This window comes from Sorghum bicolor, chromosome 9, assembly GCF_000003195.3.
Source record: "Sorghum bicolor cultivar BTx623 chromosome 9, Sorghum_bicolor_NCBIv3, whole genome shotgun sequence".
Classification (NCBI taxonomy): domain Eukaryota; kingdom Viridiplantae; phylum Streptophyta; class Magnoliopsida; order Poales; family Poaceae; genus Sorghum; species Sorghum bicolor.
The window spans coordinates 50,407,271-50,550,775 of record NC_012878.2 but is presented as its reverse complement, the minus strand read 5'-3'; the positions used below and the strand labels follow the sequence as shown (position 1 = coordinate 50,550,775).

At 43.4% G+C, this 143,505-nt stretch overlaps 10 protein-coding genes, 2 long non-coding RNA genes and 1 pseudogene across 13 annotated transcripts; 8 read left to right on the top strand and 5 right to left on the bottom strand.

The window, feature by feature from the left end:
• LOC8058502 lies at window positions 8,727–14,140 on the bottom strand (annotated as a pseudogene).
• LOC8058501 (myb-related protein 308) lies at window positions 24,283–25,562 on the top strand. The gene is made up of 2 exons (XM_002441105.2): window positions 24,283–24,676; window positions 24,832–25,562. Exons 1-2 carry the CDS (start codon window positions 24,414–24,416, stop codon window positions 25,355–25,357), a joined length of 789 nt encoding a protein of 262 aa, XP_002441150.2. The 5' UTR covers window positions 24,283–24,413; the 3' UTR covers window positions 25,358–25,562.
• On the top strand, window positions 36,435–39,417 carry LOC8058500 (FT-interacting protein 1). Its single transcript, XM_002441104.2, has one exon. It carries the CDS (start codon window positions 36,617–36,619, stop codon window positions 39,041–39,043), a length of 2,427 nt encoding a protein of 808 aa, XP_002441149.1. The 5' UTR covers window positions 36,435–36,616; the 3' UTR covers window positions 39,044–39,417.
• Window positions 41,940–43,537, top strand: LOC8058499 (carboxymethylenebutenolidase homolog). Its single transcript, XM_002441103.2, has 3 exons — window positions 41,940–42,150; window positions 42,393–42,694; window positions 42,792–43,537. Exons 1-3 carry the CDS (start codon window positions 42,013–42,015, stop codon window positions 43,318–43,320), a joined length of 969 nt encoding a protein of 322 aa, XP_002441148.1. The 5' UTR covers window positions 41,940–42,012; the 3' UTR covers window positions 43,321–43,537.
• On the bottom strand, window positions 50,729–51,235 carry LOC110430080. Its single transcript, XR_002447283.1, has 3 exons — window positions 51,148–51,235; window positions 50,924–51,053; window positions 50,729–50,825 (listed from the first exon to the last, which is right to left on the bottom strand). It is a non-coding gene; the product is annotated as an uncharacterized LOC110430080 (long non-coding RNA).
• LOC8058498 (patellin-3) lies at window positions 63,988–67,076 on the top strand. 2 transcript variants are annotated; one of them, XM_021447951.1, is made up of 4 exons: window positions 63,988–65,589; window positions 66,021–66,163; window positions 66,270–66,411; window positions 66,510–67,076. In XM_021447951.1, exons 1-4 carry the CDS (start codon window positions 64,198–64,200, stop codon window positions 66,774–66,776), a joined length of 1,944 nt encoding a protein of 647 aa, XP_021303626.1. In that variant the 5' UTR covers window positions 63,988–64,197; the 3' UTR covers window positions 66,777–67,076. The 2 variants fall into 2 exon arrangements, with proteins under 2 accessions (XP_021303626.1, XP_021303627.1); XM_021447952.1 differs by having other exon boundaries at window positions 63,990–65,589; window positions 66,039–66,163.
• LOC8077149 lies at window positions 85,578–89,780 on the top strand. The gene is made up of 6 exons (XM_002441101.2): window positions 85,578–85,999; window positions 88,171–88,297; window positions 88,763–88,905; window positions 89,092–89,154; window positions 89,257–89,322; window positions 89,433–89,780. The coding sequence occupies exons 1-6, from the start codon at window positions 85,829–85,831 to the stop codon at window positions 89,508–89,510; spliced, it is 648 nt and encodes a 215-aa protein (XP_002441146.1). The 5' UTR covers window positions 85,578–85,828; the 3' UTR covers window positions 89,511–89,780.
• On the bottom strand, window positions 89,026–95,602 carry LOC8058497 (pentatricopeptide repeat-containing protein At2g01390). Its single transcript, XM_002439803.2, has 5 exons — window positions 94,730–95,602; window positions 93,114–94,174; window positions 91,144–91,224; window positions 89,870–90,080; window positions 89,026–89,483 (listed from the first exon to the last, which is right to left on the bottom strand). Exons 1-2 carry the CDS (start codon window positions 95,385–95,387, stop codon window positions 93,192–93,194), a joined length of 1,641 nt encoding a protein of 546 aa, XP_002439848.2. The 5' UTR covers window positions 95,388–95,602; the 3' UTR covers window positions 89,026–89,483; window positions 89,870–90,080; window positions 91,144–91,224; window positions 93,114–93,191.
• On the top strand, window positions 99,172–108,768 carry LOC8058496 (potassium channel AKT2). The gene is made up of 8 exons (XM_002441100.2): window positions 99,172–99,377; window positions 101,096–101,314; window positions 106,118–106,334; window positions 106,421–106,738; window positions 106,845–107,402; window positions 107,525–107,704; window positions 107,806–108,451; window positions 108,547–108,768. The coding sequence occupies exons 1-8, from the start codon at window positions 99,172–99,174 to the stop codon at window positions 108,714–108,716; spliced, it is 2,514 nt and encodes an 837-aa protein (XP_002441145.1). The 3' UTR covers window positions 108,717–108,768.
• On the top strand, window positions 111,040–112,123 carry LOC110430471 (protein FAR1-RELATED SEQUENCE 5-like). The gene is made up of 2 exons (XM_021448171.1): window positions 111,040–112,018; window positions 112,089–112,123. The coding sequence occupies exons 1-2, from the start codon at window positions 111,040–111,042 to the stop codon at window positions 112,121–112,123; spliced, it is 1,014 nt and encodes a 337-aa protein (XP_021303846.1).
• LOC8058495 lies at window positions 113,729–115,361 on the bottom strand. Its single transcript, XM_021448170.1, has 7 exons — window positions 115,045–115,361; window positions 114,749–114,926; window positions 114,571–114,669; window positions 114,348–114,479; window positions 114,152–114,258; window positions 113,897–114,077; window positions 113,729–113,809 (listed from the first exon to the last, which is right to left on the bottom strand). The coding sequence occupies exons 1-7, from the start codon at window positions 115,359–115,361 to the stop codon at window positions 113,792–113,794; spliced, it is 1,032 nt and encodes a 343-aa protein (XP_021303845.1). The 3' UTR covers window positions 113,729–113,791.
• Window positions 118,272–118,792, bottom strand: LOC110430038. The gene is made up of 3 exons (XR_002447232.1): window positions 118,776–118,792; window positions 118,475–118,572; window positions 118,272–118,385 (listed from the first exon to the last, which is right to left on the bottom strand). It is a non-coding gene; the product is annotated as an uncharacterized LOC110430038 (long non-coding RNA).
• LOC8077147 (potassium channel AKT2) lies at window positions 126,194–134,398 on the top strand. The gene is made up of 8 exons (XM_021447292.1): window positions 126,194–126,415; window positions 126,518–126,736; window positions 131,574–131,790; window positions 131,884–132,201; window positions 132,279–132,836; window positions 132,925–133,104; window positions 133,207–133,882; window positions 133,981–134,398. The coding sequence occupies exons 1-8, from the start codon at window positions 126,213–126,215 to the stop codon at window positions 134,136–134,138; spliced, it is 2,529 nt and encodes an 842-aa protein (XP_021302967.1). The 5' UTR covers window positions 126,194–126,212; the 3' UTR covers window positions 134,139–134,398.

The following is a 143,505-nucleotide window of genomic DNA, read 5'->3' as shown; positions in this document are numbered from 1 at the left end:
CCATTTTTAAGGAAGAGTACATGAATTAGGTGATTTACTATGACACTATCTAATACATAGAAATCTTGAAGGCATTGTATCTTATGCAAGAGGATAGCAACGAGGCTACATAGTTATTGCTATGTCATTATTAGCGAAGTTGTCGTTACTGCTTTTCTTTGAATGGATAGTGACCATGTTTCCATACACAAGTAAACATTTCTAAATACATTGGCATTGTATAAGGTGGTCACAATTCTTAATGCATTACGAACTTCAAATTTGCTTGTCCAAATTTGGTATTGTTAGGGAGTTACATATACAAGGATGATACATTGATGTTATCTTTTAATTTGCTTTTATTAATACAATGAAGAAGGCAAATTAAAAAATATATAGATAATACACTAGAGGCATCTACGCAACAAGTAAAGTTTAAAAGCAGTATAAGAAATAAAACTCATATACAAATAAGAGATCTCATACTTGATAGGATCAATCAATGGCTAGAGGGGCAAGTAGCCTAATTAAAAATGCAAACAAGAACACCCCTAACAAAACTAAACTTGTTAGATAACAGTGAGACCCTAATAAACATGACTCAAGCTAGTTTAACAAGAATGCCCCTACATAGCTCTAGTAGTAACAAGAAAACTAGGCTACTCACATAAGCTACAAGAACCAGTCAGCTACTCTAGCAAGAACAACTACATAGGCACAAAAATAACAAAGGTAAAGGCAAAATGTAGAAGGTGCAAGCCATAATGGCAAAATACAAGATTTTTCTCTCGAGGTTCAATAGATTGTTGGCCATCTACTACTCGTTGAGGCGTGTCCAAGGATTTTTCGCTCCTCTACTAGCTCATTAAGCATTGTAGCTTGGCTCCAATGCGAGCGCTAGTATGTAAATTGACCAATCATGCTTTACACCAACAACAAACTCGATTCCACTAAAGTTGCTCTTTGCCTTCGCTAATAGGATTGAGCACAAGAGCCCATACAGATCACCTGTGAGACACCTCACAATCTCTAATTAAGTGCTCCTTGAAGTCCCACTACCTCCAAGGCATTTAGGTGGTAGCCACCACCAAGTGCAACAAGAATCACGTAGCCAAGACAATCACTAGTGCCACTAGATGCTAACTCTCAAAGCAAATGCACTAGATCAACTTCAGTCTCAACCAAATTCTATCTCAACTAAGCAAATGTGAGTGGAGAGTTTTCTTGAGCTCCAATGAATGTGCAAGTCAGTGGAAATCACCAAGAGAGCTTACTTGCCCAAGCACACCCTCTATTTATAAGACAACTCAAGAAAGTAGTCCTTGCCCACTTATTGGGCACCCTACGTGACCAGTAGAACCCTCTAAGTGGCTATATAGTGACTAGTTGAAACTAGTGAAAAAAGTTACATGACCCTTCATCTGTTTCTCAACTCTTCGGTAGCATGGAGTATTTCATTGAGCTTAAATGCCATGCAAAACACTATTTTTATGTTGCATAGAGTCATTTGTCCGGTGAACTCTCTTATGTCCATCACCGGAGTTTTCTAGTGCCAAATAAATCCCATGGAGAAGGTTTTTAGAGGCACCGAGACCCCCTAGTACCACAATGATGCTTCAAGTGCTCCTCTTTGAAAACTCTTGCCCATGCCTTCACGCCAGTCATTGCCACATGTCTAGGGTTTATTATCCTATGCCACTATTTTAGGGGACACTAGTAGTATTTCTTATACACAAGTGGTTAATTTTGTAAGCACACAGAATACCATTGTAGTACTACACCCACGAGTAATCTAATGTATCATATTTGTTTTATCCATAGGGAAATCAGTGGCTAAGAGTATTAATAAACATTTGATTTGACTATATTATTACACAAAAATCAAACCTTAACACTGATGCAGCAAACGAATCCACAGATCAAGCAACAGTTGTGTATTGAGCCTAACCTTAACAAGGCAGAGGTAGAGGTGAAATGATCCAAACCACAGTCAATACACATAGGTAGAGGTGGAATGATCCTAACCTTGACAAGGCAAAGGCCGAGGACCACTGAAACTGGTTTGATGACGATAGGGGAGTGGAGGTTGGCGGTATTGAGGATGACACCATTGCCTCATCTAGGTCTAGTATGAAGTTGGCGATAGAGGCAACACACTACTAGACCCTAGTCGCCATGGTAGAGACAACCACAAAGTGAGACAAGAGGGAGAGCTCGAGTATGGGCCTAGGAAAATGTTTCTAATTCAACTTGTTTCCAACAATCCAAATAGGGTCTAAGAGGGATGAGAAGACCCATTGGCTGAGAGGTCAAGCTGAGGTCAAGGATCCATGGGAGGTAGGAGTCCACCCGCCATTGAAGTGCTTGTGCATGGAAGTACTGAGCGTGTTCAAACTATTGTACCTTATTTATTTCAGAATTTTTTCCTATGTAACATGGGGTTGTAGTGTTCCAAGTTCTAATATAATTCTCCCATCCCTTTGCCAAAAATATTAGTATTCCCTTTGTTCCAAAAAGATGCAATTCTAGAATAGTGTTAAGTGAAACTATTTGAAGTCTAACTAAATTTATATAAAAATATTATGATCTTTATCCTACTAAATTAGTATTATTAAGATTCATGATCTTTATCCTACTAAATTAGTATTTCAAGATTAATCGTGAAGCATATTTTCATTTCATAGTGTATATATTTAGAGTCACATGTGTTGATAATACTTTCTATAATAGTGGCCTTACAAAGTGATGCATCATCCACCGTGGCATCCATGAGCTGATTCAACTAGTGGAGGACACCGCACCTTCAAAGGGAGAGAGAAGAGAGAAAAAACGATGTAAGGATATGCATCTGTCCATAGAAAATAAAAAATGGATCATGCAGTTCTACGCGTGTAGGAGGAGGTGGCGGCAACAAGAATGGTAACATAGAGGTCCAACCCCTGCATGATGACGTCATGAAGCTCCTTGAGGAATGATGAGGAGAAGGTAGCGGCACAAAGCCTCTGCACGATGGCAATAGTAGTGGTGTGAGCCCCTGCTACCGACACGACATGAAGCTCCTTGAGGAGCGAGAGGGGTGGAGAAACAAGAGGCTACAACAGTGATGGTCGCGGTCAGCCCTATGGCACAATAATGATGTCGTGGAGCCTCTGTGTCAGTGTAGTCAACCCTATATTATGATGGCAATATCATGGAGCCGATGCAACGGTAGATGAGAGGAATGGTAAGAGGATGGGTTGACTATGGGTCCTACACCAAATGAGAATGATGAATTTATTTCTTTCTGGTGTAGTTATTGCATAAAAAATATAATTCTAAGTTTGGGACATGTCAAAAAAATTTTAAGTTTTACTACATTTTATAGAAAATAATAATATTATTTATATAACATATATTGTAAAAAATTATGTTATATTTAGTCTAATAATACTTATTTCATTTCATAAATGTTAATATTGTTTATACATATAATCAAATGTTACATTATTTGAATCCTATGAAAATGAGAATTGCATGGCACGTTGCTACCTCCCATGTCAATGAATCAGTGCACCGCTACGGGTGCCTAAAAGGACACGAGTAATACATTGTCCATTACTATATTCTTTTGGGTTTACAGCTCCTTTTCTCCCGTGATCACCACGTGACTGTTTGAATGTGTCAGTCATCAGCACGCGCATAGCATTAGGACTACATAAAAGGAGTGCATGCACATCGCTGATGCAGATAGGGCAGACCAACAAGCACTTTGCTGCCTTGGATCTCAGACGCAGACCCCGGCCAATCCGAGCTTTACTTTTTATGTCGGTACAAAGCAGCAGCGTCGTCGAAAGAATATTCACCTTTCGAGATGAAAAAGGGGGAAGAAACAAGCCACACTGACCTTTTTGCGACGACAAGGTCGCTGGTCATCATCAGTGATTTTACGGCCGTCTTTCACCAGTTTTTTTTCCTTTCACTTCTTGGCTTAGGCCTTGTTTAGTTCACTCTGAAAACCAAAAAATTTTCAAGATTTCTCGTCACATCGAATCTTATGGCACATGCATGAAACATTAAATATAGACGAAAACAAAAACTAATTACACAGTTTAGCTGTAAATCACGAGACGAATCTTTTGATCCTAGTTAATCTATGATTAGATAATATTTATCACAAACAAACGAAAATGCTACGGTACCGACAACTTTTCACTTTTCGAAACTAAATAAGGACTTTTTCACCAGTCTTTAATTAATTATAATTAATTGTCAACGACCCTGCAACCGCTAGACAGACAAGAGGGAAATGATAAGCTCCTGACGTTGGGTTTTCTCGTGCGTTTAGCGTCCGAAAAGAAACACAGCCAGGGAACGATGGCCTTGTTTAGTTCACCCCAAAAAGCAAAAAGTTTTCAAGATTCTCCGTCACATCGAATCTTGCGTCACATGCATGAAGTATTAAATATAGACGAAAATAAAAACTAATTACACAGTTTAGCTGGAAATCGCGAGACGAATCTTTTGATTCTACTTAGTTCATAATTAGATAATATTTGTCACAAACAAACAAAAGTGCTACAGTATCGAAATCCGAAATCTTTTCGGAACTAAACAAGGCCGATGTGAAAAGACGGCACGTTTCACGGGACGATCACTCGCCATCGACGTCGAGGAAGAGCGCGGCGAAGCGACACCGAGAGCGACGGCACGGACGAGAAGACGTGAGGCCACCGCGGCCCGCGCTGAGGCAGCGAGACGCGGAGACGGGGACCCGGGCCGGCGGCGGCGCGATGTCCGTACGGAGACCAGGTCGGGGCGCAGGCAGTTTGCTTGCTACTTTGCTGCGGCTGCTCTCCGATTTGACGCCGAGAAGGCAACGTGATAGAGGGGCGTTACCAGGAACTGATGTGAATGTTAAGATTGCTCAATCCACAAAAGAATACAGTTTTTCTTTCTCTTTCAAAAGAATACAATTTCAAAGTATCTTAAGTTTAACTGACTATATAAATAAAAAATATCAATATTTATAATAGCAAATAAGTATCATTACATTTGTTATGAGATATATTTTCATCCGATATTTATTTAGAGTCATAAATCTTAATATTTTATCTATATATTTAGTTAAACTTTAGACACATATACAAGAACACACCTAAAATTGTATTCTTTTAATTTGTGAACAGATGTAATATTAAAGTAAAAATTAAAGTATGTAATCACCTTTAGGCCTTGTTTAGTTCGCAAAAATTTTCAAGATTTTCCGTCACATCGAATCTTTGGTCGCATGCATGGAGCATTAAATATAGACGAAAATAAAAACTAACTGCATAGTTTACCTGTAATTTGTGAGATGAATCTTTTGAGCCTAGTTACTCCGTGATTGGACAATGTTTGTCAAATAAAAACGAAATGCTACAGTAGCCAAAAATAAAAAAAATTGCGAACTAAACAAGGCCTCAATCTAACATCATATGTTTCGTGGTATCCTATATCTTCGCCCTCTCCTTCAAATTTGGGATGATATGTTATTCACCCTATGTATTATTTAACATAGAAGAACCGTTGGAGAAGACAAATATTTGGGAAGATTTTTTGTTAGGATGCACCCATATGAGATATAGGGGATTAAGTTTATGACACTAGGAGTTGCTTTTAGACCATCCTCAGTGGGGGTTTCATGATTTAGTTTCCAATGCATCCATATTTTGGAAACACCATGAAACTTTCTCTACTCCCATAAAACTCTTATCACCTCTCTCATCATTAATACAATGTTATATTAGCATATTTAATGTTCATGAAACTCTGATAAAATACCATTGAGAGTGGCATTAGAGTTTAAAAATAGCTCTATTGTATCTAAATACGATGAGTAAGCCTTTAATGCATGCTTGGATTGGCTAAACTAACTATTAACTAGTGCATGTTTGGATTCCTAGCTAAAAGGTATTTTCATCGTAGCAAAGAACTATTGTCCCATTGTTAGCTAGTTGTGTCTTGTTATTGTGCTTATAATTAACCAATGGTTTGGCTAAAAAATAGTCCACCCGTTAGTCATCTTTGTTTAGATGAACAAAAAGTAATTTTTAGCTACTAGTTATGGCCCATGGGATCCAAACATGCCCTTAGTTAGTTACATTTAGCTAATAAGCCAACTAGTCAAGGCTTGGCTAAAACATAGACTATTGATAATTAGTTATCCTGATTAGATGGACTAAAGCTAATTTTTAATTGCTACTCTCTCCATCCCAAATTATAAGTCATTTATACTTTATTAGAGAGTTAAAGCATCTCAAGTTAATGAGCATATTTGCATCTACCAAAGCAAAATATAGGTGTGGTGGAGGTGGATGTGCTCAATAGGCACAAGGTGGTGGCATAGGCATATTGCGTCCTTTGTGCCCCTCCCCTCCTTCACAGGGTAGGGACAGGGGCGCCGGCGAGGTACAATAGGCTTGATCTTGTGGGTCAATGATCGAGTGACAGCAGCTGAGGTGCCTTCGGGAGCCACATCGGCTCTTCAACGAGCATGTGCGAGGTGCAAGAGGCCCGATCCAATGAGACGATGACCGGGTGGCAGCTATGGAGGCACCATTCGCGAGGCATATAGGCTCTTCGAGGGGCACGTGCGAGGAGGTGCTATGACCGTGTGTTGGCTCGGTTGGTGTAGAGATACGGTAGTGCTAGAGCCATGTGTGTGGAGGAGCCACAACACATTGACCACACAAGTAGTGATCACAAGGTGTGGGGTTCACCAGCGGTGAGTAAAGATTGTGAAGAGACCCATGCAAGAAGTCGTGGAGGCTGCAGTGCTAAGGCTAATGAAGTGGCAGTGGCGAAGGAGTCAAAAGGAGTATCATGTTGAGGACTTGAGGAGCAGGTATCATTGGTGATGGAAGGCGGCCAGAAAGCTGTTAGCACAACGATTTGAGAGCATGGCTTCTATCTAACAGTTAAGGGCAACAATTTGGTGGGAGCATGCGCCATTGGTGACCATGAAGTTGGAAAGAGGCGGGCACATAAAGAGGTGGCCAACAAAGGTGCATTGCTGATATGACCTATGTGGAGTGGTGGTGAGGGTAGTTGCTAAGAGCTATTGAATCTCGGTGAACAATGTTGACACGATGTTGTCTAGAGGCAAATCAAGTATTGGATTGGTGGCTTGCAATGGACTATGGCGTCAAGCCCTGCATGGGAGGATATAGTCTGGTGTGTGACAACATCATGAGGCAGTGCTATGAGCATGATGATTACATGGCTTGCGACAACTATCCTTTTTTGGCAGAGGCTACCTCGGTGTGGGACAACATTGGGAACAATGGCGCAAGTGGTGACTTTGGTATTTCATCTTGATGACTACGTCGTTTGGATGATGTGTGGCAATCGACCGGCTATATGAGGGATTTTTTGAAGGGTTAGGTCGTTAGTGTACATTAATGGTGGGTGCGAGTTGATTTGTCTTCGGCACGTGTTGTTGTTGCTACACCCTTAGGGCATGTTCAACCCACATTGCTTGTTTTATTTGGTGTAATACTACCTAGTCTAGGCTTCTTCTTTTTAGTAGACTCGACTGCTCTTTTATCAAGTTCGTTTAAAAAAGATAATCCTCACTCTCTTGCCGTTGCTCGCCGCATTCCCCCGCCTGTCGAGCAGTTGTTTTAGTTTGTATTACTCCCTTCATCCTAAATTATAAAGACGTTTGATTTTTTTTACCACAAGTTTGACCACTCTTCTTATTCAAAAAATTTGTGCAAATATAGTCAAATTTAAGTAATTCTTGAAGAATTTTTATTAATAAACTAAGCTACAATAAAAGAAGTGATATTTTACATAAAATTTTGAATAAGACAAATGGTCAAACTTCTTGTTAAAATTTTTTTGAATAGGACAAATGGTCAAACTTTTGAAATGGAACGTGTGACTAGTTGGGCCGGCGGTCCACAGCACAGCAGATGTTCGGTTGCCTGCCGTGGTTAACAGGTGTTCTTTCTGTTTTGTGAATCCGTAAGCACGAGAGGACAGTGTTCGTTGCCTACCCTGGTTAACATGTGTTCTTTCACTCCACTTGTTTGCAGTTGTCACGCCACATTTGGCAGGCGGCTTGGCGCAATGGATGAATCCCAAACTAATTTTGGAGGAAATGGCGGTGTAAAGGTTGCCAAGAAGAACGAAGTCATTTTCCACTGAGACAAACAAGTCATTCACTGTATGTGAATCGTCCGTAGAATCGGCGTGTAGTTCCCTAGGCCTTGTTTAGTTCCGAAAAGCGAAAATTTTTCGCTGCTGTAGCAATTTCGTTTGTTTGTGGCAAATATTATCCAATTATGGACTAACTAGGATCAAAAGATTCATCTCGTGATTTACAGCTAAACTGTGTAATTAGTTTTTGTTTTCGTCTATATTTAAGGTTTTATGCATGTGCTACAAGATTTAATGTGATGGAGAATCTTGAAAACTTTTTAGTTTTCAGAGTAAACTAAACAAGGCCTAGCAATCGCCAATCTGATTCGCCTGTTTGCGTTGGTGGAGGACAAGGCTTCCCTGCCCAATACGTTGTGCGGCCTATGCCCCATGCCCGGACTCTTGAGAGTCGAGATTTGACCGACCGTATACTGACGCGTTCACCAGGGCACCAGTTCTGACGGCCTCATGCCACAGGGCATCAGATCAGAGCATGAGCATCAGACGCCACGGACGACAAATTTGAAAGCTGAATGTCAGTTTGCCAAACACAAGCATTTCACATTGACCAGCACAAGCATTTCAGCGGCTCCCCGGTCAATCCTCGAGGCGGCCCAAAGCAGCTTTTCCACCAGGTGAACAAACGCACAACATAACATCATCAGGAATCTTCCACACATAGTACAAGTCGAAGCAGCACACGCCCTCCACAAAATCTGTTCAACAGAATGATTCAAGCAAAGAAGCTACGGTACAGATTACACCTGTCATCCGATCAGATCTGATAAACGCTGATACTAGTGCTGCAAAACGTGGAAAATGCTGCAAAACGTGGAACTAGCGCTAAGATCATAATTTACACAAGGGGGAAGCAACCTATTTTACATCAGTGGCTAGCATCGGGCGACCTAAGGTTGAACTTGATGCATAGACTCTTTGCAAGGTCAGTGAGCGAGGGGCTAATTTCTTTTAGCAGCTGGGAGTCCTAAGTTGAGAGGTATGAAGACATGGCTCTTCTGAAATCCAGATTCATTGGATAGCCTGCAAAAGGCTTGCCTTTAGGGACCCCCACAAGCGGCTGCTGTTAGGAAGCAATACCTGTGGGTTCATGCGGTCCTTGTCATTGCTTGTTTGCTCCGATGGAGCTTGCTCCTGCTTTTTCTTCACAAATTCAAAGAACTCTGCAACTTGCCTAGCATATCTACACAGAAGAAAGACAAGTGTTAAATGAGAACACGTGATTTTGTGGGTAGATCAAAGTCTTCATTAGCAAACAAGTAGGAGTATGTTGGAATTCAATTCAGTAAACAGTGACTGGAATATCACTACAGAAGCAACAAACTCACTGCCTTCCATGGACAAAACTTGAGGCAAGAAATAACACAGTTTGTATAAGGAACTTGTGCAAACTTACTGTCGTTTAGCTTCTATGTCTCTGCTGAAATCAATGTCAGGTTCACAATCCAAGATGAGAGCAGGAACCTACATAGAAAAAGACATTATTTTAACTGAGGTGCTTAAAGCAGTGATGCTAATTTCAGTGGTAATAACCTGGATAGTGGATACCTCCAGGAACTGATCTACCATTCCTAGCAAACCATTCAATTTAAATTTGAATCGAAGTTTTTTTCCTTTGCAATTGCATTTAGATTCTGAGATTGGGCAGGGTGTGTGCTAGAATAAAACTGCAATAATAGGAATATAGTTTGTGATAATGATGGTGTTAGCACAAGTAGCATTAGGAAAATGACAATATTTCTAGTGAATTGACATATTAACTGTTACAATGTTTACTATGCATGCTCCCTATAAAGTTGAAACAGCATCATCAACATTTAAATGAAATTGAACTTTATAACAAGCCAATAACCACTGAAGTCATAAAAAATCAAGTGGGTAATGTTTGTTAACCAATCCAAAACTTTGGAAAGCCCTGACAGATCAGGAAATACCCCAATGTGTTTCCTGAATCCATTGAAACAATGGGAGCAAGTACCTTCTGGATGCTAGAGTGCATGTGATTTCCTTCCAAGTAAAATACACGATCCCGTATTTCCGGAGGCAAGGAGCCCTCCATATGCATGGGCAGTTGACTGACCGATAATACACCAGGACCCGATCCTTTCGAAGGAAGCAACCAGCTCTCATGCTTCTCATGCAAACCTTGCAAGTAATCAAGTGTAACACCACCTTCCTCTGATCTTCTCCTATGCATCATTCTTTTGTGGCAAGTATCTGGGCTAGCTCTTAAATAGATAAATCCATCTGGGATGAGACCTGGGAGTGATGACACAACTGGATCAAACCAAGAATCATAGATGCTGATCTCCATCTCATTCATCCAATTAGCTTCGTGAACAGCACGGACGAATACCTGGTACACAATAACAGAACAATCAGTTGGATGATGATACTTGATAATCATATCAGAAGGCAACTGAAATGCATGTTCAGTTCCTGAAATAGCATTTGTAAGAATGATTGACCTACCATCCTATCACTGAATACACTTCTTTCCATCAGTCTGAGAGGTTTAATTCCAGCTTGAGATTCCCTTTCTTGCATGACCCTTGTCACAAACACATAGTTTTGGAAAGTGTATGCATACCTATGTGGCTCAGCATAGAAGGCATCCAATATATTGAAGTGATCAGGGCCAACATCTTGCCACTTATCAATAGGCTCAGGAACTATCTCTACAAGATCACGCAGTTCAATTGTCTCATTAGCTATCCTTTGGAGGAAAGTGGTTTTCCCAACGCTGATATTCCCTTCCACACAAAAGGTCAGCCTCTTCTTCTGAGTGGGTTTAGATGAATCTGTATCTTTCAGCTCCTCATCAACACTCTCTTTAATGAACGAGGTTATACTCTCAGCATGATTCTTATGTACAATGCCAACAGAACACTGTAAGAATTCAACCATCTGCCCACTAGACTTGCCAAAGAACTGCACATGCATGCAAGATATCAGTAAAGCATATAGTGGTTCTAAATCGAGAGAAACTTGTTTCAAATGGAGAAAACTGTAAAACCTACACAGTAACATCAACAACAATAAAAACAAAAGATATATGCAAGAGTATCACAGGAAAAAATGCAGGATTCAAGAAAAAAAATCCCATGCTCCAAACAGGGCCTAAGCAGAAAGCTGAAAGTGTTCTCGTATCATTTGTAAATCTACGACACCACGTAAGCACTTTAAGATCTATGCAAGAATTGCAACCTTAGGCCCTGTTTAGTTTCCCACCCAAAAATTTTTCATCCATCCCATCGAATCTTTAGACACATGCATGAAACATTAAACATATATAAAAAAATAAACTAATTACACAGTTTGGTTGAAAATCGTGAGACGAATCTTTTAAGCCTAGTTACTCCATGATTAGCCTTAAGTGCTACAGTAACTCACATGTGCTAATGATAGATTAATTATGCTTAATAGATTTGTCTTGCAGTTTCCTGACGAGCTATGTAATTTGTTTTTTTATTAGTTTCTAAAAACCTCTCCCGACATCCTTCCGACACATTTGATGTGACCCAGAAAATTTTTATAAGCCATCTAAACAGGGCCTTAATAGCATGAGTTTGTTTACTTCCACCCACAATAGACATGGATCCTTTACAATTTTGACTGTTTGAAATGGACCTGGTTTTCTTTAAGAGCCTGTTTGGATCCCATGAATTGAAACCAATATCTAGAAAGTGCTTCTGATTTTATAGGGGATTGGCGATATTATTGTCTCGCATAAAGTTCTGAAAAGTCTCATCGAATAAATCCAAAACTGTAAATCAGAACATTTTTTTATTAGCATGCCATGTTCCTTTCATTTTGATTTCAAATTACACATATGCTTGGTTAATTAAAAATAAACTAAAGGCCCTCTATAATGATAAACATTTGCTACTTAACTATTTACAATGTTCATGTCTAGCAGAAAGGATACCTTTCAGCATACAGTGTGAGATTCAATATTTTGGCTTGTACAACAAAGCAAGGATATAATGTATGGTGAAGCAACAAAAACTATTATTATTAGAGAAATTTTACAGCGCTTGGAATTAATGAGAGCCCTTCGTTTGGTTAGATCGAATGGCTAAAAATTAGGAGGAACCAATTGAGAGGAACTTAAGATGTGGACCGGAACTAAATTTTAGTGGGCCAGGAACTAGCTCTTAATTAATTTTGAAGGGTAGAATAATACTTTCACATGTGAGTTTTCTTCCTGCTCGTCCCGATCCATTCAATCCCACAACCACAAATGCATACACCGACATTTCAGAATCAACGCCTTCCATTAGGCAGCAACGGCGGTGGCCGAGACGATTAGACGCCCGCGACGATGATCTATCGCTGCCTTTGCTCATGTTCAGCTGGTGCGCCCCACGCGGCAGAGGAGCTTGGCTGCTGACATGCACAACCATTCAGAGATGGTGGGTGCGTTCCTGCGTGGTCCTTGTCTCTCATCACTCTTTCTGTGGTTGGCCTGTTTGGTATTGATAAGAACGTATGATTCTGACATCGATGAGACTGCAGACTTCCACGCCCAAATAGAGCACGGTCAGCTACAGGGACTCTCCATTTGTGTCATCTAGCTTGGTTCCAAGGTTTAGTTCTGCGTTCTATTGGAATTTGGAAGCTAATTTTAATGTTGTGCTGCTTGTGGCGAATGGTTTCGCATGTGCAGACGGACAAGGCCTCCACGTGCTTGGTGATACCATTGACTACCTAAATCAAAGCAACTTTAGCTCCAGGTGCAGGTGACCAAATGAAACCGCATTGCTCCTCACGGTGGCACCGATCGAGACCATGCTGCCGAGCATGGGGAAGACAAGACCTCGTAGCCAGGCAACAGAGACCTGGGCACATGTCCGGCAGCAGGCTCCGGGCAGGCAGACAACAGCGACCTTGGCCAGGTGGGCAACGGCAACTCAGGGCAGGCGGGCGGCGGCCACATGAGCGGCACGCTTTCAGCAGCGAGCTCCGGAATGGCAATTGACAACGTGTTTGGCCAGGTGGGAGACGGTGACTCTAGGCGGGCAGGGACAGGCTATGTGCAGGTAGTCAAGCAGCGGTGATCGGAGCAAAAGCACGAAGCGCAGATCGCTTGTTTGATGAGACAAAAACAACTGTTTCATTAGAGTTAATGACAGAAATCAAAATACTAAAATACCCTTAGTATCCTGCAGGGAGGAACTGTTAGTTTTTCTCAAGCACGGTAACAAACCTCTTATTGTTAACGAAAACGAAGCACAACGGTAGGCACATGTACCAAGGATTTCTTTAAGGCATAATATAACCAATCTAACAGTGGCGTAGTATAATACCCACGCCCTGAAGCAAGCGAAATCCTACTTGTAACACACAAATCAGCAAATGGTGAAACACAAGCTAAGTGCACCTTGTCCCTGTAGAGCTGCTTGAGCTGCGCGACGCCCTCGAAGCCATTGTCCACGAGCTTCCTAAGGTTGCGCGGCCCCACACCGGGAATCGCCAGCAGCTCGATGCTCGTCCCCACCGCGGCGGCGGCCGCGTTCCCCCCGCCCCTCATCCTCCTCTCCGACGGCACGCGGCTCCCGCCTCCCCTCCGACCCTCCGCCTCCGCCTCCGCATCCTCGCCACCGCCACCCCGCCTGGCGGCCTCGGCGGAGCAGAGCCTCCGCGCCCCGGCCCCGCTGCCGAAGCGCAGCCACGCCAGGGGCCGCGGGCCCGCGCGGCGCGCGGCGGCGAGGCGGACCGCTGGGGAACCGCCGAGCCGGAGCGCAAAGGGCATGGCGGCGGTGGCGTCAATGACGGTGAGGGAGAGCCTGTGCATCTACGTCGTCGTCCGCGGCGGCGGCGGAGGAGGAGGGCCGGAGGTCATCAATGTGGCTGGTCGCTAGGGTTTTGGTTGGGTTTGGCGTTATCCCTCCCTTGTGAGCTGTGGGCTGTCGGGCTGTGTCGTCGGGAAGCGGGAGGGGGAACAGCCGAGCCGAGGAGGCGAGGAGACTGGTGGCTGTGGCTGGCGAGTGGGGCCTCAGGACATGGGCAACCGAATTATTTGCACGGGAACGGTGGGGCTTGTCGCCGTTTTGCCCCCCTGGTGGTTTCGAGGACGCCACTGGGATCGGCGTACGGGCCTGCTACTCATGGGCCTCCAGATCCCGATGGGCTCCTTTTGCATGGGCTGGCTGCGGCAGATGCTGGTTCTGGGCTTCTGGCGTGGGAAAATCTGTAGAGAAGTACTCCAGATTCCTGTGGGAACTGACTGGTTGTTCTACTCCACCAAATACCCAACAACTTGGTAAAATTCACTTGTCAAATCTTGAGTTATAGCAAGTTGCTAATTTGTTTAGCAAAAGAAAAAAGGATGTGTCTCCAATAAGTTGCTATTCTCACTTGGTAAAAATAGAGGATGACAGATGTGACCCGCTCACTTGGTAAAAGAATATGTGTCTCCAACAAGTTGCGCTCGGGATAGCAACTTGGGATAGCAACTTGACAAATCTCGGCAGTAGAAACCTCTGGATAGCAACTTGGGAAATTTAGCAAGTTGAGATAAGGAGTTGTTGGAGGAGGATTTTTATGCTTTTAGCAAATTTGGTAGGGTAGCATGTTGAAATACCAAGTTGTTGGAGATGCTCTAAGCGCAGCTCACTTGTGTATGGAAAATATAACAAAAAAACTCATGTCGTTTTCGCCAAGTACTTGTTACAGTTCAGAGGTTAACTTGGAAGGCTTAAAGTCTTAAACTAACAAACTATCTACTTTTCAATTCAACAAGGTAAGCCACCGTCTGAATGAAGAGGGGGAGGATCTGAGTGACGGTGACATACTGACATCAGCAGCAAGAAGTTTTGCATCCACGGAGACGGAGTAGCAATAGAAACCGACTACTCTTTCTATAATTCCTTGCCTTTGAATGAAATAGATAGAGAAACAGCAACATGTGTACGAGTAGGACTCGATCCTTTGGAAAAATCAAATGTGCAAGACCTGCTCTTGCGTGGCTTTGTTTGCGTTGCCCAATGCAATGATTGAGGACATATATATTGCCCAAATGAACAATATAGATTGAGAGGGCCAAACAAGATCAACGGATGGTCAAGGCTCTGCAGGATAGTAAACAGGAAGCCTCTGAGGAACATCACTCCGTGTCCAAACATCATTCCAAGAGAAGACTATAAAAGATGCTCCAAGGAATCAAATAATTTGGTAGCACTAGCAAATTGTCAAGGGTCAGGAATTCTCTGATTAACCGATGAAACCCATCATTCATTCTGTGGCGCCAATACATTACATTATCCTTGCCATGAGACGACGGTTACAGAGAGCAAAAAGTATATCAATCCAACCGAGCTTACAACTCACCGCAGATCGTACCAGTGCTACCAACCGAGCCTTGCCAGTTGCCACCTCACAGTCAGTGCTACCAACCGAGCTTCCTCCTGATTCTGCAAAGACACATCACGCGAGCTTCAAGTCGTCCTTCAGGAGTCAGGACTTGCTGACAAGCAAGGCGGTCGAGCAGATCATTTACCCTCCCGGTAGCAGTAACACAGAGCAGAACAGATCATTTACCCACAACTGTACATATCATTTACCCACAACTGTTCCCTGGTAAACAAGCATCAATGTGTATATACGTCAGCTATATTTTTTCTGTCAGCAGTATTTTTCTTACATAATAAATTAGCAAACAACGAACAGGCGCAGGTATGTGGATAACGTGTACGTAGCTGTTGCGCGCTACGTACGTACGTACGCATACCGGGACGCCTGAGCATCACACAATTCTCACAATTCCACATGCAAATGCAACGTCAATCACAATTCACAAACAGCTTCCTGCAGGTACTGTCAGTTGTCAATTGACATTTGCTATACCTGGAGTTCCTCTGTGCAGCTCTCAGCCGACCCTCGCTAGCTTTAGGGCCTGTTTAGATTGGGAACTAAAATTTTTTGCGTGTCACATCGGATATGTCGGAAGGATGTCGGGTGGGGTTTTTAGAAACTAATAAAAAAACAAATTACATAGCTCGTCGGGAAACTGCAAGACAAATTTATTAAGCATAATTAATCTGTCATTAGCATATGTGGGTTACTGTAGCACTTAAGGCTAATCATGGAGTAACTAGGCTTAAAAGATTCGTCTCGCGATTCTCAACTAAACTGTGTAATTAGTTTATTTTTTTATCTACATTTAATGTTCCATGCATGTGTCCAAAGATTCGATGGGATGGATGAAAAATTTTTGGACTAGGAACTAAACAGGGCCTTAGTCATATACCTGAGTACCTGCTAGGCACCAACTGCATTCTAGTAATGATCGCAAACAACCCGTGCCTACCTACCTTACCTGTAGGATATTTTGCGCGTCGGTACTGTGTGTGAGTGAGGCCTCGTTTAGTTCGTGAAAAAAATTTGGGTTTCACTATTATAACACTTTTGTTTGTTTGATAACTATTGTCTAATTATAGACTAACTACGCTTAAAAAAATCGTCTCGTAAATTACAGACAAACTATACACAATTAGTTTTTGTTTCGTCTATATTTAATGTTCTATATATGCGTCAAAGATTCGATGAAACGAGAAATCTTGATATTTTTTTTTAAACTAAACCAGCAATGAGCAGTGCAGTTGCCTCCGCTGCACTTGCAACGGCTTTGTTTTGGACGCACTTTCGACTGCCAAGCGCCAACCAATCAACTGGCACTACATTATTGTCTACCTGGCTACTAGCTATAGTAGCTTCTACCAACCCTAGCCAGTAGTATGATACTCGGCATTGTTAATAAGGTCTTGTTTAGTTCTATCTAAAAACTAAAAAAATTTCAAGATTCTTCGTTACATCGAATTTTGTGGTATATGTATGAAGCATTAAATATAAATAAAAATAATAATTAATTGTACAGTTTGTATGTAATTTACGAGACGAATCTTTTAAACCTAGTTAGTTCATAATTGGACAATAATTCTTAAATACAAACAAAAGTGCTACAGTACCCAAAAAATTCACCCCACCAACTAAACAAAGGCCTAAGTGGTCGAGCGCGCTGCCACACAGAGTGGTCTTCGCCGGCTCCGCTCACGCGAGGAACCGAGCCATGGAGCCCTGCGTAAAGTTGTCGCTCCACGGTGCTCCATCTAGAAATTGCTCGCTTCACAGTGCTCCATTCAAAAATGGCTCGCTTCGGAACTTTTGTACCGTAGATGAAGGTCGGCTCAGTTTGGAAACAACCTTCTCCAGGGGGAAACTCGTCTTTTCCCTGGGCTAGTACCCCACTGTGATTTATGACCCTGGGCAAATTGTCGAGCGGTTTCGAGTGCACGAGGGCAGACGCACCCCACCCTCATGTTTTCCTAGGGGCGATGCCTCCCTGCCTCGACGGTCTTGGCATTGCTGGCCCTCGCGTGCAAGTACTAGGCGCCAGAGTGCAACGGGAAACGGAGTGGCTCCACAGTCCATTGCGAGGAAACCAAAAAGGAGAGGGGAAGCGGGGAAGAAGTAGTAGGCGATTCGTTGGTCCAATAAAATCCACAACGGGGTATACTGCCCTGGGACAAGTCTTTCGTTTCTCTTAAACGAAGCCTTATCAATTTTCTCCGCACCCCGCTCTTATTTGGCTCGGCCAAGCCACCTCTCTTCTTCGTCCGTGTCTTGCCGCCTGTCTTCGTCCCTCCGCATGTGCTATCTTGCCCTTCTCTCCGCCCGAGGGTGCCAAATTTGCCCCTCCTAACCACCCGTGTGACCGCCCATTCATGTTTCCTCTCCTCATCGGCACCGCCTCTCTTCTGCGTAGAGCTAGAACTAGAGATGATGATGAAGCCATATCAAATAGTGTTTTTTTAAAGTCAAGGGGGGAGAGAATCCCCACCTGAATATGCAAAATGGTGTTTTTTTTTCTGGCGAGAGTGAGAAGAGCTAAAACTAAAGAGGGAAGCGGGAGGTGAGTGACTAGAGAATGCTGATAGATTGGTCTTTAAATTTCACACAGTTGACGGATCACAATGACGCCAAGGCTTGTTTCGTTCGGGCATGTTGAATACTATGTTTTGACCATACATCCCGTGGACTTAGTTATACTGTGTACTGTAATTCTCAACAAAAAAAAAATATAGAGACAAAAACAACTCATCGTTGGTGCTTTACTGAGACTAAGGCAGCTGCTGACTCTTATCGATCCATCCGTCTCGTGAATCTCAACGCGTTGTATTCGGCACGCGCCGCTAGCACTACTACTACTTGCCAATTGCCATGCAAGTTGAGTACTCCTCCAAAAGGTGCAAGGCTCCCTCCATCCATGTCACAATAAAACACCCAAAAATCTATCTCCAGTACGCCCTTGTTTACTTCCACCCAAAAATCTAAAATTTTTCAAAATTTCTCGTCACATCGAATCTTTAGACGTATGCATGAACTATTAAATATAGATAAAAATAAAAACTAATTGTACAGTTTAGTCGAAATTGACGAGACAAATCTTTTGAGCCTAGTCAGTTTATAATTGGATAATAATTACCACAAACAAACTTAATTACTACAGTGTCGTGAAATTTTTTTTAAAAAAAAATTAAACAAGGCTTAGCTGGTAAAAAAGAACGAAAAGATCTCCGATCCCCTAGTAACTCGCGAAGAAGTGACCGCTCGCCGTGGCCCGTGGCGTCCGGCCCGGGTGAGGTTGATTGGAGACGGTTAGCTAATTGGCAGCAGGCGTGCATGGCTGAACTTTCTCCGTGCTGCCCCGTGCGCGTGCGGCCGTGCCGTGCCACACACGAGAGCTGAAACTGAAGCTGAGGTCGCCCCCACGCCACGCGTGGACTCTCGCGCGGGTCAGTTTTCCCACGCTTGATTACGATGCTAAACGAAACGTGGTACAGTGTAGTAGTACTAGTAGTAGCAGCAGCAGCCAGCCGTAGCTTCTTTCGCAGAAGTTGTTAAGGGTCAAGCAGGGCACGCCGGCGTCGTTTCGTGGCGTGCGTGAGTCGGCAACAACCTATACACCATGCGAGGCCGAGGCTGACTATATATATGATGATGTAGTAATACCATATCATCACGAGGAGTATCAGATCAAATCAGATCAGATCAGATGGAATCGAATCGCGCGTCTCTGTTTTCGTTACGCTGCCTAGAGAGCCGGTCAACCAAAACGTGTTTGACCTGCGTCACTGCGTGGCGTGGCAAATTTACAGTCAACCGAGGGCGACGTGCGCAGCCATGAGGGCTGGTCGATCGGAGTTGACGCAGGATAAAGCTGTGCCGCGTGGCGTCACTACTGGCATGTCGCTATACTACGCTCGCCACACTAGGGTCTTGTTTAGTTCACACATAAATCTAAAAACTTTTCAAGATTTACTGTCATATCAAATCTTGCGGCACATGCATGAAACATTAAATATAGACAAAAATAAAAACTAATTACACAGTTTGACTGTAAATTGCGAGACGAATCTTTTGGCCCTAGTTAGTCTATGACTGGACAATATTTACCACAAACAAACGAAAGTGCTACAGTAGTGAAATCCAAAAATTTTTCATATCTAAACAAGGCCTAGGTAGATTGGTTCCTCCCACAAAAGCTTACATCCTGTCCTATCAAATGTTTGGGCACATACATAAAGTATTAAATTAAATATATATAGATTAAAAAATAACTAATTGTACAAATTGCGACTACTTTACGAGATGAATCTTTTAAGCCTAATTAGTCTATGATTTGATAACAAAGAGCTACAGCAACACATATATAGATGACGGATTAATTAGGTTTATTAAATTCATCATGTAATCTGTTTTATTATTATTATCCGAATATCTCATGCAACACCCATATGTGACTCAATGTGACATCCCAAAACTTTACACCCTGAAACTATACAAGAAAAGTTTATCCATATTTTCATTTTTCAATATTAAAATAGTTTAAACTTTCACTATATTTATATAAAAAAGAATATGGCACAAAATAAATATCATTATATTATTTATGGAGTATATTTTCATAATAAGTTTGTTTGGAGACATAAATTGTTAATAATATTCACTCTAAACTTGATCATGCTTAAGCTAGTTTAACCGGCACGAATATCATAGTTGTATTTTATGCCATAATTGTATTTTGTGGATGGAGGGAGTACTATTAAAAGGCAAAATATAGCCCTGTCCTTCTATGGCTACACGGATCGCTCATGGATTTGAACTTCATTTCCATTTGCGCCAAAGAACTAGACCAGAACAGATACATTTGTGTCCCTTTAGTTGTCTTGTTTAGGTTGTTTTTTTTTTCGGGAGCATTGTTTAGGTTGTTTTAAAAGATAATCATAGTGCTGAGCTGCAACAAATGATAAGGGGAGGGACCAGGTGGGGTTGGACGTTAGGTACGAGCAGCTAGGGCAGCGGGCCACATGGTTGAAGTAGAAGGGGTCCGAAAGGACCATACATACCAGTACTGACTGACCTAGCTAACTGATTGTCTTCCTCTCTCACAAGGTGAAATAAGTTATCATGTTCTTATCCTGGTTAGTCAAGATCCTGTGAGGCATCAAATTCCATTGCTCAGCTCGTTACCCTTAACTAAGCCAAGCAGCTTGGTGAAGGTTCCTGCATATATGATGGCTTGTGTTCTATTCTATAGTTCATTCCTATTTCCACTCATGTACTTATATTTATCTTGCCTAGTTTATCCTTTCAAACATAGACGACAAAGGGTACTCTTTATTAGTTGATTTGTTGCGCGCACTTCGACTCCCATGCATGCTATTTTCATGTTCATGGTCTTTTGGATTCCTTTGTTGGTAGTACCCACTAGCATATGTGTGTTTCTATGGCATAAATAGTTCTAGACTTCCCTTTTGTTTGCACATACTTCGACTTCAATCTGTCCCTGGGTCTCACCACTTTCTTCCTCGAGACGTATCAATAGTAGACCTAGCTCATAGTCACTTGTATGCCTTTTACTTCTCTTCTCTGTGTGATATACGTGACTTCCATCGTCTAGCTTTGATTGTATCTACATATGTATTCGATGATTCTTTAATATTGTAATTAGTTTAATGTCATTTTACCAGAGCTAATGCTTTCCCCTGCCGCTTGAGCTTAGCAACCAAGTTCCGGGAACATAGGGTACGTGGTACGACATTCTCATAAACTATGGAACGTAGGGGGTATATAGCTTCGTCTCGTTCCTTTAAGTTGCGGAACGCGTTCCACTTTCTAAAGGAACGTGTTTGGGACGTAGTGGTTGGCTCAGGTAGTTTTACGTGTTGTTTTGAACCAAATGAGTTCGATTCCTAGCGTGATATAGTTTACTATTGTATTTTTGTTTCATTTAGGGTTGTCCAACTCCAACCTTAAGGCTCATTGCAGGTCTAGGCCAATGTGTCAATCACCATGTAGATTTTTCGTCGGCCGCTCACGGACGGGCACGGCGCAGTATGCACACACATCACGAAGTTCTATAGTCGCTTGGGACTAACGTTCCTATGATTGCTCCTATATATGATTCGTGTTCCACCTCATTTGGGAACGATGTTCCATGATGTTCCCGTTTCACGTTTCGGGAGGAGGTTCCCGGAACGGAGAATGTGCCCATATTCCCGTACCCCGGCTGCTAAGCGCTTGAGCATATGATTCGCCTTTATTATTTCGGCTTTGGCTGCCTTCATTCCCCTTTATTATTGGTGCTATTGCTACTTGCCTAAGGAGCTATAAGAACTAGAATTGTGGTCTTTCGTATTTGATTGTGTGTTGCTTGTTTTCATATCATGTTTTTTTCTTTTCATCTCGTAACATGTGGAGGGGCTGGTAGGAGCCATGCCCCCCTAACAAGTAACAACATAACTCGTTATGTACTCAATATTTATATTAAAGAATATATATATAATAGAAATCATTATCATATATATATATATATATATATATATATATATATATATTGGCTATTTGATACTTTAATTAAGTAGTTAATGATGTTATTTGTGCTTTGATTTCTTGTCCTCTTACGTATTAATCTTTTATAGCATATATTATATAATTAGGAAATAGTCTTCCTATTATTATTTTCTCCATCTATTTTGTTCCAACAGTAACCCTCCAATTAGCTAGTTAAATATAATTAGTGCCTTTTTATGTACCCTCCTTCTGAATTCATATCCAATTACACTTGTATAAAATGCTGCTTCGCAAAAGACTTCTTCTACGTCAGCAAATATTATATATGATAGTGTATCAGAGCATCTCTAGGAGACTTCCAATATCTTTTCTAAATTTTAAGAATAGAGATTTTAGGCCTTGTTTAGTTCACCGCGAAATCCAAAAAGTTTTCAAGATTTCCTGTCACATCGAATCTTGCGGCACATGCATGAAGCATTAAATATATACGAAAACAAAAACTAATTACACAGTTTGTCTGTAAATCGTGAGACAAATATTTTGATCCTACTTAGTTCATGATTGGATAATAATTGTCAAATAAAAACGAAAGTGCTACAGTAGCGAAATCCGAAATTTTTTCGGAACTAAACAAGGCCTAGTAAAAAGCTACCCTCCAACCGCTCCTCTGAATGGGTATCCAAATATAGTAATCTTGTATTATAGATTTTTCGCTAGCCAAAAATAGAAGACAAGGATGACTTTATAGAGTGTGTATGAGATATAATAGAACTGGAGAATGAAAAGATATGGGAAATAAATTTTATGTAAATAACCCTTTAAATAATAACTTAGAAGTAAGATTTAGAAAGACTCTTGAAAATAAGACGGCATATATTCATAGGAACGATTGGTCGATTGCAGTCGCCTGGTGACGACGGGCCTTGTTGCATCCGACCGGATCCAACGGGCGCTGCCCTAATTAACCCAACACCAACAGAACAAAGAGTACTTTGTGTAGTTTAAGTTCCCAACGGAAAGGGAACGCCTGACATATTGGCATGTGTTACGGTAGCTTTGACCTTGGGCATTATTTTTTTTCCGAGCCCACCTGTGGCTGTGGAACCATACCAAACCTGACCTAATGAACTCTCAACCGAACCGGACGCATGTCACCTAATCAGTCCCTAAACTATCGCTCCCCTCCCCAGCTCCCCTACCTTCCAGAGCGCGCGCACACACACACGTACATCATGCACCCGCCGCCAACCACACTACTTTGATGAAACAAGCAAACAGCTGCTGCCTGCTGCTACCTAATCTCATAATCTGCTCTCGGTTGTTCTCCCAACCTCATTAATAAAGTCTTGTTTAGTTTCTAAAAAATTTCGATATTTTCTATCATATCGAATATTCAAACTAATGCATAAAACATTAAATATAAATAAAAATAATTAATTATATAGTTTATCTGTAATTTACGAAACGAATCTTTGAGCCTAGTTAGACTATATTTAAATAATAATTACCAAATATAAACGAAAGTGCTACGGTAGCGAATAATAAAAATTACAAACTAAACAAGGCCTACACATCTCACCCGCATTGCGAACCACCACCCGACCGAGCTGCTGAGTACTACAGTAGTAACGATCGGAGTTGTAGGTACGTACGTAGTACTAGTTGGAACTGGAAGTTAACTGACGGGACCTTTCGCAATGACGCCGTGTCGACTGCACGGGCCGCCTGGCGCGAGTCACCCCACCCCACCCCACGGCCTTTGCCTCACTGAACGTGGGTAGGAGCACTGTGTTCATCGGAGGGTCCGCCGGCCGGTCCCGTTCGCTCATCGGCTCATGCCGGTCTGCGTGTGACGCCGGCCGCCGGGGACCGGAGACGACACGACGCGCGCCGTAACCACCTACTAGCTACCAAAAACCGCCGATGGAGCGGCAGTAGCAGTACATGTACAACTACAAGCAGCAAGTGGGAGTGGGAGTGGGAGCAGGGCGGCGCAAGTGCACGACACCAGGGCTCCACCGCCGCAACCGCAACGGCAACCGCAACCACCACCCAAGACCCAACCCAACTCGCACCCGCGCCCGTCAAACTCACCCGGAAACACCGTTCCGGTCAACAAAAAAGCGAGTACAGGCAGCCACAAACACTGGAACGTGAAACACCACCCGATCGAGCTACAGCGAGCACGGCCTCGCCGCCCGCCCAGCGCTTCAGCGATCAGCACTCAGCAGCAACCAACCACGCGACATATATATTATATATATAGGAGGACCCCCGCGGACGCGCTGCGCCTCGGCGGCAGCAGCAGGGGAGAGCTCCTGAGCCGGGCCAGGTGCTCGCGGTCGATCGGCGCCACGAGTGGTGGTCTGGTTTCTTTCAGCTCGGGAGAGGTAGCCATGGGGAGGTCGCCGTGCTGCGAGAAGGCGCACACGAACAAGGGCGCGTGGACCAAGGAGGAGGACGAGCGGCTGGTGGCGTACATCCGGGCGCACGGGGAAGGGTGCTGGCGCTCGCTGCCCAAGGCGGCGGGCCTGCCGCGCTGCGGCAAGAGCTGCAGGCTGCGGTGGATGAACTACCTCCGCCCGGACCTCAAGCGCGGCAACTTCACCGACGACGAGGACGAGCTCATCATCCGCCTGCACAGCCTCCTCGGCAACAAGTGAGTTGTAAGCCTGCGGCTGCGGCGCCGTGTGTCGTCCCTTCCCTTCTGTCTACCTACCTACCGTCGTCGACTAGCTCGTCGTCTCGTCTGGAATTGAGTGATGTTGTCTGACAATAACATGCCGTTCTTCTCCTATCCTACCCGCACCGCAGGTGGTCTCTGATCGCCGGGCAGCTGCCGGGCCGGACGGACAACGAGATCAAGAACTACTGGAACACGCACATCAAGCGCAAGCTCCTGGCCCGCGGCATCGACCCGCAGACGCACCGCGCGCTCGGAGTCAGAGCCGACGCCGCCACGGCTCCCGGCGCCGTCGCGGCGCACCACCGGGCGGCGGCGCTGCTGCACCACCACGCGGGCGCCGTCGTCGTCCCGGTGGCCCCGGTCAAGCTCCTCGCCGTGAAGCCGGCGCCCGCGGAGTCGTCATCCGACGACGGCGGCAGCAGCAGCACCGGCAGCAGCGGCGGAGGCAGCGCCGGGGAGCCACGGTGCCCCGACCTCAACCTCAACCTCGACCTGTCCGTGGGCTCGCCGCCGCCGGCGGCGGCTGCCGACACGCCCACCTCGCTGTGCCTGTGCTACCGCCTCGGCCTCCGCGCCGGGGAGGCGTGCGGCTGCGAGGCTGACATCACGGGGCAACAGGGGTTTAGATTTTTCAGGCCGTTGGAACAAGGCTAGTAGTGCCGTAAACTACGAGCTTCTGCTATCAGACTTGAGAATGAGAACCCGAGAGGAGAGTCGTTAAAATAGCGGGCTTGATTCACTGCAATTTGCAGGAAGGACAGGCAGTTTTTTCTCCTAATGGACAGCACTGTTTGAGGAAAAGAGGAAAACGGATTGAAAGAAATGTGATCGTTCGTCTCGGTGCTTTTTTGGTTCCAAATTCACAGTTTCTCCCCTCTCCTCCTTAGCAATTTTTACCGGTACGTTGTTCACAAGTTCACTCCTCTTGTGCGAGCAAATACAAGAGAGGAGCAGGAACTCCCTTGATTTGGCGGCAGAATTCTTGAGGCACATTTATAAATGCGCACAGGTAGTAGTACAATACAACGAAAGGCTAACCAGATTGGCAGCAAGCAATGCAGAGCAGGAAGAGGACGCGAGCGGTTGTTTTCAAAGCGCGGCGACCGGACCGGGAGCCGGAACCTCGGAAGGAACCGCGTGCGGCGACGACGCCCAGCAGCCCGGCCCGGCGCTGCGTTTCGGTTTTGGTAGGTAGCCGAATCTTTCTAGTACTGCAGTAGTAACGATGAGGAGGAGCAGCTGACAACCCGAAAGCGGCGAAAACAGGGCGGGCGTCATGTGACTGCCATGCACAACACAAGAAGAATAGTAGTTGGTGCAGATTGCCTGCAGATCGCCCGCCCTTCCGCCGCTGGCGTTGGGACTAGTATTCCTCTGCTCCCTTGCATTCGCGTCTTCAAGGTCTTGTTCGCCTCCATCGTCACCGTCAAACGCCCGGAATTCGGAGCTAACGTTCCGTTCCTTTCGTCGCGTGCCAAGGACGGGAGTATGCAGCTGTGGCTATCAGGGCCGCGCGCTTTTTTTCTGCCCAAGTAGTACTTCGACATCATCGCTGAACAGCACACAGTGAATCAGCACCCGATCGTATCTCAGTGATCAAATCGAACACAATTTCTCCTCACACTATTTTCCTTCGAGTCACAGGACTTGTTTACTTCCCCAAGTATTTTGCAAAATGTTTTAGTTTTTCTGTCACATCAAATCTTATGACATATGCATGAAGTATTAAATATAAGTAAAATAGGTGACTAATTATATAGTTTGCATGTAATTTGCGAAACAATTTTTTTGAGCCTAGTTAGTCTATAATAGATAATATTTGTCAAATAGAAACGAAAGTGTTACCGTTCACATTTTGCCACAGCGGAAATCGAAATTCGTTTTCTTAGAGATGATTACCACAAGCTGAAGTGGCGATAAAGAAGGAATCAGATCATCTCAGTGGCTTGTCAGGAATCAATCAACCGTTGCTGTCTACTACTATAGACGCTTGCTGCTGCGTCTCTTTTTGACCTACAAAAGGTACAGGTACCCAAGTGAAGCTTCTGTGGGATCCTTTTCAGCGCACGGTTTTTCTCGCAGTGTGCCGCGGCCCGCGGGGCTGTGTCCCTTTCGCTTCTCTGCGTTTTTCCTCCCTCTTTTGCAAATTGGTGACGGGTGTTTATTTCAACCCGGGACGGGACGGATCCTATCTTGGCCAACAGAGACTACTGCAGCCAGCCCTAGTGCTAGTGTTCAGTGTCCACAATTCCCTTTCGACCAGCCACTTGACACTCCATCTCATCTCCGATCCCATCGCATCCAGCCGGGATAGCAGCACCAGCAAGCAGCCTAGTACTTCAGCATGCGCGAATTGCAGATCGAACGCATCTTCGGATGTCGGAGCGTGGACTTTCAGAACGAGAACTGGGATACACGAACCTGGATAGTGCATCTTTTTTTTTCCAATCACGAACCCGTTTCCAATGATTGAGCGTTACCGCGCGTTGGAAGTTCGTCTACAGTATAAAGGCGATGCTGGAAGATCAATTGGGCGCTGTGTGCAGACAATGCGATGCACGGTCAAAGATCGAGTTCGTTTGAGCTTATTCTACTAATTTTGTTAGTTATTTTGTAGTATTTTTTTCTCACAATAAATTAAAGAAAGCGAAAAAAAGTACGCCACCTCACCCTGATATTCTTCCCACTATAACGGTACCATTTGTCCCTTCTCAGTTCATCGTCGCCTATGACGAAACGAGGGCTTCTGCAGGTCTCGTAGGAAAGTCACATGGCGTCGAGCGGAGGAGACGGGGGTTGCAACGTTAAGGAACCCAGCACCTGCAGGATATACAGGCTCGTTCGCACACGGACACAACTGGTGTTGGGCGTGCTCAAATTTGCTTCCTGCGCGGGGCGTTCCCCTAGAGAACGGGCACATGAATCTCATTAATCACCTGGAACGAGAATTGTTGATGTCGACTCACAACCCTGCCCTACCTGCAAGAAAAGACCACTCGGCTACTGCTCCTTCCATTTTAAAACGAATGTATATATCGCATTGAGAGGAATCAATCAACCACAAATTTTAACTAAACGCTTGTTGCATCATGCATGGGATAATGGGAAACACAAAGTTTAACTAACTACGTGCAAAAAATATTAATATTTACGTACTCCGTCTATCTTAAATTATAAATTATTTTAACTTTTTTTAGTCAAAACATCCCAAATTTAACTAAATTTATATATAATAAAATAATAACATTTACGATATATACCAACTAAGTTTCATTGGATTTTTAATTATATTTTTATAATATAACTATTTAATGTCATAAATTTTTGTAAATTTTTAATAATTTTAGTAAAACTTGAAGATGCTTTGACTTTATAAGAAAGTTAAAATGATTTTTTATTTTTCAAATAAAACAAGAAAACAACCGAATATTCGACAGCTATAACGTAAGCTCTTACATGATGGCTGGAAAAGTAAAATTGGTGGAGTTCTCCTAGTGTTTTAATTAGTAGTAAAATACTACAAGTAGTTCTAGCACTAGAGAAATCTTACTAGGTGACATTTACTAGGGAAAGTTTATACTAAAATTTGAATGCTAAAACACTGGAAGAAGCCCACATCACTAGAAGAAGTTGAAAATTTTAGTTGTGAAGGGCTTATAAATTTGAATGGATGAAGTAATACTCCTTCTGTCCCTAAAAGCTTTAATTACTCGAATCCGATTAGTGAAACTTTTTTAAATTTAATCAACTTTATAGAAAAGAACATCAATATATATGATATAAAGTAATTATCTTATAGAAATATATTATGTAATAAATTCAATGGTACCAAAGCCTTGTTTAGTTTACCCAAAAACAAAAAACTTTTTAAGATTCCCCATTATATCGAATCTTGCGGCACATGTATGGAGCATTAAATATAGATAAAAACAAAAACTAATTACACAGTTTACCTGTAAAATCGTGAGACGAATCTTTTAAGCTTAGTTACTCTATGATTGGACAATATTTGTTAAATAAAAACGAAAGTGCAATAATGTCAGAATCAGAAAAAAAAAATAGATTTAAACAAGGCCAAATTTGATAGTGTAAATCTTATGATTTTCACGATTCAACTGAACTGACCATGCAGGCAAGCAAAGTGTGCCTTTGATTTCTACTACGCCACTAGTTAGATTCAGATGAGCGTTCAGCTCACACCTGTTGCGACTACTGCCATCTGGTACATGCATTCTAGCTAGCTTCCCAACCGATCGATTAATGTAGGACTTGTTTAATTCCAAAAAAATTTACAAAATAGGAACTGTGGCACATTCAATTTTGACAAATAATGTCCGATCATAGACTAAATAGGGTCTTGTTTAGTTCCTAAAATATTTTGCAAAATTTCTCAGATTTGTCTCGTAAAAGATTCATCTGACAAATTACATGTAACGGTGTAATTAATTATCTGTTTTATCTATAGAATATTTAGTGCTCTATGTATTTGCCGTAAAATTCGATATGACGAGAAATCTGAGAAATTTTATAAAATGTTTTGGAAATTAAACAAGGCCGTAGCTCATCTAAGCTGTAGCTAGGTTAGAATGGGAGCTCGGGGTGGCGGAAGGAATCTGGACTGGACGGGCCGGACGGCATGGAAGGAATTGGGAGGTTGGTAGCTGGAGGTTGGTGGACAGACGGCATCACCTGGTTCATCACCACCTCACCTAATCAGCTAATTCAGTTGGCTGACGCCGCTGGTTTTTTTTTGCTTCAAAAACGTGATAGCCGTGCAGTGTTAGCGGCCGTTGGGCGAATGATGATTCCTCCGCCCGTCAACTGCGAAAAGCGATATTTTTGTGATTTCAGAAAGTTTGGTTTTATGTTCTAATCCTGCTACATTATTATTTCGAGATTCTTTGCCACAATAGAGCTACTTAGTTTGCTTTCTGAGGTGGCGCCACAACGGCAGAGCCGCAGCCGAAATGCTCCTCTTGAAAAGAAAAAAAAAAGGCAGGCAGGCAGGTAGGTAGGTACATCATGGTGAGTTGATGACTGACGACGGATCGAGCTCGTGTCGTTGTCTCAACTCTCAAAATTGCTCACTAAAGTGATTAGCTAAACTTTTTATTTGTGCTCCTCCTCGGCGTCTTGTTTGTACTATAGCACGAAACATGAAAAGGCATCTAGAAGGATTCCAGCCAGGGCGCGACAGTGAGTGCGCTGCGCTACCTTCTTTTGCCGAGCTCCTCCAAGTGCAGACAGACGGCATCGGGGGAAAGGTGGTTGCTGTTGCCGATAAACACGCATGATATCACGCTGTTTGGCTGGCCTGGAATGGACAGCCTCTCCTACCTACCTGCTGCCTGCCTACCTAATGTTTTGTCCAGCTCTGTGGCCTCCAGCAGCGCGCGTACTACGGCGGTGTGTGTGTAGAAGCGGTTTCAGCATGTTTGAGGGCATGTGCCTATGCGATCCGATCCTTGGCGACGGCCTGCGAGAAGGAAGCTGCGTGCGACATTATTATTTATGGCCAGCCGGATCGGTGATGCCGAGCAGCGATAGGATGCTGCTGCACTGGCTGGATGTAGCAAGCAGAGTTAGGTGCGACCAGATTTCTGGTGGGAATGTCCTTTGCAAGCACAAGCCTGGACCGGACCGCTGGAGCCACTTGGGCCTTGTTTAGTTGCCAAAAAATTTCATTTCGGATTTCGCTACTGTATCACTTTCGTTTTTATTTGACAAATATTATTTAATCATGAACTAACTAGGATCAAAATATTCGTCTCACGATTTACAGATAAACTGTGTAATTAGTTTTTGTTTTCGTCTATATTTAATGCTTCATTCATGTGCCGCAAGATTCGATGTGACGGAGAATCTTGAAAACTTTTTGGATTTCGGGATGAACTAAACAAGGCCTTGATGAATGGCCAATCTGCACATATCTGTATGCCTGATTCTTCCCTTATCCAGTCGCTGCCCTGAAGCGGTTTGCCAGAGCGACGGTATAGATGACAAGTACAGGTGCTGCTCGTTCAGGAGTCAGACATTTTATGGTCAAGAGCAACGAGTATTCTAGATTGAATCTGTGATCGTTAAATCACACACACTACGGCTGGTAACTGTAATTTGGGACTCTGCTCTATTGCGCATGCTTTAGGAGCAAGTTTGTCTTTGCTTGCGGCGGACTAATCCGGTCAGGCCGTATCTTCAGAACTTGGGAGTACAGGGCCAATCCGGATCTCGCGGCCCACAATAACCAACTCTGCTGGGCCACACATGACATCGACCAAAAGCACGGTGAAGCGCTTCGCCAGCGGGAAACCAACAACAGCCCGGCCCAGCTAGTTTTCCGGGTGATATCTGTCGGCCCGCGCAGAAAAACTTGCCGGCGGGCGGCATCGCAACTCCCACGGCCCGCGACAATCGCGCCTCGCCGTCGCCGCCTCGGTTTCGTCGTCGCGAACAAGGAGAAAATGAAGCCGTGCCACCGCGCGGATCGGCCGGCGTGGCGCGTGCGCGTGCGCGTGGGCGCCGCCGCCGCGCCTTCGCCACCTCCACCTCCCTCCCTTCCTCGCCAGTGGCTGTCGCGAGCGGCTGTTTCCAGTAGCAGCCTACACGCGGCTGTCCTAAAATAGATATTGTACCACTTTTATTTATCTTTAATTTAATAAATATTATCTAATTATAGACTAATTAGATTTAAAAAATTTACAAACTATATAATTAGTTATTATTTTTATCTATATTAAATATTTTTTCTCTATTCTATCGAGGACGGCATTTGGCAAAATCTCTGAGAAGCTGATGCTGCCAAGTGCCAAGTGCCAATTGCCGCCAGTCCACCACTCCGTCTCCGTGGGATGGACGCAGCAGCATGAGACTTCGGGTGTGATTGATTTGCAATCAAAATTTTTGCATATCAAGAATTTGGCGCGTCAAAGTTATGTAAAAAAATTGTCATAAATTCAAATGTAAGAGTTTGACAAGTGTTGATAACAAATCAAATAAGAGCAAAGCTAATAATACTAACTGCATAAATCCTTACCGCCTACTTATTAGTTTATCCATATAGTAGTTTATATTTACAATTAATACATGACTTATTTGTCTGAATTCAGCTTATAACCTGATTCTTTTCTTTCTCCTTGTTTTTTTCTACCTCACATTTAGTCTGCTTATAGCCACTTATCATACTTGCTTCTAATAGTCAAAATCATGATTTGCTAAATTTTTAGCTTTCAAATTTTGAAAGCCAAACAATCGTACCTTTGGAGCCTGCCCGACACACGTGTAGACCGCAAGCAAAAGGACGAGTTTAGGAGCACTCCCTTCGCGCGCGAAGCAATAGCAGGCATCAAACATGCTAGTCGAGAGAGTCACACCTACGGATTCTCTTTGTTCTCCCTGGAGTTGCTTCGAGGCAAAGGCACAAACCCTCCAGTACCAACACAACGCAACACGGACCACGAAGTATATATACTCATTTTATTACACGGGCTTTTTGCCTTTGTCGCCGTGCCGCAGGGAAAACGCGACGGAAAGGCGATCAGAACGCATGTTAGCAACTCCGTATGCACAGCGCAGCCGGATAGGCGCACCGGCACCACACTATCTTCCCCAGACCCCAGTCCCCACCCCGACGAGGTCTATGCACCAGCACCCAGTCCCCAGACCCCAGCACCACACTACTGTATGCGCTGTCTGTTTAGCTATCTATATGTGTTATGACATCATCATACAGACACCATCCTATCTATGGGTTGTACATGCCCTTAAACTATTTCAGCGGAATGCCGACCCCGGTCGCCCGGTCGAGCCGACCGACCGGCCCCGGGGGACGCCATGTGCGCCGGCTGCACACGGAGGGACGGCCGGAGCCCCGGAATCGGGATCTCGCGATGCTGGTGCCGCGCTAGGCCGCTACGCTCTCGCGGGCTGACGCCGGTGGTGCGCGCGGGGTCCCCCGGGGCCTGGCGCCGCGGCACCAGCAGCTTTTCTTCGAATATAAACAGCCGAGACCGCGTGACGACTCCGTTTCTGGTCTCGGCATGCAAGGCCACGTCCAAGCTCGGAATGCGTGCACGGTGCACGCCGGCGCGGCGTCGGTGACTCGTCGAGCACGGGGCGTCCGCGCTGTGACCGGGTCCGCAGACGAGACAAGAGTCACTCTGACACTTATCGCGCCCGCGGCGCAAATCACGATCCCGCCATACCGAGAAGGGGTACCGTGTCCGCTACCGCTGCCGTTTTAGAGGCAGCGGTGTTTTAGCATGGCTTTTGTGACGTGTCGTGTACTGTACACGAGAGACGACGGAATCGAACGACCGAGCCTCTATGATGATCAGCGTGTGCCTCATTAGACACTTTTTGGTGCACTGCACGGCTGACTCACCATTGCTTGGAGCTACTGTACGTCTGTACGTCCCCAAAGGAGAACCGGCCGCTTGCACGCAAACGGCAGGGCAACTTTATTTCTTTTCGGAAAAAGGAGACGCGTCACTTTTTTTTATTTGATAGTAAAAGAAAGGGAGCCGCGTCGCTTTTGAAATATATAATAAAAAAAGCTACAACGTTGCGTAATATCTTATGGCTGGAAAGTACGCTGTTCCACGTCACGGGAGCGTTTTTTGTATTTAGATTTAGATTTCCAAAAAAAAAGATAGTACGTACTTACAAAGGATGTCCGGTACAAATATTGCTTGTTTGACGTGCACGGACGGTGTGCCTGCACATGGAAGGGAAAAGCGGCAGTACAGTAATGGGTAACACAGGAACTGGGTGCTGGATGCAGAAAAAAAATATTAAAGTATTGCTGCAATGAGAAAAGATGTTTCGTCCTCAAATAAAAAAAAAGAAAGAATAGATGTGTCGTCCTCGAAAAAAAGAAAGAAAAGATGTGTCGTACTGTATCATGCAATGCCACGGCTAGCGGGGCGCGTGCGCAATGTGTGTGTATGGACGAAGACGATCACCAACAAGGCAACAAGTAACCTGGAAATGGAAACTTGACAAGGACCCGAGTCTAACATCGTTGTCAACAGCAACCCCCCGTATCTTGGATATTCAGAATTTCAGATCATGTGTGGCCCTTGTCTTTGTTGCAAACATTAGCAGAGCTCAAACAAAAAATTAGGTGGGACGGTTCGCAAACACAACTTTTTCATGATACCACAAGAACACACATCAATAGCAAATCTATAGCAAATTTAAATATGAATTGACGATGGTACCTCTCATTTGAAGATAGTAGTTCATTAATTTAACAAAGACCCACCAAACAAGAAAAGTAAAAGTGTTCAAATTAAAGACCAAAACCAACGCTCCAATAGCACCCGTAATTTTGAAGACCTCGGCCTTGACCTACTCCTCCTTCTTGCTCTCCTTCGGCATCTCCCTGGCCACACCCACGCCCCACGCCCAGCGCTCACCACTCCCACCAAATCTAGCTATATCAAAGATTCAGAGCAGCCTGCAGGCTGTAGGACTGCTAGAGCGGCAAGCAAGTGCCACACAGCTCAGAGCCACTCGGTTGGGCGGCTGTAGCGAGTGGCGCGGCGTGGGGTCAGCATGCGCAGCTCCGACCTCCGACTCCAAGTGCGGCGGTGTGCTGCGGACCGCGAAGGGACCGAGCGCGGGTGCAGACGCGAATAGACCGTAAACAAGAGTCGAGCAAGATTGAGGGTTTGGGGCCACTTCCACTTGAGCTGGCTAGGTTTATTGGGCCTATTTTTCTTTCCTACTCATTTTTTCTTGCCTGTCTCCTGCTCGCATCGCTGTAGACAGACGCTGAATGTCGCCGCTCCATTGTTGGTCGCTTGGCCAGAGGAAAGGACGACAAAGGAGATACTAATGGTGCCACTCCGGCGGTAGGGGGGCAGCTGTCTCACGGTACCTAATGGGGAGCTCCGCCTATGGTTGTAAACCCATGTACACAGAACCCTGGAATCAACAACGTTTAAACCTCACTCGTGCTTTTTGGGCATTGTTTGTTATGCTCTGAAACAAGGGTGCTAATGAATGAGTTGCACGGGATCACGTGAATATTTCTTAACTTAGTACATCGACATTTTTTATTTCTACCAAATACAACAAAGATTCTCTAAACCTAGACATAGGGTGTGTCTAGATACATAGAACATGTTGTGAACTTAAGTTACATTTAACCTGCGCCTAAGCGCGCCAGGCCACAATAGAGGCGGCACCAAGACTACTATGACCGTTTTCCTCATCACACTTCTTGCGGGGTGTGGCGTAGAAAACAAACAATGACCCTCTACTCATGTCGAAGTATGGGACCTAACCAAACGACTGCTAAAACTGTGGCGTGAAAATGTGCGGTAAGGTGCAGCCACGAACCCAACGCACTCCTGGACATCTAAATAAAGTGTCCATATGTGTAGAACATGTTGCGAATCTAGAGCTTGTTTGGTCTGCACCTAAGCGTGTCGAGCTACTTCAGGGCTGGCGCCAAGACTACATCGCTACACTTTTTTGGCAGGGTGTGGTGTAGAAAATGAACCACAACCCTATGCTCACACCATGGCACGTCGAAAGTGTGTCATCCTACCAAAAGACCGCTGAAACTGTCGCTTGAAACCGGCAGCACAGTGTGACGAGGTGTGGTCGTGAATCAAACATGCTCGTTCTATTGTTTGTTTCAGCTTATCAGCCAAATCTGGCAGCTATTTATTAGTGTTTTTCTCTCAAAACAAATCAGCCAACAATACTTTCTGTCATGGCTTATCAGCCGAACGAACATGCGTTCGAGATAGAGGGAGTATATGGCAAACATGTTTTCCATTTCTACTACTTTATATAAGGCCTTGTTTAGTTTCCAAAATATTTTGCAAAACTTTTCAGATTCCCCGTCACATCAAATCTTTAGACGCATGCATGAAGTATTAAATATAGACGAAAATAAAAACTAATTGCACAGTTTGGTCGGAATTGACGAGACAAATTTTTTGAGTGTAATTAATACATGATTAGATAATATTTATCAAATACAAACGAAAGTGGTACTATTCCTATTTTGCAAAATATTTTGGAACTAAACAAGGCCTAAATCATGCATGATCTATGATTATAAACTTTTACATAACCAGTGACAAATAGTCAGTGCATGGATGGTCCATTTGACACTGTGAAGAGCCAAACAATCAAGGAAGCCAGCTCGGACAGGGAGAGAGCATGCATCCTTGCCTCCCCCTTCCCTAGCTAAAAGAAAAAAAAAAGGCGAAAGCGTGAAGTTCAGCCCCAGCACGCTGCACGCTCACGTTGCGGGCCTACGATCCCCAGCCCCAGATCGACGGATGACAGCACAAAGGATCCAGCACAGCAAGCTGGCCAGCAACAATCCTGCGAACAGAACCGAGAGCCTCCGAGCCCCTCCCGCCCAGGGGGTCCCACCTCCCCGCGTCCGTCCACATCCGGCCTCCCACACAAGGCACGCCTGCCCCCCAGCACCAAGATTTCCCATACCGCCCCTATCTGCAGCAGCCACCGCTGACATCCTTGGCCCGCGATCTGCGGCCCCGCATGTCGGTCGAGCGCGTCGTTATCAAAACGGTGGCTGCAGCCCGCCGGGTTCCTGATACGGTTCCTCTCAGGAAGATTCGGCCCGATGCGAGACGTTGGATCGGCATCCAACGGCTGCGTCCCGCGACGGTTCGCCGCCCACGGCGACACGCCCTGCAGATCTCGGCTTGGCCCGTACGCTGCCGGCCCACGCTCCTCCACGCAAACAAACACGTCGCGCAGCGCAGGCAGCAGTAGCCCCCGCTCCGCTCCTTTCGCAACACTGTTCGGTGGAATGCCTCACTAGTAGTCACTGGTAGGGCTCCTGGCTCCAGGTCCAACCCACTCTGCCCCCCCCACGCCGCCGTTCCCCACTGAGCAAACCCCGCCGCCGCCGCCGCCGACGAGATGAAGGGGGCAATGCCGCCGCGGCCGTTCATGATGCCGGGCCCGGGGGGCCCGATGCCGCCCCCGCAGCAGCAGTTCGGGCTGGTGGAGACGCGGCCCCCGCTGGCGGCCGTGCTGCGTCCGCGCTTCAACATCCCAGGCCTCCACCCCTCGGCCGCCGCCGCCGCCGCGGCCACGGGCGCGGGCAAGATCGCCTCCACCTACGACCTCGTCGAGCCGATGCGGTTCCTCTACGTGCACGTCGTCAAGGCGCGGGACCTCCCCGCGGTGTCCGCCACGGGCGCCATCGACCCTTTCGTCGAGGTCAAGCTCGGCAACTTCAAGGGCACCACGGCCGTCAAGGCGGCCAGCCACAACCCGTCCTGGCAGCAGGTCTTCGCCTTCTCCGCCACGCACCTCCAGTCCCATCTGCTCGAGGTCGCGCTCAAGGCCAAGGATCTCGCCGGCGACGACCTCGTCGGACGCGTCGTCTTCGACCTCGCCGAGGTGCCCGTCCGCGTGCCCCCGGACTCGCCGCTCGCGCCGCAGTGGTACCGCCTCGAGGCCAAGCGCGGCGACAAGCTGCCCCATGGGGAGATCATGCTCTCCGTCTGGCTCGGCACCCAGGCCGACGAGGCGTTCCCGGACGCCTGGCACTCCGACGCGCACGCCGCCGCGGGACCCGCGGCCGTCGCGTCCACGCGCGCCAAGGTATACTTCTCGCCCAAGCTCGTGTACCTCCGCGTCGCGGCCATCGGCGCCCAGGACCTCATCCCGCACGACACCTCGCGCCCGATGAGCGCCTGCGTCAAGCTGCAGCTCGCTGGCCAGGTGCGCCGCACGCGCCCCGGCGCGCCGCCGGGGACGCCCAACCCGATTTGGAACGAGGAGTTCATGTTCGTCGCCTCGGAGCCCTTCGACGAGCCGCTCGTCGTCACCGTCGAGGACCGCGTCGCGCCTGGCCGCGACGAGATGCTCGGCCGCATTGTGCTGCCCCTCGCGGCAGCAATGCCGCGGCACGACCACTTCGGCAAGCCCGTGGAGCCACGGTGGTACAGCCTCATGCGCCCCTCCGATGATCCTGACAAGAAGGAAATCAAGTTCGCAAGCAAGATACAGATTCGGATGTCCCTTGATTTTGGGTATCATGTTCTTGACGAGTCCACCTACTACAGCAGTGATCTGCAGCCATCATCAAAGCCTGCAAGGAAACCAAGCATTGGGATGCTTGAGCTGGGAGTTCTGGGTGCGCGGAACTTGATACCGATGAAGCCCAAGGATGGACGCACCACAGATGCCTATTGTGTGGCCAAATATGGACCGAAGTGGGTGCGCACCAGGACTATTCTTGACACGCTGAATCCACAATGGAATGAGCAGTATACTTGGGAGGTGTTTGATCCTTGCACCGTTATCACGGTGGTGGTGTTTGACAATGGCCAAATTGGGAAGAATGGTGGAGGCCCAGATCAGCGGATTGGAAAGGTCAGGATCCGGCTCTCTACACTGGAGACTGACAGAGTGTACACACATTTCTACCCTTTGCTGGTTTTACATCCAAGTGGACTCAAGAAGACTGGCGAGCTTCATTTGGCTGTGCGGTTTACCTGCACAGCTTGGGTGAACATGATGGCGCTGTATGGTCGTCCGCTGCTTCCGAAGATGCACTACACACAGCCGATCGCAGTGATGCAATTGGACTACCTGAGGCACCAGGCAATGCAGATTGTTGCAGCAAGACTCAGCCGTGCTGAGCCCCCGCTGCGCAGGGAGATTGTGGAATACATGCTCGATGTGGACTCACATATGTTTAGTCTCCGGCGCAGCAAGGCTAATTTTCATCGGATTACCTCACTGTTCTTTGGTTTTCTGGCAATGCTCAAGTGGTATGATGGCATCAGAAGCTGGCGGAACCCAATCACAACAATGCTAGTACACATGCTGTTCCTGATACTGATCTGCTACCCGGAGCTCATCCTGCCTACTGTCTTCCTCTACATGTTCATGATTGGGCTGTGGAACTATCGGTACAGGCCAAGGCATCCGTCGCACATGGATACTAAGCTGTCCCATGCTGAGCTGACACACCCTGATGAGCTTGATGAGGAGTTTGACACATTCCCTTCCTCAAGACCAGCTGAGATTGTAAGGATGCGCTACGACAGGCTGAGGAGCGTCGGAGGCCGTGTGCAGACTGTGGTTGGGGACCTGGCAACACAAGGCGAGAGAGCCCATGCTTTGCTGAGCTGGAGGGACCCTCGGGCCACCGCCATCTTCATTTTCTTATCCCTGGTGGTCGCCATTGTGCTGTACGTGACGCCGTTCCAGGTTTTGATGGTGATAGGCATGCTCTACCTGCTGCGACATCCCCGGTTCCGCAGCAGGATGCCCTCCGTGCCTTTCAACTTCTACAGGAGACTGCCTGCCAAGTCTGATATGCTTCTTTGAGATTCAGCGTAAGAGAGACATGTGCAAGTCATGCTTATTTATGTCTGTTCCGCTCGGTTCCTTCTGGTTAGCATCAGATCAGATGTGAATATACCTGATGAGTTCATATATTAGAGGTCATTAGTGTCCCAGCAATAAGGTGTCGGTTTAATGGTTTATTTGCTTGGTTATGCCAAAGAAAGGGAACCACTGGATCCCTTTTGAGTTTTGGGATAGTGACAGGAGGTTTTTGGGTGCAGAAATGTAATGTTAACTTCAGGTTATTAGCTTATAGAACTAAAGGCAGGAACAATGTTATCCCCCGTGTATTATGTGTTTGTACTATTTGTGCCGATTTTGTTTGTGTTTCAGTGATCTTTTCCCTGCACCTGGTTCATGCTGTTTGTGTTTGTGTGACCATGTTTTGTTCGAACCACTCACCTTGTCTGGGTTCACTGGACATGCCCTGCTTGCTGTAGTTGTACTCCTTGTTCGTTCGCCCAAAAAAAAGGGTACTCTTTGTTAAGAGGCGGTTTTGCCGTGTTGGTTGTTGGTGACAAATTTTGCCCGTTGCCAGGGTTTTGTCATCGCTGCAAGATTGTTGCTTTGGTTAATCTTTTGACTATAGGTGCCGTGTTCTAGCACCATATTGTAGTGTCGGGTGGCCTCAATCCGCATTTCATATGAATCACGCAGCGCTTTTTCTTGCGGGCAAGAGACAACAAACGTAGTACGAGAGTGCGTAAAGGATGTTAGTCATTTCTGTTGGATAATGTCGATGGGTTGGTGAAGTAGGTATTGAAAGATAGTGTTACCATTTCCCATCTCAAAATTTTGTTTATCTCCCTATGTCAAACAGGCCATAGTTTTTCTTCTCAGCCATTCTTTCTGAATTTAAGCAACAGTTTGATGCGTGTGTTGCGAATCCACAATGTGTGCTACTCCATGAGGACCGTCCCCATTGAATTTACTTGACAGCTCCAACTACGCAGAAGATTCACGTCCATCATACGGCCTATCGGGCCAATGTCATTGAGGTCTGGTTTAGTTTGCAAAAACTTTTAAGATTTTCTATCACATCAAATTTTGTGACATATATATGGAGCATTAAATATAGACAAAAACAAAAACTAACTATATAATTTACTTATAATTTACGAGACGAATCTTTTGAGCATAATTAATTTATAATTAGACAATAATTGTTAAATATAATTCTAGAGTAGCCAAAGCTAAAAATTTTCACGAACTAAACAAGGCCTAATGTGTGGTCATCAGGCAAATGAGCTTGTAGCTCATTGGTAGGACTTCCTGTAGAGGAGACACCCCACCTAGGGCTCGAATTCTGGGTGCTAGACAATAAAAATCTCCTTATTGGTAAAGCCACAGTTCAAGAATTTTTATGTGATCGAAAGCTGCTGCTTTTCTCTTAATGAGAAATAGGTGGGGGCCATTCTCCGTCACGTTTTTTATGTCTGGTCATCAGATTGAGCTTCCAAGCTTTCAAAAACAAAATGTTGATCCTAAAAGAAAAACAGCTACTGTTGGGTTAGCAAATGGCCGGGAAGTGAAGGCGCTTTTTTTTACCCTTACATCTCTTTTCTCCCTTTCATATTTCTCAATACGAATTTAATGGTGAAATAAGTGAGGATATATTAAAATATTTGTTTGTATACGTGAATCTAATAAAGTTTTTTTTTTTTTTTTTGCCAAGAAAGAGGTATCTGGACTGTGCAGGCCGGCTGATACAGTTTGGTGCGGAGATAAGGTCGCGACGAAAGCCAGGCACTCCCGGGAAGGAATCATATGGGTCACTTCGCTCTATTTTTTATGGGCTGGAAAGCAGCGATCCGTGACGGCCCACATGTTCGAGGAGCGAGACAGAGGATAGCGGTTATTTATATATTTTTTTATCTTTTCTACCGCTTTTTTTTTCTTCACTTTTTGTTTTTTGTCTTCCTTTTATGTTCTTATTATTACTCTCTTTGTCCAAAAAAGCCTAGGGTATGTTTAGTTTCCCATAGAATATAAAATATAAAATACCAACTACTTTGGAATGATGAAATGCAAAATACCAAAATTTTTAAGCTTATTTTTTCATTCAAAATGCAGAATTTTTATTGCCCTTATTAGGGCCAAGTCAAAATATAAAATAGAGAATAGCCACCTTTTTTGCTAAAAATTTTGCATGGTGTTTAGTTCCATTATGTAAAATGATAGACCAAAACCTAATTTTTTTTTGAGATAAAAGAGAACTAAACACTCCCTTAATGTTCTAGTTTTGTACTAACTCGAACTATCTAAAGTTTTCACCAACTTATGTTCATATTGCCAAATGAGAATCATTACATTTGTCATAGAACATATATTGGGGTGACAAAACTAAACATCAAGCTTTTTAAACAGAGGGAGTGTTTATTTTCTTCTATTTATTTTCTCTTTTATTATTATTTTTTGTATGCTTTGATTATTCACATATTGTTCATGAGATGGTCTGTGGTATATTTTATGCTAATCATTGCTTCTTTTAGTCAGTTTATTTAAAAGTTTAGCTTCTAAGAGCAACTCCGACAAATATGCTATCCATGAAATTAAAGTCATGTAGGTGTACTATCTGGTTTGCTAAAATAACAAATTTGCTATTCCTAAATTTTCGCTTGTCATATATAACATGTCATCTTTACTAGCTATCTTATACAAAGACTGTTGTAGAATTTTATCTTTTGAGTTAGTTTTTTATTTTATTTTATACAATAGTTAAATCTTGTAATTTAAAATATAATTTTATCTAGTCTTTGAAGATACTCTAAAGTTAACGGGCTAAAATTTAGCGGGGAACCAAAGAGGCCCAAAGGCCTCAGTGCCTCACCAACACGAACCGTGTCAGCACGGGGAGAAATATCTTAAGGCGCGGCTGCGGCGCTGAGCAAGTGGTGGTCTGGTAGTGACAGATATCTCCCCCGCGCGCGTCCCAGCTCCAGGAGTCCTCGATGGCGCCCGCGGCCGCGGCTGTCGTCGCAGCGGCGAGCCCGGCCGCGCTCCTTGGCTCGTCGTCCCCAAGGAGCCGACGTCCCCAGGGCCGTGCCTGCTCGTTTCGGTGCGACGGGCCGACACTCGTGTCCTCTTCTGTAAGTCAGCTCCAGCGCACAAACTCCAAGCTTATCCACTCTTATCTTTCCAGCTCGTGCTCCGCTTCTGTTATTATCCGATAGCACGACGGACATCGTACCTAGCTCGCCCAAGTTCATGCTCCTTCCTTCGGCGACAATCGGAAAATTTTTGATTTGGCAAATCGTTCGTTGTACCATCAACTAGCTAGTGTCACTAGTGCAGTGTGCGCTCTGACGTGACGATTTCAGTTCCCATACAGCTGAAGTCGTCGAGCTGCGCCGGCCATCATCCCCGGATTCGGCAGCCGTACGGACGGCCGCACTGCAGCCAGCAGCAGGCGGAAGTGGTGGGCAGCAGCACCGTCGACGACGACGAGGCGTGCGAGCTGGTGAGCGGCTCGGACCTCGTCATCGGCGAGGGCGACGACAGCGTCAGCGCCTACCTTTTCAAGGCCGTCAAGAACAACAACGGCACCGGCATCCTCCTCCTCTCCGACATCTTCGGCTTCGAGGACTCCGCCACGCGCGACTTCGCCTACCGCGTCGCCTGCAATGGCTACAAGTACTCAAACAACCTTGTCCACGCCAATGATCACTTGCTGACCTGCATTGCATCCAAGTCTTAATTAATCTCTCGGTGTTTCTGTGCCGGCCGGCAGTGTCCTGGTTCCCGACTTGTTCCGAGGGAACCCGTGGAAGCTGAACCTCCCATTCGACGGCGACAGCTTCCAGCAATGGCTGGCCGGACATGCGCCGGGGCGGGTGTCCGGCGACATCGACGCGTGCACGCGGTGGCTGGTGGACGAGTTCAAAGCCGCGGGGGTGTCCAAGAAGCTGGGCGTGGTCGGGTTCTGCTACGGCGGCGGGCGCCTCGTCGAGACGCTGGCGCGCGACGCGGACAGCTGCTTCAGCGCCGGGGTCTGCTTCTACGGGTCACGGATGGACGCGTCCCTGGGCGACCGCATCGCGGCGCCCGTCCTCTTCGTGTGCGGCGACGGCGACCCGCTGTGCGCCGTGGAGACGGTGCGGGAGCTGGAGAGACGCGCGAGAGGCGGCGCACGGGCGGCGGTGTACGCCGGCAGGGGCCATGGGTTCGCGCACCGGCCGCAGTCGGTGGAGGAGGACGCGGACGCCGAGAACGCCTTCAACGTGATGCGGGGGTGGCTGCACGACCACCTGCTCGCCTGATCAGACGGTGTGTAGACAAGCGCGGTACACGGGGGTTGGGTGTTTTGTACGTACGTACGTACTAATGTGGCAGTGGAGTGCAAATCAAGGATGTTACTAAGTACTAGATTGCTAGTAAAGAGTTTGAGTGAATTCAGTAATACTCCCGAATGCGAAAGTGCTATTTATGGTACTTCTAAGACAATGCAGAAGCTGGATCTTTGTTCCATTATCTTAAGATTTGTGACACTGACGCTGCTAAAACCATGCCCCCGTGCCGCCATGGATGCTGGCGCTTGGGACATGCGTGGACGCGAGAATTGGAGGCTCTCATTTTCCTTTGTTCCTCACGCTTGTGTGTCGTCTTCCTCTACTCTAAGGCCTTGTCTGCATCAGTTGTTCTTAAAAACATGTTTTTGTCTCTAGTTTCTAAAACCTAGATTCTAAGCAAAAACTGATAAAGTGTTTTCTTTATCACTCTACTCATCACTCAATTGTGTCTATATTAGAGTTTAGTTCCCCATATATTATTCTAAACCGAGCATACATTGATTGTTTGAGGCTCTAAACGGATTCAAATGGAAAAGTTGTCAACACAAAGTTTCATAACTTTTCAAGATCTACAACTTTTATATTAGTACTTTCTCCATCCGAGGTCATTTATAAAATTTGAAATTTAAATTTAAAAAATTCAAACATAGTTTTCAACGACAAGATGATTTCAAATGAAAAAATTATCAACTACAAAGTTTCACAATTTTTCGAGATTTGCAACTTTCATTTTGACGGTTTTTTCAAACTAGGTCATTTGAAAAGCTCAGAAAATTCAATTTCAAATTATTTGTACAGGTGGTTTTCTTAAAAAACTGCAATATGATTTTTAGTGACGGTTCCTTAGAAATACATGATTTCTACAAGCGAATTTGTTAGAAAAATCGTCTGTGAAAATCAATTTTTACTGTCTTTTTTTTAAGAAACTGCTAGTGCAAATGCACTGTTTTTACTGACAGTTTTCTTATCTTAGCCGATTTTTTTCATAGGCGTTCTTTAATTGAAACCGCCTATAAAAATTATGCTCCAACGCTAATGTAAAACTTTTTTTACTAGTGTTTTTAGCATTAATATAAGTCAAATTTCAGTTTCAGTGAAACGAACAGATTGCATCGTGCATTCGTTTGTGATGTGTAGCCGGCATGGGAGACGGTTAGTTCATGGTCGCCGCCGACATTGCCAGCCACATGCGGTGGAGGAACACCACCTGTCACCTGTGTGCAAGGATGGAAAAGCAAAAAAACGCATGTGGATGTGGGTGTAGGCGTTGATGTAGGCAGAGCCCACGGTATTGTGGTCTTGTGGACCGCGGCCTGCTTGCTGTTTCTTGTACCCAAATCCATGGGCGTAGTAAGGCAACAAGTCCGCTGGTTGACACGGGCGCTTGTCTGCGTGTGCGTAACCTAATCTAATAATCTACCTAAAGACGGGCTCGATGAGAGACGACATTACATTAGCTTCGGCGTCAAACATTTTCCGTGGCCATCGCCGTCACACTCACACAGCTTACAACACGTAACCAGAACAAGAGAAAAAACACGCTCCGACACAGTAGTTTCCGTTTCTAGTTGTGGCGCGGAACACAACAGCCAAACGGACGCGATCGGAGCAGCCCACGGTTTTGACAGCTGCTACAAGAAGGCGCCGGCCACGCCACGCCACGGTTTTCACAGCAGTAGAAGGCGCATTCATTTTCCGGACTTGTTTAGTTCACCTAAAAACCAAAAACATTTTAAGATTTCTCATTATATCGAATATTACAACACATGCATAAAATATTAAATATAGATAAAAAATAACTAATTATATAATTCACTTGTAATTTACGAGACAATTTTTTTAAATTTAATTAGTCTATGGTTAAACAAATTACTAAATATAAACAAAAACACTATGGTATCAAAATTGAAAAAAAATTGAGGCATTTTTAGTTCACCCCAAAAACCAAAAAGTTTTCAAGATTCTCCGTCACATCGAATTTCGCGGCACATGCATGGACCATTAAATATAGACGAAAACAAAAATTAATTATACAATATATCTGTAAATCGCGAGATGAATCTTTTAACCTTAGTTAGTTTATGATTTAACAATATTTGCCACAAACAAACGAAAGTGCTACAGTAGCGAAATCCAAAAAAATTTCACATCTAAACAAGGCTAGAATCTAAACGAGACCTTGTGGTCTAAAAAAGAAGCCACACTGGACTCTGGAGGAGGCCAGGTTGTGCAGTGCCGGACTGCCGGGCAGTGCAGCTCAACTGGTTCGGTCCCGGTCCCAGACTGGCGTCGCGCTATCCCCGCGGGCCAGCAGAGCGTGGCGGGCGGCAACGGCAGGCCAGTATGGAATCCGGCGCTGCTGGAGGTATGAATAAGGGTGTGGGCTCGGCGTGCCGCGTCGATGGCCGGCACAAACACTTGGCAGGACTGGGGATGGCAATGGGTAATTACCCGCTGGGTATGTGTTATCCATACCTTTACCTACGAGAAAATATTTTACCCGTTAATTTACCTATACCCGTGCATGGGTAAGAGTTTTTTCCCATACCCTTACCCATACGGGTAACGAGTAACCCATGGGTTATCTTTACCCATGATTTTAAGAATATTTGTTATGAAAAAAATACGTGTTTTAATATACCAAGCTCCCAAATTTAGCCAAAATATCATAAATCATTAATAAACTCTTCAAATATACAAGCTACATGAACACACAATCAAATGATCTAGTGGGTAAATCCATCATTACTAGATAACAAGTCATAAAATTCACAAGTTTCATGATTCTAGTACAATTTATCGGGTTCAATTTACCCATGGGTTAACGGGTATGGGCAATGCAGTCTCATACCCTTACCCGCTTTACCCACTGGGTAAAGCTTTTTTCCCATTATCTTATCCATGGGTAAAAAAATAGCCATACCCTTACCCTAATGAGATAATTACCCATCGGGTTTCGGGTAAAAATTGCCATCTTTAGGCAGGACAGGAGTTTTGCATGTGCTGGCTGGCCACACATGTTCTGGGACCCATTCAGTTCATCTAGCTGGTTAGTTTAGTGGATGCCACACATTTTGTTTCATTTTGTTTTGTTTTATTCTTTGTGAATGCAGTGCAAGTGCATGGTATGGTGCTTGTATTAGTCCCTGTTTAGATTGGAGATGAAAATTTTTTGGGTATCACATCGGATGTGTCGGAAGGACGTTGGGAGGGGTTTTTAAAAACTAATAAAAAAATAAATTACATAGCTCATCAGAAACTACAAGACAAATCTATTAAGCATAATTAATCTATCATTAGCACATGTGAGTTACTGTAGCACTTAAGGCTAATCATGTAATAACTAGGCTTAAAAGATTCGTCTCATATTTTTTCAATCAAACTGTGTAATTAGTTTATTTTTTTATGTACATTTAATGTTCCATGCATGTGTCCAAAGATTCGATGGGATGAACGAAAAAATTTTGGGTGGGGAACTAAACAGGGCCTTAGCAGTGCTTCCATAGGCACTTTACCTTTGCCCCAGCTCAAAAATTTCTAACTTTGATTAATTTATAGAAAAGCACACTTGTATCTACAACACTAAGTTAATTCTCCAGGAAATATCTTTTGCTGGTGTGTGCATTTATTTGAATTTGTATAAGTTAACATAACTTTTTTTTTAAAAATGGTCAACGTTGGAAATGTTTGCCCTGGAACAAATTAAAGTGATGTAAAGTTATAAAAAAAGATCGATCGGAGGAGTAGTTAGTACCGTGTTCAAATACCTTGAGAAAAAGAAAACTTTGGCATGGAAGGAATTTGCTGGAGTTGGCTTGCACCCATCAGCAGTATTTTGGCCTTATCAGTCGAATCTGTCAGCCATTCAGCAGTATTTTTTTCTCACAATAAATCAGACAACAGTACTTTCTGTCATTGCTCAACCTCGCTTTATTAGGTTTTTAATTAGGAGCTGGGAGTTGCTCTACCATTTCGTTCGGAGGCTTTCGCTTATGAGAATATTGAACTGGATCAATTATCACCTGATTATTACTGGAAATGATACATCATCCGTTTGGAGCCAAGAGCATCCCTACACTACCAAAATGGAGTTCTCTTAGTGTTTTTAGTTAGTAATAAAACACTACCACTAGTCAAAACATTAGGAAATCCTCACTAGGAGATATTTATTAGGGAAAGTTTATATTAAATTTTGAATGCTAAAACACTAAGAGAATCCCACATCACTAGGAGAAATTGAAAAATCTGGTTGTGCTACTTCATGAGCGGAGACTTCCAAGTGTCCATTGACACCTGTGTATTATGTGTATTTGCCGGTGGTTAAGAAAAAGGCTAAGAGCTGATGGAATCTTGCTCTCTCTCTTTTTTTTAATTGAAACCTTATGAGGGGTTTGGGACTGCTCCATAACTCTGCTCCACAAACTTTACTGTGGAGCAGCTCTACAAAAAACTAGAGTTTGTAGAGTATCTTTTTATGTGCTCTCACAACTCCATCCTTTTTCTTCGAACTGAATGTATGGAGCTGAAACCATTTAACTAAAAAACATAGAGCGGAGTTAAAAAACATAGAGTAGAGCAGTCTCAAACACCGCCTGGACAAGAACACACAAGGTTTAGCTCGCCGCTTGCTGCTGCGGATCCAACGTCTAGTTACTGCTAGTACTACGTACTTTGCACAATGAACAGCTTATCATTGGATTCTCAGTGACAGCAGCATTGTGTTTCGATGTCTCCTGAAGCGACGAGGATCGATGCATGCATAGACCAGATCCACAATAAAAGCCTTATTTAGGCTACACATACTATAAGATTCTATCATAGAGTTTAAAACAATTAATTATATATTATTTATGGTATTTTACTGATATGTCAGCATATTTATTTAATAAAAAGGTATAAAAAATAAGACTCCAAGTCTTAGGCTAGTCTCAATGTATGGCCGTGTTTAGTTCGCGAAGTAAAAAAATTTCGCGACACTGTAGCACTTTCGTTTGTTTATAGTAATTATTATCTGATTATGGACTAACTAGGCTCAAAAGATTTGTCTCCTAAATTTCGACAAAACTGTACAATTAGTTTTTATTTTCGTCTATATTTAATACTCCATGCATGCGTCTAAAGATTCGATGTGACAGAAAATCTTGAAAAATTTTAGGTTTTTGGGTGAAAGTAAACAAGGCCTATGTTTTATTAGAGTGTCATGCACATTAAATAGGGTGTCACATAAGCAAAATTGTTGATTTAGCAGAGTCATTAAATAAAGGAGTTTCATCACATGAGAGAGGAGTTTCATCCCTATGAAACTCATGTGACTCGGTTACCTAGTTTATAGTCTTGGCAACTGTGTTATGAAACTATGCATTGAGACTCCAAGTTCACATTGTTCGAGATAATCTATAATAGAGTCTGTATTGTGAGTGTCGTTAGTTGCTCAAAAGTTTTAGGTTTTGCTGATACAATATTTTTATTTATATTTAATAATTATTATCTAATTATAAATTAACTAGACTTAAAAAATTCGTTTCACAAATTACAAGTAAATTATATAATTAGTTATTTTTTTATTTGTATTTAATATTTTAAATATACGTCTAAAGATTTAATGTAATAAAAATCTTGAAGAATTTTAGGAATTTTTTGGGAACCTATACTACTCTGCGAGCTACATCGACACAACATCTCCCTTTCATTGGATACCGATCGATGACACACGTAGTGTGCTCCGGTAGTTAAACCCAAGAATCTTACGTGCTGACCATGCACCAATCGGCTACAATTTCTAAAAAATACTCTTAGACTTTGTTTAGTTTCCACCAAAATCCATAAAGGCCTTAGTTTCGAAAGGTGAAAAGTTTTCGGTACTGTAGCACTTTCATTTATTTGTGACAAATATTATTCAATCATGGACTAACTAGGATCAAAAAATTCGTCTCGTGATTTACAACTAAACTGTGTAATTAGTTTTTGTTTTCGTCTATATTTAATATTTCATGCTTGTGCCACAAGATTCGATGTGACGGGAGATCTTCAAAACTTTTTGGTTTTCAGGGTGAACTAAACAAGGCCAAAGTTTTCAAGATTCCTCGTCACATCGAATCTTATGGCACATGCATAAAGCACTAAATATAGACGAAAACAAAACTAATTACACAATTTGCCTGTAATCACGAGATGAATCTTTTGATCCTAGTTAGTCCATAATTAGACAATATTTGCCACAAACAAACGAAAGTGCTACGGTAGCAAAATCCAAAAAAATTTCGCATCTAAACAAGACCTTATTATCTACCCTATATATAAAAAGAGTCCCTGTCACTGTCAGAGACAGAAAAACAAATGGAGTTCTGTAAAAGTCCATTTTGTTTCAGCATCATTTTATTCATTGTCGAGATGTTTCAGCAGGTTATTACACCTATATTTAGACCCTATTTAGTTCTAAAAAAATATATCTCATCACATCAAATATTTAGATACTTATATGGAGCATTAAATACAGATAAAAAAACTAATTATACAATTTATATATAATCTACGAGATAAATCTTTTAAATTTAATTAGTATATAATTAGATACTAATTGCTAAATAAAATAAAAATACTATTATAATAAAATCCAAATATTTTAGTGAACTAAATAAGGCCTTATAGGAGTATAAACGATTCTAGTCATTGTGCCATGAACTAAAATCTGCCGGGAATATTTTTTCCGGTTTTCTCCCTCTCAGGTTCTGAGCGCCGATCGATCAAGCATTCACAGGCCTGCGCGACATGCGTGCAACGACTGTGTCAGAGGGAGAGTAGCCCAAAGAGGGCCAACGTACCGATCCAATTTTTTACAATTTGGTTTTTTTTTAAAAAAAGTTTTACAATTAGACCTTTGAAAAACTTAAATGCAGAAATGGATCCAGAGGGTCGACGCCATGCATCATGGCGTCGAGGTATCACGTCTCGACGCCATGGATCATGGCGCCGAGGTCCTGGGTGCGCTTCTGACGTGGATCTGACGTGGCTGGAAGCTCGGCGCCACAGATCACGGCGCCGAGCTCGGCGCCACTGATCACGGCACAGAGACCATACGCCATCAGGAATGATAGTTCAGATAGTCCACAGAGACCATACAGTCTCATATAGTACAAATACTCCACAAAGTTCACGGTGTCGATACATGCAAAATAACAGAAGTTATGCCATCAATTCTAAGCTGCTACCATGGTGTTAGCACATAAGTCATCCTCACTACCTCCTAGTCTTACCCTTACCCTTGTGGCCAAGAGCATCGGTGCCTGGAGTGTACCTACAAGGCGAACGACGTCGCCTTCTTGCAACCTGCGTAGGCTGAGTAGAAGGAGCATCAGGAAGCTGAGATAACCCAAGCTCATCATAGTCACGCTCCTCGGCCACCCCCTCTTCGTCCTCATCATCATCGCTTTGAAAAGTGTCCATAGTTGGCCGAGACGAGCTCTGTCCTCCAGATCCTATAAACATTGTTCAAATTATGTGTGCACATAATTCATTATCTCATACCATGAAAATTGCTCAGTTCAAATAAACAACAAATTTAATGAAATTATACCTCCCAAAGAAGATGTACCATGCACAACAGGTGTGTTGCATTGTCGTTCCTGTGGCACATGCACATTCATCGCAGCACTAGTACCGCAACCGCACCGAGCTGCAGCACGCCTAAGCCTACGTGCTAGTCTCTATTATGCAAAGATTAAAATTTATATTGTTAGATATATGATAAATGAGGGTCGTAATACTTGTTCTTAGATAAACTCGATGTCAAATACTTACTCCAAGAAAGTTGTTTAGTGTGTGCTCGTCCACACCTGTTCTTGGAAACCGTTCGATGTCAAGTACAGATTGCTTGATTGCGTTGCCCTATAAGATAAGACATGTAATAGTTTATATAGGTGCAATTTATAAAGTGGAAAAGACAACAATCGTACAATTGTATAGTGGAAAGGACATGTACCACTCGGTCCAAGACAGGTGCTGCCTCGATAAGTGTCCCTTATCGTGCTGCTAGGTCATAGAAAGTGTCCTCATCCTCACATGATTCAAGGTACGCATAATCTGCTTGGGTCCACTGAATTTTCAACCTTGGTCGTGTAACACCTAGGTACCAAGTAAGGTATGCACGAAAATTGTAGTTGGTATGTGGTTGCTCATTTTCGTAGAGGTTGTCATAAAACTGGTCCCACACCTCTATGTACTGACGATGCAACGTTTGAAACTCAACTGTCTTCTTCTGCTTCTGACGATCAATCCTAAAATTAAATATTAAAGATGAAAATAATAACACAGATTTAACAACATTGATTCTAAAACTCAGTACGGGGTTAAAGATATTGAACTAGCAACATGGATATAGGTGGTATGAAATAAATTTCAGCAAGTAGGTTGTAGTAGCACACATCAAATACGATGGAAATGACTAAGGATATAAATTTCAGCAAGCATGGATCTGCACTAGCACATTTATAAATTTCAGCAAGCATGGATAGGCACTAAGCATGTAAATTTCAGCAACATTTATATAAATTTCAGCAAGCATGTAAAAAGTACCAACATGCATATAGGGGGTAATAAATTTCAGCAAGGATTTATATTGGACCAAGTAGCAAATAAATTTCAGCAATCATATAAATTTCAGCAACATTTATGGTATTGAACATTGAATAAATATTGAACTTTGAATAAATTGCAGTCTACATATCTATCAATTGCATGGAAAAATTACCAAAATGACTTACTTGTGCAGCTCCACGGAAGTATCAAATGGAGGGACAGGCCATTGCTGGCACAAGCCAAATTGGCGGGCTACTCGATTTGGAAGGTGCCACTCAACAACATAGAAGCAAATCAGAGGGCAGATCATCAAGTACAAGTCTTCATCCTCGCTACACATGCTGCTTACTCCAAGATGCAGCGCATCATTCGCCGTGTACGGCTCCCAATTCACCTGCAAACATAAGACATGTATATTGCACGTTAGAGAAACTATCGAGCATACATTAAACAAGAACTACTGCATTTTACTCACCATGGATGACCTAAGCGTGTCGAGCTCATTGGCATACTGTACGTACGCACGTGAAGTCCTGCTGAAGGGGACTTTCGCCTGGTCCCAAAGATGGGCAAACGTCGGACGGTGACGAGGGTTGCCCACTGCAAACCATTCCCGAGGAGCGTCAACTATGGGCCGTCCAACTGGGAGACGAGCCCACATCCAAAGCTGCAGTAGGTAAACACAACCACCAACGGAAGAACTACTTGCGGTCCAACGACACGCCTCACAAAGGCTACGGTATAGGAAAGCCAGCACTCCCGAAGCCCAGCTGTAAGTACCTGTAACCGTTGCAATCAATTTAATTAATGCATAAGTAAACATAAGTAAGCAAATTAATAATAACTGTGTAAGGGAAAAGTACCTGTGGTGTCCCAGTCAGTGAGGCACGGGAGGTACATCCACGATGCAGTGTCCCCTGTCGCGTCAGAGAAAAGAACACACCCAAAAAGGTGCAAGATCCAAGCTCTACAGTAGTAGGCAACTGTCTCCTGGTCCGCATGTGCCGGACAATTACCAAAGCTCTGCCTAAGCCAAGCAATTGGTACCCCAGTGGTGCGCTGCGTCGGTGCCTCCGGAGGAAGTGGTCTTCCAAGGAAGGCCTCAACTCTGACCCTCCAACCATCGGGCCTGCAGTGTCCGATAACTGGACGACCTCTAACACTCAAACCCAGGATCTTCTGAGTGTCCTGGAGTGTAACAGTCATCTCTCCACAAGGTAGGTGGAAACTATGAGTTTCTGGCCTCCACCTACAATTTAAAGAACATTGTTGTTAGGGTTTTCAGAAAGATAGATAAAGTTTGTTGAAAAAAAACATACGATTACTATGGATAAATGGTGCACCTGTCAACCAAAGCTGTGATCGCCGCGGGGTTAATTGGAGGCAACCCACGACGAACCTGATACGATATGACATCCAGGCCAGCCCTCTGCAGCAGAGGTGTGTACCTGTCGTCATACCGCATCTCCTCGAACTTGTCATGCGTTCGAGGTCGAAGCGGGGGTAGTTCCTGCAACCATACAATCAAGTTATTTAATGCATAAGTACACAAATTAATAATAACTGAAAAGCAAAGATCAAAGTAAGTACCGCCCCCTCGGCAGTGAGTCATCCTCGGTGCTTCTGCTCGTAGTATGGATCTAGGAGGTGGAACTGCTCCATCCTATAAACAAATTTTATCCATTAGTTAGTAATTAAGCAGAAAAAAATAATACATTACAATGTCATTATATTAAACAAAGGAGCACTAGAACATGTATGTCTGCCAAAAAGTAAGTTGCATATGAAAGTATTTAACAACTAAAGTACATAGAATATTAAGTGCACCTAACTTAGCGGCCAATGGCAAGTACGCGAGTTGTGTCCAAGTCTACCACATTTGCCACATTGATTTTGCTCGGGGTCAGTAACAAACGGGGTTGCTCTCCCTCGCCTCGTTCTACCTGAAATCTGGTCCATGACCATCTTATGCCTCGTACGCTTTCTGGTTCCATGTATGTTCCAGCGAGCACCTGGATCTGCAATGTACCTTGGGCCAATGTATTCTGGCCACTGCCCCTCATCTAGGAAAGGCTCAAAACGGGGAGACCAAGTTAGCAGAAGGCTATCAACACTCAACTCCCATGGTATCTTGGTCTCGTAGTCAAAGTTGCGATGCCTAGCTGCTGCAATATAGTGAGAACAAGGAGAGTGGTACTGTCTTGGTCTCCCACATCCACATGAAAAATCAGTAAGGACAACAATATAACTCCTTGATGGTCGGATCTCACCATCTGACGTTGTACCACCCCTTTCAGTGACCTGGTACTTGTCAGTGGCATGGTCAAAACACTCTATGTCATGTGTCCTAGCCCTTTCCTTTGCCTTGTCAAGGTGCTTCTTAGGTCTAGGTGCCCATTTCATATTATTACTCTGTAATTGCAATGCTTGAGCATGTCTATCGTTGAACCAGGCCACTAGCCTATAAAAGGTAAAAGATACAATGGCATTGACTGGCATGGCACGTATACCCTTGAGCACACTATTAAATGACTCTGCCATGTTGCTAGTCTGAAACTCGTACCTCCATCCACCATTATCATGGGCTCTTGTCCATTTCTCAGGTTCCCCCATCAAACCTAGCAGCCACTGCCTACCTTCTGCATTTGTTGCAGTTTTTAACTGCTCCAACTTCTCCTCAAAAAACGTCACCTCAAGCATTCGAGCAACCTCCTCGAATAGAGGAAAGTTGTCCTTCGTACCATCTTTCCGAAGTAAATTCTCTGCAAGGTGTCTAGTACACCAACGATGGTGCAAAGGTGCATAACCAGTAATCTGCTCCTGTACGGCACTGAGTATGCCCTGGTGCCTATCAGATATGACACCAACCTCCCTATGTGGGCCAATGACATGTATCCGAACAAGACGCATGAACCAACCCCAGCTTTCTTTGTTCTCTCTCTCCACCAAAGCAAAAGCCAAAGGAACCAATGCGTTGTCAGCGTCACAGGAAATGGCTACCAAAAGAGTGCCCATGTACTTGCCAAGCAGAAAAGTACCATCAATTGATAACACTGGACGACAGTGCCTAAAGGCCTGGACACACTGTGGGAAACACGAGAATGCACGAAAGAATATCTGCCTCCCATTCCTCCATTCATTAGGCTTCAGAATGTACTCGTAATGCATGCCTGGATTAGCTGCTTTCATTGCATTGAACATTGCTGGCAGCTGCTCGTACCCCTCCTCCCAGTCCCCATATATCATCTTCCAGGCCCTTTGCTTTGCCCTCCATGCTTTGCCATACTTTATGTCATATTTAAATATCTTCTGAGCCATGTCCATAATTGTTCTGACCTTCAAGTTGGGCTGACCCTTTAAAGTTGTGCATAACGTACTAGCAATAAGTGTAGAGGTCAACTATCGATGCTTCTGTTGAAGGTCAGTCTAGGCACAAGTGTGTGGACCTACAATTTTTGTGATCTTAAACTTCCCGGTGGCCTTCTGTTTACGAGCACAGACCCTCCAGTTGCAATCTGACATCTCACACACAACCGTGTAGCGGCGCTCAACATGGGAGTGCATCACCTTGAAGGGTCTTTTACGTATTACAGAATATTATTGTAACCACCTTCTTAAGCTGGGCAAGTCATTAAAGATCATGCCCTTCTGAATTTGCACACTGTCACTAGGCTCAGGAGCCTCCAGCAGCTCATCATCTCTTCCCTCTGCATAAGCATTTTGAGAATGACTGAGGTCACTAAACTCGTGAACTAGTGGATCACGATCAGGACAAAAACGTCTGATAAGCTCCATTTCTTGTTTACTTAAAGGTGCAACTGGGCGGTCATCATCGGAATCAACAGCTCTAGCTGTGCCATAGGGCTCCTCATCATCCTCAATATGGACATCCAAACTATTAGATGCTATAAAAGCTGCGTCAACATTAAATGATGGAGGCACAGGATGACAAGAATCATTACTTGGATTGTCACCTACAACGAAACCACAAATATGGATACAATTGAGACAACTAAATAGAACGAAGGAAGGCTAACAAAATGAATAATGCAACTACGCCACTTACATTGAATAGTCTGGGTCATAGGGGTCTCTAGGGAGACAACACCAACACCACCGACAAATCTTCCAGCCTCATTGGGACCGGATTGAGCATCAGGAACGACAACCACATCTTCCACACCCACGTCCTGAATGGGTATTAGAGAAGCTGATGGTGTCGGATTGTCCGGTTTCGGCGAGAACCCACCAATGGGTGGTTGCCAATTAAGAGGAGAATCCACTAGAGGGCCTGGCTCCTTGGACAAGTTGCGCACAACCAAATCCAAACATTTAAACTCACTCTTCATGACAGTTTTGACATATTTGTCCCATTGAACCTCGGATACAATTGGGACCAACCGCCTAAAAATTGTCCCTGACCCGCCATGGTGAATGACCCCCTCAACTAAGATTTCTTCTTCATTCGAATTACATTTAAGCTCATCACGAGCACTACCCATCAATTCAGAAAACAAGGGCCGCTCATCAAACATCAAAGGGACCGTTTGCATTCCAACAAAATCAACATTGCCAAACTGATCTTTCTCCACACTTCCTCCATGATATAAGGTTACTAAATTGTCCATCTAATTGATATACAAAACAACCATGTTACTAGGCATATAACTAATACAAATAAAACACCTAAATATCTATCTAAGTAAATACGTATGTAACTAACTATATAACTAAAATTACAAACTAGATTTATCTAACTAAATTACATAATTAAATTCTAGAAATATTACATAAACTACTCTAAATTAAATAAACAACTCTAAATTACATAACAATATTCATATAAATAATACCAATATAGAAAATTGCTACATGAATTATTTCAAAAATTATACAACTTAGAAAACTAACTACATTATCTAAACAATTATACAACTAGAAAAAAAAAATTTACCTGACCAAAGCAGCGCCGGGGCCGGAGTAGTCGCGGAGCCGTCCGGTGACAGCCGCGGGGCTGGCCGGGCCAGCCGAGGGCAGCCGCGGGGCGCGGCCTGGGCACCGGCGGGGGCGCGGCCGGGGGCAGGGGCCGCGGTGGCCGGGGGCAGCGCCGGGGGCAGCGGGCGCGGCCGGCGTGGGCAGCGGCCGGGGGAAGCGGCGGTGGCCGCGGCGGGCGTGCGCAGCGGCTCGGCGGGGCGGGCCGGCCGGGGGCGGCGGCGGTAGGCGCGCAGCGGCGGGGGGGGGGGGGGGGGCGTGGCGGGCGGGCAGCCTCGGAACCGAAGAGGACGAGGCGGCCGCGGGCGGTATTTTGTCTCAATACCTCGGCACCAGGATCTGTGGCGCCGAGCTCGGCGCCATGATCTGTGGCGCCGATCTTTTTTTTTTGCCACTGCCACGTTAGAAGCTACGTTGGCCGCATCCAGGACCTCTGCGCCGTGATCCATGGCGTCGAGGCGTGATACCTCGACGCCATGATGCATGGCGTCGACACTCTGGGTCCATTTCTGCATTTAAGTTTTCCACGGGTCCAATTGTGAATTTTTTTAAAAAAAAGACCAAATTGTAAAAAATTGGGACATACTGAAGTGTCCCAGATAAAGATAGGCCATTGCCAGGTAAAGCACCCTAGGCGTTCGATTTCTTGTGCCTGTGGTTAGGGACTCGCTTAGTTCCTTTGATAAAAAGTTTTTGATATTATAATATTTTCGTTTATATTTGATAATTAGTTATTTAGATACTTAATTAGAGCATTAAATATAGATAAAAAATAACTAATTATATAGTTTATCTATAATTTATGAGACGAATTTTTAAAGACTAGTTAATCTATAATTAGATAATAATTATCAAATATAAACGAAAATACTATAATATTTTAACTTAAAAAATCTTCACCAAGTAAACAAGGTCGTACCGTTTTATTGTTCTGCGCAGCAGGAGTACAGTAGTACCTACCACCAGATAACTGTTTTCAACGGCCACCAGCCCACCAATCAGAACCAACTTTACCTCATGTTTAGTTTTTTTTAAAAAAAACTTTTTAACTCGTCCCATTGAATATTTAGATACATACATATAACATTAAATATAGATAAAAAATGAATTACACAGTTTATATAAAAACCGCGAGACAAATCTTTCAAGTATAATAAATCTATGATTAACCATAATTGCTATAATAACACAAATGTGCTAACGATGGATTAATTAGGCATAATAAATTCTTCTCGTGATTTCAAGACAAGTTATATAATTAGTTTTTTATTAGTATCCGAACAGTTCTTCTGACATCTATGAAATATTAGACACGCAAAAACTTTTCACCCGACCACTAAGCACCCTTAGTGCCATCGTGGCACGCTTGCATACTAGGAGTATATTTTGCAGGCTCAAATTATGCACAACAAACTCAAAAAGAGACACCGAGCAAACTTCGGTGCAAGGAGGACGCAAGGTTGCAGAGACGCAATGGGCACGGACGCATACTCCACTTGAGTCCATGTTCACAATCCAAAAAGAAGGAAAATGAAACCGCACCTTCGCTCTGTTCTCAACTCATGGAGATACGTACAGAGCAACGGAGAAACACTGAAAAGAGCGCATTTTCCATCGAATGCCAAGGAAAATGCGTTTCGTTTTCGCCGCCTTAAAACTTTTGCCCTCCACTGAAGGCAAGCAAAGCCTCCCTGTCCATCCTGAAACTGATGCTTGTTCATCGTTATTAATAAGGATATCCGGGCCGGCAGGAGACGTATGATTTTGTCCAAGGAATTCTTGCAATCCAGTTTGTTTAGCATGCAGAGACGCTGATGACAGCGCAAGAATGCATTGCATGACTTCTAGAACGACGCAGCGAATTTTCGTCCCGATCACTCGGTTGCGTGGATAGCTGGGATGATTGGTGGTTGATGACACTGTGACAGTGAGATGTGTGACCGACTATTTGAGAAAGAAAAGAGATGGCAGTTTCATGGTGCTTGGCCAGCGCTATCAGCTCTGTGGATGTGACCAAGTAAAGGTGTTGATTGCCCATGCGAAACTGACAGATGGCGGTAGTTTAGAGGCTAGGAGGATTTTTGGAGATTTTATAGGGAGGTTGGAGAGTTTTCGTGTTTCAAATGATCCCTATAGATTTTACAAAATTGTACTCCCTCCATTCCAAATTATAAGTCATTCCAAAAATCTTGGAGAGTCAAACTTTTCTAAGTTTGACTAAATTTATATTATAAAATAATAATTATTATGATACCAACTAAATATAATTAGATTCTTCCTTAATTATATTTTCATAGTATACTCACTTTACGTTACAAATCTTAGTATTTCTCTCTATAATGTTGGTCAAACGTGAAAATGCTTTGACTCTCCAAGATTCTTGGAATGACTTACAATTTGGGATGGAGAGAATAGCTTATACCACCATTACAATGCAATTCAGCGCAAAACCTTTTTTTCTCCTTCTTTATCCCCTCAAGATCATTTTCAATCTAGGTGACAACTTTTGGACCCAAATACAGATATAACGAAAATGTGTTCTTTTTACAATACAAACAAACTAGATAGAAAAATGACCTGTTTAGATCCACTGATGCTAATAGAGTAATAGTTACTAGCTAAAATTAGTGCTATTAGATCCAAATAATATATAACCTAACTATTAGCTAGGAGCCTAGGAGGCTGTTAATGATATTGTTTGAATCCATTAGCACTGAACTAATAGCTGCTAATTTTTAGCATGGAGCTATTTGGATCCACCTGCTAAGACATGGTTGGACAATGAATCAAAGGTACATATGAACTATTAGCACCTACTAACAACTCTAAACCTACTATGAACTAAAGATAGCAGCCTTCCAGTTAATAATTAGAAAATATGTTAGCAGATTTGTTTGGATCCAGTAGTACTAATTTTAGCTGCTAATTTGTAGTGCTTAGATCCAAACAGGTCCATTAGCTGCTACCTTGCAAGTAGGCTAGTTAATAGCTTATAACTAATCTTAGCTAGCTAACAATTAGCTACTATTAGTTGGTTTGGTTTTAGGAAGATGTGGTTTGGTATTAGCTAACAATTAGCTGGACCCGTTTGAATTGGAATTGAAGGAGCTAAGTATTAGTAGCTAAGTATATTAGTTGTATGAATCCAAACATGACTTAGCTATTAGTCTTAATACCAGATTTATAGTTGCTAATAGGTGTCAACTATATTAATTTATTAGTACATGGATCCAAACGGTTAGCTAATGGTATTAACTATTGAGCATCTCTAATTGTTTGAAAAAATCGAATTGGAAAAAATTGTCATTTGTCAACTTGCTAAAACTTTTGGCAAGTAAATTTTTCTTGTATCTCTAATAATTTAGTAATTGGGCTTAGTAAACATAGAAAAATAGGTCCACATATATCGGTCCAACAAATTTTCTATGATCGACGTTTCATCTGGTCTCCTCGCGCTCGCGGCGACCCTTGGTGTGGTCGCGTACCGCAGCCGAGCTGCCGCTATCCTGCCGCCTGCAACCGTGAATCAAGGCGCCCTGCTTCCTCCAGCCATCAGCTAATCCTACCAAGGCGTCCAGCTTCCTCTGGCCATCATCTCCGACTAAGGCCGCCAGTTTTCACACATGTGTATGTGTTAAACTGAACTTTTGATTTGTTGTGGCCTTGTTTAGTTCCCAAAAAATTTAGCAAAATTTTTCAGATTCTCTGTCACATTAAATCTTTATGTATGCATGGAGTATTAAATATAAACGAAAATAAAAACTAATTACACAGTTTGGTCGAAATTGACGAGACGAATTTTTTGAGCCTAGTTAGTTAATGATTGGACAATATTTCTCAAATACAAACGAAATTGGTACTATTCACATTTTGCAAAAAAAAATTTAGAACTAAACGAGGCCTGTATGTGCTTAAGACTTAATGTATGTGTTAAACTGAACTTTTGATCAGAAGCAGCAGCTTTCACACATAGATCAACATCATCAGCTTTCAGCAGCAGCAGCTGTCGACACACAACAACAGCTTTTGCCGGCCAACAGTGATAATCAAACAGCAGGTACAGTGATAAACATTCGGCCGCACGGGATAGCAAGCGAGACTACTGTGGAAAGATCCGTGCGCGGTTTCTCTTTTTTCCAGTTTGAAAAAAATTAGCAAGTTTTATCTTAAATTGTTGGAGAATGATTTTTCTTTTTTTTTCTAAAAAATAAAAATAGCAGGTTATTTTTCTAAATAATTAGAAATGCTCTTAGCTAACTAACCATTAGTGCTGAAAGATCCAAACATACTCTAAGGGCGTCCGCAATGGCTGGCGACGTCGCCGGCCCAAGTGCAGTGGAAGACGGAGAGAGGAGGGAGGTAAGAAGCCAGCGACGAGTATATGGTTTGACGTTTTCACTTGTCTCTCGTCCAGCTCGCTATCTTAGGCCTTGTTTAGTTTTGAAAAAATTTCGTATTTCGCTACTGTAGCACTTTCATTTTTATTTGACAAATATTTTCTAATCATGAACTAACTAGGATCAAAAGATTCGTCTCGCGATTTACAGACAAACTGTGTAATTAGTTTTTATTTTTGTCTATATTTAATGCTTCACGCATGTGCCGCAAGATTCGATGTGACGGAGAATCTTAAAAACTTTTTGGATTTCGGGGTGAACTAAACAAGGCCTCATTTCGTTTGTCCCGACCTAAGGTCTTGTAAAAACTTTTTGGTTCGTAGCACTGTAGCATTTTTGTTTATTTTTAGCAAATATTGTCCAATTATGAACTAACTAGGCTTAAAAGATTCATTTCACGATTTACAGACAAACTGTATAATTAGTTTTTATTTTTTACTATATTTAATGTTTCATGCATGTGTGGTAAGATTTGATGTGACGAAGAATCTTAAAAAGTTTTTGATTTTTAGGGTGAACTAAACAAGACCTAAGACGAGCATCAGAACAAAACAATTAATAGTCTATGAATCTACGCGTGCACGTGCTAGCAATATTTTGATTTACAAAATATATGAATGACGGAGATTTACAAGAGATCTATGATTTAATTTAAGATAGGCCACGACCCTCCTGCTCTATAATTATCCACTAAATCGTCATGAATTTTCTTTGTAATATAATGCCATTTGATGCATAACCCCCTACATCTTAGCTCAAGCTCCACCATTCACTATATAGAGGTGAATATATTGTGTACTACTATATTTCTTTACTAAGACCATAGCTTCGCCCAAAATGTTTTTCTTGTTTTTTATGTTGGCGACCACGATATTTGTTGTATGTAGGCGGTGTAGCCGTCTATGGCACAATGTTTTCTTTTTTTACTCATGATCCATCTTATGAATAGATAGCTAATTCATGCTTAGGTGAAATGCACCTAATTCGTGTTTTCTATCCTCACAACCACGATGTTTTGAATCCTAAAACGTCACTGTGGCCAAAAATTAATATTATGATACACATGTGTAGTTTTGTTTAGTTTCTCATGATGGCAACGATGAGTTGTTTATAATAAAAAATTGTTCCCGTGAGTTTTCTTTTGTAGAAAGTTACAAATTATATTAGTAACATTTGTTTATAATATTTTGCGAGACATAACTTACCATCATAACTTCTAATCATATTTTTTTCTGATACAATTTTTGCAATATTTATTTAGACAACTTATCTTAACAACTTTGTTACGTGATCTTAAGTTTTCAACAAAGGTTTTGCGGGTGGTATCCGATCGGACATATCCGTCCCGGTTTCTCACACCTTTTTCTCCTTTCTTTTTTTCTTTTTCTTTTTTATCCATTTTCCTTCTATATACAATGAACAAAAACTTAAGGTTGAGACGTTTATTCAGAATAAATATATACTTTTGTAACGAAAGATGTGGATAATTCAAAAATGGGTTAGACTCGGTGACTGTTGTTATCCATGAATGATCGAAGTCTAAAAAATCCAATGGGTGGGATTTTGTTTTTCTAATAAAAATTTCTAACATCATCTCTCATACTTTTGTTAAGGCTCTGTCTAATTTAAGAGGGTGTTTGGGACTGCTCCACAAACTCTGCTCCACAAACTCCAGTGTAGAGTAGCTCCACAAAAAACGGGAGTTTGTGGAGTACCTCTTTAGGTGCTCAAACAACTCCATCTTTTTTCCTCGAACTGAGTGCGTGGAGCTGAAACCGTTTGGCTAAAAAACGTGGAGCGGAGCTGTAAAACGTGGAGCAGAGCAGTCCCAAACACCCCGTTAGGGGCTGCTCTGCTCCACGTTTTTCAGCTCCGCTCCATGTTTTTTAGCCAAACAATTTCAGCTCCACGTACTCAGTTCGAGAAAAAATAGTAGAGTTGTGAGAGCACCTAAAGAGGTACTCCACGAACTCCAGTTTTTTGTGGAGTTGCTCCATATAGAGTTTGTGGAGCAGAGTTCGTGGAGCCGTGCCAAACACCCCCTTACATACTTAAAAATAACATAAGATAAGGTAAGAGGTCGGTCCTTGTTTAGTTCAAAAAAAATTCTCGTCACATCGAATCTTGCGGTATATACATAAAACACTAAATATAGATAAAAAAAACTAATTACACAGTTTGTCTATAATTTACGAGACGAATCTTTTAAACCTAATTAGTCTATGTTTGGATAATATTTATTAAATATAAATAGAAGTACTACTGCGTTCATTTTGTAAAAAAAAACTAAACAAGGCCCTCGTTCTTTCAAATGATTGGAGCGCCTGTCAACTAAGGCGTTGTTTTCAAAATGTTTTCAAGATTCTCCGTCACATCGAATTTTGCGGCACATACATGAAGCATTAAATATAGACGAAAACAAAAACTAATTACACAGTTTGACTGTAAATCACGAGACGAATCTTTTAATCCTAGTTAGTTTATGATTGGACAATATTTGTCAAATAAAAACAAAAGTGCTACAGTAGCGAAATCTGAATTTTTTTTAACTAAACAAACGAAACTGTAACTACAGTAGCATCATGCTAATCCATGCACATCATGGGGCCCTGCCCCAGTCATACCTAGAAACACCTCGTGCTCCCCTTCCTTGCCGGCTCACGCTTCCAGCGCACCTGACAGCCTGCTCTGCCTGCCTGCCTCTCCTTCGCTTCGCTGCCTGCCAGTGCACTCCCCCTCCTGCTGCCGGCTGCCTACAAATCTCTCCCGCTCCACTCTCTCCTTTTGCCCCAAATTTCCCGAACCAACTCCGGCCCGCCCTGTCGCTTTCCCTTCCCTTCCACACACGCCGTTCGATTCGATCGCTTTGATCGATCAGGCAGGCATGGCCGACGAGACGAAGCCAAAAGCCGCCGCCCCCGCGGCCGAGGTGGCCGTGACGGAGGCCGACAACAAGGCAGAGGAGCCCGCCCCGGTAGCGGCTGAGGAGAAGGCCGTGGAGGTGGCGGCTGATGAGAAGGCCGTGGAGGCGGCTGCGGAGGAGGAGAAGAAGGCGGAGGAGGCCGAGGAGGCCGCCGCCGCAGGGGATGAGGCGGCGGTGATCGACGGCACCGGGTCATTCAAGGAGGAGAGTAACCTGGTGTCCGAGCTCCCCAACCTTGAGCGCACGGCGCTCGCGCAGCTCAAGGAGCTCGTCGCCGCCGCGCTCGCCAACGGGGAGTTCAACCTGCCGCCGCCGCCACCACCGCCGGCAGCCAAGGTGGAGCCGGCCAAGAAGGAGGAGCCGACCATGGAGGAGGCTAAGGAAGAAGCTCCAGCGGCGGCCAAGGAGGATGAGCCCAAGGCTGAGGAGGCAGTCGCCGAAGAGCCCGTCAAGGAAGAGGCCAAACCTGAAGAGCCCAAAACAGAGGCGCCGGCGGAAGTAGCAGCGGCCGAGGAGGCTAAGGATGAGGCACCCGCGCCGGAAGAGCCCAAGACTAAGGCTCCCGCGCCGGAAGAGCCCAAGACTGAGGCTCCCGCGCCGGAGGAGCCTGCCAAGGAGGAGCCCAAGGCAGAGGCGGCGGCGGAAGCGGTCGCCGAGGAGCCCAAGGCCGAGGCGGCTACCGAGGAGACCAAGCCAGCTGAGCCGGAGCCCGAAGAGAAGACGGTCGTGGTCGCCGAGGAGGAAGCCACCAAAACGGTGGAAGCCATCGAGGAGACCGTCGCCGCCGCCACCGCGGTCGAGCCTGAGGCGGAGTCCGCACTGGCGCAGGTGGCCGAGCCGAAGGAGGAGCTGATCTGGGGCGTGCCGCTGGTGGGCGACGACGAGCGCACGGACACGGTGCTGCTCAAGTTCCTCCGCGCGCGCGAGTTCAAGGTGAAGGAGGCCCTGGCGATGCTCAAGTCGGCGGTGCTGTGGCGCAAGCGCTTCGGCATCGACGAGGTCCTGGGCGCCGACCTCGGCCTGCCGGAGCTGGAGAACGTGGTGTTCTATCGCGGCGCCGACCGCGAGGGCCACCCCGTCTGCTACAACGTCTACGGCGAGTTCCAGGACAAGGAGCTCTACGAGAAGGCCTTCGGCGACGAGGAGAAGCGGGAGCGCTTCCTCAAGTGGCGCATCCAGCTCCTCGAGCGCGGCATCCGGGAGCAGCTCGACTTCTCGCCCAGTGGCATCTGCTCCATGGTGCAGGTCACCGACCTCAAGAACTCGCCGCCCATGCTCGGCAAGCACCGTGCCGTCACACGCCAGGCTCTCGCCCTGCTCCAGGACAACTACCCCGAGTTCGTGGCCAAGAAGGTATTTCTCTTTCTCTTCTTCTACACCGGATCGAATCATCCCTTTCATCAAAAGGAGAAAAAAAGGAATTTAATGATCTTCGATCCTAGAATCATAGTCCAAAATTCTACACTTTCAGCTAAGAAGCCGAGAATTTCCGCGGTATTCAGTTTTGTGCTTGTTGGTTAAAAAACAGGATCCCTGAATTCTCTATGCCCCTGTCATGCTTTGTTTCTAGTAACAGTAACATTCAGCAGGCTAGTGCTAACTCGAAATAGTGGTGCAAACAAAGGCTGGGACTTTTTTGGCCCTGCCTGCTTCCCTCTTTTTCACGCAGCTGCTTCCTGCTTTTGCCAGTCTTGTGTAGCTGCTTCTGCTTCTTGCCATAGAATGGCATACATGTTTCTCAATTGGGACTGTTTTTCTGAATTGGGGGAAATTGATTTGGTCAGATCATTGATCAATTGCAGGTGTTTATCAATGTGCCGTGGTGGTACCTTGCGGCAAACAAAGTGATGAGCCCATTCCTGACTCAGCGCACCAAGAGCAAGATCGTCTTCTGTAGCCCCGGCAAGTCCGCGGAGACCCTCTTCAGGTCTGCAGTCTTGCACACAACAAACTGACTTATTCTATCAATCAGTATGCCATTGCTATCACAAATTCAGATTTCACATCCTCACATTGCATCGAATTCGATACAGATACATCGCGCCAGAGCAAGTTCCGGTCCAATTCGGTGGTTTGTACAAGGAAGATGACACCGAGTTCTCCACCTCTGATGCTGTCACCGAGCTCACCGTGAAACCATCCTCCAAAGAAACCATCGAAATCCCAGCCACCGAGGTTTGTTTGGCCGGCTCCTTGTTTCCTGCATCCTTAATCTCATCACATGCGAATCCCACATTGTGACGATGAAACTAATCGCCATCTTTAATTTGCAGAACTCCACCGTGGTGTGGGAGCTCCGCGTGCTGGGATGGGAGGTGAGCTATGGTGCTGAATTCACCCCTGACGCCGAGGGCGGCTACACCGTGATCGTGCAGAAGACGAGGAAAGTGCCAGCCCATGAGGAGCCGATCATGAAGGGGAGCTTCAAGGTCACTGAGCCCGGCAAGGTTGTGCTCGCCGTGAACAACCCGGCGTCGACGAAGAAGAAGCTGCTGTACCGGTTCAAGGTGAAGAGCACCGCCGAATCCGCCGCCGCCTGAGGTGTGGTTACAGCTTCCGGGCAGCACAGCCAGCTGCTTGAGCTTGACCACCCCGACGTAATTTGATCGATCGCCATTAGCCAGGTCCACAGGTCCATACCCGCCACCATTTGAACATGTTGCATGATAGGAGAGGAGGACAATAAAGAGTTTCTCTGTTACTTTTTCTAGGCCCGTTCTGTGTCTCGGTTCTTTGATTATTTGTTGGCTTGCTGTTCTTTTTTGGGGTCGCATTTGTATGTCTCTAGTGGCCTTGTTAGTTTCCAAGAAATTTTATAAAATTTTTCAGATTCTCCGTCACATCGAATCTTTAGACGTATGCATAAAGTATTAAATATAGACGAAAATAAAAACTAATTACACAGTTTGATTTGAATTGACGAAACGAATCTTTTGAGCCTAGTTAGTTCATGATTGGACAATATTTGTCAAATGCAAACGAAATTGATACTATTCATATTTTGTAAAATATTTTGCAAGTAACCAAAGTGAGAGCTTGTTCTATGAGATAGCGATGGACTGAAGAATAGTTGCTGCTCTGTACTGTACATGTGTCTGTACATTTCATCCATGGATTCTCTTCCATCAACATGTTAGAAAGCATGCCTAATATGTGCCCTGTGTCCCTCCCCATGTTTTTCTGCTGATTCCGTTTTTGTCGTTTCCCCTGGTGCTTTGCTTTGCATTTGGCATCGATCATGGCGAGCCATTTCAGACAAGTTCCATTCTACGGACGTCAGGATCTCACCCCTTCCATGCTTATGTCGCTTTGGAATCAGTCTGTAGAACACTGCAAGAAAAAGGCAGTGTGTATGTGTGAGTATTTAGCGCTGATGCCATTCCTAATCAGGGAAAGGAACACTTTCTGTTGTAATACTGTGTATCATTTGCATGGCAACATGACAACATGGTAATGGCTGATTGCAAGGCAGGCATCCTCCAGCGTGTTTGTGCTTCTAATGATGGCCGTTAATCATGCTTAGGTGGTGGGACATAATGCTAGGCTGTGATTCCAATCACTGGACGAAAAGCAAAGAACCAAAGTCCAAACAAAAGACACAGCAAAGCGAGCAAGCAAGCTGTAGATAGATAGATGGACACTGGACTTGGACGGAAGGGCCTTGTTTACTTAAAATTTTTTTGCAAAATATAAATAAGTAGCATTTTCGTTTGTATTTAACAAATATTGTTCAATTATAGACTAACTAGGTTCAAAAGATTTGTCTCGTCAATTCCGATTAAACTGTAAAATTAGTTTTTATTTTTATTTATATTTAATACTCTATGTATACGTGTAAAGATTCGTGACGGGAATCTGAAACAAAGGCCAAACAACTACCACGCCGAGGAGAATGTCTGTGACTGTGTGTGTGAGTGGTTTGACCAGGCCACCGGTCCGAGGCCATAAAAACCAAAATGAGGCGCCGCCTGGGCTTGGCAGCTGGGCTCGGCAGTCGCCAGTCATGATGTGTGTCCAGCGCGGCCACGACGCCATGATCCTCGACCTGTACCTGCACGAATAATGCAGGCCGCCGATGCGAGGGGTCGAGGGGACAGACAACCTATGCGTTGCCCCGTCTTTATCCGGTTTTTCGGTGATTAGGGAAAGAGCCTCACGATTTAAAAAATGGCATTTCCTTCCAGAGAAAACTACGAAGCCGCTATGGTTTGCCTTTGCCTACCTTGGGCTTGGTCGGGAGCTCTTCTCATCAGGATCGCTGTGTATCGCGCCCGTGGGGTTCTTGCATTTCTACGTGTGGTAACATAGGGCCTGCTTGGTTTCTGCATAATCCCCTAGTCTACAGTAAAGGTTGAGCTTGTATGGTTTCTGGTTCGCCTCTTAGCTAGGCTTATAGAAGACCAATTTGTATGGTTTTTCTAGCTTCCGAGAACACCCGATTTGGCCGCCTCCGTGGAGCCAAGCTTGCGCTAGGCTCGAGCACGAGTCCGCTCACCCCCTCATTCGTGAGTCTTCTCCTCCTCCGGTCGTCTCCTTCACCCTACCGATCACGCGAGCCTGCCCCTCCTCCACCCTCTGCTGCCACCATTGTGGGCTCTCCTCCGCTCTCTGCCATAGCCGGCGGTGGAAGCAGAGGAGTGCTCTACGGGTGGCGCGTTGAGCTTGACGTGGTGGACGAGGAGGAGCGAGGTGGGCACTCGAAGGATCACCTCGCACGGCCTGGTGCCCTTCAACCTCGGTGAGGTGGGCGCGCAACCACGAGCTCGTCGTCCACCTTTACCACAAGCTCAGCGGCGGGCGCATCTGCTTGTCATCCTCCGCTATGATTCGGCGACCCTACTCCCATCCTCCTCCACCCCACCTGGCGGCGACCTTGCTCCCCTCTACCACCCCACCCGTGCGGATCTGGTGCTTCTCTATGGCAAATCGATAGCTGACTGACCTCCCGTGTTGTGCGGATCTAGTGCAGATCCAGTGCTCCTCACCTGCTGGCCCCCGTGCTGTGCCAAGGTTGTGTCTTGCTCGCCGGCCAAGGTGGGATGGAGCAGGTTCGTCGAGCAGGGTGGTGCCATGCTCACATGCCCACACCTGTTCGACCAAAAAGCCTCACAAGGGTAAACATATCGGTTGAAGGAACAGGTGATTCTATACAAAGTAAACTAGACAACCAAACACACCTTCTAACCAAACACATGCAACCAAACATGTGTTGTTTGCATTAGCTAAAGCTAGTTAGAGCTAGTCTGTCTTAGTTTTGCTAGCCAGATTTGTCAAGAAAACGAACCAAACACACTTAGTCATGGTCACACATGCAAGCTCATGCATTAGGGGAGGCAAGTAGGACTGGCCATCTTGCGGGCCATGTACAGCAGGCCTACTTCTACTCTCTTCGTCCAACAAAGAATGTAAATCTCGCTTCACGAGAAGTCAAAAGATCTTTAAGTTTAACCAAGTTTATATAAGATGTTATATACCGTTAGGTCTCCAATTAAGTTTATTATGAAAATATACTTGTTACACACTATAAATATCAATATTTTTTAAATTATATTTGGTCAAAATTAAGAATCTTTGACTCCTCAGAATGTGAGGATTTTTTTTGGACGGAGGTAATACTTCACTGCTTGCATTGCATTTCCATCCTCACCTTTTCTCCTCCTTCACGACGGTCAACATATAGTAGCCAACTTGCATTGCACATTCTTCTTCTTCTTCTTCTTCTTCTTCTTCTTCTTCTTCTTCATCATCATCATCATCATCATCATCATCATCATCATCTTCTTCTTCTTCTTTCTCCAAACTTGGAGCCAAAAATTATACACGGGAACGACTAAAAGAACCAACTTAGGAAAACTGTGTATGGCTCAACTAATTTGATTTTCATTGGTGATCGTCTGTGTTAGTTCAACGACTTGGACAGAATTGCTCTTATTTTCTTATATGTATTATAGAATTTAAGACTATTGTTTTAGTAGTAGGCGACATGTCCATTAAATAAGGCTCTAGGACGACTTTATAAATCTCGAGATTTACTAGCCTAGTGTTTCAAAGGAATTCATAGGGATGATTTTATCTAGTTGTGTTTTCTATTGATTTTGCTATCTAGTCCATCCTTCACGTAAAAAGTTTCGCTATGGAACTAGTGTTGGTCTTAAGTTTGATTACGTTTCTACAAAAATATTAGTAACATTTATTTTATGTGAGAATATATTATCTAATGATACTGATATACTATAGATATTAATATTTTATTGAATAAGTTTATCATGAGAATATTCAACGATCTATCCAACGATATTAATTATGTACTATAGATATTAATATTATATATATATGGTCAAAGTCCAAAATATTTGACATATTAGAAAGTGAGAACGACGCCTTTTCGAAGGGAGTAGAAGATATTAATAAGTAGTGTATATGACAATGATTTGTTATATTGTTCCAATAAATATAAATGAGAATCATAATATTATACTAATGAAAATTTTTGGTCATATGTTAGTGTGTGGGGGGGGGGGCATGATCCCTTCAATGTTGTCTTGTCTTATTGTTGCATTGTTCCGATGGCTATACAAGAGGGTGTACACATAGGACATATATGATTAGAAAGTAGACACAAACTAGTCCGTTGGCGGTGCGGAGAGAAGGACGTAGTTGCGTCTCTAGAAGAGGTAGTTGGTGTTGGCCTCAGGATCCTTAGGGCCGTCAGTTAGCTAGGGCAGGCTCGGGGCGACACTAAAGAAACATGGGCCGGCGACATAGGAGGAGACTCACGGTGTTGACGGTCCTTAATGCTCACATTTGACCGTCAACTAATCATGGAAAAGGCTCCAAATGCAACCAACACCCAGACTTAGGGTTTTATCTGACAGAATTCCACGAGTTTTGGTGTTTGTCTATTTCTGCAGGGGGTTATTAGGAAATACAGAGGAAAGGCCCACACGTCGGGTTTACATAGAGATATTAACGTGCCGCGCAATTTTCTATCCTCTAGAAGACTCCAGAAGCCACGGGAATGAACGGGAAGGCGATCGGGCCCGGGGGCAGGGCGCCCGCCCTACCCTCCTGGGCGCCCGCCCACCTCCTGTAGCCAATCACGGTGAATCATGCGGATCATGCTCCATCGACCTAAGGGATCAAGGAAAACCGTGCCATTAATGTCAGTTTGATCCGACGGCCCAGATTCATCTGAAAAGACTATATAAGCAAGGCCCCCTGACCCCTGGAGATCATACCTCTTCTACAGAATCAAAGCTAGGGTTTCAATTCTTCATCCAAGTAGAGAGGATCCCTCTAGTTCATCTAGTTCTAGTTCTAGTTAGTTCTAGTTGTAATCTAGAAAATAGAGAGAGAGAGAGAAGAGGAGAGCGGAGGAGGAGCCGGATCTGTCGGATCTTCCTCAACATTATACTTTTGCTGCAACTGGTTCGTTCTTCATCGTTCTCCAAGTTCTTCAATTCATAATTCCTGAGTTCTTTAATTACTTTTATTTACATTCAAGTTATTTATTGGATTCCCGCTTGCATCAAGTGCTCTAGTCTTTACAACGCTAGAGTAGTATTTAATAGATTAGACGTGGTGTTTAGTCTTGCAATTACCTAGAATTGCACCCAATCCTGTGGATTGTTGTGGTAGCCCTTGGGTAGTGACAGCCCTAACGGTCGTTGTATTCCCCCTTCTCATCTCTTTCTGTGGTTAGTGTTCTGATGTCCCGAAATAAATAATCTTTGAAGTAATTCTTGATTCTTAGATCAACTAGAGAACTCTCAGAAAACTTTCTCTCTTCCCACCAAAAATAATTATATAGTTATCCTTGGACGATATTGAATCTTAATTAGTACACTCTACATCGGTATCCGTGCGCTTGAGGATTTTTCTGTTTACGTTTAAAATACCCAACACACGGGTTGGCGGGGGCGATGTCTACATGAGAGACAGCTAAGAAGAAGAAAAGAAAACACAATTTGGTTTTTATCCTAGTCCCACTCCACCTATTTGCATTTGTATTAGACATTGAGTTATGTGTGCTCAAGTAGAGGTTTGAGTCATCCAGAAAATTTGCTTCCCAACATTTTTGTTATTGCAAAATTAGAGAATGATATATGTTACATAATCTCTCTCAGATAATCAATCTAGCAAGTTAAGTTTTTTTATGGAGTATATCGAGTAGAGGTTTGAGTAATGAAAGAAGACAGGCGGCAAACGTGGTCAGCCCTCGTCCAACCCTAGCAAATATTATTTCACTAAATATAATATAAAAATATACAATTATACTAATAAAAAAGTTATTGGCATATTTGGCTCCGCCCCTGCCATGTATTTTAAGGACTTGTTTAGATTTAAAAAGTTTTTAGATTTGGCTACTGTAGCAATTTCGTTTGTATTTGGTAATTATTGTTCAATCATGAACTAACTAAGTTCAAAATATTCATCTCGTAAATTACAGTTAAACTGTACCCTTAGTTATTTTTTATCTATATTTAATACTTTTATATATGTGCCGCAAGATTCAATGTGACGAGAAATTTTAAAAAGTTTTTGAATTTTAGGTGGAACATCTGCTTTTTCCTTATTTGCCTTCGCTCTAGCGCGACCAACCCCTTCGTCCGTGCTGTTCCGGATAGCATTATTCTTTGCCGAGGAAGGAAAGGAAGCTTGTTAGGAATGGGTTATTTCATTGACAAGTGAGGGCATGGATCTGATCTCCCCATGGCGCGAAGCGTGGAAGAAAGGACTTAACAAGACCTAAATGGAAGAAGAGATGCATGCTGAGCGTTGCATTGTGCTTTCATGGTCCAGACTTGCGGCGGAGACCCAGAATTGTAACTTGCAAGGTTGCAGCTACCTACGGAGAGCTTTCAGCGTGACATCGCCTGCTCGGGACCATGGCAAAATTTAATGGCTCACGTTCACATTACAATTTGCTGCATTGCTCGCTCACACATAGGCCTTGTTTACTTCCAAAAAGTTTTGCAAACTAGGAATAGTAGCGCTTTCGTTTGTATTTGACAAATATTGTCCAATTATAGACCAACTAGGCTCAAAAGATTCGTCTCGTCAATTCCGATCAAACTGTGCAATTAATTTTTATTTTCATCTATATTTAATACTCCATACATACGTCCAAAGATTCGATGTGACGGAAAATCTGAAAAATTTTGTAAATTTTTTCGGAAACTAAACAAGGCCATACAGTACATCCTTATCTGAACCCATGCATGGGTTCACTCCCACCGCAGGAGTGCAGGAGTGCAGGGTACGTCCAGGCTCCAGCAGAGCCGCCGGGTACAACGCATTCTGTGGGTGATGGTGCACGTGTCATGGCCGCGTCTGGATCGAGTCGGAGGTGCGCGTCCTGCCGCCGGCCACGGTCTCTCCTCCCTCCCTTTGGCGACAGAGAAACAGCAGCAGCGTCCCGGCGGCCGGCGCAATCGGTCATCAGCCGAGGAGAGCCAGCGCCGCCGTGGCCCGTGGCCAGGAACAAATACCACTTGTTCCGTGGTCCCTCCTTCCCTTGGTGTCCTCAGATCCTATTTTCTTGCTACTAACCGTATGTTTAGTCTGTTCGTTTTACCGATAAACTATAACTTAAAAATACTATTATCTATTATAAAAAAATAATATTAAATAGATAACAGACTCAGTGCATGGTGAAATCTTTGCTGGACTCCTGCAACTCAAGACCAGAGCCTTGTTTAGTTCTGAAAAGTTTTTAGTTTTTGACTGTAACACTTTCATTTTTATTTGACATACAAAATAGGTTTAAAAGATTCATCTCGTGATTTAGTTTTTATTTTCATCTATATCTAGTGCTCTATGCATATGCCGTAAAATTTGATGTGACGGAGAATTTTGAATTTTTTTTTTGGTTTTTGGAGTTAACTAAACATGGCCGAAATCGTGTAACGCTGACATACTAGTACTAGTAGTATGCTCCTGCGTGTCCATGTCCCAACTGTTAGCTTTGCTGCAGACGAAGCACCCGCCGGCACGTTTTGGTCTGGACTCACTTTCCATTACCCGTAAAGAAAAGATCAAAAGAGGGAGATAGAAACATGCACAGTAGATAGGACGCGACCTATCATTTTTCTTGAGAAAGATGGGAAAAAAGATGAAACCGCGGGTGGGCAAAAGCGCTTTTGGTTGGATATGCCTACGCACGCACGAACTTCAGAGCACGTCGCGCCGTTGTAGCAAAAGGCCGCCATCAGCGTGCAGCACAGAGCATGCATGCAGCGGCCCGTTGGAAACACCGTACCGTGGCAACGGCGACGCATGGCAGCTATACATGCTATCGTTTCATGACGCTATCCCCTGCGCACTCACTCCTAAAGTTGAAAACGGACGGCCGTTCCGTCCGCAACCTTATACCATATTTTCTCGTTTGTTTTTGTTTTTTATGGAATAAACAGAAACGGGACCGAAAATGGGACGGATTAAAACAGGAGCGGGATCAAACGGTAGAGCGTTTTGTCCGTCCGTATTTGTGGAATCTCGTTTTTTACCGGGATATTCCGTTTTCTATCCCGTTTTTCATAAAAATGGGAAAGTAGCCCAACATAGTTCCTTAGCCCAATATGGCCCAAAATGTCTCTTGTCTTATGCGATATATGGATAATTTATATTTATGTGAATTGTGATTTATGGACTATGGATATATTCTTATGCGATGTATGGATAATTTATATTTGTGTGAATTATGATCTATGGACTATGTATATGTGGTATTGTATTAATGTGGTCACTGGTCAGTGCATATTTGATATTTGGTACTGCATTTTGGTCTCTATATTTACGCTATCATATGCGGCTTACATGTTCCGGTTTAAATTTTCGCTTACCGCTCGTTTCCGTCTATTTTTCGATCGTATTTATCCGTTTTTGTATTACCGTTTATCCCGCTACCGTTTTCGCTTCAGGTTGTAAAACTTTCACTTCCGTTTTCGTTTAAAAATATGAAAATAAAAATGATAGAGCGATTTTCCGTCCGTTTTCAACCTAACTCACTCCTACTACGTTGATCTAGCTTCAGCAGCAGCCAGCAGCTCTGTGCCCGTCGTGGCTTGTTTTTGTTTCGAGGAATCTAGCTTTCTCATCACTTTCGTCGACCACTTGGGCCTTGTTTAGTTTAAAAAGTTTTGCAAAATAAATATTGTAGTATTTTTGTTTGTATTTGATAAATATTGTCTAATCATAGACTAACTAGGCTCAAAAGATTCGTCTCCTAAAAGGTAAACTATGCAAATAGTTATTATTTTTATCTATATTTAATGCTTGCATGAGTCACAAGATTTGATGTGACGGAGAATCTGAAATTTTTGACAAAATTTTTTAAAAACTAAACAAGGCCTTGATCAATCAAAGTATGAGAAAGAGGTAGTACACGAGAAAATGGGCGAGAAAGCGAATGACGCATTCGATCAGGGGAAATGTTAATGGAAGAAAGAGCCAGAGACAATGATGAGCAATGCGAACCAAAAAAGAAAAAAAAACTGAGGAGAAAAGTGAAACCCACAAAAGCATATATAGCATGTTTGGGGAACCGGTAAAGTTAATATCTTTCCCCTCTTTGCCAAGAGGCTGCTAATTGCATGAGCAAATGTTTTCTAACTGTCATCATTCATCAATCTCAAGTACTCCCTCCATCCCTAAATAAATTAAAATTTAAATATCAAACTTTTTTTTATCATAGACCAAACTTATAGAAAAAACTATAAATATTTATGACATTAAATGAGCATACTATGAAAATATAGTCTACATAGTACCTTTAAGGATAGCAATTTAGTATCATAAATCTTAATACCCCTTTTTTAAAATAAGATCAATTTTTAAAAAAAAATTAATTTAAGTTGATTTAAAGAGTACTTAAGAACGGAGACTAATATATAAGGGCACTCACAATGCAGAAACCATCATAGTTTCTATAGAAATTAATTGCACGGTCATCTAAAAAAATATGGCAAGGTATTGAAGAGAGAGAGAAAGAGTAAAAATCATAAAAACCGGGTCTAAGTTAGAAACCATGTCTACACGAGAACTAAGACATAAAGGGTTGTGATCGGTACGGAATAAAGAGAGAATGCTTGCAATTGGATAACAAATTATTTTATAGAAACTATCAATTAAGACTATAATTTCTATATGTAGTGTTTATGAACATTAATAATTATAGTAACGTTGGGACAGTCCTAAGGAGTAATCTCTGTCACTTGGAGCAAAGTTTGTATAGTACAATTACGAGTAGTAGCACAACAACCGTGTTTTAGTTCCCAAAATTTTTTGGGTAGGAGTATTGTAGCACTTTTGTTTTTATTTGATAAACATTGTCCAATCATAGAGTAACTAGGTTCAAAAGATTCATCTCGTAATTTACAGGCAAACTGTACAATTAGTTTTTGTTTTTATCTATATCTAATGCTTCATACATTTGTCGTAAGATTCGATGTGACGAAAAATCTTAAAAATTTTTTGGTTTTTAGGGTGAACTAAACAAGGCCTTATATTGCCACGCCCTGCACATGTCCATTCCCATTGTTTAGGGAAGACTTGCAGTAAAGAACGAGGTAAAAACAATCGACAAAATAAGTATATATCTCACTTATTGTAGAGCCAAACTCTATATAAAAAAATTTTCAAAAAGACTCTATAAAAAATAGTAATATTTATGATGTATGCAAAGTAGTATCATTAGATTGATTGAGAAATATACTTTTATAATAAATTTATTTAGAGATTAAAATATTTATACTGTTATTATATCTAAATTTAGGAAAAAATTAACTCTTCGAGAAACTAGATACTCCTATGCATTTATTTTAAAATAAATTGCATGTACTTTTGTATCGGCTTTAGAGACCGTGTCGCTGTACTAAACGATTTTATTGATATGAAGAGAGTATAAGACAAGAATCAGTGGGTCCTAGAGGTCAAGTAGGGTTGAGAGAAAGCAACGACCCCTTGTATTTTTTTTTGGAGTTGTGCTAATAGAATTTTTGCACTAGAGATTATGAAATCACTAAATTTTGCAAAGGGTTTACATATAGCTTTTGTGCCTTTCAAAATATGAACTAGTAATGTTCTCATAGGCATCGCGTCTATTTCCTTATGCAAAGCTGCCAACCCGGCTTCAGATCCCTATAGTTAGCATGTACTTATCTATTGACAGAAGCATGCTTGTAAATTGTAATTACCGAGTTTCCCATATTAGCGGAACCAGTGTTCGTCCGAGAAGAACTTGCGAGCTGTTTGTCCAAAGGAAATCTCCAATTCATGGGCTTCGTCCAAAGGAAATCTACATGGTCCAGCTAATGATGCTCTCTGTCGTTTGTTTCTTTCTGGGCTTGCACATTGGGCTGGATAGTTAGGTTACCTTATACTCCTATATATGTATTTGTTTCTGGGCTCGCCCATTGGGTTGGACTTGGAGCACACGATTGTCATGTTGGGCGGCATGGACGATGAATTTGGGCTTCCGTGTTGGACGATTGAGAAAGATCGAGTTGGACACAGGCTGTATGCTAACGGGCCGAAATGTTAGCGATTCAACTGGTTATTATAAGCCCAATATTTTTCGACATGTGTTGGAGGACTCGGAAAGGACAACTTGGATTCAGCTCAAATAATGTTTGTTTATGACTTCGGCCTTGTTTAGTTCCAAAAAATTTCAAGATTCTCCGTCACATCAAATTTTACGACACATGCATTAAGTATTAAATTTAGACAAAAATAAATTTGCCCGTAAATCGCGAGATAAATATTTTGACCCTAATTAGTCTATGATTGGACAATATTTGCCACAAACAAATGAAAGTGCTACAGTACCCAAAATCTAAATTTTTTGCCAACTAAACAAGGCCTTCGTGTAGGTTGCTGTTCTTCGTTACTAGTCTAACCTTCCGGAAGATCGCCATGACCGATAAAGATCGAGGCCTTGCTGGTAGGTGCTCGCCGATGCGCCATGGGATGGCCTCATATAGTAATGCTGGTGGATTCTCGCCGATGCCCTTGCAACTTCGTTCGCGGCGCCGAGGGATGCCCTCAGATGGTATCATAAATCAGTGCGATATCAACGAGTCAGATTTGTTTCCAATTTTCATATTGTTTGCCACCCTACCTGTCTATAAATTGTGTTATGCACGCACAAGTACAAGACATAGCTCTCTCTGCTCGTAATTTAACGAGCCCACTCTTTGTTGTTGCATTTAGGCCACCATGGACTTGATTGCCATGAGGAATAAGAATAATCTAGCTAAGGCACTGGCCTCTCCCGACCTATGTCTCCTGCAACTTGAGTCCCCATATCTCCGACCACCCTCATGTGACGATCTCGGCCGGAAAGCAGAGAGAAGTGGCTGGCGTACGCGCACGACGGTGAGCACGGCGGAGCCGTCTCCAGCAGGAGTTCACGTGAACCAGGAGAGAAGAGAATTGATTTTTTAATTTTTGTTGTCCTCCCAACCACCCACACAGCGAATCAAAATAGTACTGGATACATGGGCTTAGGCCCAGACACTCCTTGCGGCCCAAGCCATCTTACAAGTCCAACAACTTAATAGAATACTAGTAAGTATATGTGTTCATCACACTCTCCCGTCCTTAAGATGCAGCGCGCCCTCACGATGTTGTAGCATATAAGGCATTTTCTATTTCTTTGGCTTGCGTGCTGGAGGTAGAGGTTCCCATTGTGCCCAGTGGTGTTGAACGAGTTCCCTGGTCACCACATGATCACCCACCTTCCTGAAGCAGCAAGCTAGTACCTGAACTGAAGGCATTCTACTGAAACTCATTAGCAACTGTAACGTCAGTAACCTATGGTGGAAGAGCTTTTAAGCTGGGAAACATGAATAACAGGATGAATTTGGCTGGAAGTCGGCAGTTGAATCTTGTATGCAACTTGGCCAACCTTCTGGAGTACCAAATAAGGACCAAAGTACTTGTAACTTAGCTTGTGGTTAAAGCGGCGTTGGACTGATTGTTGGATATGTGGTTGCCGCTTAACATACACCCAGTCGCCAACCTCAAAAGAATGTTCCACTCTATTCTTATCAGCTTGCTTCTTCATACGGTGTTGAGCACGAGTGAGATTCTGGATATGCTGCAAAACAGAGTGTCGTTCCTCCAACCATTGTTTCAGATCAGACACAACACAAGCATCATCCACAGTTATACCAAAGTGGCGAGGTGGATGGCCATACAAAGCTTGAAAAGCGAACATGCCATGTGTTGAGTGAAAGGTGGAGTTATACCAAAACTCTGCCAAGGATATCCAGTTGGCCCATTTGGTTGGACACGAATAAACCATGCATCTTAAGTATGTTTCTAAGCATTGATTTAGATGTTTCGACTGGCCATCTTTTTGTGGGTGGTAAGAAGAACTCATGTTTAGGGTGGTGTCAGTGAGTTTGAACAACTCTTGCCAAAAAGCACTAGTGAAGATCCTATCTCGATTGGAAATGATAATTGAGGGCATGCCATGGAGTTTGTATATGTGTGTGAGAAACGTTTGAGCCACAGAAGAAGCCGTATATGGGTGATATAATCAGATGAAATGGGCATATTTAGTGAGTTTATCTATCACCACCAAGATAGTATCATAAGATTTAGATTTAGGCAGACCCTCTATGAAGTCTAAACTGATAGTATGCCAAGCACTAGGGGGAACAGGGAGCGGATGTAGGAGACCAGGTAACTTACAATGTTCGGATTTGGCCTGAGCGCATACAACACAATTAGCCACATAGTCTTTGACAGTATTCTTCATATGTGGCCAAGCAAAAAGTGACTTGACTTTATGGTAAGTGGCATTAACACCGCTGTGGTCCCTAGACAACTCGAATGAAGAGCTAGTAAGATGGCCTGTTGAGCCTCAGTGTGAGTGCCCAACCAGATTGTGTCTTTCTACTTGATAATGCCATCAACCAGGGAAAACCCTTTGTCATTAGTTCCAGTCAGAGCCAACTCAGCAAGTAGTTGTCTAGTGGAGTCATCTTTCTGGTAGCCCTCCACAAATACTTCAAGCCATCAGGGAGTGCTTGTGGACATAACGACTAGTTGTTCTGAATCTAGTTGTCGAGATAGAGCATCAACAGCTTTATTGTCTAGACCCTTCTTGTGAATAATTTTGTATTGCATGCCTAACAGTTTAATGAAAGCCTTTTGCTGCATTCCTTCCATCAGTTTTTGATCTCCAAGATGCCCTAAACTGTGATGGTCAGTTAAGATGGTGAATTCCCTATGCTGCAGATATGGTTTCCACTTGGCAATAGCTAAGATGAGAGCCATACACTCCTTTTCATAAGTTGATATGGCTTGTGCACGTGGACCCAATGCTTTACTAACTATGCACTGGGGTAGTGATTTTGAGACAACACCACGCCAATGCTGGTGAAAAAATCTGGCAGAGCGAAGACCGGTGCAGAGATCAAGGCTTGCTTGAGTGTGTCAAAGCTTTCCTGTAACTTGGAATTCCAATGGAACAAAGTGTGTTTCTTCAACAGATCAGTCAGTGGACTACTGATAGCTGCATAATTCCTGATGAACTTCCTATAATATCCAGACAATCCCAAGAAACTCCTCAACTGTTTGGCATCTGTAGGTGCTGGCCACGTGGCAATGCCATTTGTTTTCTATGGATCAGTCGCCACTTCTTGCGAACTGATGATGTGGCCCAGATACTCCAATGAAGACTGTGCAAAGGAGCACTTGGACATCTTTAGGTACAAATTATGATTTTCCAAAATCCTAAAAACTTGTTGAAGATGTTGCACATGATCTTCCAAGGTCTTGCTATAAATCAAAATATCATCCACAAATATGAGAACACACTATCGGAGCAGAGGTTGGAATATCGTGTTCATAAGGGCTTGGAAGGTAGCAGGTGCGTTAGTAAGACCAAACGACATTACTCTGAATTTCTAGTGACCATGATGTGTTTTAGAAGCTATTTTGTGCTCATCTTCTAGCTTCAGTCTGATTTGGTGATACCTAGATCTCATGTCCAGTTTAGTGAACTAGGCTTGAAAGGACCTTGATGTCGCCGAGGAGGCCTAGAGGGGGCGTGAATAGGCCTGCAAAAATTTAGCTCAAACTGAAATTAAAACTCAGGGCGGCACTGCCTCCCTTTGAGGGCGGCACTGCCTCCCTTTGAGGGCGGCACTGCCTTCCAGCAACCGTGTGTCCAAATGAGCCCAAACTTGGTGAAGAAGTACTAGAGGTATCCAATGACAAATCTGCAAAGTTTCAACTCAAAACTCTATCAGATTAGAGGGCGGCACTGCCGGCCTGCGCAGGAGGAACTTAGTACAATTCAAAATCCAACCAAGGAAACTTAGATCAGGTAAAATTCCCAGCTTCCTGCAAGTATGTTAGTCACTGAATAGTAGTTATACGCAGCAGAACAAGTACCACCAAGTAGATTGGCCACAAACCTTACAAGCACCTCAACAACAATATGAACTTGCAAGAATGTAAAACAAGCACAATATGACACGGTGTTTATCCCGTGGTTCAGCTCGCCACCAAGGCTTGCCTAAGTCCACGTTGTTGAGGTATCCACAAAAGGATTGGCTCGCCACCAAGGCTTGCCTTGCCCTCGTTCTCAAATCAAGAGAATGAACTCTTGAGGTGAGGGGTGATTTCACTAGCTGCAAGAGAGTCTTACAAACTGTCCCGCTGCTCACCACAAGCACGGGAGCTCGCCGGGCGACGCCTAGCCGTCTAGGAGGCTTCACCTCCAAGAGTAACAAATGCACAATGAAGATCGACGAAGCCCAACAAGTGCTCAAGGTTAGGATTGCTCTAATCTGCTCTCAAGCTCTTAGTCACATAGCCCCAACACTAAATTATGCACTAAGCACAATACTCTCACAAAGAAAGAGTTGGGGAGAGGCTTTGCAAAGATTGGGAAGGTCTGGAGCATCAGCAGCACGACCAGAAGCAGTGGGATGGATATATATACTCATCCCACTCAAACTAGCCGTTAGGATTCGAAAACTAGCCGTTGTGACTGTACAGGGGCGGCACTGCCGCCCTTGTAAAAACAGCACAGGTCACCTTACGTAAAAAGCCATAACTTTTTACTCCGAACTCCATTTGCAGTGATCTTGGACTTTTCGGAAAGCTTATTTCGAGGGCTATCTAACCCTGCAAAGAACAAGCTCCAAGATCAACTTGTGCAGGTGCAGTGCTAAGTGTTTTCTCTCATGTTAGCACTTGGGTTCGGTTAGTTTGAGCACTTGAGACTTGTCTATCATTCGTATTGCATCCCCCTTGATAGTACGGCATACCTATACTCAAGAACAAGAGAATATAACTAATTTAACCACTTGAGTCTTCAATGTCTTCATATGCCATTTCTTCTCAATATTACTCCATAAAGGGTTGCAATCAACTTTGTCTCCGTTTCTTGAGCAAACACACCTTGAGCATGTGACTTGACCCATTTCAACACATATGAGTTCACCTCCCTAGCTTCAAGTAACTTCTACTAAAGATTTGATCCTCAACACAGTATGACTCCTCATAGCTTGATTAGTTCCTCGACTCAATGCAAGTACTCTCTTCTTCACCTTAGCCATGGTACCTCGGTCCTTAAGCCGTCGCTTATCCCTTCACCTCCACTTAGTCCCTCGAAGCCCTTTCCTTGCTATCTTCACCTTATCAAGCCATACTCAAGTCATATCACATTAAGTATCCATTGAATAATCATTTCTTCAATATCGTGATCCTTGCTTGAATATCTTCTAGATAAAAATATTGAGATCAACCAAGCTTCAGTTTGACTCACATAGAGACATATATGGCACTCAATACTCACTTCAATCTTTATCTTCATACTTCTAGCTTGATCAAACCTAGTTCACTATCAAGCTCTTCTTGTTCATGAAAAGCAAGTCATTGTAGAGACCAATCAAAGAACATCAACTCATGTCTCTTTTGTCATTTGTCAAATATGCTTGCTTTCTCATGATGTTATGATATCCCACAGCATATAACCCATTCCATAGATCTTATTTGTATTGTTGTCTTTTGCTTGACCTAGATTATTTTCATAATCCTTTAATACAACAATATACAATTTGGCCTTCATTTCAACACTATGTGGCATATCATCAAGTTTGCCTGCTTGTTGAGCCTTGAACATACTTGTTAATACACAATCCACAAGTATGTGCAATAGACTCAATATCCTGTTCAACACTTAGCAAACTTATTAGACCTTTAATCATGTTGTCATTCAATTCACCAAAACCCACAAAGGGCTAGATGCACTTTCAAGGCTACTCCATGGAGTTCATCTAGTAACTCATCAATTAATGGTAGTGGGTACTTGTTTTTCACTGTGTGATTGTTAAGTTGGCGATAATCCACATAGAATCTCCAAGATCCATCATTCTTCTTGACTAGGATGACTAGTAATGCAAAGGGGCTTTGGCTGGGGCTGATGATGCCATTTGTTAGCATGTCCTTAATTTGTCTCTCCATCTCATCCTTCCGTGTTGGTGAATATCTGTAAGGTTTCATGTTCATAGGTTTGACACCAGGAATTAATGGAATACCATGATCAAACTCTCTAGGTGGTGGTAGTGTATCTGGTTCCTTGAATAAGGGAGCATTAGTATCAATAAGGCTTTGAACTGCGAGAGGAATGGACCCAGATGAATACGAAATGACTTTGTTTTATTCACATGTTTCATATGGTGGCCAAAGAATACGAAATGACTTTGTGGTCCAACTATTGGCTTACGATAGAAATTCTAGGAGAATATCAATTCCTACTATCTTAAGTGTATCATAGACAAGAAATGGTAGAATAGATAATTGTAATGAACACGTTTCCTATGGTATGAACTAGATTCTTTCAATTTCACATCAAAATTTAAATTATATTTTAATTATTCATCTTGCATGAAGACTCATGTAAATGTAATGGTAATGTTGCAAACACCTGAAAGGTCCTTGTTTGGTTTTGGTAATTGAGTGACAACTTAGGTGGACTAATAGTGTTTATGTGAGATACACAGGAGATTAGTCCACAGGTGATTATATGATGATGGAGGAGCTCATTGCATATGAGACATGACATGGAGTCATGTGACCAAGGTGGAGAAGATCAAGATGAGGCTTGGCTTGATGGACCGGTTGCAAGAGTGAAGGGCAAGTCGGAGGCTTTGAAGCGAGGGACCGCGTGTGACGGTGAAGCTTGAGCGAGACTTGGCGCCGATGGACCGAGGCAACGGTGAAGAGCAAGTGAGGTCAAGATCGATGAACCAATACGGTCATGTGATGATATGAAGTGGATCATATCATTTGGTGATTGGTTGGTGCATGTGTTGCATCAACATTGGAGGAGATGGAATGGAATGCGCAAGGCAAAGGTATAACCTAGGGCATTTCCATTTCACCGGTCATAGGTGGGTAGAGAAGTATATGACCGGATTTAGGATAGATGGCCGTACTATCAAGAGGGGCAAACTTGTTTGCATATCGGTCATCTAGTGCCACTTGAGCGATCTAACTTTGCATACGTGTTAGGATCGAGTGGCGTGGCAAGTTGAGAGGCTAACTCCTTTGGGAAAATGTTTGTGAAAAAGCTAACACACTTGCACATGGTGGTGTACACTTGGTGGTGTTGGCACACTTTACAAAGGAGGTGGTGTTCCTAGGGTTGAGAGAGGTGTGGGTTTCTTATTTAGACTCCAAGTCCACATTGTTCGAAGTAATAAATAACTTTATTGAAGAAAGAGGTAATAAATTTATATGTATGAGTCTAAAGTTATTTATTACCTCGAACAATGTGGACTTGGAGTCTAAATAAGACTTGGAGTCTTATTTTTTCTACCTCTTTCTTCAATAAATATGCTACCACATCAGCAAAATACCATAAATAGTATGTAGTTAAGTGTCTTGGACTCTGTGATAGAGTCTTGCATTATGAGTGCCCTAAATCAACGTAGCGATAGCAGCCGTTTTATTTAGGATACAAATCCCAATAATCTAGTGAGTACTCAGCACGCTGTCTAGCAAGACCCGGTCCAGGATCCCAAATTCCCCACCTATCTCCTTTTTGCTTTGTCCGGCTACGAAATTCAAAACCATTCAAACAAGGACCCCCAATAAATTACTCCTCTTCCACTCTTCTAATTAATAAGATATCTTAATTTTCTAGCTATATTATTTTTACTACTATGTATCTAGACACGGTATATATCTAAATACACTGAAAAAACAAGGTACCTTAAAAGCCACGCGTCACGCTCCCACTGGCTGGCGCCTGCGCACCGGGATCCATAGCAGGCAGGCGGTGTAGGGTACTAGCAGCAGGCCAGCAGCACAGGAAACACGAAAAGCAAGAAAGTCGCACACTCTCCCCCTCGGACTGCTTCACACACAGACCAGTGTGCGCGCAGCGCGCTCAATTCCCCCCCTCCCCTCGCCTCCACCACACCAAACCGGTTCAGCCCGGGCCTAAGCCCCCCAACACCCTACTGCTTCCAGCCTCAGAGCAAACCACCGCGCCCGGAATTGGGCGGCAATTTGGGGGGGAGGATTCGCGGGGCAGGCAGGGGGGCGCTGATCCGTTGGCGAGATGATTGCGGCTGTCAACCGAGTGCCGGCAGGCTGGGGCGAGGATGAGATGTCCGTGCTGCCGCGGCACACCAAGGTGGTGGTCACCGGCAACAACCGCACCAAGTCGGTGCTCGTGGGCTTGCACGGAGTCGTGAAGAAGGCCGTCGGCCTCGGAGGATGGCATTGGCTGGTAATTCGCCCGCTTCCGCCTTGCAATTGCCGATTCTTTGGTCCCAGATCTTGTTTCGCTGCAATGCGAATTGCTTTTTCTAGTTGTCAATTTTGGGTTTTAAGTTGCTCTAGGGTTTCGATCAGGTCCGTGCTTGGAGGATTTACCCTGATTTAGCTGGGATTGCTAATCTGGATTAGTTTATTGGAGTCCAGATCGATCTTGTTTTCCTTACTTTTTTTTTTCAAATTCTATGTTTAAATTATTGCTGGACTGCTGCACCTTGCAGTTTGATTCAGCATTGGATTATTTCTAGTTTCTCTCCATCTAGGTTGCAGTATTCCATTAAATTTATTCTGAGGATTGTCTATAATCTCAATTTTGCTGTTGAAACTTCCCCCAGCTACTTGCAGTTATTCAAACGAAAACTCAGATCTTGGTTCCTCACTGTCACTGCATTGTTCGTGGTCCAGATTGAACTACAGAGTTTCATTTTGGTTGATCTGCATTTGAATTGGGCTGTCTGCATCAATTGTGAAACTCGTGGCCGTGGATCAGTATTGCTTGTTGCGTTCGATGTTTTAGGTGTCTAGATTCGAGTCCTTGCGTCTTTTTAGGGTATTTGGATTCAGCTGAAGAAGGCCGTCGGCCTCACAGGATGGCATTGACTGGTAATTCGCTGCTTCCACCTTGCAATTGCCGATTTTTTAATCCCAGATCTTGTCTTGCTGCAATGTGAATTGCTTTTCTGGTTGTTAATTTTGGGTTTTAGTTGCTCTAGAGTTTCGATCAGGTCCATGTTTGGAGGATTTACCCTAATTTAGCTCGGATTGCTAATCTGGATTAGTTTATTGAATGAAGTTCAGATCGATTTCGTTTTCTTTTCCTTTTTCTTTCTTCTAATTCTGGGTTTAAGTTATTGCTGCACTGTACCTTGCAGTTTGATTCAGCATTGGACTGTTCCTAATTTCTCTCCATCTAGGTTGCAATATTGGCATTAAATTTATTCCCAAGATTGTCTTATCTCAATTTTTCTGTTCAAACTTTCCCCAGCTACTTGCAGTTATTCAGACGAAAACCCAGATCTTGGTTCCTCAGTCACTGCATTGTTCGTGGCCTTGATTGCACTGCAGAGTTTCATTTTTGTTTGATCTGTATTTGAATTGGGCTGTCAGCATCAATTGTGAAATTCGTGGCCGTGGACCACTATTGCTTGTCGCGTTGGATATTTTAGGTATCTAGATTTGAGTCCGGCTGTAGTCTCTGCTGTCTTTTTAGGGGATTTGGATTGAGCTGCGTTTCTTTGGAATTCTGGAGGCAGCTCTTAAATTATTTGTTCCTGCATGCGTCTCGATTTGAGCCTTGCCACTCAGAAACTTGGGAGGATATTACTCTTAAGAATGCCTGCAAGTTGTATGCACGGTATCATTATTTCACTGTTCCTCGCATTGTGCCAACACAATGTATTGGCTTAGTCTTAATTTGATTTTAGATTTATCCTTTTTGTTTTTATTTTGCAAAATAGTTTAGTATTTATCCTATCCAATCACTCATTGAAGCAACCATCATTGTCTCGACGAGCTATTGAGTTCACACCCCTCTGATCTGAACTCTTTACAGCCAAACCTTGACAGTACGAATTTTTGGGCAATTAACAATATTATATTATGTGAGCATTTTTTTAGTTTAATAATGCTATGCTAGAGTCGTAGGTCTGCAGATGAAATCATGCTTTGCTGATTTCCAGCGATGTGTCTGGTTCTGGTTCCGAACTTCCAATATACAAACTGCTTAGGTCGCTATCTTATGCATTGGCTAATTAGATGGTGCATTGATTTAGACATCTCATCTCACGTGATATTTTGGCCCTATTTGGCTGACTGTTCTTGTTTTATTTATCTATGACACCACCACAGGTTATTCTCTGGGTGTTTGGATCCCACCACCCTCAGCACGCGCGCCACCACTCATTGCTGTTTTAATATTTATTCTTTAGCCCTTTATAGCCATTTGATTCCTGAATATACATACACAACTTGAAATGGGGCAATCATAGGATGCTTTTGTGCTAAAATTTGCTTTCAAATAAACTTGCCAATTGTCATGGTAGAAGTCACTAACTTTTATCAAATGTATTGGGTTTAAGTTGTGCTTATATTCCTAAAAACCTGATGTTCATCTGCTCTCACCAGGTTCTTACTAATGGAATAGAGGTAAAGCTGCAGCGGAATGCTTTAAGTGTGATTGAACCTCCGACTGGCAACGAGGAGGATGATAAATTTGATTGTGAAAACATGCAGTGGAATAGTTCAGATCTGGGTAAGATACCAGGATTGTATTTTTCATTCACAAATCACAATGCTTTCATTTTCACAGTTCCTGTCAAGAACTGTTTCTTATATATAATTGATTCCCTGATATGTTTCATAGATCTTGGTTTTGTTTGTAAAGTAATTCATTCTTGGATACCGAGTATTACTCACTCTGTACTAGTTTCGTCAATCTTCTACAGTACTGGTCATATGTTTTGGATTGCACAATTCAGCAGCAACAGTAGGGGGGAAAATCCGAAATACAGTCAGATCTATCCAAGACAAACCCAAAAGTTCTAGAGACAAATAATGTTCCTTATAGAGTATCTGAAAAATATCTACATGCCATTAGGTCACGGATCTGTACAGATTGAATTTAGTTTGAGGCACAGTTTTCTTGTTTCCTAACCATGTCCTGCAACTTGGTAATATGCGTCTGAAATGCTGCCTTCTTTAATCTTCTTTCTTGCAGCCTCCGATGATGCACAATCACCAAAGCCACAGCGGTCAAGGAGCAGGCAGCATAGGGGTTTCCACAGAAAATCCCTCAGCCGTTCAATGTCATGTGACTCCCACTCCAAGACGTCTGTGTCATCTTCCTCAAGAGCTCACACGGTGCGACTTTCGCTTCCTTGGGTTGTGGACTCGATATCATTTGGTTGGAATCCAACAATCACTTTACAGTAATCTGTGTTGATGACTTTATATGTAGTTTTGCTCTCAGTCGTTGCTCAATTATTTTTGGACCACATTACTTCTGCAGCTTGTATCTTTACATTCTTTTGACTGGTAACACTGCAGAAAGTTGATCTGAGCAAGCTAGAACTGACTGCACTGTGGAGATATTGGCGCCACTTCAATCTCGTAAGTACAGCTCAAATTCCTAGATAAGACCCTACTATCAACTGCAAGTATCCAATTGCGCATCGATGTTCTAACGGACGGGGGACGGCATTTGTTGAACAGGATGCATGCCCTAATCCATCCAGGGAGCAGTTAATTGATGCTGTTCAAAGGCACTTCACGGCCCAGGTTGATAAAACAAATTTAACTTCTGACTCCAGTAACTTGCATCATTATGTGAGGTCCTGACAGTCTGCTTTTGCTCTGTTAATTCCAATTTGCTTTTGCCCATGCTGAAGCAATTGGATGAGTTGCAGGTCATTGTCGGCTTTGTGCAAGCTGCAAAGAGGCTGAAGACAACTATGAAAGTGGCCTGACAGTGAAGCCTGAACTTCAACTAACAGATTCAAGATAGGATGCAGCATGTTTGATGAATGTTGCCGTGCTATGTAATATATATGCATGAAGTTCTTTAGATTCAGGTGGCTAGTTAATGGACTAGACTATGTTAGCCTCATCTGATGTAGATATGCAGTATCCTGTCTAAAGATGTTTCAACCTCTAGCTCAGTTCTTTCCTGCTGACTGGATGTGGATTGAAATGACAAGTTTAAAACAAGTTTTTTAGTCATCCTTTTTTATGTTTCACTATTATATTTAGCCCATGTTTTGCCCAAATTTCATGCAGAACTAATCAGGAATGCAGAATATGGTGGCTAGAAGTGCCAGAGAATTACCGAGTCTCATGGTAAAACCCTCCTGCAATAGTAGCCGAGAACTTTTTAAGTGAACCTGTGGAAAGACTGCTGACTAATGGCTTGATAAAAGCAGTAGAACCAATCTTCATCACGTGGAGCTTTTGTAGCAAGCTCGAACAGTTGAATGCTTTTGAAAGGTGAGTTGCAGTTAGCACCAAGACAAATCGATCACCATAAGAGAAGTATAGTCCTGTGTGATAACAAACATCACATGGAATAAACTGGGGGTCATTCAAAGTAAGAGCAATATGACCATTGTAATAGCATATGAACCTGTCCGTCACTGGTTTAGGGCATGTTCGGTTCCAACGGAATCTAGTACCGGAACCGATCCGGCCAGAATCGGTGTTGTATTTTACATAGCCAAAGATCATCAGGAAAAGTTCCGGCTGGAAATCAGGCTAAACGAACGGGCCCTTAGTGATGCTAACTGGTTTTCTATTTGAGAGTAATCATAACTACGGTAGATTTACTTAGGGCAAAACAATGGGGATAAAACAAGACAATGTTGATGCCCTAATCTCCAGAAAACAAAAATGTCAGCCATATGGATTGAGTAAAACCTATTACCTTCCAATACATATTGATTGGATTGGAGAATATTTTCCCCTCCAATCCTTCCCAATACATATATGGAATGGAGGGGGTTATTTTGTTTCCAAACGATTCCTAATGTTGCTGGATACCTAGGAACACCATCATGTAAAGCAGAACAGAAAGAATGCTTCCTTAATGGAGTGTTTGGGCTGGGAATCAACCCATTTTAGATGGGGCGATGCATCATGACTTTATTCCTTAAATAAATTTAATGGAATAACTAATCATTAGCTAGTGAGAAATGAGGTAGTGATGGATCAACTAATTCCATTCCACAAACCAAACAAAAAACTAGAGAGTGATATGCTGATTTCCAATTTGCTTAGAAATTCTTCAAGTAACATAGCTCCAGATTTCTCATATTTCAACAATTCATCTAAATCATCTTGCATAACCTTCCTTTTCTACTACAAAACAAGTCTTGATACTAAACAGAGATCTCACAGAATTTCTATATTTAGATGGCGCATTGTGCATTCATGCTACATTGCTACTACTTTATTGATGAAACAATGGATGCTTCCTAATTTGTAAAGAAGTTCAATAATAAAAGGCATTGCTCTTGCCCAATTCTTGTAAAACAAAAGAAGTTAATCCTTGTTGGATGATAAAGCAAGGTATAGTTTTATTGGTGATTAGAGTAATACTTCACTTACCTCTATTCGCTGATCCAGGCTTCCGGGACACTGGGTGCTTCCCCACAATTATCTGAAAAACATGGTACTTTCTAGAAGTTCCTACAAATTTTCAAAATTATCTTGATTAACTGCAGTTCCCATGTGACATTATGAAACAACTTGCAACTAATTGAAGGATGCACAGACCACGAAAGGTAAAAATCAACAAAAGTTTTCTAATCATTTAGGAGAACTCATGAAAGGTAAGGTGATCCTATCATATTTACCATATTGGCTAGAAACAAAAGCAAAAGTTCCAAAGGTGAAGAGAAAACGGCGCAGTACAGGAAAGTCGACGAATCTTATTTTCACTCTCTGGAAAAACAGAACTTTAGGGCAAAGCACATTTTACACCCTCAAACTGTCGCTGAAGTATAATATTGACATCTAACAGCTCTCAACTACTGAAACCGGCCAAATTGCCCTGCTGATCCCATTGAAAGGATGTGTTCCAGTGATGGAGCATTGATAATGAATCAGTTTGACATGTAAGCGCTTATGTCACTAATCACCCCCACGCGCACACCGCACGCGCGGTGGTGATAAATCAAAGTAAATAGCAATAACAAATATATAACTGAGCCTACGGTTAATGTTTTGGCATTCTTCTATTTCCCCCTTTCCTTATGTCCTTAGGGAAAACAGAAAGAGATAAACCTTGGAGATCCAGGAGTGATGTAGACGACTGGATGGTGAGATGGTAAGTTCCAGTGGCATGGCCTTGCAGGCTTACAGCTTGTTCTTTAACTCTTAAATGAATTTTCTCCGACAAGATCAGTAAGGGCATCCTCAATGGAAATCGCCTGCTGTTAGGCCCGTTTGGTTCTAGAGAGTATTTTTTTTAGTCCTTGTCACAATAGATGTTTGGACACTAATTTGGAGTATTAAATATAGGCTAATTAAAAAAAACTAATTGCACAGATTGAGACTAATTTGCGAGACGAATCTATTAAACCTAATTAGTCTATATTTGACAATGTGGTGCTACAATAAACATGTGCGAATGATGAATTAATTAAGCTTAACAGATTCGTCTCGCAAAATAGTCTCCATCTGTGTAATAAATTTTATAACTAGCTCATGTTTAGTCCTAATTAGCATCCGAACATTCGATATGACAGGGACTGCACTAGATCCATGTCACCATGTAGGACTCACATTTATGTTTTTTTTTTTTAAAAAAAATCCTTTCTCTCCAACCGCTTCTCTCTCCCATCATGTAAACCCAGGCACCAGCGAGCAGATTTGCTCTGCGCCGCTGCTGCTGGCGCCATGGCCGCTACGGACCAGTATGCGGGTGGGCCAGCCTTGCCTCTTCTTGCACCATTGCTCATTGGCCACATCTCCAGTGCTGCTGCACTTCCGGACCCGTGCGCCATCGGCCTTGTCGCTCGCCCCATTCTCGTAGCCATTCTTGAAAATCTGGATTCGTTGGTGGGGCACAGTGATCGTAGGGCGCCCGCGAGCACGCACCGCCCAGTTGGTGGCCACCCATGGCCATGCACCTTTGGCTGCTAGTCCTCTGGCAAACACGCACCAGCGTTTGGATCCACCATTAGAATTAGTCGAGCAGGAGCCAAGAGGGCGCTGCTGGAGTCTGGTTTGCTTTGTTCCCACAGTCTACCTATCATCTCTCACCTTGTTTTTTTTGAGCCAAACCAGCGATGAAAAGTCGCGAGCAAGGTTATTTTTTCATTTTCTCTCACTTCCACATCCAGCTGGTGACTTCAACAATTGTTGGGGACACCCTAAGCCAACATCAGGATTTCCAATTTATTGTAGTTTTGCGCTAATTTCCAAGCCATTCCTTAATTTCAATATCCATAATTTTCCACAGCATGGAGCTCCAATTATACAATTCAGAGATGAATCATTCATTAAAAAAAAATATGAATCCATCTTTCTTATCTTATTTCACATCAAAACAAATATAAAGGGACATGCGTTACCTTCAAGGCTGAGGAACGATGAAGCCAGAACAATTGTGCTGATGATAAGAACATTGTATATGAATAAATCTTGAAAAATCACCCATGAAGGACACAAAACAGATGATTACATAAGGTATCTTCAGGTGAGCGTTGACCATGATACTGAAGATGCCATTGCATATTCATTCTTTCTCTTCGGTAGTAATTTGATTCCTGTTTCAGGCCAGCCTTTTCTAAGCCATGTATCAGGACTTCATATGTACCCAAGCAAGCAGATATTTTATTAGTTCTCATTTGTGTGAATAGATCAAGAGCACCATCAACTTTGCCAGCTTGAAAATAGGCATTGATAAGGGCTGTGTACGAAACTACATTCTTGTCTGCAGTCAACAATCCAAAAATATGAGCTGCGCATGCAGACTGTCCAGCATAGCCCAACCTAAGTATTAAAACAGATGATAAATATGTCCCAAGATTGCAACCAGATTTAATCAATTCCTCAACAATCTCTAAGACTGAATCAAATGAACCAGTTCTGATGTACTGACCAAGAAGAGAACAATATGCAGACCTACCAAGTTCACAGCCTACTCCTAAACCATAACGCATAACTGCGAGCCCACAAGACGGTTTATGGTCTGCACAGCTGGCCTCAATAACATCAGACAGGATATGGGTCTCCATTTTCACATTCTTTGGGGCCATTTGGCTAACCATTTGTTCTATAGCAGACCATTTGTTTGCAGACTTAAGGTAGATAATAATACTTCTATCAGTAAGATAGCCTTGATCAGACAATATTGGATCATTCTCAATGCCTTCATATGAAAGGTGAGGGTTTACTTCCCGAAGAAGTTCATCACTATCACCACTAGCTTTTAGAGCTTCTAGTGCTTCCAAAAAAATAGGTCGACGAAGAACAATGAAATGCTCCTTCATGTACTGAAGAATGCAAGTAAGAACTGATGTTTCACCAGCCCTGGAACATTTCTGTACTAAAATATTGCAGAGTGCTTTATCTGGTTGTACACATGCTTCTTTCATCTTGTCCATAATCTCTAGAGTAGCTTCAAATTTGCCTGAAGTCAGCCAGGTTCATGTTAATATATGATGGTACCAAGATTTACAGTGTACTTAAACAAATCAATGACACATGTCAGTCAAAAGAATCCTAGTTCTTCTAATAGTGTTAAATAACCATTCCATTCCTCATGATGTGAAATAGTAGGCACATTCTCAAGGCTAAAAAATGGAATGGTTGCCATGACTTCATTCTTAGTCTGATAATAAGGTCAAACATAAGTGAAACTAATGATGAGAAAATTGAAAGCGAGTTCAAAAAAAAAATGAACAGAAAATTGTATAAGAGTAAGGTTTGTAATTTGTAAGTGAAACTAAGGAGTTATATGCATTCACTTTCCGATTCAGCTGTTAGCAATGACACGTACACTCCATTTGATAAAATGAAATACCAGACTATCAATACCTGCATACCCCTCTTTTAACATAGCAACCAACAGGATCGCATCCCAGCAAATGATTAAAAGAAGCCAGCAGCTCATATCGACAAGGCACTGCTAAGAATGGTATGCAAATTAAATGGCGTCGCACAGGCATCTGGTCGAACACCTAACCTGTGTCGGCGAGATGCTCGATGAGCACCGTGTAGGTCTTGCAGGTGGGGCGCAGCCCTTCAGCCACCATCTCTCTAAACACCCTACGCGCCTCCTCTGCCCTCCCGGCGTCGAACAGAATCTTAACGCACGCGGTGTAGCTGACGACGGTAGGCCTGCTCCTCGCCTTCATCTCCGCCCACACCCGCATGGCGCCGTCGACGTCACCGGCCCGCGCGAGCCAGTGCATGACGGTGGTGAAGGTGGCGGCGTCGGGCGCGACCCCGGCGCGGAGCATCTCGGCGAGGAGGCGGAGCATGGCCGGCACGCGGCCGGCCTCCCCGAGGAGGTGGATCATGGAGGTGTAGGTGAAGCGGTCGTGGCGGAAGGTGCGCGACGCGGTGGCCGCCAGGCGGAAGAAGAGGAAGGCCTTCTGGAGCGGCGGGTGGGTCTTGAGCACGCGCGCCACGGTGTGGGAGTCCCAGGCGAGGCCCGGGAGGGAGAGGAGGAGCGGGCGCGCAGCCGACCAGGGGTGGTCGCGGAGGATGGCGGTGGCGCGGCGGACGACGTCACGGGTGTAGGTCGGCGCGGCTGTGGGAGATGGCTCGGCTTTCCCGGCGGTTTTGGGTTGGCGGCGGCGAGGTGTTCTGGCGAGGAACCGGCGGCTGCGACGGAGCATGGCGGTCGGTGACTAGGGGGTTCTCCGCGCCCTAGTGCACGCGCCGTCACGTCTGGGGACCAGCAAGCAGCAGCCCGTAGACCGTAGTAGTGGCGGCTTGAAGGTGGTTGTGGTTGCGGTGTGCTGCGGCGAGCACCTTGTCCGCGCATCTCATGGGTTGGCTGGGTCCTCCGGCGATGAGGACTGAGATCCCTGGACCTGGAGAGTAGATTGTATGGCCCAACTCACGCCCCTATTGTTATTTTTAATTTTTATTCATTTTTCAAATATATTTTTACAAAGATTTTGCGTAGATTGTATGGCCCAACCCACGCCCCTATTGTTATTTTTAATTTTTGTTCCTTTTTCAAATATAGTTTTTACATAATTTTTAAAATTTATTAGCGTGTTGGGTTTAAAGATTATACCACAAAATTGAAAATAGATATATCATCATCACACTATAAAAAAGCGAGTTTTTTTGAGGAAGCTCTCCCTTTATAATAACCGTTCGATCTAATTGACGTGCTATATAAGCCCTCTATTATTTAAGATCTTACATACATAAGATGTAAGACTCCTCTCAATCTAAGACTCAACTGTCACGTTATTCAGTGTAGGACTCGTATAACATCTCATGTATGTCTCATGTAACTCTCTCTATGTACAACTAAAATGCTCCCAAGAGAATCGTTTACACGGTCACGATTCCTGCGCTTCAGATGCCGGATTCAGGCGACGGTTTCACATGTGCTCCATGCATGCGCCACCATCTGTCCATCTTCGTCCTCGGCGGGGCAGCGTGTACTCGGGTAAAAAAAGTTGCCCGCAAAGAACAAGTCCACCGCAGAACCAAAGTTGGATAAAAAAAACAAGTGCACCTAAGAGAAAAAATATCAGATTACATCTAAACTGGACAAAAAAAATACTAATAGATCGGATCTAAATTTGGATTATACTTCCTGTAGAAAAATATAAGTTAATAAATATAAACAAATAGATCAGTTAAAAAATAGATCGTAACAGATCATACAAAAATTTGTATCGTAGTTTCTGGTACAAAAAAATCTAATTTAAATTAACAAATAGACTAAGAAAAATAATCTAATTTTAATTAACAAAATAGACAAAGAAAATAGAAAATCCTTCAAATAAATCAAATTATAGCTCAACAGCCCAACTATAATCTGCACGTAGGTTTTCAGTAGTACTTGGCTCTTGTCGACGCCTCGACGCTGCAAGACCCGTGCACAAGTAGCTCGCCGCTAGCAGCCCACTACTTGGCGGCCTGTGCGGACACACTCGACACCATGTTCATGGACCATGAGGTGCCCGCCTTACCTCCTACCACTGCTCACCTTTGTCGCTTCGTTGTTGCTCGCTAATACAGGCCTGCCTTTCTGCAAAGGCCACCACACGCTTAGCCGACAACCGCTAGGGTTTGCACTTGGGGAATGAGAGTCTAGAGTCAAGAATTCCAATCTTCAACCAAAGCTACACGAACAAAACTTCCTGATCATGATGCTTGGATTTAGGTTAATATTCCTAATCTTGACCGAAGAGACCACAACCGCCCAATTGATCCTAATCGTTGATGATAATTTCGTAGACTATCTACAAGTACTATGTCAATCAAGTCACAATTGTTTATGAAGAGTGTTAAAGATTCATGAATCTTGGTACACACAACTAGAAAATAATTTACCAAATTATATATCGATCGCTTCGTAATCAGAATAATAAAGCACGACTAGGTGAAGGTTAGGTTTTTTTTCATTCTTATCCAATCTTCGTTGTATTGCTAATTGGTTAGTGTTCTTTGCTCATATATATAGGCAAATATCTTTATCCTTCTTATAGACACTATTGTTTTTATTGTTATTTTTATTGATATATACATTAAGAAGCAATAAGGAATAGAATTTCATGGAGTCCAAATCTCATTGAAGCTAATGATTTAGTCTTTCTAGCATAATATTAATTGTGCAATGGTGTTTTTCATAAACACGTGCGTGCCGCACGTGCATATTTGCTAGTTATATAAAAGTTATAGTAGTTTGAATTAAATATTTTACGTTTTCCTGGTGCGCGCTGTAGTTTTCTAAAACGGGAATGAATATTGATGGCTACTTTCGAATAGAGTGATGGTCCACGGATTAGTAGTTTGAATTAATAGTATTGATGGCTCAGACACAAGAACCAAAAAAGTTTGTGTGAGAGACAAGTGGGTCGTGTATTAATAGTGATGAGCTAACCACTATATGAGTGAGCTACAATAAGGCTATAAAGAAACCCTACAACCAGTAGCCGGCTATATTATTAGCCTTGCTCTAATTAACAGCAAACACCAAGTCTGCGCCCTTCTGCCTCCCGTATGTCGGGCTGACCATCGAAACCCAAGGTCCTAGGTTGGCCGCCGTCACGACTGGCACCGGAGACTGAGGCCACGGCAGCGGTGGGTACCAAGGGTAAACTTTTCACCGGGTTCGGCAGGCGAGGGCGACATAAAGTCCACTGCTCTGGTTGACTGGGTCACTGGGGGCTTGGTGAGGGTGGTCGCGGCATGCGACGCGAGGGTGAGGGCGATGCGCGACGGTGTGAGTGCGACTGCATAGAACGGCGGCGGCGCGCAGCAAGGCCGGCAGGCGAGGGCGAGTGGGCGACGAAGGAGGAGCGAGGTTGCCGCGATGGGATCACAGGGGAGAGCGATGGATTCGGCCTGGCCTCTCGTGATGGTGGCACAACCTCTAGCGACCAAACAACAGACGGAGGATCGTGGGCAGAGCTGGTCGCCATAGCATGAGCGCATGAGGATCGTGGATGGTCGCCATAGCATGAGCGCATGAGGATAGCAGGATGGGTTGAGAGATGAGTAGAGGGGTAAAAGGAGTTGATAGATTAATTTTTCTATGATTGAATAGATGAAAACTCAATCGACTATAGTTTTTTCATATGTATAGATGTGGTGGTCTTATTAGCCGACTTTCACGAGCTTGTGCAGGGTGCCTGGCCTTCTGAGAGGAGTCGGCTAAGCCCACTAGAAGTGGCTTGCCATCTTCTCTGCGTGTTTTGTTTATTATTTTGTTGCTTCGTTTGACCTCTACCATATCCATGATGTTTATAACTTGTTCATGGTGTCCAAAGTCACCATGTGACATTTTCAAGTGTCAACAATCGGCTAATTGTGCTGTGATCATGCTTCATGGATATGAGCAGAGCTGCATTTGCCTAGAGACTACAGCCGCTGCCGAGTGCCGACGACTGCACTGTCCGATTGTCGCCATTCAGCAATGAACTCGAAAGCGCAAAACTCCAATACAAAAAGGACCTGAACGAGTAGCTAGCACACCAGAGAGCATGGCGGTATCCATGAACATTTCATACGTACTGACGTATAGTACGTACACAATGCCAAAAAGTCGCGGTGAATTCCCACCGGCCGTTCTCTTTACAAATCCACACACACACACCTGCAGGGCGTGGCTCGCGAGATGTGTGTGCAGCTGCGCCTGGTGGCCATTGTCGTCCCGGACAGCACCCCTTCCATCAGCCAGATCGTCACCCTCCTCACACCTCCATTATCGGCTGCTTCATATTTCGATGCCTCCCGTTGTAAATTTGGTCACGTACTCCGTTTTTCCTTTTGCCTTTCTCGTCCGGTCCATCTATGTTCTCTTCGTAACCCCCGTCCAGGCGTCCAGCAGGCTGCAGCGCACCACAAGCTGCGCATCCTATATAGAGGAGTACTAGACTACTACTAGTTGCTAGTAGGCTGGAGTAGGAAGCAGCTAGCATTGCGCACGTCATGAAGAACAACTCGAGCTTTCAGAGCACGGGCAGCGCCGGCGGCGGCGGCGGCTCCGGCACGGGCGAGAGATCCGGCTCTGGGTCCTTGAGCCTCCGGTACCTGTCCAAGATCATCCTCCCGCCGCTCGGCGGGCCGCCCGGCCAAAGCCAGTCCCATGGCGGGTCCGACAAGTGGGTCATCTCGCCGCTCGACTCTAGATACAGGTGATGCAATGACGTTGTTTAGTTTCCGAAATTTTTTGAATTTTGCTACTTTTGTTTTTATTTGATAATTATTATTTAATTATAGACTAATTAGACTTAAAAAATTTGTCTCATAAATTATAGATAAATCGTGCAATTAGTTATCTTTTTTATATATATTTAATGCTCCATGTATGTGTCACAAGATTTGATGTTACGAGAAATCTTGAAAAATTTTGAAATGCATCGTACCTAAGTAGTCAGTTCGGGTCACCGTTTACTCGGCCCGTTAGCTTTACCCAATCCATTAGCTGACATGGCAGCGCTGAATGAGCGTTTATGTACTTGACAGCTGGAGCCACAAGGCTCATTTTTTTAAAAAAAAAATAGTAATCCTCATATAAAGTACTCTTTTCATATTACCTCAGATAAAGATGTTTTTATATAAAAATTGTAATCCTCATGAGATCTACAATTGTTTTTAGTTTTAATAAGATTTCTATTTGAGATTGTCAAAATTAATATAAAATTTCAGCAACATATTAATTGCATATCAAGCTTGTCGTCTTAGATAAATCATATCTTCTTTGTATGGTGTCGCATAAGAATACTTTGTATTTGAAAATTGTAGTTTTTGATGAGATGTACTCCCTCTGTCCTTGAAAGCTTCAATTCCTAGAATCCGTGCCAGTCAAACTTATTTAACTTTGACCAACTTTATAAAAAAGAGCATCAATATGTATAACATAAAATGAGTATCTTATGAAAATAGATTCAATGATAAATCTAATGGTATTAATTTGGTACTATAAATCTTAACTTTTTTTCTAAAAATTTGGTTAAAGTTTTAAAAGTTTGACTTAAGACAACTCTAGAAGTTACAGCTTTCAGGGACGGAGGTAATACAAATCTATGGTTTTAATTTTTATCTTTTGAGGTCGTGAAAATGGTAGAAAAAACTAATAAAAATTTTTAGCAGAATATTAATCTTGTACTAGAGCAAGCTTTCAGGGACGGAGGGAATACAAATCTATGTTTTTAATTTTTATCTTTTGAGGTCGTGAAAATGGTAGAAAAAACTAATAAAATTTTTTAGCAGAATATTAATCTTGTACTACTAGAGCAAGTCTTAGAAAACTCATATCTCTTGTGTATGGTGATGCATAAATATACTTTATATATGAAAATTGTAGTGCTCAAGATATACAAATTCATAGTTTTGAATTTTGTCTTTCTTGGACATTAAAATGGTCAAATTCATAGTTATGATTTCGCTACTGTAGCACTGTCGTTTTTATTTGACAAATATTGTCCAATCATGAACTAACTAGGATCAAAAGATTCGTCTCGTGATTTACAGACAAACTGTGTAATTAGTTTTTGTTTTCGTCTATATTTAATGCTTCATGCATGTGCCACAAGATTCGATGTGACGGAGAATCTTGAAAACTTTTTGGATTTCGGGGTGAAGTAAACAAGGCCTTCATTTGAGGAGGTCATATGAAAAAAATACGATTTTTTAAAATTGAGACTTGCCACTGGCATGTCGGTCCTAGCGTCAGGTCCATGTAAGTGCTGACTTAGCATGCCACGTCGGCTAACGGATCAAGTAAAGCCTATTTGGATCTGGATGAGATCCGAACTAATTTTAGGGACCAAAATGAATTTTAAGACTTTAGGGATATGTGGTGCATTATTTACAATCATACATGTCCTGGATGCTCGATCGTGTGCATCAGGTGGTGGGATACGTTGATGGTGGTCCTGGTGGCGTACTCGGCGTGGGTGTACCTGTTCGAGGTCGCCTTCATGAACGCATCCCCCAAGGGCGGGCTGGAGGTGGCGGATATCGTCGTCGACCTCTTCTTCGCCGTCGACATCGTGCTCACCTTCTTCGTCGCCTACATCGACCCCAGGACCCAGCTCCTCATCCGCGACAGGAAGAAGATAACTTTCAGGTACTTAATCCATTCCAAATTATAAGTCGTTTGATTTTTCTAATATCAAGTTTGACTACTCGTCTTATTCAAAGTTTTGTACAAAATATCACTTTTTTTTGTTGTGTATTGGTTTAATAATAAAAGTTCTTTAAGAATGACTTAAATTTGACTATATTTACACAAATTTTTTGAATAAGACGAGTGGTTAAACTTGAAGTAAAAAAAGTCAAACGACAATTTGGGATGGAGGGAGTACGTGAACTGCCCTGCACACACCATGCCTTTTGCCTTGCTCCATCTCTCTGCGTTGCATCAACTTGCAATTGCAACGACATAGATAGGTAATAGGTACAGTAGCGTTTTGGCCTGACTGCATGCATGATGCATGACAGTGGTAAAGAAAAAGTTTCCGAACCATCTGTGATGAGCCGCATCTGTCCGTCAGAAAATGGCAAGGGTAGTTATAGACTTCTAGGTGCCGCTGGAGAGTGGAGATTATTGGTTCGGCTGCAAAATTCCCATTCTGATCATGTGGATGCGCCGTGTACAATGGTTTTTTCTCAAATACATAAAAGATTTACATATCATTGTATTAAGATAGAAAGCATACAACGCCTTGCTGCAACAAACACATTCGAAGCAAACACTTTAAGGGTGACCTTACATTGTTTTTTTTTTGAAACCATGCGTTGCACGTACTTCATTAAAAAGAGGAATAGTTGGAGTACACAACAGAGAGGGCCTTGGCGAGGAGCCAAAGCTAGAAAGTAGATAACTTGGCCATGAAGGTTAGCTATACATCAGCCCGCGGCAGCGGCAGTGGTGAGCATAGCAAGGCCGCGGAAACCTGCTGCAATGCAATCCTATAGTTCGTCAAGCATGGCGGAGCAGACGTGGGCCGTCGTGCGGGACGAGTCATTGAACGTCCTGGCATTGCCCTCCTTCCAGATAGTCCAGAAGGCTAACATCAACACCGAGTCGAAGGCGCGACGGAAGCACTGGGAATCTGCTGCCGAGATCTGAGCCACTAGTCCTAAAGTGTGGAGTCGTGTGCCGAGACAAGGCACTGAGCCTGACCCTCGCAAGGAGTCTTGACCAGACATCGCATGAGAACACGCAGGCGATGAGTAGGCCGATGATCGATGGACTCATCATGTTGGTTGCAGAGTGCGCAGGTGGCCTCTGCCTACAAACCGTGGCGTCGCCAACGTTCTGCTGTCCAGAGCCTTCCATGAAGAGCTAGCCAAAAGAAGAATTTTATTCCATGAAGAATTTTAATAAGTTGATGGCTCCTGCGTGCACCGTGCGACTCAAACGTGAGCGGTGGCTGCTCTATGCGTGGCCAGACACATCATCGCGTGCTCTTTCGTCTCGAATAAATTGTCCCATCATTAATAATAAGTTACAGGTGATGCTGATATCAATTTTAAAATACACTATAATACGAACGTTCACAATATACACACACTCACGTGTATGAATGATATCATGTTTGTACCCATTATTATGACACCATTAAGATAAATGATATTGCTCTGGTTGAAGTTTTTAAAGATGGCAGCAGATGACATAGGTCAACAAAACATAACGGGAAATTGTTACAACAGAGACAAATATTCTAGAGTTTGCATGGGACCTTGATTGTTGCCTCACAACCATATATGTTTTTTTAGAGAATGGAAGAGACTTCTTGCTTCTACGTCTCGGCACACAATATTTATATTATTACATAGTTTCAGTGATATTGCTGAAAATAGGTCAGAAACAAGAAATACAAAAGTTATGCATGACAGTCTATTAGTTATTTTTTTTCATCCACGGGAAGCAAATATTCCCAAATAGTTCCAACGCAATGGTCTCTGATTTTCTGCTTGATGTCCGGAAAGACTCATTTGTTTCATCATCATGCTACAACCAATATATTCTCCTAAAAGTAGCCTGCATAAAATATTCTATTTGTAATTTTCAATGATTAGATTAAGGATGAAAACGGAACGAAAATATCTCGAACCGAACCGAACCACTTTCTATATTAGATCCGATCAAATTCGTATTTTCTTATCCAACTTTACCGTTTTCGCTTTCGTATTTTAGGTGTTTCGTATTTTCGACCGTTTTCTACTTTTCTACTTTTAATTTAAAATGTTTCGAGTTCAAATTTTGGTTTAAACCAAATTTAGTCAACTGCAAGGTCACATAGCCTAATTACAGACTACTCACCATGTATCTGCATTCTTTCTACAAGTGGCTAGCTGTGTTCCTGCTAGCTATTAATTGCTTGTTCTTATTTATATGTGGGCTATTGTATTAAATACCTAAGATCAAGGATCATGCACTTTTTAATTATTATATGCACTTAAACTTGTTCGTGTATATACTTAGTTATGCACTTGGTACTACATATCGGTATTTCGTATTGAGTTTTCGTATATCGACCATGTTCGACATAAATCCGCTCGAATTGGTTCGTTTTCGAAATTCTTAATATTTCGTAAGTTCGCGTTCGTTTTCGTGTCCGACTTTACCATTTTTGTTTTCGTTTTTGTATTTCAAATGTAAAAATAGAAAACAATTTAGGAATTTTTCGACCGTTTCCGACTATTTTCATCCGGAGATTAGATCATTATGACATCTCCAAATTGCGCAACGTAAAGTGGCTACGCCCAACCAGAATATATATGTTTCTTCTCTTTTAAATCAAAATTTAATAGCCAACTCCCTAACCTGTGGGGTACAAAGTTAGGAGGGGTTTTAGGCCTTGTTTAGTTCCAAAAAATTTTGAGAAATCGACATTGTAGCACTTTCGTTTGTATTTGACAAATATTATCCAATTATGTACTAACTAGGCTCAAAAGATTCGTCTCGTCCATTCCAACCAAAATGTGCAATTAGTTTTTATTTTCGTTTATATTTAATACTCCATACATGCGTCTATAGATTCGATGTGATGGAGAATTTGAAAAATTTTGCAAAATTTTTTAGGAACTAAACAAGGCCTTAACCCGTTGCTATATAGACAATCCTCCAGATTGTGTCATGGCGTGATGACAATCAAAGAAAAGATATTTAATGGTTTGGTTACAATTATAGAAACGACACTTTTGACTGCCTTTCCCATTCCTCTTAATTAGATTTCCCTTTGTAAAATTACCCCCCACTGGAGATACTAAAGGAAAATCAATCAATTTATGAGAGAAAGGAGCATTCTAATTCATATGTGAAGATACATAGAATGGATCATAAATGACCATTGTTACATAAGCTCCAAATAATAAGATCTCCAAAATACAAAGAATAACAGAAGGCTTGTGATTAGTGCAGGTTTATTGATACACGTTTTTTTTGGGGAGAGCATTGGTGGGGGATAAACTACATGAATGGAAGTTTATGTATTTTGGAGAAACTACAAGAACGTAATATGGACCTGTGATTAGTGCAGGTTTATTGGTACACGTTTTTTTCCCGTGGAATTTCGTGTACACAGTGCCAGCTAATACAAAGAATAACAGTGTTTGCTACCTTCTTATTATAAACGAAAGCAGAGAAACCGGATCTTTAAAAAAAAAACAAAGAATGCAGTACCGGTGATTAGTCCACGCAAGCCAGCAGCTACACCCAGGCGATCGTTTTCGTGCGCCTAAGCCCGGGGGCTGATGCTTGGGACAGCAGCTCACCAGAGCTGCAAGCTAGAAACCAAATAAGATACAAGCAGCTACCAGTCATACATGATACATGCTACAGGCCCCTCAAACTGGACCTCGATTATTGAATATGAGTCTTTTAGATTATAGTGTCACTGGATGAAATCTTTTTTTGCTGTGCACATCATTTGATCTACTTTTCTATTTAACGGTGTCAAACTACATTGAAAAAGATCTCAAATGCCCTCAGCTCGCTGAAAGGGACGAAGAACAACAGGCGCCGCTCCGCCTTTGTCTTGTCTGTGCCGGTGAGGATGATTTGCTATGATGAGGAGGCTGCGGGGTCCGGCGCTCCGGCCCCACCAATACCCCGTGGACCAGCTCCCCTCGGCCATGGAGATCACACTGAAAGCTCAAGCAGGCGGCAGATCGAAAACCCATGGTGAGGACTGAGGGCGTTGGAGAGAGGGAGAGTCAGGGGAGTGTAGCGCTTTCTCTCATTCTTGGTTGTAGACGAGGACACAGGAGATGGAGAGGAACCGCGGTGACGAGCACGAGGATTGAGTGCGGCAAACATCGCCATGGGATGATGGGAAGCAGGAAGAAGGTGGGCATTTTGGACTTCTTTACTAGCCGCATCCATATGTCAGGGCTTTCTAATGGTGAAAACATGATGGAATATAGACGGAATGGTGTGGATGATAAAAAAGTTCTGGCCAGTGGCATGTGTGTCCGCTCGAATATTTTAGTGGCTCGTAGACAACTACTACCTCTATTTTAAATTATAATACATTCTAAGAATTTTGGAGAGTTAAAGGATCTCAAGTTTGACCAATTCTATATAATAAGATAATAATATTTATGATACGAACTAAGTACCATTATATTCTTTATTAATTATATTTTATATTATATCTATTTGATGTTATATATTTTTTTGTAGTTTTTTCTATAATCTTGGTCAAACTTAAAATACTGACTCTCCAAGATTCTTAGAATGTCTTATAATTTGGAATTGAGGGAGTACATTCTTTTATAGTGGCATATAGGTAAAATACTCATTGAATGTTGATTTGATTGATATTTTCTTCTATACGAAGAAAGAAAAAGGGAAGCAGAACAATTGCTTCATCAAGCAATTTGACGCTCCGAGCTTTGCTGTTGTGCGCTGCGCCTGTAGGTACCTGTCGACGTTCTTCATCATGGACGTGGCATCGACGGTCCCGTTCCAGGCCCTTGCCTACTTCATCACCGGCGAGGTCAGGGAGAATGGCGCGTACAGTGTACTGGGTCTCCTACGCCTATGGCGTCTCCGTAGGGTTAATCAGTTCTTCACCAGGCTCGAGAAGGACATCCGCTTCAGCTACTTCTGGATCCGCTGCGCGCGCCTCGTCGCGGTTGGTAGCATTTGTGACCGCGCAATTCCAAATTCCGACGACTGAATTCTGAACCATTTGGCGCCGCGCCGCGCGTGCACGCTCAGGTGACCCTGTTCGTGGTCCACTCCGCCGGTTGCCTGTACTACCTGATCGCCGACCGGTACCCGCACCCAGAGAAGACGTGGATCGGCGATGTGATCCCCAACTTCCGGCAGGTCAGCGTGTGGATCCGCTACATCACCTCCGTCTACTGGTCCATCACCACCATGACCACCGTCGGCTACGGCGACCTGCACGCCAGGAACACCGTCGAGATGATCTTCAACATCTTCTACATGCTCTTCAACCTCGGTCTCACCGCCTACCTCATCGGCAACATGACCAACCTCGTCGTCGAGGGCACCCACCGCACCATGGAGTTTGTAAGCACTGCTCTGCTCGGTGCTCGCTATTGGCCTTAGCCTGTAGCAATCTCATGCTATATGTATGCAAAATGAATGACACGAGTCGACTTGCATTTGGATGCAGAGGAACAGCATCAGGGCCGCGACGAGCTTCGTGGGCCGGAACCACCTGCCGCCGCGGCTGAAGCAGCAGATCCTGGCCTACATGTGCCTCAAGTTCAGGGCGGAGAGCCTGAACCAGCAGCAGCTCATGGACCAGCTACCCAAGTCCATCTGCAAGAGCATCTGCGATCACCTCTTCGTGCCGGTCGTCAAGGACGTCTACCTCTTCAATGGGGTCTCGAGAGAAATGCTCCTGTCCCTGGTCACCAAGATGAAACCGGAGTACATTCCGCCCAGGGAGGATGTGATCGTGCAGAACGAGGCTCCGGACGACGTGTACGTCGTCGTCTCCGGCGAGGTAGAGGTCATACTGTTCAATGGCATCAACGAGCGGGTGGAGGCGACGCTGGGGACGCGAGACATCTTCGGCGAGGTGAGCGCTCTGAGCGACCGGGCGCAGGCCTTCACGTTCCGGACGAGGACGCTGAGCCAGCTGCTGCGGCTGAAGCAGGCGACGCTTAAGGAAGCCATGCAGAGCAGGCCCGAGGACAATGTCGTCGTCATCAAGAACTTCCTCAAGGTTAGCAGCCGTCTCGCACAGCTGTCTGCATAAGTCTGAACAAAATTGCACCGTGGTGCTCTGTGCTTATGGTGATCACTGAAACGGTGGCTCTGGCTTGTCTCCGTCCGTATATTTTGCAGCATCAGGTGGAGATGCATGGCATGGAAGTCGAGGACTTGCTGGGAGACAACACTGGCGAGCACGACAACGACGCGAATGTGCTGACGGCTGCCATGATGGGAAACAGCGGCTTACTCGAGGACCTCCTCAGGGCAGGGAAGGACGCTGACGTCGGTGACGCCACGGGCAGAACAGCACTGGTAAGCGAACATACACACGATTCCAGAGCATTCTCTGCATCCTTGCACAACACAGCCATTTGATCCGGACGCTGTTCTGTTCTTGGCGACGCCACTCGCAGCACATCGCGGCGGCCAAGGTGTACGAGGACTGCGTGCTGGTGCTGCTCAAGCACGCGTGCAACGTGAACATCGAGGACGCGCAGGGCAACACGGCGATGTGGAACGCCATTGCGGCAGGGCACCACAGGATCTTCAACATCCTGTACCAGTTCTCGCGCGCGTCCAACCCGCACGCCGGCGGAGACGTCTTGTGCCTCGCCGCGCGCCGCGGTGACCTCGGCATGCTCCGGGAGCTCCTCAAGCTCGGCCTGGACGTGGACTCGGAGGACCACGACGGCGCCACCGCGCTGCGCGTCGCGATGGCCGAGGGACACGCCGATGTGGCGAGGTTCCTGATCATGAATGGGGCCAGCGTGGACAAGGCGAGCCTCGACGACGATGGCTCCGGCTCTGGCACGGCGCGGCGAACAATGTCGTCGACCGAGCTGCGCGAGCTGTTGCAGAAGCGGGAGCTCGGCCACTCGATAACCATCGTTGACTCGCCAGCGGTGATCCCGGACAGATTACAGAGCACAGGCTCGAACCAGCAACGCTGGCCTCGGGTGAGCATATATAATGGCCACCCTTTCCTCAGAAACCGCAGCTATGAAGCTGGCAAGCTGATCAATCTGCCTGGCACCATGGAAGAATTCATAGCCACCGTCGGTAGGCGCAGCACAATTCATTCAGTTAATTGCAGTTGCAGTGGCAAATTAATTTGAAGTACTGAAGTATGCTATCGCGCTTTTCTTTTTCTTCAGGTGAGAAATTGAAAGTTGATGCGGAGAAGGTGCTGATCGTGAATGACGAAGGAGCTGAGATCGACTCCATCGACGTGATTCGAGACAACGACAAGCTGTTCGTGGTCACCGGAGAAGATATGAGGCAGCTGGCATCAATGGACTCCATGTCTTCATCACTGTGTTTGTAGATCCAGGTTTTCCCGTAGCAAGTCACACGGTAGATGTGCACCCAACAAACAATATTTATAGAATCTGTCTACTGCAAACTCGGGTGTTTCAAAGGCTCCGGTCATCCAGGTGACGGAAACAATTAAAACACCTTCGGGTGACACAAGACAATAAAATACACGAAATTTAATAATACAATATTTATATGAAAGGGATCCGATAAAAAGAAAGGATACAGGAAAATAACTTAATAAAAATAAAAAAATAGCAAAATTAATCCTAACAAAAAAAATTGAAAGAAAATGTCAGATTATTTTTATGGAAGGCAAATTGGGAGAAATTCAAATTGAAAACATATAATACAAACAAATTACATAGAGCACATGAAGAAACCATATTTACACCACTAATATAAGAAATTTACATTGACAAAATCAATGTAAAAATTACAATAAGAGACTGTAAGAATCTAGGAGTCACACGATGCAAAGAATTGAACTTAGTGGACTTGGGAATCGAAGAGAATAGGAAGAAATTCAAATTGAAAAAGAAATAAAAACATAAAAATTCCAGAATGCAGAAAAATAAAAATGAACAAATGTCAGATTATTTTTATGGAAGGCAAATTGGGAGAAATTCAAATTGAAAACATATAATACAAACAAATTACATAGAGCACATGATGAAACCATATTTACACCAGTAATATAAGAAATTTACATTGACAAAATCAATGTAAAAATTACAATAAGAGACTGTAAGAATCTAGGGGTGACACGATGCAAAGAATTGAACTTAGAGGACTTGGGAATCGAAGAGAAAAATCAGAGAGGAATGGAAAGACTTGCAGTTAATGGGCTTCACAATGGAAAAGATGAATCAAATAGGAATGGAAAGAATAGACGAGCCAAGAAACAAGCAATATAGGCCTTTACTGATTCAAGGCCCAAAAGAACAAATACAAATGCCCAACCATCCAATAATATGTTAAAGACCCAAACAACGGGTCCAAAAAAAGGCCCAACTAAGAGCCCAACTTCGATACAACATAAGGGCAACATTGGAAAGAAAAAACCAACATACACCAACTTAACCTACAGCCCCCAACCTGGCGGCTGCCGACACAACCTAAAAAACGAAGATCCAAACAACAAACAAGACAGAAAAGAAGATGGAAGAAGAAGACGACGATCTACGAGCAGAAGGGCAAAAAGGAAGCCAAGTAAGTTGAATTGCTAACCTTAGGATAAACTTTTTTAGACACCAACAGCAATCAGCAAGCCTTTCACTCAATCATTAACATCTCCTGATGCACAAAATATTCTCATGCTGCACACAAAGATTAAAAAACTGCATTAGGATCCACAAATTGGAATACAGTACCAAAAAATTAAAGAATATTACAAAATAATGATATTAGGGCAAAAAGACATCTATGATCAGGATAGATTAACTTAGATCTAACAACAATTGTAATCTCATTGACAGGAAATGATAGCAAAGACAAGGTACACAGCCACTGAGAAGGGCAAAGAACAAATGACAACAACCGGTAATGACATGATGATCTGCTCAGAAAACTTCTAGCAGGGAAGTTACATAGGACTGATGATGGAACAGATAAGGAATTCACAAGAAGAAAACATGATGCCATCGAGCTACCAGGTAAAACTAATTACATGGCAAATATAAATATATTACACCTATACCAAAAATGTAAAATTAACAATAACATAATGTAATTTTAACAAAAACTAATTGTTCAAACGACTGCAGAATCAAATGCAAGAACCACTTGGAGCATATACATCTCTACTATTTGGGCACATGAACACAGAGGTACACATGATAAAGAATTATGTTTACACTTATGATTCATATAGGTTATAGAATTTAACCACCTTTGCATAAAATAGAAATCCATTTAAACTTACAACTACACAATAATCATCCACAGGTACATGGACTCAACTTCAAAAGCTCAAATGACTACATCAACTAGGATTATGATGGACAAGAACAAGATGAAGAGGTAAGTCAATCATAAAGAAATCATCAAAGTAGCTAAATAAGAAAACCAAAAAGATACTTATCTTCTTCATACATGAATTACAGCTTGCAGGTCTCGATAATGAAACTTTGACTGGAGAAAACTACAATTGGAGATCAGATATATTTAGTAAACTAAACATTGAAGAGGTATGTACAAGATGTTAGCACAAGCATAAAAATACATTTATTATCATAGTACTAATGAAAATCAAATCCTCCTCGATGCAGTAAAACATTAATAACACTACAACAGACAGTACTATCACAAGAACAGAAACACTGAATCAATCAATGGAAGCAACTTCACATAGCAAGGACCACTTAGACACAGGAACAAGAATAGATACTGATGGCAACACAAAGGACAATGAAAAAGATGAAATGATGACAGAAGAGGATATAGATGCATTCATACAGTCAGAACAACAGGCAGCAAGTGAAGGAAACAATGCAAATACAAATAGCAGATACACCCCACAGATAGGAATGGAGTTTGACAACCGTGATGATGTACACCATTTCTTCCACTTCTATGGATTCCTAGCAGGATTTGAAGTGATTGTCACCCATACAGTCAGAACAACGGACAAGAAGAGAAACAATGAGATAGTCAAGGTTGAAATGAAATGTCACTGCTATGGGAAACCTAGAAAGAAGAAAACCAAAGGAGATGAGGAAGAACAAATAGAAGTGGACAAAACAAAGAAAAACAAGGGCCCAGGGAGGAAAACAAATATACAGATCAAAACAGATTGCCCAGTTGTGATGCTGGTCAAGGAGGAAAATGGAAGATGGAAAATAATAAGATTAGAACTAGATCACAACCATCCACTATACCCTGGGAACAGAGAACAACTTTTCAGTGGACACAAATATATGACTGAAATGGAGAAAGCCATAATCAGAACATTAAATGCCAACAACATAGCGACAAGACAGATGATATCCATACTATCTTATTTGAGGGGAGGCGTCACAGCACTACCATATAAGAAGAAGGATGTAGCAAATTTCAGAACTAAACTAAACAGAGTAATATCTGGTTCAGATATGAAGCAGGCACTAAACTACTTCATAGAAAAGAAAAACAAAGACCCAAGTTTCTTCTACAAGTTTGATGTAGATGAACATCTCAGAGTTAAAAACATATTTTGGAGAGATGCAGAATCACTAAAGTACTATGCTGTCAGCTTCGACACAACTTACATGACAAACAAGTACAACCTTCCATTTGCACCTTTTGTAGGGGTAACAGGACATGGACATACCTGTCTATTTGGTTGTGCATTCATCTGTGATGAAACCATTGATACTTTCAAATGGGTCTTTGAATCATTCAGTGAAGCAATGGGTGGAAAGCATCCAACAACCATAATAACAGATCAAGATGCAGCGATGAAAGCAGCTATAGAGCAGACATTTTCTAATACAAAGCATAGGAATTGTTTATTCCATATAAAAACAAAATGTTACAATAAGAATCTGAAATGCTTTGCAAGCAATGAAGGCTTACCTGAAGAGTTTGAAGATGTTGTGGGGAATTCCTTAACAATAGAAGAGTTTGAAACCCTATGGACACAGATGATTGCAGATTACAAACTAGAAAACAATAAGTACTTCAACAAGATGTGAGAAATGAGAGAAAGATTCATACCAGTCTACTTCAAGAATGATTTCTACCCGTTTCTACAGAGCACAGCAAGAAGTGAGAGCACTAATGCAAGGATCAAAAGAAATGTAGGGCCTACATACAACATCACAAGTTTTTTAATAGAATATCAGAGAATAGTAGATGCATTAATGTAGCAGAAGACATAGAAGACAATGCAAACAAACAAAAAACACCAAAATCGATGGAATTTGGCTATAGCATTGAATTGTAGGCAATGGATATGTATAATAGAAATATTCTCAGCAAGTTTATGAAAGAACTAAGAGCTACGACAAGACTTAGTTACAAAGAACTAGAACAGCAAGGACAATATGAGGTATGGGAGAAGCATAATCAAATACATAAGAGACACAGATTTCGAAAGTACATAGTAATCACTGACCTGACAAATGGCAGAGAAGACTATAGCTGCATATGTGGCAAATTCAACAAGGATGGCATCCTGTGTTCACATATCCTGAAGATATTAGTAGAAATAGAAGCAAGCAAGATTCCAGACAAATATATAATAGAAAGGTGGAGGAAAAAAGAAAGGAAAATACAGCTAAAAAAGGTGGCATCAAACACAGGAACAGATGACATACTCAGATTCAACATCCTGTCAAGAAAAGCAGCAGAATTAACTTCAAAAGGAGCTACAAAAGAGGAAGCAATGGAATATCTACTTGAGGAGTTCTCAAGAATTGGCAAAAATCTTGACATCATGCTAGCAACAAGAAATAAAGAAATACCTCAAGAAACATCAACAGCTGATGCTTTAGGACCAACAAGAGAAAGTACAATTGAAGCACAAATAAACATCAGAGAACAATCAGAGGATACATCAACAGTGCAGGACCCAGTTTCCATAAAGAAAAAAGGGAGACCAGAGAAGCCAAAAAGATGGAAAGCAAGGGTGGAACAAGAAAGGGAGAAAGCAAAAAAACAACAGCAGAAGAAGACTAAAAAAGCAGAGACATCAAGTAAGGAAGTTTTAGAAAATTTCGAAATAGATGTTACAAAAAAATAAATATACTAATATGCTAATAAATTTAAACACTGCAGATCCTAATGGCAAGAGCAAGAAGAAGATGAAAAGAAACACTTCAGAAGCTGAAGAAGATGGAGCATAACATAAGTTACAAAAGGAGAAGACAAAGCGAAGCAAGAGCATCTATCATGAATTAGATCCAGACTATTTATAGAAAATGTAACAGCAAACATTACTGTTTGGAATGTTCATCACACAAAGCATTACTGATTAAAGGTCTACACTATTTATGTAATAGAATGTTCCATGGCTCATATTACAATGAAGCAAGGCATTTTGACATGTATTTAACATCCAGCTAACATCTTAGCACCATCTTCAGCAGAAAGAGACAGCAATATCTACACAGCTTCTTCGCCTTGACAAAGTAGATATAATGAACAACAAATTAGGAAATAATATAAGAATACAGAACTATAAACATGAAAAAATTAAAGAAAATATACCACAAACTTGTAACCGATAACTAAATCCTTTCGTCCAGAATTCTTTGGTGAAAAAAGAAGCTCATTTGCAATCTTGATCCTCAAGTTTGGAATGTCAGACTCGTTGAATAAGGTAAAAAGAGAAGAACGAGGTGATTTCCAATACTCAAGAAACATCATAACATACACTCCTGAATCCGATCTGCAAAAAAAATATTAGAAATGTACATATTACAACAAATACTAGATAAATGAGCAATAACAATAAAAACTTACATGTTCTGAGCAGGCTGCCTAGGAACAAATGGATAAAGAAGTTTATACATTTCAAAACCCATATCAAGCATGACGAGTTTCTCCCACCAAAATTTGAAATTTGGAATCTAAAATCAAAAGAAAATTAAGAAAAGAAAAATAAAAAAGTAATGAATTAAAAAAAAGGTAATGAAACAACTAAAAATTAAATTCATACCAGTCTGTCACGAACTTCAACCTGGAATTCAGATTGTAACACATAGTAGGAATCCAGAAAAACAAAGGACTGATCCTTTATATCAACAACAAATACAAACCAATGTTCCTCGTAGAAACAGGGGAAAAACAACTGAAAAAATTAGATATAAACACAAATTACTAATAAACAAAATACTAGAACCACAAAAGATTTAAACTAAATAACATATAAATGTACATACCAAATCAGAACGATGAAGAGGCCTGGTCTTAGAGGAACGAGTAAAATCTCTTCTCAAGATGTCTTCATTTGCACTATCTACATCTTTGAGAAGTTGATCCTACAAACAAAAAAGGAAAAAGTAAACTAAAAAATTCAGAAAGTAAAAAAAATAGAAATCTTGCGAAATTGATACTAACACCAATATTTGAAAAGAAGAAGTGACATTTTGAAACATCAGGGTGACCACATGGCTGAGAGTACAAATGGTAGCACCAAGCAGCCATAACGAAATTGTTCACTACACCACCAGGCTTTAAAGATTCACCAAGAGACCAAAAAGTGCAATGAACTCCTCCAGACATAATTGCATCTTCACTGCATTGATGATAAATAAAAATAATATAAGAACAATCATAAAACATAACAGATTGAATGAATATAAACAAAAAATATGAACTGCAAAAAAAAGAAAATAAAAAAATGGAATACATACCCACTATCTCGAGACATAGCCAAATTACAAATAGCCTTGTAATTCATAATCTTAGATTTGTTAACTTTGAATGTAACCCTTACAATATCAAATTCATCACTCATAATACCACTGGGAAATACAGCCCTCCTAGGTCCATGAATAGGAACCTTTCCACCAGTTGAAGAATCAGATAGCTTGAAGTCAGATTTACTAGAAGATCCTCCAAATGAGTTCGGAGAAGGACATGGATATCCACGAGTCTTGGATAAAGATTTAAAAGCAGACATAGAACTGTGCAATTTAGAATTATAAAGAGCATCTGATTTCTTGCCCATTGACTTTAGCTTCTGAGAAAGACTTAGAGAACCAACAACAGTAACCTCAGCTAAAAGGAAAAAATACAAAAACAAAACACTCAACTAATAATAATAATAATAACTACAAAATATAGAAACTAATATTAAAGCAATAGATAAATACTAACATTTAATGGAACAGAAGCAGAGCAACTGTAACACCCTAAAATTTGCTTGTTTTTAAATAGTTGAATTTGATTTTATAGTCAATTTTGTGAGCATCAAAATATAGGAAAAATAAATAAATTTGGAGAATTAAAAATTTAATATAAGTTTAGAAAATTTTTGATGCATACATGTTGGTGCATTTTTATGGTGATGATTGTTTTAAAAACAAAATGTCAAATTTGTTAAAAAATTCAATTTGAAAAGGTATTTGAAAATTGGTTTGAAAAAGGAAAAAAAAGAAAAAAAAAGAAAAGAAAACCTCTCTCCCCCTATTTCCCCCCACTCGTTTTCGGCCTGCAGGGCCCAACCTCGCGCCCCTTTCTTTCTTCCTGGGCCAAGGCCCAGCCGGCCACCCCTTCCCTTTCTCTCTCTCTCCGACAAGCGGGGCCCGCTTGTCAGCTCCTTCTCCCACCTCTCCAACCGCTCCTCCCTCTCTCTCTCGGTTCTGTGGAACCGCAAGCCGCGCACCCTCCCCGCTCCCCCACGTTCTTCCCCGCGCCTCGCCTTCTTTGGATGCGCCCAAGCCAGTGCCGTTCCCCTCCGCTCCCATTTCGCGCTCTTCCCCACCTCTACTCTCGTCTTGCACGCGCAGCAACCGCATCGGAGGTCGCCGCCGGGACGCCGCGATCCTCGGCTCGCGGGCCGGCCGAGCCAAGCCGTTTTCGCCCGTTTTCTTTGCGCTGGTGAGCTCCTCTTCTTCCCCGCGCTCTTCCCGACCTATTTTCGCGCGATTTGGTGCCTTCTAGCATCCTAGCCGTGAGCTCCGAGGAGCCGGCCATGGTGCCGTCGCGATCCGCCGCGGAGATCGCCTTCCCCGGCCGTGCTTAGGGTCCTGGCGTGTTCGCCTTTCCCTTCTCTCTCTCTCCCGGTGCTCTCGATTTTGAAAACCAAGCACCACAGCGCCTTATCACCAAACTCCGGCGAGCTCCTCGCCGCCAGCAATGGCTGCCGCCGCAACCTTCCCCAACTCCGGCCGCCAGTCCCCTCTCTCTCTCCCCTCCCATCTAATCTCGCCCGTTGATCTTGAATCTGACGGCCAGGAAATGCCCATACCCCTTCGGCCTGGCAAATTTTCTAAAGAGACCCCCTAGTTTTCTAATTTCTAACCCGCAGTCCAAAGCGCATATGAGGGAATACGCTTTCCATTTTTGAAAACGTAAAGTCTGCCGATTTATTTCAAAATACGTTTTCTATATTTACAAAAATGCCACTGAGTATGTTTTGGCCATAAAATATTCGTTTTAGCTCCAATTTGACCCGTTCAAATTGCGTTAGATTCGTTTTCGCGAGTTCAACATGTTAGTAATCTTGGTTCATCAGTTTGAAACTTTTTAATTTTGTGATCCTATTTAATTAATTACTTTTCTAAAGAAAATCTTAGAAAATTCATATCTTCTCCGTTTTAGCTCCGATTCGATCCGTTCAAGTTGCGTTAGTTTCATAATTTCATAAGCTTCACGTTGGTACCATTGTTGTCTAGATTCACCACTGTTAGATTCCCTAGTTAATTACAAGTCCGTAAACTGCTGTTGAAATTCCGTTAAAAACGTAACTTTCGCGTCGTAACTCCGTTTTCCGTGAATTTCTCGTTGACGTGATCGTAGCAGCGTGTAGATGATTTTGGAAAGCTTTTATTTAGATTTATTTACTGCTGGTGTACTGTTCTAATTGTAATCTTGTTTGCTTCGTGTATGTCTGTCTCTGATTGCTTGTGTGTTGATGTTTGGTGACCGAGTTTAGTCAGTGGGCATTACTTCGATGATCAAGATCAGAGCCTTGGAAGCAAGTAAGATCAGCAGGACCAGCAGGAGCAATTGGATCAAGGCAAGTATAGCATTTGGGTTTTAATTCTATGACCATGATCTTGTGACTAGATTGATATAAAGCAACAAATGATAATAATGACTTTTTAGCAACTTGAGGATTTATTCGTAAGTGATAACCGGGATGAAAGTGCAACCATGAGGGCTATAATGGCTCTGGCATTAGTCAAGTATGAGTAATTTTTCTAGCTTGTTAGAGGTTACCCGTGTGGCGCAAATGGGGGATAGCAGACCGTGGATTCCTTGCGAGTGGTAGAATCACACGGACTGACTACCGAAACCAAACGACCCTAACTTGTTAGACGAACCTTTGAAAGACTTCATAGTGATCCCTGCCGACCTACCTTGGTAGTGGGTTACGAGGCTGATCACCTCAGGCGAAAGGGTAAATCATGACTCATGGGTAAAGATGTACAACCTCTGCAGAGTGTTAAAAACTGGTATACTAGCCGTGCTCACGGTCACGAGCGGCCTTGGGAACTCTTGCATTAAGGGTGATGAATCTTGTGTTAAGAAACTCATTGATTATTGTTTAATGCTCTATATTATTTATGTCACATTGATCATGAGATTGTGGGATCTATACAATCTAGTTGTTATACTTGCGGAGTTCGTCTTGAACTCACTCTTGCTATCTCCCCCACACCTCAGGAGAAGTTTTGGGCTTGTGATCAACCAGTCAGTTGGATCCTGTAGAGTGAGGTTAACACCCGAAGTTTGGAGTTCTCTTCCGTATTTGCTGCCCAAGGTTGTTTCTAATTTATTATCTACGCTATATAATTTTTGCGTTGTCCTTTGATATTACCCCTTATTTGTAGCTATATGGGAGGTTTGTCTTCTAAAACTCACATATGGTGCATATCCGGTTTTGTTCTTAAAATCGGGTGTGACAGCAACCAGCCTTAGAGGATGAATTCAACTGATAGGTAGGAGGCAACTTCTTAGACAAATTAGGGGTTATGTGAGGAGAGTCATCATCAGAAAATGGAAGAGTCTGCATAACAATAGGAGTCTGAAACAAATATAAAATATTTTTAAAAAATAATACAAAGCAATAATTAATAGATGAACAAATCATATCAAAACAAAAAGCTAACTTACAGTAACATAATGAGATGACATTTTAATCGGATCAACTTTTGGATCAATATCATCATCTTTGACAACAGGAATTACATCACCAAGATCAGGTAAAGGGACTGCAAGAGAAGAAGATTTTCCAACAACAGCATCTCGACGAGCAATTTTAAAACTACGATCATAAGGCTGTGAAATATCTTTTTGGGAACCATCTAAATGAAAATTAAGATTGTCACCTAGAAAAAATAATAAAGAATAAAATCAGACAATTTTAAAATATTAAACAATCAGAAATAATGGATATAAAGTGAAGTAAACTCACGCTTAGAACAAGATCCAGATCCAACATCTACAGCAGCTTTACTGGGATCCTTTGCCAAAGAAGCACCTCTTTCAACTGTCTCAACAATAATCTACAAATATCGAAATCAAACAAAAAATATTCTTAAAACAAAAATAAACAATGATAAAAGAAAAAAAAAATAAAAAAGGAATACCTCAGGATCTATCATTTCAGGAACAACATTCATGTTTTCTGACATAGATCGTAGCTCATGAGAAGGACTATTCCGATTAGATGAACTTTCATAGTCAGCAAATTCTTTCAACACTTTAACAATTAATTCTTGAGACTTTTGTTTAAATGAATACACATGATTCATCAACTTTGAAAATAACTTCTTCAAGTCATCAGGTAGAGCACCTAGAGAAACCAAGTCAACAGGAATAGGAGAAATACAACTCTTACAATGTTCTTCAACCACATTCAACACAGAACATTTCAAACTATCAGGCACTTCACAGCCACATGCTTGTTCAAGTTTAGACAGGAAATCAACATCATCAAATTCTTCACGAATTAATTCTGGGTCAACACTCATGGCCTAAAAAAAATTAAAAAACCAGAACATAAAAAAAGAGAGAATATAATAAGAAAACCATACCTTGTGATAGCATGTCTTTTCAAAATCAAGAAGAGGCCTCATACCATAAACAGAACCTGATCTTAGATCAAGATCAAAAAAATCTCTGATCATGTTTTGCTTCCAAACATCAATTCGAGGAAAAGAATCAGGCAAACGACGATGAGAGAAATCCACGTGATCCAAATAAAAAACCTTGAAAAACAATGCAAAAAACATAATTAAAATGGGAAAAACAATCATTCTGATTTAAAACACAAATAATAAATAAATAAGAAAATACTCAAAAAACAACATATACTTACAGCAAGATAGAACATGCAACCAGCAAGAGTTCCACAATGTTTTTCAGAAGCTTTATTTCCTTTGTTGAAATTCTTGACACCATCAAGCAACCAACGGAGAACAAAACCCGACCAGTCATAAGAATTGATATGCTCAATGTCTTCAAAAACACCAAGATAGCGGGGGCTAGGAACAATGTTGGAGTTGGAGCACAAAAAACAATGCAGAGCAACAACCAAGAAACAGACCAATAGTTCTTCGTCATTCAGATCAGCAGCTTTCAGTTTATCAACAAAAAAGGATACTTGTGGCAAGGTAGTTTTGCCAATCTTTAATAGAACATAATCTTTACCAGTAGAGTAGTTAGAAGGAAAAGGAGTCCCACCAACAGGAATACCAAGAACATGATTAACAGACTGAGCAGTCAATGAGATAACCTTCCCTTGAACAATAAGATCACCGTACTTGGACTCAACAAGAGAAGCCAACCACTTGCTAAACTTCTTAGGAACAAAACACTTGTAAAAAAGCAGAAGAGATCCGAAACCATATCTCCTAACAACAGCTTTATGATCCTCGGACATTGAAGAAACAACAGCAGCAAATTTACTAATAGACTGCCTAGTAAAAGCTTCAGAGCTCCGCGAACTAGGTCTCTTTTTCTTGGACTAAGAACAGAGAAGTGCATAATATAAAAATCTACAAGACTTGAAATATAAATGAATAAAAAGGTTAAAAAACAAACATCATACCTGAGCTTGCATTGCCAAACTCAATTTACGCCTCATTGCATTGATACGCTTATACTGAAAAAGATGAATAAAGTTAGAAAATAAAAACAACAACTAATTAGGAAATAAAGGTAAAAACATACTTACATCCTTCAGACATTGTTGATACAAATTTTTATTGAAATTTCTAGCAGCTGAACTCCCAGATGACGATTCCTAAAAATAGAGATATAAATAAAAAAAGTAAATCGACATGTTGCAAAAACCCCTAAACATATAGAAACAAAACCATAATAATAAAAAAACTAACCTCTGAAAACATATCAACATCAGAACTTGACTTATCAATAAAAGCATCATCATCATAAAATTGACCACACATGAGATCTTCACTTTGACTATCAGCATGATCATCAAGATCATCTTGAGAAGAAAAATCAACAACTCGACGCTTTTTTCTTGATCTTGTATCCATCTACAGATAGCATTTAACCAAAAAACTATATCAAAAATCAAATAAGCAATACTACTGTATAAAACAAAGAAATCTAGGAACTCAGAAAAAACCCTAAAGTTTATAGCACTCTATATAGCATGCACATCCTGTATAAACTTATAACAATTAACAAAATCTAGTCTGAGACCACTGAAATCTAGTCTGAGACTACAATAAATAACAAGAGCATACAAAACTTTAAATAATAGGACGGAAGAATCAGGGATAAAATCCACTGAAATTGCATAGATAAAAGTATATCATCATATTAGCAGTCTAAGACCACTACAAAAATATTACACCCTACCAAAAGCACAACCCAAATAATAGTACATCAGACAACTTATAAAACTACCCAATACTACTATAACAAATAACAAATAACAGCTTTAGATTTAACAAAGCTGTAATAAAAATCATAAATAGATCATCATATTAGCAGTCTGAGACCACTACAAAAATTTTACACCCTACCAAAAGCACAACCCAAATAACAGTACATCAGACAACTTATAAAACTACCCAATACTACTACAACAAATAACAAATAACAGCTTTAGATTTAACAAAGCTATAATATATGGAACAATCAACACATATATACTATAATTCACAGCAGTATACAGACAGTATCAACTAAAAATACCACATCACAACAAAAATAAACAAATACACATACCTAATAAAGTAGATCCAGCATCCCCACGGAAAAAATCGAGCTTGCATCGACATGGCAATCGCATCATCCATACAAAAAACCGAGAAATAACAAAAAGCGTCAGAGTCCTCAATCGATTACCAAATCAACGAAATAAAAAACAAACAACTATCTCACGTGAGATCACAATCCAACTACCAGCAATAGATCAACTAGATCAACTACTAGCATTAGATCAACTACCAAATCAGATCTCCAAGCCCATACGGAAACGCAGAAAAACACCAAACAAATAGATAAAAATGAAAGAGATAGCCTTATTACGCCGCCAGACAACTTACTTCAACAGATCGACGGAGGGAAAAGGGAGAAATCGAAGGAGAAAAGACGAACCCTAGCTTGTCGCCTCGGGTCACCACCGCGTCGTCTCGAATCGCCACAGCCACCAGACAAATGAAGATAAGGCTGCGGATGCGAAACTGAAATGAAACGGAACACATAAAGGCGCGGTTCCCAAAAATCCAAACAGTAGCAGCTGACAAATGGGACCCACAAAGCAAACAGTACAGAAAGACGGACGGATCAGATCAGCTTGAGGGAAGCATCGGACGACCATAAAACCGAGTGACGCAGAACAAAAAAATGCCCGGGCAACATACAGATTTTTCGTATTTATATTATTATGTTATAGTTCCCCAAAAAGAGTATGTATGTTATAGTTGATAACGGAGTCATATCTACTTGTACTCTTTGTTTTGTTTTAAATTTACTAGATAAATACCCATGCGTTGTTCGGTGTTCAAATTTTTTTGAGTGAATCTTAGTATTTGGACGTGAATGTGTGAGCTACGAGGACTTTATACTAGATGCGCACATGTAGATTTTGTCTTTGTATTGGAATCGGGTAGGACATGAATGCGTGAGCTTTTAAGACTTCGTATCGGACCATTGGCGAAGCTAGAAAATTTCATGAGCCCGGACAATTCTCATTAAGCAAAAAAATTTAACTATAAAATCATAGAATTTTATATAAATATAAAGAAGAATTCTTTTACATTTTGACGAGGAGCCCGGCCGGCCGCCCGGGGTGGCCGGGCGGTGGCTCCGCCAGTGTATCGGACGCTGATACATATATAGATTTGGTCTTTGTATCAGAACCGGGTAGAACACGAACACGTGTCGAGTGAAAGATGAATAATGATCTTTACATGATTAGTTGAAATCAATTAATTCCATTTATGGTGTACACCTGTGTTTACCACATCTATCTAAGTCAAATTTGAGCGAATTGTTATTTGCTTATGATTACTTTAGTTAAACTTCTTTTATTATTAAAACTGAAAGCATCTAGGCCTCTAAAATGGATTTCAATGATTGATGACAACTGTTGATGTGTTTTGCAGAAACATCAGAGAGTTGGGTCATGGTAATGAAAATCTAAGGAAATATAGTTTTCATGCCGCTTATAGATGGAAATTGTTTCTGTTTTTCAAAGGATAAATGACAAGGTTAAGGACGGTTAGTTGTGAACGTCGAAAGAAGTTGAGTGATGTTCGGATTAGTCGTTAGGACTTTGTTTTTCCTTTGCTCGTACTATTAAGGGGGTGTAAATGAGCTGCTTGACCTAGGTGAGTCTAATGTTTAGGTGTGATGCACACTTATCAAACTTAGCACTAGGTAGCTTCACTTTGTCCATAAGATTGGTTAAAGTTGTCTGGGTTCATAAAGAAACTGAATTGGAAGTGAAACGAGCACAGCGCCCGACCTTTGTAACGCGTGCGCAGCCAGACAAAAAGTGTGCGTCAGATGCGTCGACACTGAGTCGTAGGATGCTCTGCCATGTGCACTATAGCGAAGACAGATCTTTGCAACACGTCGGACGCTGCTAGGGTTTAGCATCGGACGCTGAACTTAGCACCGAACGCTATGCAGGGATGTTTGAGCTCACTCCCATGGGCGTCAGACGTGTCAGGTGAGTAAGCATTAGATGCTAGCCAGAGTCCAATGCGCCCCTAACGCTCAACTATACCTGCACTTGATTTGAACGTGTCAGACACGTTCGATGCCTGTTGTCGGAGTGTCCGGCGACCCCGACAGGTGCTGTTTTGGAGGGTAACGGTTGGATTTGAAGGCATGGCCTATAAATACAACTCCTACTCGTCCAACGCATCTCTCTTGCCCATTTGATCAGCTGAAGCATCCATTTGAGTGCAAGGGAGTACAAGAGAATGATTGAGATTTGATAATCCATGATTAAGGACCTCATTAGTGCATAGGGAGTAGCAAGTGTGCATACACCCTTCTCATTAGGCTTGTTGTGGTCAAGTGAGAGTTTGTGCTTGTTACTCTTGGTGATCGTCATTAATTAGATGGTTTGGTGGTGATTGGGAGCTTGGTGATTATCTGGCGGAGCTTGTGGATAACCCAACTCATCTTGTGAGCGGTTTTGAGCGATTCACCGCGTTGGAGCGATGAAAAATCAGCCCGTATAGAGCACTTGATCTTTGCCTGGATCAAGAGGGAGCCATACCCTTGCACGGATGCTCCAACGAGGACTAGTGGGGAGTGACGACTCTCACATTCCTAAAATTGTCACGTTAGAATAGAATTAGAACCTAGGATGCAAAACTTTTACCTCAATAAAATCACTACGAAACACACTTTTTAGATACCTAAGGGTGAAGATGGGCTAATAGGTTTTAATTACCGCTTTAAATTTTAGAATTAGCCCCATTCACCCCCAATCTCGATCTTTTCAAAAACTATTTTATCTGATTTTTAAGAGATTAATTTATTTTTGTAGGGAGAGATTTTATTGACACCTTTTGTCACTGTCGAGCAATACCTGTGTCCTCTGTTGGAATATGTGCCTCATTTGTTTCATCGGCCTGTAATCAGTCTTTATATGATTTTGAATGCGAAAGAGTTTATTTTGAAAACGTTTTTTTGCTGTATATAATTTTCGATGTGTAAGAGTTTATTTTTGAAATGCTTTTTTGTCATATATGCTTCTTTTTCATAAACCTTTTTTACTATAATGTTTTTTTTTGCCGTCTAAGAGTTTGTTTTCAATTTTTTTTGCCATATATGCTTCTTTTTTGGAAACGCTTTTACCATAATGTTTTTTTTGCCGTATTTGTGCTTGTACTTCGGATCGTATTTGGGGCGGTGGTTGTGTTTTACCGTATATATGTTTTTATTTAGATCGGATTGTTGGGTGTCGTTTTTTTTTTTGCTGTAATAATGCGGCGGTGGGGCGGACGCAGGGATCGGATTTGGAACGGTGTTTTTTTATGGTGTTTTTTTGCCGTATATTTTTTATTATTTCAGATAATACTTTTTAGGCGTTGTTTTTTTTTATCAGATTTTTTGGCGTCATTTTTTTTGCCGTATAGGGTGAACCTCATATCCATTCCTTCTAACATTGCAGATTAATGTTTATACTGCATATCTGACAGCGAAATCTATAGCTCTGTAAATTGGGTAGAGTTTTTTTCACAGTATTAGTATGAAGCCGATAGAGGGTGGTTGTGCTTGACGATGATGACGACTTACCTAATTAAGGACGAAACGTTCAGATTATACACGCCTGAAGTAGGTGGGGGTAAAAAAAAAAGATCAGTTTTGATTGGCTAATTGTGCTGCGATAGAATCGCGGAAAATGTGATAAACATGCATGATGCCCGGAGGAGCAGTGCTGCATTTGCCTAGAGACTACACCCCCTGCCGATTAGCACTGCACTGTCTGACTGTCGCCATTCAGCAATGAATTCGAAAGGGCGAAACTCCAATCCAAAAGGTCCTGAGCGAGTAACACACACAAACCAGCATGGCTGTATGCTTGGCGCCGGAGGCAGACAAGTAGGCTTGCCGCTTGCATTGACCCCAAGCACATGTCCACATCCATGAACATTTTTTTTGAAAGGCGGCAAAAAGATTTTGCCAGATTTTTATTAGACGGATACATCCATGAACATTTCATACGTTACAATGCCTGAAAGCATGGGAGGATTTAGGGGTATTCCCCTATATTCCCGGGAATACCCAACTATTTTGGTATATTTTTATATAAATATGTATATATACTTATATATATAAATGTATAATGCTATAATATATAGTATTTTCACACTTTTGAGCTCAAAACATGTAAAAAACTGGCATTTCAATTAGAAATTTATATTTTAGAAAGCAAAATTTGGTTTAAAGTTGCTGACTTGTAGTGTAATTAGCTATATTTTAAGTCTATAGATTCGACTTTGTAGAAGTAGCAAGTTTCAAATCCTAGCTCCGCCACATGAAAGTCGCCGTGAATTCCCAACCACAACCATCGGCCGTTCTCTCTACAAATCCACACCCCTGCTGGCCGTGTCCTTTTTTTTATAAGAAAGTGCCACCTTGGGCGCGGCCTTCCTAGAGGCCAGCGTGGGTCGCCGCCGGATCGGAACTCGCCGCAGCTGGGGCGTGACAAAAGGTGACGTATATCCTTTGGCCTTTCTCGTCCGGTCCATGTAATCTTTTCTTCGTGGTAATCCCCCGTCCAGGCGTCGAGCAGGCTGCAGCACACCACGAGCTGCGCGCGCATCCTATATATAGTACTAGTCTACTGACCACTAGTTGCTAAGCTAGAGTAGGAAGCAGCTAGCATTGCGTACGACCGTACGTCATGAAGAAAAACTCGAGCTTTCAGAGCACGGGCAGCGCCGGCGGCGGCTCCGGCACGGGCACGGGCTCGAGATCCGGCTCCTTCAACCTCCGGAACCTGTCCAAGGTCATCCTCCCGCCGCTCGGCGGGCCGTCCGCCGGCCAAAGCCCCAATAATGGTGGGTCGGACAAGTGGGTCATCTCGCCGCTCGACTCCAGATACAGGTGATGCATCGACGGTCGTTCGTCAGGCATGCCATCTAGCTAGCTAGTCAATCTGACGCTCATACATGTCTTCGTCTTGGATGCTGGATCATGCATCTTCAGATGGTGGGATACGTTGATGGTGGTCATGGTGGCGTACTCGGCGTGGGTGTACCTGTTCGAGGTGGCCTTCATGAACGCGTCCCCCAAGGGCGGGCTGGAGGTGGCGGACATCGTCGTCGACCTCTTCTTCGCCGTCGACATCGTGCTCACCTTCTTCGTCGCCTACATCGACCCCAGGTCCCAGCTCCTCGTCTGCGACAGGAAGAAGATAACCTTCAGGTACGTCGACTGCCTGCACACACACAATGTCACCATGCATGCATGTTGCCCTTGATCGATCTCTCTGCGTTGCAAACATGCAATTGCAACGTCGTCAGTATAGTAGGTAATAGGTACAGTAGCGTTCTGGCTTGGTTTGCATGGATGACAGTGGTAAAAAAAGCAAGTTTATGATTAACCATTTGTGATGAGCCATTTACTATCACCATTGTCTCTGAAATATAGTGTAGAGTACCGTACCTGTGCCAAACACTACTCTTGCATCATTCTGCTCCTTCCTCATTCCTTCCCATCCTCTCTTTTCTTTCTTGCCGGCGCATCTGTCAGTCAGAAAGTGGCAAGGGTAGTTCTAAACTTCTAGGTGCTGCTGGACATTATTGGTTCGGCTGCCGAATTATCACTTTTCCCATGTGGATATGTTGCATGTGCGATGGTTTTCTTCTCTTATATACAAAAGATTTGTGTATCAATGTATTAAAGGTAGAAAGCATATATAGGATGTGTTGCGCAACAAACACATTTTAGAGCTGAAGTGAACACTTAAGGGTGATCTTACACACTTTGAACACTAGTAGATGTCGTGCGTTGCTATGGGACTCAAAATTTTCAACGCACTAGAAGTATGATTAAGAAAATAGTGGGTCGGGAGCCTCAAAGGTTTCCACGCAATAAGAGTATGCAAAAAAAAAAGTGGGCCAATATACTATTATGAGTCACTTTGCACAGATGAAACTTTTGTGGTTATATTACTGTACGAATATAGCCAGTACTCACCCATCCATACAATAGCAGTGAGAACCTATATGTGTTATGACTTATGACCTAGGGAGAAAACTAAACATAGAAAGGCCCCGTTGATCACGCATCCAACCAGCTATTCCTCCCCTGCTCCAAATCAACAGGAAAAGCAAAAATAGTAGCTAAAATAAAAATGGAACAGAGATCCTCTTAGAAAAATAGATATTAAATGTCTAACAATCATCAATCTGAACTACCAAAGTTGTTAATCATTTAATGTTTTCAAAACAATTCGACCCTAGCACAGAGATGTTTGGAACACCTGAATATAACACATGTGTTTTATGAGGTGATAATAGTAATACCTTGGCTTTTTGAAAGTGGATCAAAGCTACACTGCACACTGCAGATTACAAAGACTCCAACATGAGCTACCATGCATGTTGCCTTGCTCGATCTCTGAAATAGCGACTGTGCCAAACACTACTCTTGCATGTTCCCTCTATGCAATAATAGCGTAGTAGCTGTGCCAAACACTACTCTTGCGTCATTCCACTCCTGCCTCATTCCTTCCCATCCTCTCCTTTCTTTCTTGCCGGTGCATCTGTCCGTCAGAAAACGGCAAGGGTAGTTCTAGACTTATAGGTGCTGCTGGAGATTATTGGTTCTGCTGCCGAATTCCCACACTATGACCATGTGGATATGTGCGATGTTTTTTCTATAATATACAAAAGATTTGTGTATTATTGTATTAAGGTAGAAAACGTAGGATGCGTTTCTGCAACAAGTACATTCTAGAGCCGAAGTGAACACTCTAAAGGTGATCTTACACTTTCATGAACGTATTACTCGTCAAATAAGTAACTTAATGTGTGCGACTCTCATCACGTGCTCTTTCGTCTCGAACAACTCCTTGTACCCATTGTTAATAATAAAGAATCACAAGTGATGCTGATATCTCCTATTCAATTGAACTTATTTGCCGAATCTGTCAGTCATTTTTTGAAGAAAAAAATATGTCAGTCATTCAACAATATTTTTTCTCTCATAATAAATCAGCGAATAATACTTCTATGATTTTTCAGACAAGGAAAGAATGTTCGGAATACAGAAGGGCGCTAGATTTGCATGCATTGCTTGGTTTTTTTCTAGGGGACCTTTCTATTTGTGTGTTTCCAATGGTGTAATTGGCGGGAGTGCAGATTGCAAGGATGATTCCCGGCTATCATTGGTTTACACCGCATTCTTGTACATAAACTTCCTCTTCCGCTTAATTGAAGGCAGAGCTTCCGCTTGTTCATTTAGAAAAATGTCTAATTTCAAGAAGAATCATAGAGAAAATGTTACATATGTGCCTTACATTAGTTTTTTTAGAAAAAAACCTTACATATTAGTTATATAATAAGCCAAAGGTACCCATTGTGTCTGGAATATAAACCAAATTATATTAGAAACCCAGAAGAAAGCCTTAGGCTTAGGCTTTTGGCCATGGGCCATCATATATATCACATATTACTGTGACCCCTTGCTCAAATAAGACATTTTTTGACAAAACAAAGCGGTAAAGCTTTATTGATCAAGAATTGTTACATCATTTGATAGAAGCTCAACAATAAAGCTAGGGGGACCATCATCCCAAATAAATAATTTTTAGAAATCTTGCTTTGCCACTTCATGAGTTTGTTTTCCTTCTGTAGTGCTCTATGGAGATCTCCTGGAATCCTAACCACATTGTATTACATTCATCATATATAGCCGTTGTTAAATGAGCTGTAAACCCTTCATCGCTCATAATACCAACCACCTGCATGCAATCGGATTCGATAATCACCAAATTGCATCCTACATCTTGTGCTAACACTGCCACACGTTCGGCCATTAGCACCGGTCGGGAAGGGCCTGTTGTCCCGGTTCCCGAGCCGATGCTGCCCTTCCGGGACTAAAGGCCCACCCTTTAGTCCCGGTTCAGGTAACCGGGGCTAAAGCCCCCCCTTTAACACCGGTTGGTAATACCGACCGATGTTAAAGGGTCCTGCCAGGGCTGCCACGTTGCAGGACCCTTTAACACCGGTTGGTATTACCGACCGGTGTTAAAGGGTTTCTTTTTTTTGTTCACTTCTTTGGTTCTGTTTATTATTTTTATATAATATATAATAATAGGTTTTTCAATACATGTTTTTGCTGATACAATAATATATTTATATTACACGCATATTAAGCATATATAAATGAAAATTATAGGCTTAGCTTAATAATTAAGCTTTGCCTATAATAAAATGAATAGGCCACATCAAAAATTAAATAGATATGTAAAAAGCTTTATATATATATAGTTTTATATGTACAAAATTCGTAACACATATATACATAGAGTTTTTTCTTCCAATGTCTACAAACGATACAAATGATCATCGTTGTTTGGATTAAGAGTTTCGTTGCCGTTAAAGTGAAACTCGCCGTTTGGATTGATCACTTGGTCGTGGAGAAATCCTGCTATCGTCTCTTGGATAGCTTTGATTCGGTCTTGTTGTAGGATCTTTTCTCTCAACCATTCCGTCTTTAATTTGAAATAAATAAAAAAGGTATTAGTTATCTAAGTTATTCAATATAATTCAGGAGATAATGAAAAGAGACATGTAACGTACTCTGAGCGTATCTAAGTTTAATTAATATCATTTAAAAAAATATGTACATATATAAGCAAATGTCTGGAAATAACTCACATTACGATCCGGACACTTGTAGAATATACGACCCTTGTTTACTCCCTCTTTCGACACTTTGTACTCCATCAAAATCTTCTGCCCACACTTGCCACAAGTAATGAGAGGGAGTTCAGGACGATATCGCTTTTGAACCCGTTGAGAGACTGAAGACCCGGTCACGGTTGCCATCTACTATCCATACTCAATTTTTAAACAATTATAAATTCCACATTTACTAGTAAACATGTATGATACAATGGACATTATGTAGTAATAAAAATAAATCAAGTGATATTAACAAACCAATTAATTTGAACTATCCTACTTTCTAAGATCATAAAAAGATACTATAATTCATTCTTGCAAACTACATTAATACTAGGTCAACCATGAAATATGATTGATATATATATATATATATATATATATATATATATATATATATATATATATATATATATATATATATATATATATATATATATATATATATACTAATTCATGTAATTCATGTGAATGATTCAAAATAACAAAGTGGATTTGAGCTAAAAAATGATGAGAACATCACAAGCCAAAAACAACATGAAAAAGACAAGAAAGGCTGAAGTTAGTCACCTCCAAGCACGAAGAGACGATGATGGAGTCGAAGAAGATCAACGATGGGCGTTGAAGATGAAGAACAAATAAAGAACAAGCAAGAAGAAGCTCCAAGAACAACAATGGTGCTCTCGGTTTCAAATGGGCAGAGGGGAGGAGGGAGCCGGCCTATAAACCGGACCTTTAGCACCGGTTCAAGGCAAAAACCGGTGCTAAAGGGTCACCATTTAGCACCGGTGCTAAAGGCTTTGCCTCGGCCCGTGGCACTGGTGCTAAAGGGTCCCTGCCCCGACAGCACCAGGCAGAACCATTTAGCACCGGTTCGTGTTACGAACCGATGTTAAAGGGGTCTTTAACCCCGGGCCGAAAAAACCGAGGTTTTTAGCCATTTTGGGCATCGACCAATGCCTCGTTCTGTAGTAGTGTAACATCAATCCTTCCATAAGAGCATGTGCCACCTGAGCTATCTCTTATGGTGGCTCCCATACTCCCACATCCCATGTTCTCATCGAACCAAGCACCAACATTTAGCATCACCAACATTTAGCATCACCACATCCTCTAGTGCTTTTCTCCGTCCTTAGCTAATTTTGACACCCTTCTTCGCAGCCATTTTATAATTCTTTGTGAGAGACCTGATGGTGGTTGGATGCTCAAACATGACATTGGTTGAATATTGATTAATCCTTCCTCTTATATATGACGAAAAAATCCATCAAAAATGAAAAAGGAAAGCAGAATAATTGCTTCAAGCAATTTGACGCTGCGAGCTTTGCTGTTATGTGCTGCGCCCGTAGGTACCTATCGACGTTCTTCATCATGGACGTGGCTTCGTCGATCCCGTTCCAGGCCTTTGCCTACTTCATCACCGGCGAGGTCAGGGAGGATGCCGTGTACAGTGTGCTGGGCCTCCTACGCCTGTGGCGTCTCCGCAGGGTCAACCAGTTCTTCACCAGGCTAGAGAAGGACATCCGCTTCAGCTACTTCTGGATCCGCAGCGCGCGCCTCGTCGCGGTTGGTAGGGTTTGTCACCATGCAATTCTGAATTCCGACGACTGAATTCTGATTTCTGAACCATTTGGCTCTGCGCCGCGCGTGCACGGTCAGGTGACCTTGTTCGTCGTCCACTGCGCCGGGTGCCTGTACTACCTGATCGCCGACCGGTACCCGCACTCGGAGAAGACGTGGATCGGCGCGGTGATCCCAAACTTCCGGCAGGCCAGCCTGGGGATCCGCTATATCACCGCCATCTATTGGTCCATCACCACCATGACCACCGTCGGCTACGGCGACCTGTGCGCGAGGAACACCATCGAGATGATCTTCAACATCTTCTACATGTTCTTCAACCTCGGGCTCACCTCCTACCTCATCGGCAACATGACCAACCTCGTCGTCGAGGGCACTGGCCGCACCATGGAGTTTGTAAGCACTACTCGATGCTCGCTATATGTATGCAAAATGAATGACACGATCGACTTGCATCTGGAATTTGGATGCAGAGGAGCAGCATCAGGGCCGCGTCGAGCTTCGTCGGCCGGAACCACCTGCCGCCGCGGCTGAAGCAGCAGATCCTAGCCCACATGTGCCTCAAGTTCAGGGTGGAGAACCTGAACCAGCAGCAGCTCTTGGACGAGCTGCCCAAGCCCATCTACAAGAGCATCTGCGAGCACCTCTTCGTGCCTGTCGTCAAGGACGTCTACCTCTTCAACGGGGTCTCAAGAGAAATGCTCCTGTCCCTGGTCACCAAGATGAGACCGGAGTACATCCCGCCCAAGGAGGAGGTGATCGTGCAGAACGAGGCTCCGGACGACGTGTACGTCGTCGTCTCCGGCGAGGTGGAGGTCATACTGTTCGACGGCATCGACGAGCGGGTGGAGGCGACACTGGGGACGCGGGACATCTTCGGCGAGGTGAGCGCGCTGAGCGACCGGGCGCAGGCGTTCACGTTCCGGACGAGGACGCTGAGCCAGCTGCTGCGGCTGAAGCAGGCCACCCTCAAGGAGGCCATGCAGAATAGGCCCGAGGACAGCGTCGTCGTCATCAAGAACTTCCTCAAGGTTACCACTTACCAGTCCTCTCGCAGCTCTCTGTGCTGGAGGTGATCACTGAAACCGTTGCTTTGCTTGTGCTCCGTGTGTGTTGCAGCATCATGTCGAGATGCATGGTATAAATGTCGAGGACTTGCTGATTGACAACATTGGCGAGCACGATGATGACGCGAATGTGCTGACGGTCGCCGCGATGGGAAACAGCGGCTTACTCGAGGACCTCCTCAGGGCAGGGAAGGACGCCGACGTCGGCGACGCCAAGGGCAGAACAGCACTGGTAAGCGAACATACAGTCGAATTCAAGGCATTCTGGATTCTGCATCCATGCATAGCACGATCATTTTGATCCGGACGCTCTTCTTGGCGATGCCACTTGCAGCACATAGCGGCGTCCAATGGGTACGAGGACTGCGTGCTGGTGCTGCTCAAGCACGCGTGCAACGTGAACATCAAGGACGCACAGGGCAACACGGCGATGTGGAACGCCATCGCGGCAGGGCACCACAAGATCTTCAATATCCTGTACCAGTTCGCGCACGCATCGAACCCGCACGCCGGCGGAGACGTCCTGTGCCTCGCCGCGCGCCGCGGTGACCTCGACGCGCTCCGGGAGCTCCTCAAGCTCGGCCTGGACGTGGACTCGGAGGACCACGACGGCGCCACCGCGCTGCGCGTCGCGATGGCCAACGGCCACGTCGACGTAGCCAGGTTCCTGATCATGAACGGGGCCAGTGTGGACAAGGCAAACCTTGACGACGACGGCTCCAGCGCCGCGCGGCTAACAATGTCGCCGACCGAGCTGCGCGAGCTGCTGCAGAAGCGGGAGCTCGGCCACTCGATAACCATCGTTGACTCGTCGCCGGCGGTGGTCCCGGACGGCGGCTCGTCGGGGCATAGCCGTCCGGGCAGATTACAGAGCACAAGCTCGGACAACCAGCGCTCGCCTCGGGTGAGCTTATACAAGGGCCACCCGTCCCTCAGAAACCGCAGCTCTGAAGCTGGCAAGCTGATCAATCTTCGAGAAGCCACCATGGGAGAATTCAAAGCCATCATCGGTAGGCGCAGAAAGCACAATTCATTCAGTCAATTGCAGTTGCGGTGGCAAATTAATTGAAGTGCTGAAGTATGCTATCGCACTTTTCTTTTTCTTCAGGTGAGAAATTGAAAGTTGATGCGGAGAAGGCGCTGATCGTGAACGACGAAGGAGCTGAGATTGACTCCATCGACGTGATCCGGGACAACGACAAGCTGTTCGTGGTCACCCAAGAAGATCTGAGGCGGCTGGCAACAATGAACTTGTCTTCGTCATAGCATTTGTAGATCCAGGTTTTAACGTAGCAAGTCATACACGGTAGATGTGCACCCAACCAAGAGAATGTATGTTGATTCAGGGAACGTGAGAAATGTCGCGCGAGTGATTTAGTGCCTCCCGAGATACTTAGAGGCTAAATGTAGAGTACAAGAGTATGGTGATCAATATAAAGTGCAGTTTTTTGGTTCTGCATTTGATCTTGCATGTATAAGCTAGTGAAACGTTTTTCTTTTATATAGGGCTCTTGTTTGGATGCTCATGTATCCGCCTCAATCCATATGTGACAGGGGTGAGTTGGTGTGAAATTTAAATTAAATTCTAAACAAAGCTAAACCAATACACAAGGACTGAGGTGAATAAATGGCATCCAAACAAGCTCTTAGGAACCAACGGTTGGTTCTTGGTTCACTGGTTCAAGAAAGCTAGTATATAGGAAGCAAAAAGAGGGCCACTGGTACATTTTTATTTACTAAGATAAGATGCACTATTTTAATGACTTGTGTATTATTACTGCTACTGACCTTGCTACTCACTTGTGATCAAAGTTTGAATGAAGCAGAGTAAGGTTATGGGAGGTAATAATCATAGTAATAATGATTCTTTTGTTAAAATTGAATTTAGCCTACCTTCTTTTGCTGGTAATATTGATCCTAAGGCATATTTAGATTGGGAGCTTACTGTTCAACAAAAATTTGATTCTCATAATGTTCCTGCTAACCACAGAGTTAGGCTTGTGTTGGGGAAAAGCTGCATCCTTCCCCCTGGTAGCGACGGAGGTTATCCTTCACCTGAGGAACCTCCGACGCCTGAAACGTTGGAGGATATCCTTCGACGGGAAATGCTAATGTTGACAACTCGTCTGGTCGCGCAGTGTGTGTGCAGGGACTGAGACACCGGCGGAGGTCCACGAGCGAGGAAAGATTGGAGCCTCCGACCCTCCCGGGTCCGAGGATGGCGGGAGAACGCAGCCAGGCCAAGGAACCTCCGACTGGACCAGGCTAAGGAGGAACTCCCGGGGTGGCCGGGTCGAGCAACCTCCGACCAGCCGGGCTGCGGAACCTCCGACACCAAAGCGTCGGAGGATCCGCAACTGGGCGGAGGATCCAAGCCTCCGACATGCTGAGGCCCCAGTCAGAGGATGAACGAAGGGTTTGCAATGTGAAATTACGCAGGTGTATTAGGGTCAGTAGACTGCGATGAAAGGATATACCGGAATATTCCCCCACCGTCACGGGGCATTTATGTAAATGTCATTAGGTTGGTTTCCGGGCCCTATATAAGGGGCGTGATACCGCCATTAATAAAGGAGGGCATTCATTGTGTTCACCTACTGTTGAGCCCGCTGCTCGTTGGAGCTCAGACCTCTCACGGCATCGAGTGAGAAGGTTCTCTATTCATCGTACTGCTGGGGAGTGCGGAGAGCATCTTCCCAACATTGGCGCCCACCGTGGGGCCGAAGTATAACCTGCGATGGCTGGAAAGAGAACAAGCACCACAAGACCTCGAGCAGAGCCCTCCAGGAGAGGAAGGCCGAGGAGGGCCGTGCGGAGCACGTACGCGACCGTGGAAGGAGAAGGTTCTGAGGGCGAGCAGCCAGAGAACGAGCAGCCGGAAACACGCCAGGAACCTCCTCCCGCCGCAGGCCCGGCGCAACCCATGGCCACGCAAGAGCTCCAGCAGCTGCAGACGCAATTGCAGAACCTTCAGCAAGAGCGAGACCGGATCGCTGCCGCCTACGCCGCCAGCCAAGAGGCAGCGGTGGCCGCGACGCAAGCTGCCGAGATCAGGCAGCAGCTTTCACTCCTGCAGGCAGAAATCCTTAGCATGCAACCTCCACCTCAGCCGACAGTCCAGCCCGCTGTTCTGACCAGCGTCGGCCCAACATTAGATGTGCAACCGGCAAACTACGGTGGCATGCTGCGGGGCACGTTGGACCTTCGCTCCCCTTTGTCCGAAGGATTGCAGACCTCGCCTTGGCCAACAACCTACAAACCTATCACGCTCCCTAAATTCAGCGGAAAGGCCGATCCGCGCCAATTCCTGATGAGTTTCGAAGCAGCCGTGGCCTCAGCTGGAGGGAACGAGACTGTGATGGCAAAATCCTTCGTGATCGCAGCCGAGGGAGATGCCTTGGCATGGTACTCAATGCTGAGACCCGGGTCAATCTATTCATGGGAGAACCTTCGAGACAAGATTTTAGCGAATTTCCAGGGATTCGCAGTTGAGTCACTAACCTCCACGGACCTGTTCCAGTGTCGCCAGAGTCAGGGAGAGGCACTGCGGGAGTACTTCCAAAGGTTCGTACAGACTAAGGCAAGAGCACCCGGCGTGCCGGAGGAGGTTGCCATTGAAGCGGCCATCAAGGGTCTTCGCATAGGGCCCTTCGCGGCTGATTTGGCCAGAGAAAAGCCAGCATCCATGCACGAGCTGTACCACGAGTTTGAGAAGTATTGCAGGTCAGACAACGACTACCGCAAAAGGTTGGAAGACCAAAACTCCCAGAAGAGGCAGAGCAATGATAGAAACTCACATAAGAAGAACCTCAGCCAGGATGAACGCCGGCCACAGCGAGAGGCTGGTGGACAGATGATGAATATCGAGCAACCGAAAAATGACAGGCCAGAAAATAACCGTCCACTAGCGGAAGCGCGAAGCTCGGAACGCATACCCAATCAAGCCGGAAGAGGGGGTCGAAATGCGGGATGGCGAAAAAATCAAAGTCAGCGACCACGGAAACAGTATTGTTTCTTCCATGGGGAGGAGAAGGGTCACTCCACCAGAGATTGCCCAGACGCAAAAGAAACTCAGGAGAGGATCAAGAGCAGGTCAGCTCCGCAACCTCCGATACCAGTTGCTCAACCTCGGGAAGTAAATCACACATTCCCTCAAACCTTCTACCATTCATATGTCGGAGGTTCAAGCCAACAGCTCCCAGCTCCACTTCAGCCCAGCGCGCTAGCCTCCGCTTACTATCCCAGCTTCCTACCAGCTTGGCGCCTAGCCCAGCAAACCGCGGACCACAACCTTCACAACCTTCCACCAAACTATGTTCCTCCACGACCTCCACATATCACGTACATCGAGACCCCGCAACCCCACCAGCAGTCACTACCCCCTCCCCCAAACCAGCTACAGCTACTCCAAGCCCCACCACCACCAAAAACCGAACCCCACCCTGATAATCAGATCGGCCCTCATACACCCCTGCCCACGATTGGAATGATCTTACCAATAGCTGGAGGGTCCTCAATGGAGTTCCAGACAAAGAAACAGAAGAAGGATCACCTCCGGCTCGTCAACAACGTTGCAGTTCAAGGGCCAGTGAGATGCACTGATTGGTCCAGAACCCCAATAACCTTCACCGAGGAAGATCTAAGATTGGAAAGCTACCCTCACACAGACGCCTTGGTCATAACAACAAATGTTGCGGGTTGGGGAGTAAGCAGGATCTTAGTGGATTCAGGGAGTTCCGCAGACATAATATTTGCTGAAACCTTTGACCAAATGAAGCTCAGTAGAAGCCAACTCCAACCTTCGGAGTCACCTTTGATCGGGTTCGGAGGAAAGCAGATACATGCTCTGGGGAAGGTCGCCTTGCCCGTATCCTTCGGCACAACGGAGAACGCAAGAACAGAGTACGTCACCTTCGATGTGGTAGACTTGCACTACCCATATAATGCCATATTCGGGCGAGGATTCTTGAACAAGTTCAATGCGGCCGCTCATATGGGATACCTGTGCATGAAAATCCCGGCTCTGCACGGAGTGATAACGGTTCACGGAAGTCAAAAGGAGGCAAGGAACATAGAGAAAGCAATCTACAAGTCCTTCCGGAACATAAACTCCGTAGACTCTATGCAGCATGAAGCTTCCCAGCCACCAGACATGCCAAGGGGGAAAACAGACCTGGCTGATCAGGAGGAAACAAAATGTGTCCCTCTGCAGGAAGCTGTTCCAGATAAGAAGGTCACCATCTCCGCCACCCTTGGTAGAGAGGAGGAACTCGAACTGCTAGACGTGTTGCAAAAGAACCAAGATATCTTCGCTTGGAGTGCCGCTGACCTACAAGGAGTCAGCAGAGACATAATAGAGCATTCGCTGGACATTGATCCGAGGATGAGGCCGAAGAAGCAGAGACAGAGAAAAATGTCTGAAGAAAGAACCTTAGCCGCAAAGGCAGAGGTACAAAGACTCCTGGACGCAAAGGTCATTAGAGAAGTCATATACCCGGAATGGTTGGCAAATGTGGTCTTGGTCCCCAAGAAAAATGGCAAAATAAGAATGTGCATAGATTTTACGGATCTCAACAAGGCTTTTGTCAAAGACTCCTTCCCCTTGCCAAGGATAGATACCTCTGTGGACAAAGCAGCTGGTTGTCAGAGATTCTCACTGCTGGACTGTTTCTCTGGTTACCACCAAATTTGGCTCAAAAAAGAAGACGAAGGAAAGGCAAGCTTCACAACCCCATTCGGCACATATTGCTATACCAGAATGCCAGAAGGTCTCAAAAACGCTGGAGCAACCTTCTCCAGAATGATGGGGAAGGTTCTAGGAAGTCAGCTACAGAGAAACATCATAGCCTACGTCGACGATGTTGTCGTCATGAGCAAGCGCAAGGAAGATCATATCAAGGACCTACAGGAAACCTTCGTCAATCTTAGATCTGCCGGGCTGAAACTTAACCCGGAGAAGTGTGTGTTCGGGGTCAGCAAGGGAAAAATGCTGGGATATATCATCAGTTCTGAAGGAATTAGAGCTAACCCAGACAAAACAAAAGCAATCATGTCAATGGCAGAACCTTCAAACAAGAAAGAAGTGCAAAGGCTGACTGGCCGAATAGCAGCCCTCAACAGATTCATCTCGAGATCGGCAGAACGAAGTCTCCCATTCTTCAAAGTGCTGAGAGGAGAAGGTAAAACAGAATGGGGTCCGGAACAATCAGAGGCCTTCAGGCATCTCAAAAATTACATTGCAACCAACCTGGTGGTGACAGTGCCTGAGCCGGACACCCCACTACTACTGTATGTGGCTGCCTCCAATCACGCTGTCAGTGGTGTCCTGGTGCACGAGACAAGCGACAGTAAGGGAACGGTGCAAAGACCCGTCTACTACGTATCTGAAGCTCTATCAGGAGCAAAGCTGAACTACACGGAGATAGAAAAAATCGCATACGCGGTCCTGTGTGCATCAAGGAAGCTCAAGCATTACTTCCAAAGCCATGAGATTAAAGTGCCCACTTCACAGCCACTGGGTGATATCCTTAGGAACAAAGAGGCTTCCGGACGTATAGGAAAATGGGCGGCCGAACTATCACAGTTTGATATCACCTATGTCCCCAGAACCTCCATCAAATCTCAAGCCCTGGCTGACTTCATGGCAGATTGGACACCTTCGGACAAAAACGAGGAGAAGGTAGTCGATCAGCCGTGGACGCTGTATACAGATGGCGCCTGGGGCCAAGCGGGAGCAGGAGCAGCAGCCGTCCTAATCACACCATCTGGACTCAAACTAAAGTTTGCTGTACGACTCGAATTCAAAGCAACAAACAACATAGCCGAGTATGAAGGTCTCATCCTCGGGCTGAACAAAGCTAAGGCTTCGGGAGCAAAAACCCTACTCATCAAAACAGATTCCCAGGTGGTGGCAGGGCAAGTGGAGAAGAAATACCTAGCACACAACCCGGAGCTGGCAAGGTATCTGGCCGTCCTAAGAGGCCTGGAGAGAAGGTTCAAGGGATTCACTCTGCAGTACATTCCAAGAGCCGAAAACTACGAAGCAGACGAGCTAGCGAAGGCAGCAGCCAACAACACCCCCTTGCCAGAAGGAACCTTCCACCAGATTGTTACAGCACCCGCAACCGAATCGTTGCCAAAAGCCTTTCGCTCAGTCCTGCTGACAGAAAGCGAAGATTGGAGGCAGGCAATAGCTGATTGCCTCAAAGGCGAGACAGCTGTAGATGACGAAGCAACATCCAAGAGGATGGAGGCAAGAGCAAGGAATTACACCTCCATTGACGGGATCCTGTACAAGAAAGGCGTAGTCCAACCTTTGCTGAGATGCATATCACAAAGCGAGGGCAGAGAACTCCTACAAGAGATACACTCAGGGATGTGCGGGTCTCACATTGGACCCCGCGCGTTGTCTGCTAAAGCACTAAGACAAGGTTTCTACTGGCCAACTCACATTAAAGACGCTGAAGAAATAGTGAAAACATGCAAAGCCTGCCAAACCTTCTCACCAATTCAGGCAGGACCCTCAGCACTAACTCAGCTCATACCAGCATCATGGCCGTTGCAGAGATGGGGAATGGACCTGGTAGGACCAATGCCAACTGCCCAGGGGGGAAACAAATTCGCAGTCGTGGCCATCGAATACTTCACAAGATGGATCGAAGCTAAGCCACTGGCAACCATAACCTCTGAAACAATCAGGAAATTTTTCTGGCAGAACATAGTCTGCAGATTCGGAGTCCCACGCTTGCTCACAGTTGACAACGGGAAGCAGTTTGATTCAGACAGTTTCAAGGAATTCTGCCATCACATAGGAACCAAAATTGCTTTCGCGTCTGTTTATCACCCAGAGTCAAACGGGGCCGTAGAGAGAGCAAACAGAACAATATTTTCCGCAATCTCCAAGACCTTACTCAACCTACGCAAGGGGAAATGGGTTGAAGAACTACCAAGAGTTGTATGGTCACATAACACAACAGTTTCAAGAACAACTGGGTTCACTCCATTCAAGCTCTTGTATGGGGAAGAGGCAATGTTGCCCGAAGAAATCAAACACCAAAGCCTGCGTTCCATGAATCAGCAGTTGGCTGAAGATGAAGAGTACTGCAAGGAAACCTTAGAATCAATAAGACTTGAGGCAGTGGAGAACATTACAAAGTATCAACGAGAAACCAAGAATTGGAGAGACCGCAAGGTAGTACGAAAAGACATACAAAATGGGGACCTGGTGCTCAGGAAAAAAGGAGATCACCCAAACGCTGGTAAATTGCAACCCAAGTGGGAAGGACCTTACACAGCAATACAAGCGGGAAGGTCGGGATCCTTCTACCTGAAAGACCTCGAAGGAAGAACCTCCACCCACACGTGGAACGTCGACAATCTACGTAGATTTTACATTTGAGTGTAAGGATGACCCCTGCAAAATAAGCGGCGGCATCCACATCCCTAAATACGCTTGTTTTCTTTTTCTCTACTTTTTCGCATTCCAAGGTCTGCACTCTTTTCCTCACAGGGGTACTCCTACCAGGAGGTGAGGTTTTTAACGAGGCAGAACCCATGTAAAAACCTCTGAAATATAAAGAGGAATCCACCCCAGAACCAAAGCCCAAAAAGTCGAAAAACAGCCAGCAACGAGGCTGTAGCATTCGACAAAACGTCACGTGATCACAAGGACCCTCCGCAGCTTCCATCCAACAGCTCAGAAAGCTCGGAACGTCCTCAAAGGTGAAAAAACACCAAATCCTTAGCAAAAGACCTAGCCAAGAGCCGGGCAGCAAGGATAACATGGCCAAAAAGTGAAAAAGTCCTGTCCGTCTCAGGCATCACAACATGGCCAGAAGGAGCAAAACCTTCAAACCTGACAAAGACCTGAGGAGAATCAGGCATCAGGAACCATATTATCTTCGCCAAAAGGCAGCGGAGGTTTAACATTCACAGGACAGACCCCAACAAAATTCACATAACCTTCACCAAAATAAGGTCAAAGGTATCCTGCTACTCTAAGCAGACCCCCAACAAACAAAGTGTGAAATTAAAACGAAACTACAATAACCCTCGGTCAGATACAGCAAAACCAACTACCACAACAACCATCAATAACCCGATAATAAATTTTAACCTAACAGAGTACATAAAATAAATGCATGAAAGCCTATAAAACCAGGCTCACCCCACCCCCACCCCCAATCAGGATCAGCATACAAAGACCCGAGCATCGAGTGCAAACCTAGCAGTCAAAAAGCAAAAATCCTAGGCCACCATGGAAGCAGGAGTTAGCCTCACAACACCAACAAAAGTTTGTATCGCACGAAGCTTCGTAATACTAGAACTACGGCGTTGTGATGAACATCGACCACAAAGTCGTGTACAGCCACAACAGAAACAATGGAAGTCAGACTCAGAGGTCTCTGAAGGGTATCGCACGAAGTCTCGTAACATCCCTTCAGAACCTCCGACTTAGACAGCCGAAGGTTCTCCTCGACAACACTCCACGGGAGTCGAGCAAAGGAAAAAAATAGCACAATTCAGCGAAGGATCCTTCGCGCCAAAAAAGTCGAAGGTTCTAAGGCCAAGAAGCAGCGATCCTCCGCGCAAGAAAAAATCAACAACTCCTTCGCAACATCAAGCATCAAGAACAAGCAAGCCACAGCAACACAAAGATCTTTAGGATCAACACCACCGTGACGTTGCAATATATAAATGCTGTAGCGCGAAGGTTGTAATAAAAATGAGATCGAAGGTTGTAGCAAACTTAAAAACTTTATTATCGATGAAGAAATCATTACAAAAGTTCGTTTACAAAAAAAAAAGAATAAAATCATCCTTCGACCCATAAAAAGTCGAAGGTTATAGGTAGCTTGTACAAGTTCAACTTACAAATCCTCCTTCAACTAAACAACCGAAGGATCTATGAGTCACGTACAAATTAAAAGGTGCGAAGACCATGTGGTAAAAATGTCTGATCTTTATTAACCGTATACAATGTACATAACACAAGCTTACAACAAAAAACGAGAAACATCCTCCGACCTTAAAACGCCGAAGGTTCTAAGACCCTCGCACAATTCTAACATACGAATCTGGAAAAAGCCTAAGATCATCACAGTAATCACGAACAAGGAAATCAACTAAGTCATCTATACTACGCGTAGGATACTTATGGCGCCACCAGTCAATTAGATAACCCCTCGCGTACAAATCTCCACGCTTGAACGTCACCGGGGTAACGTAACTTCCTTCGACAAAGTTCGAAGGAAGATCTTCCAACGGAGCAGAACTCACAACCTGCGCAGAAAATAACAACTTCAAAGCCAACACAAACGAAGGATAAAACTAAAAAGCCAAACGAAGCTTTCGAACCTCCGGAAAACCTTGAAGAAAAGGCTCAGCAACATCCTCAGAAGCCTCCGCCACCCAGCGTACCCTATCCCTCTCACCAAAGATGCGAAGGATAGGATATGGCAACTACATAAACACATCAAATCATGTCAAAAAATACAAGCAAAACCTACGATAAACGAAAAGAAAAACAAAAACCTCCACCTAAGCCGGAGGCCATGAACCTCGGCGCGCAAGCGACTGGATAAATCCAGATCCTTCGCCATCAATATCATATCCAACAAACTCGAACATATCC

Bases quoted from the DNA above. Each gene is read 5' to 3' on its own strand.
- LOC8058501 (XM_002441105.2), top strand. From the start codon at position 24,414: ATGGGGAGGTCGCCGTGCTGCGAGAAGGCGCACACGAACAAGGGCGCG. The intron at 24,677-24,831 runs GTGAGTTGTAAG...CCCGCACCGCAG, and splicing joins CACAGCCTCCTCGGCAACAA to GTGGTCTCTGATCGCCGGGC.
- LOC8058500 (XM_002441104.2), top strand. From the start codon at position 36,617: ATGAAGGGGGCAATGCCGCCGCGGCCGTTCATGATGCCGGGCCCGGGG.
- LOC8058499 (XM_002441103.2), top strand. From the start codon at position 42,013: ATGGCGCCCGCGGCCGCGGCTGTCGTCGCAGCGGCGAGCCCGGCCGCG. The intron at 42,151-42,392 runs GTAAGTCAGCTC...GTTCCCATACAG, and splicing joins CGACACTCGTGTCCTCTTCT to CTGAAGTCGTCGAGCTGCGC. The intron at 42,695-42,791 runs GTACTCAAACAA...GCCGGCCGGCAG, and splicing joins GTCGCCTGCAATGGCTACAA to TGTCCTGGTTCCCGACTTGT.
- LOC8058498 (XM_021447951.1), top strand. From the start codon at position 64,198: ATGGCCGACGAGACGAAGCCAAAAGCCGCCGCCCCCGCGGCCGAGGTG. The intron at 65,590-66,020 runs GTATTTCTCTTT...TGATTTGGTCAG, and splicing joins CCGAGTTCGTGGCCAAGAAG to ATCATTGATCAATTGCAGGT. The intron at 66,412-66,509 runs GTTTGTTTGGCC...TTTAATTTGCAG, and splicing joins TCGAAATCCCAGCCACCGAG to AACTCCACCGTGGTGTGGGA.
- LOC8077149 (XM_002441101.2), top strand. From the start codon at position 85,829: ATGATTGCGGCTGTCAACCGAGTGCCGGCAGGCTGGGGCGAGGATGAG. The intron at 86,000-88,170 runs GTAATTCGCCCG...TGCTCTCACCAG, and splicing joins TCGGAGGATGGCATTGGCTG to GTTCTTACTAATGGAATAGA. The intron at 89,323-89,432 runs GTTGATAAAACA...CCCATGCTGAAG, and splicing joins AAAGGCACTTCACGGCCCAG to CAATTGGATGAGTTGCAGGT.
- LOC8058497 (XM_002439803.2), bottom strand. From the start codon at position 95,387: ATGCTCCGTCGCAGCCGCCGGTTCCTCGCCAGAACACCTCGCCGCCGC. The intron at 94,175-94,729 runs GTTAGGTGTTCG...GGCTGACTTCAG, and splicing joins CGAGCATCTCGCCGACACAG to GCAAATTTGAAGCTACTCTA.
- LOC8058496 (XM_002441100.2), top strand. From the start codon at position 99,172: ATGAAGAACAACTCGAGCTTTCAGAGCACGGGCAGCGCCGGCGGCGGC. The intron at 101,315-106,117 runs GTACTTAATCCA...CTGCGCCTGTAG, and splicing joins AGGAAGAAGATAACTTTCAG to GTACCTGTCGACGTTCTTCA. The intron at 107,705-107,805 runs GTAAGCGAACAT...CGCCACTCGCAG, and splicing joins CCACGGGCAGAACAGCACTG to CACATCGCGGCGGCCAAGGT.
- LOC110430471 (XM_021448171.1), top strand. From the start codon at position 111,040: ATGGAAGCAACTTCACATAGCAAGGACCACTTAGACACAGGAACAAGA. The intron at 112,019-112,088 runs GTCTATTTGGTT...TGAATCATTCAG, and splicing joins AACAGGACATGGACATACCT to TGAAGCAATGGGTGGAAAGC.
- LOC8058495 (XM_021448170.1), bottom strand. From the start codon at position 115,361: ATGGGCAAGAAATCAGATGCTCTTTATAATTCTAAATTGCACAGTTCT. The intron at 114,670-114,748 runs GTTAGTATCAAT...TTTTGTTTGTAG, and splicing joins TCTTCTTTTCAAATATTGGT to GATCAACTTCTCAAAGATGT. The intron at 114,078-114,151 runs GTAAGTTTTTAT...TTTTTTTTGCAG, and splicing joins AGGCAGCCTGCTCAGAACAT to ATCGGATTCAGGAGTGTATG.
- LOC8077147 (XM_021447292.1), top strand. From the start codon at position 126,213: ATGAAGAAAAACTCGAGCTTTCAGAGCACGGGCAGCGCCGGCGGCGGC. The intron at 126,416-126,517 runs GTGATGCATCGA...ATGCATCTTCAG, and splicing joins CCGCTCGACTCCAGATACAG to ATGGTGGGATACGTTGATGG. The intron at 133,883-133,980 runs GTAGGCGCAGAA...CTTTTTCTTCAG, and splicing joins AGAATTCAAAGCCATCATCG to GTGAGAAATTGAAAGTTGAT.